The sequence below is a fragment of the Opisthocomus hoazin genome, chromosome 5 (genome assembly GCF_030867145.1).
Source record: "Opisthocomus hoazin isolate bOpiHoa1 chromosome 5, bOpiHoa1.hap1, whole genome shotgun sequence".
NCBI lineage: Eukaryota > Metazoa > Chordata > Aves > Opisthocomiformes > Opisthocomidae > Opisthocomus > Opisthocomus hoazin.
Genome location: NC_134418.1, coordinates 9,655,941 through 9,799,667, shown reverse-complemented (window position 1 = coordinate 9,799,667; position 143,727 = coordinate 9,655,941). Strand labels below are relative to the sequence as shown.

General features: G+C 47.1%; 1 protein-coding gene across 6 annotated transcripts; it reads right to left on the bottom strand.

Moving 5' to 3' along the window:
• Window positions 1-42,444: 42,444 nt before the first annotated feature.
• Window positions 42,445-99,280, bottom strand: FGFR3 (fibroblast growth factor receptor 3). Of its 6 annotated transcripts, none has more exons than XM_075420365.1 (18): window positions 99,201-99,280; window positions 98,803-99,043; window positions 77,187-77,450; window positions 72,703-72,756; window positions 66,470-66,639; window positions 61,709-61,832; window positions 61,087-61,277; window positions 57,281-57,431; window positions 53,153-53,346; window positions 52,107-52,252; window positions 51,894-52,015; window positions 50,529-50,639; window positions 50,180-50,370; window positions 48,767-48,889; window positions 47,106-47,176; window positions 45,528-45,665; window positions 44,936-45,041; window positions 42,445-44,849 (listed from the first exon to the last, which is right to left on the bottom strand). In XM_075420365.1, the coding sequence occupies exons 2-18, from the start codon at window positions 98,993-98,995 to the stop codon at window positions 44,685-44,687; spliced, it is 2,514 nt and encodes an 837-aa protein (XP_075276480.1). In that variant the 5' UTR covers window positions 98,996-99,043; window positions 99,201-99,280; the 3' UTR covers window positions 42,445-44,684. The 6 variants fall into 6 exon arrangements, with proteins under 6 accessions (XP_075276480.1, XP_075276481.1, XP_075276483.1 ...); XM_075420366.1 differs by having other exon boundaries at window positions 52,107-52,255; window positions 53,159-53,346; XM_075420368.1 differs by having other exon boundaries at window positions 53,159-53,346.
• Window positions 99,281-143,727: the final 44,447 nt, after the last annotated feature.

Here is a 143,727-nt window from a genome sequence, read left to right as displayed (position 1 = left end):
GGGATTTCTGTACTCAGAGGGTGTGATTAGAGAGACATGGTGTGGATGTGCAATAGCTGGCTGCCACTTTAGCAGCAGGGTTATTCAGGGGCAACAACTAGCAAGAGTAATCAGATGGACGATGGGTCGTTTTGCACCCAGAGCTCATGCAAAGCAGGGGAAAAAAGGTTATGCTTCAGCTGAAGGGAAGAGGGGAGCCACTGGAAGGGGTATTCAGCATATGGAGTGCGAGAGGTGTTGACTGGAGCGGTGCTGGGCGTGTGTGGGCTGGGTTTTGTACATCTGGGTTTCCAAACAGATGGGGTCTGGCACAGCTGGTAACTCACCAGCTGAGCAGCTGCACACAGGGAATAACTCTCTTGTGTTCAGCAGGCAGGAAAACAGGGTGGAAAACTAGTCAAATTTCTTGCAAAGATGGTGAATGGTTATTTTAAAGGCCAGCAAGAGATGTCCTTAGAGCAGGGAGTAGATGATGAGATAGAGTTAAATCTTGATATGTATGAAGTCCTGGAAGAGAAAAGATACACTTTCAAAGTGAGCATGTACAGCTGCTCGCACTTGTTCACTAACCCTTCCAAAACGTGTCCCGTGGGCATTCCCACACAGCATCAAGCGAATTGCTGATTCAGGAGCAAGCCACGTTGCTGAATGGCAGATGTTCAAGTTACCACTCGCCCTCTGCCCCCTCAGATGGCGAGGCTGCCGGGGCCTTGCTCCAAATCTGCCCTTCCCTCGCCCTCTTCCAGTCCCCTCACCCACTCTGTGCTCAATATGGACACTTTGATTCATTTTTCTTAAATAAACACATGCATGTTAAAGTGCATGGTGAGGAAAGACAGAACTCAGAAACACTGGTGGATGCTGCTGGGGTAGAAATGCCCTCAAGAAGGTGACCCTGGAGGATGTTCACTCCTGTTGTATGCCAGATGAGGGGCACAGAGCTGAGAGCGGTGCTGGGGGCTGTGCATCAGCCTCCACCTAAAGCAAATTGTTTCCTTCAGTTTAAGAGGTGTGAAGTGCTCCTGCTAGTGCCAGATGATGGGAGGAACAGAGGGTGGGATGGGAGCCCTCTGGGAATGTGCTCACCTGGGAGGGTGGCAAGGGAAGAGGAGCCCAGCAGATGTGTGCAGGAAAAGTCCCTCGGGGAAGGGCGACACGGATAAACCTTTGGGATGGCACCAGTAGGGTTGTGATGCACCAGGATTTGCTTTTCTCCATGAACGTGGCACCTTATGTGGATTCAACCTGCTCCCTTGCCCCTCATTGTTAATACAAAACATATAGTTAGTCCATAGCACGCTGAATGCTTCTGACCTGTATAATTTTTCCTCTCTGTGTGCAGACGCCCATACCACGCCCCAGTGTGCCTGTGCATTTATTCAAGCCTCATGAATTCAGGGAAAGACAATTTTTGTGTAACATCGGTCTGATGGCTCTTGCTTTTCTAAAATACAGTATAGAAAGAGGAGTTGAAGAGATGGGGTTACAAAATTTAACCAAAATTCACAGTACCTCTTTTGCACAATATTTTAATAGAAGAGACAACACGATCTTCTTGTCCTAGGGCAAGATTGATAAGAGACTAGAGTCTGGCATTATACAAGGCCTAAGGGAATAGTAGCTGTAAATTAGCATAACAAAGATAAAGTTGCATTATGGTTTCCATTCTAATTCGTTTTCAGTTAGCAATTTGTCAGCTTTTGGGCTGAATTTTTCTGGGCTTGTTTTCCACCTGGAAAAAAGCATACATATGTGTGTACACTTATTTAAGCCAAGTATTACGAAGTCATCTCCGCATCTAAGGAGAGATAGGAAACTTTTCTCCCATTATTATTTCTTATAATTCCTTCAATGAATGTTGATAGAGCAGACACAGCTGGTTTTACACGTTGGCCTGGGAATGCTCCTTGCAAAGCAATGTCTTTGTTTGTTAGAAGAGTGCCATAAATCTGTTATAACATTGTAAGTTTGCGGTGCAGTAAAGTTACTGTCAGGGAGCTGAGCTGCAAATGACTTTTTGGTGTTTGCAAAAAACTCCTGTACTGAGCAAAAGTAATAAATAACTTGATTTGCACTGAGCCTGTGAAGGCTTCATCTAAGGAAGGCTAGGTATTGATGCCTCATGAAAAGCATAATAATAAATGTCTTTGCTATATGTCGCTTAGAAACATCTGAGGTGGAGGGAAGAGGCTCCTGCAAGGAGCTGAAAAGCTGAGTCCGCATTCCTGAGACTTTATATAGGGTAGCTCAGGGCTGTGACAATATCCTTTGGTGAGCCTTTGCATCAGGCACCTTCCAGGGTTGTCAAGATAAGGAGGAGCATTGTCTCATCTCCCCAAACCGTCTTGCGGGGGTCATTCTCCACTGCATGAGGTAACCTATGTGTGGGGCGGATGTTGCAATAGCATGGCCAAGCACGTCCTGTACATGGGCTCTGATTTCATACAAGATATTGCTGTTCTTTCAGGCTTCATGATTTTTTAAAGGTTTTCTTTTATTATTTTTTTCAGGCCTACAAAACTAGAAAGTTCCATCAGCGAAAAGTCTGCTTTCAGACCTGCATCAATTGGTCAGGATTTTTTTTTTTTGGTTATTAATATATACTTACAAATATCTTAAGGGTGGGTGTCAGGAGGATGGGGCCAAGCTCTTTGCAGTAGTGCCCAGCGACAGGACAAGGGGCAACGGCCACAAACTGAAGCAGAGGAAGTTCCGTCTGAACATGAGGAAGAACTTCTTCCCTCTGAGGGTGATGGAGCCCTGGAACAGGCTGCCCAGGGAGGTTGTGGAGTCTCCTTCTCTGGAGATATTTAAGACCCACCTGGACAAGGTCCTGTGCAGCCTGCTGTAGGTGACCCTGCTTCGGCAGGGCTGTTGGACTAGATGACCCACAGAGGTCCCTTCCAACCCCGAACATTCTGTGATTCTGTAACCACCAACCCATCACCTGCTTAGGTCTGGCAGCCCTATGGCACTGGGCTGGTCATGTTGGCTTCTGTCAGTGCAACCCAAAATTTTGTTTTATAACTAAAACAGCAGCATGTCAGCAAGGACGAAGAGACACAGAAATGAACTTGATCACTGAGACTGGTGAATTCAGATCCACATGGTGCAAGAAGCCAATAATAGACATGTGAATCCCAAAAAATGTCTCTCCAGGTCACAGATCCACTGGTGCAGGTCAGGAGAGCTGACTGGAGAGGTGCAGGGTAGGAACATTGACAAAGCCTCAAGTTCTCATGTACAGTAGTTAAAAAACCTTTTGCTGGTAAAAGCGTTCACCGAACAGTATGTGCACAAGCCATGTGCAGAGCATGTCTGATTTAGGAGGTTTTCCTCCGAAGTCTGGAACTTTCTCAGTGTGCACAACACAGCACAGGTTTCTGTCTAGAAAATCTCAGAAAACAGAAGTTATCCTGGAAGTCAGAGGGGTCATCAGGCAGCCACTGAATTTCCTTTGGCTGCCTTGCTGTGCTCGTGCAGAGCCCCAGCCTGCACAAGGGCCACACACTGGTGTCCGTCCGTGCAAAGAAACATAAAATTGATTTGAATAGCTGCAAACTTCAGTGAGGTTTTCAAAGCAGAAGGACACGCAGTGCTGATAACCCTGGGAGGCTTCTGCAGGGATGTTCCTGCTGGCTGGAGTGTCCCCGTTGGCTGAGCTCTTTAGCAGCCCATCGCACACTGGCTCTGCGCGTTGGAAACCCCCATGCTGCACCCGCAGCCAAGGCTTGTGAAGTATGACCCGCTCATTTTGCATTTTATTTTAAGCACAGAGTTTCTATAAAAGGCACTTGTGGGAGTTAATCTCCCATCTGACTATTTGGGGACCCACCTCCCATCCCAGCCGAGCTGTCAGACTGCATCCCTCCTTGTCTGTGTCCCTGGGTGCTGCTGAACTGACGTTAACAGTGATCTCCCGCTCAGCAAGGCGCTGAGGGTGTGTGGTGCATTAATGTAACGTTCAAGTCATTATGCTACTATAATAAAATAGATTTATGTCTACATCAGGTGTATTTTCCACTATATCAAAGCAACATAGAATTAATTTCATGGATTTATTCTAGTCTTAGTGCCATAGTTTTAAACCCAATATAAGATGTTCAAATGATGATGGTAAAACCAGTGAAAAATGAATTTGAAAATCAGATCCTTTTTGCTTAAATTGCATTTAAATGCGGATCTTGACATCTAGGCTGGTGAAATTTTCCAGTGATACGTAAAATTAGATCTTTGTTTTTATTTGCTATCTGCCATTCATTTTGTTTACCTTGGTTAAGTTTCCAATTTTCCTTTTACACAGTCTCTGCATACTGATTAAACATAGTTGGTGGGAACATTCTTGCTCGGTGCCTGGTTTGTAGGAAGACGCTTTGCTAAGCTGGACCTGCACAGATTCCAGGCAACGCGGCTGTAAATAGCTGCCTTCACTGGAAACTCGGGATATTTTTTGCTTCTTGAAATCAAGTCCATTAGCCAATATCACAGCCTAACTGTCACAGCAGATAGAGCCAGGCTGATAGCCTGAATGCTTTATTTAATGGCTAAAGCTGAAAATGCAGAGCTGGATCCTGTATTCTTGCCTCTGCCAGTGACAGTTTCAGGAGTTTTATCACATTACACAGCCCTTCTGTGCCCATTTAGACTAACGGTGGTTTGCCTCTGCGCACTGTCATGTACCTCATTTAGCTCAACCTTGCCAAACTTTAAATCTTCAGACAACTCAAAAAGCTGCTTCAGCACAGATCATGCTCCTAAACTACTGTTTTGATCTTCAGCACTTCTGCTGCTGTTGCTGAAGGTACTTTTTTTTCATAAACAGAGATTTTTTATCAGCTCAATATTTTTGCTGTTTGCTCAAGAAATGGATCTTAACTCCCACTGTAATCTATTAGCGAAGCCACTGACACTGCAGGTGCAAACTCAATCCTGCACTTAGAAGCTCTGTTGACAGAAGAAAATGAGTTTTGAGGAATAAAATATTTGCTTCAGTTGCAATTATCTCATGTTCAAAGCCCAGAACTATTGCAGGATTTTGATTAATCTTTATAGATGAGATGAAGCTGATCTTGGTTCCAATTCATATCTACAGTGTGGTGACTGGCTGTCAAGGCACATGCTGGATATCAAGGATATTCCCAAGTGCTTGTATGTTCCTTTAGCTTTCCATTTAATTTGAGAGTGATTTACTGGTGGCTTCTTGCTCAGAAACTTGTGTCCTTCCCACTCTGAAACAGAATATTCATGTGGTGTAAGGTTTTATGTAGGTTGTGCCATCCATTCCTTAAAATAACATTTAAATGTGTTTAATAGATAGCTAGTATGTCTTTCTGGGAGGTTACAACTATCCTAATACTTTGGAGGACAGGAACTGTTTTCATGAACAGTTAAAAGCAAGTAAACATTTTCCACGTTAATTCAGGCAACCTTCTGCTCAAGGCAAATGTATTTCATGGGGGAAGGAGAATTTGTCCCTCAAAACCAGCCCTGAATACATCACAGTGAGCATTCTTAGAGAGGGTCAAATGACCAAGTAAGCCGCTTGTCTGCTTTAGCAAGTGTCCAGCGTTAGGGAATCTTGGCTGTGCTGGGCAGCAGGGCAGGAGCGTCCTTGCCTGGTTCAGACACAGCGCCTCTTCCCAGCTTTCCATAGAGCATAGGTTTTAATTAATAAATTGCCAGACTTTGGGCAGGGAGCATGCACCATCGGTAGAAAGGAGCTCCTGGCTCCCCACTGAGCAGAGGCAACGCTAACACGTCTGCACCCAGCTCTCGGCGTGCAGCAGATTTGCTTTTCACAGCTGGCTCACCTTTCCCCTGCCAGCCATGGGAGTTATTTGGGGTGAATAAGTAGCTGGAAGCAAGAATAGAAGGGAAGGGATGAGGTCAGCTGATGGAGAGGTGCAAGTTTTCATGGTAAAAGACATCAGAAGTAACTTCCTTGCAGGCAGCAGTGCTGAGAAGTGCCTGACACAAGTATTCCCAAGGATTTGAGGTCCTGGTTTCCCAGCTCTGCTTCATCCAGTCAACCCACCTGGCACCTTGTGACTGCAACCTGGGGCGCAGCATGGACACATGGCAACAAAGCAGGAGGGGAGCACAAAGCGAATGCTTTTCTAGTTGGCTTCTTGCAGTTGTTTGTAGAAGGATGGTGCTATTTATAGGTGTAGCCAAGAGTGTGCTTAGGAGGTCATCTCTCCATGACAAGGGAGTGACTGTCACGTTGATGTGGTAGGACTCTGTTCTTGTCTAGCATAGAGTAGGTTTTAGTATTTGCTTAATGCCCTTAAACTGGTAGTGACTAAAGCCACAGGAATGAAAAATCCGAATATGATGATATGAGAAGGTCTGGTTTGTGCATGTCATCAAAAGTTTTCAATGAACTGCTTTAACCAGGAAAGGGTTGTAGGTGGGGAAAAGCTTTGCTCTGTGCATTTCATCAGTTGAGAAAACAAATAGAGGTGAGGGAAAGGAATGAGGTGGAGACTAAACACGGAGAATATTGTATTGCCTGCTACGATGGGTTGCATGGCCTCATACAGCACACAGCCCTAGGTGCTGGCCACCATGCCTTGGAGAGGGGGCTGAGATAAGCTACGCTGGTAAGAAGATGAAGGAAAGAGAGCATCATGGTCATGAGAGATATTCTGGTTTTCCTTTCAGTGTGGACAAGGAGAAGCATGGAAAGACTCAGTAAAACTAAAGTAAGAAATTAAGAACTGATAGGAAGGTGAATGCTTTTGTGCAGCAGGAGCCTGGTGGGTCACAAATACATAACCCTGCCCCTCAGCCTGGCCCAGCACGCGTGGGATAAAGCAAATCAGGAGCTGGACTGAGCACACTTTGTTTACTTGTATTTCATATTCACTAATTCACTCATTCATTCATGAAATGCCATAAGGTGTTGCTAGAGTTAAATTCTGAAAGGGATACACAAACAAACCCAGCGTGCAGAGCACTTCCTCACCAGGCTGTGCAGCAAGCAACCCCCCAGGGAAAGCTGAGAGGAACGCAGCAGTCAGGGCATAACTCACTGTTAGTAACTTTTTGCCTCTATCTCGTGGAGAGTTTATTTTGGCAACTGTGGAGCATGAAGAGAAAACGAATGTTCCAGTTTAAAGTATTGCATATCTTTCCTGATCTGGAGAGAGCCGCCTGGATGGGATAGGAGAGGGTCATTTGCTGAGAGCAATGGATGGAGTCCATAGACGGAAGGACAAGACTTTCCTGCTAAAACCAAGGAAAAACTTTGTTGGGTGCCCAGTCTAGTTTGGCAGCAGATAGAAAACTGCAGACTGGTATTTGAAAGTGGAATTAATCCCTCTGGAAGATTTGGGTAGAGCTTGACAGTGAATGTGGAGCTATATACAGTTCCAGAAAGCACAGAAATGTTTCTACAGTGTAATAGCTTAAGCATGTCAGAAATAACACTGTAAGATTCTTTGGGAGACAAGGCACAGATGTGTTTTTCTTCAAGACAGCAAAGTAAGGCAACTGTGGTTTGGATGATGGCTGACAACAACTATCTATCACCTACCTATCAGGTGGGAAACCCTGAAGAACTTGGTACAGCTTCCACCATCCTTAGGTACTCAAAGATAGGTAAACTTCAAGCTCAAAGAGAAGTGGAACTCCAGAATAAGGCTCCTCTTGGCACTCTCTATTGATGTGCAAAGAACGACCATCTTATAAAGGTCTTTTGAAGAACTAACCGAAACTAACACTTACAGCATTTTGTTGAAAAAGCTTGTGGGAGCGCTGTATAAGCAGTGTTATCTGTTCTTCTGTTCATGTTCTTCGTGTGGCAGAGGAGCTGAGAGGGCACGTCGGCTTGTATCAACCTCCTTTGCTTGGGCCACAGTAGCAAAGATGAAGTAGCAGGAAGCATGCGACAGCCCCATACATACCGTCAGCGCGTTTGTGGCACTTGCGCAGGCAGGCCAGGCCAGGCCATCCTTTGGTGCAGGGACCAAATTATGAGCAAACCCTGGATTCTTCCTTCAACTGGATATGCATATCCATAGAGCAGCTACAGGACCTGCATGTCTGCAAACGTGTGTGCTCCTGCTCTACAACAGCAGATTAGATTATATTTTCTAGTCAACTGTGTGGCAGGTACTATTGAGGTCCTTGAGGTCAATTAATCTCAACAGAGGTATAAAAGGTGGTAGACAGTACAGCACACTGTGGCCAGTGTGTTCATGCTATAAGTGATTGCAGGCTGGAACTTTTGCTCCCCAAAGCTTGTCTCGAACCTGAACATGAGCTGGAACCTGTGCAACGAAGACAGCTAGTGAGCTTGGGCTTGTGGGAGCTTCATTCTGTGCTTGATACCCGGCTGAAACATAGATGTAGGACCTGAATGAAGCTACAGTGAAGGTAACGATAATATAGATATCACTGATACTGGTGGCCCCAGAAAAGACCCATGGGGTAGGACCTTAAAGGACACGTTGGTTTAAGCAACCATATCCTCATTCATCTTGCATCAAACGCCACCATTCTGGGCCTAAGGTCAGAAGCTAAGTTCATCAAACCTACTAGATATCCCCATCACAGCTAGCAACATTACTTTACCTTAAGCTTCGGTCAGTGTGAAAAGCAGTTCCCACGGTCATCTTGTTGGCTTCACAGTCTCAAGCCCTCTTGCTTACATTGCCCCACAGTCCTTTGAACCCTCAGTCTTGTAAGGCACATTGTCTATAAACAAGAAATCAACAATCTCTGCAGGCCAAATCCTTTCAGCCAAACCTGCACAACTCTTTAGTTACGGTTCTCTATTTAACTGGACTATTTTCTTCTACACATGATCAGAAGATTTGTCCCCTTAGAAGAGATTTTGGCTGAGCTCATGAGTAATTTTAATTCTCATGACTGTAGAATAAAATTTTGTTTTGGCAGCTGCAGTGTCCAGCCTCGTTAATTTATTTCTTTGTGGGTTTTGAAGAGCTTTGATTAAGCTCCAAGAAGTGGTGACCATAGCAAATATGAGAGAAGAAAAAAAATCTCTTGCTTCTGTCTTCCCTGTCTCTCCGAGACTGGGTGCTGCACCAGGGTTTGGTGCTGCAGAAACACCTCCTGCCTCCACACAGATGTTCAAGCAATAAACCTTCCTTATCTCTTGTCCATGCAGCATCTGAGGATGGAGGGAGTCCTCCCACAGGGTCAAACCTACTGCATTCGTGTTATGCAAGCTTCTTAATGATTTTAGAGGATTGTGGTAGGACAAATAGTACAGGCACACAGCAGAGGAACAGGCTACAAGAGGAAGATAAAACACAAGAATTTTGGTCAGTTTATTGTGTTTATCTTTCTATGAAACATCTGTTTCTTTTCAACAGTAGTAACAGGCTAGGTGTTGCCTTGATCCATTATTGTAGTTCCTATTTATAATATTGTAAGAGCTAACTGTTAGCATCGTCATCTCTCCTGGTCGCTGTACAAATTGTTGCTATCTGGCACTGACACAAGCAGCAAACTGATTCTTGTTTGACTGGCAGATCTACCCAATCTCTGTAGTTCACAAAGTGGCTCTGGACAGTGCTGTCCCCTGGGAATTCCCATGTGCTTGAACTTATGAGGCTGCCCTGAGTAAAGCCCGAAAGTATCTGCCGTTGAGAAGAAAGCCTTAGTGCTACTACATATGGTTTTTGTCCTAGGCTTTTTTTTTCTTTGACAGGACAAATTCTGCAAGCCTCTCCCTATAATTTCTTTCCCCAGTGACTACATTATTTTGGTAGGAACTTTCATTTTTCCTTTTCTTGGCAACATTATCGTGACACTAATGTCATAAGCAAAGACTTTGATTGAGAGTCATGAGGAGCACTGACATTATTCCAGCAGTGGGCAGTGAAAGGTTAAATATAAAATATACGAGCCAGTTCAGTATATCTGAATAACATGTTAACCACCCAATAGCTAATACTCCATGAACTACCACAATTGCACACAAAAGCTATAAGAATGCCTCTGATAAGCTTTATCTTGGCCATTCTTTATGCAAAGAAAGCCACTTCAAATGAATTATTGCAAGTTTCCTCCTTCCCTGAGTAAATTGCTACACTCATTGTAAATTATGTCCCTGTGAATTTTGAATTATTTGTGTTTCTCTGAAAAGGTTTTTCCTCTGTACACTCCATGTACTTCCTATTATTCCATGTCCAGAGAATTTCTTTCCAGCGACTGGGCTCACTCCAAAAGTGTCTGTGGCCTGTGCTGAAAACTGATCACAGAAAATACTCTGATTGTTTCAGCTGTGTCTCGCTGTGTGTATTTATCCTGAGCGTGGCTGGATGTTAATACAGATGAAATGGGGATGATTTGTTTTCCCGTGACTGCATCTGTTCCATGGATACTTCCATGTCTCACAGATTTTACTGCAGTTGAGTATTTTATTGAAGTAAGGACTGACGAATGTGCTTTTTTTAAAACAATCTGCCAAAATAATAGATCATTGCACACACCCACAGATGAAATAAAAGCTGTGTTGTAAATAGCACCTGTGATTATCAGAAACAAAAACATTTTACAAATGTAATTAATTTATTGCTATTTAATGCTGTCATAGGCATGTATGTTTCTATTCCTGATACTTGCTGACTATTGTGAACAACACAATATTTTGGCTTTGTACAGTACAGGGAAATGGTAAAATGGAAAGCCGTACAGTTTCTAAAAGCTGTCAGGAAAATAATTCCATTAGCGGGTGGCCAAATAAAAATATATTTAGTAAACATGAAAGCAGGCAAATAGGGGCATGCCTGCATGGATGGATGCAAACAGATGTGAGCTCCTCTCTTGCTCTCCAAGGCAAATGGGCATAATCCAGCTTCGTCCAGAGGACATGAAGCCACGTTCATGAAGCCAAGTGCTGGACTTAAATATTATACCCTGCCTGGTAGGAATGTGTTGTCATTCCCCTCAAGTAGCCAGATAGCTCATGTGAGCACGGCGCGATGCTGAAGCCAGTTTGAGTCAAGTTGGCTTGGAAGACAGACAGAGGAACCCACATGTGCCTGCGCCTGTCTGCGTAGACACGTCCTAAGCCAGGCTGGGTGAAAAGTGGAACCTCAATTAAAAATGATGTTAATTAATTCAATAGGCCAAAATTTTGCCTACTGTCGGCATGAATCTGTATTGGAGAAGAATATTTTTCCCCTTCCTCAGCAGACAAAATAATAGAGCTCATATCTTTGAAGTTTGAGATGACAAAATTGACTTAGATTACTTCTGTTTGAAAATGTTTTTCTTTGTGTTTTCATCTCAGGCTGGGTGCTTGTCTGGTTCCCATCCCCACAGTGCCTGGACACCCTGTGGTCTTTGATGTAGAGCTCTAACAACGCCCCTGAGAGAAGGGCACATGCTGTTTTTCCCATTGGGTTGACGGGGAAGGGAGGCCCAGAGACAAAATGGAGCTTTCCCAAGGCTACGTGCTCCCCTCATGCAGTGGCATCCTGAAGCAGCTCCTCCAAGGGGTTGTTAAGTGTCTCAAGCCTCTTTCAGAACTTCCCTTTGGGTCTTTCTTCATACAGAAAATTCGGTGCCTTTGTTTTTCTAAACTCTGTAACAAGTCATGCACTGAGCTGGCACAACGAGGTCAATATGGCCTGGTCCCTATGCTCCATGGCCACTAGTAGACATGCACGACCAGCACATGGTCTCGTGCCCTGGCTGGTGACCATCCATACAGTTTCAGTGTTAGCAAATGCCTTGTCACAGGTTTGGCCTGCGTTAATTCACACTCTCCGAGCTGTTGTCCTGGCACCATCTGAGGGAACACATGAGCACCGGGCTGTTCCCAAAACCTGTCCTCCTGGGATGGGGAGAACATGCACTCGGCCAGCCTCTCCTGTGTGCCCCGGGCTGGGGAAGGGCCCCTCGCCCTGTTTTATTTGGCCTTTTAGGCATCGTATCACTTCATTTGCAAAATGTCCCCGTGGACTTCCCAAGGAAACGGGGACGTTGCTTGGCCTCACTCTTGGGTGGGGTGGGATGGAGGCAGAAATGCCGCACCATGGGAAAACATCTGAATTACGAGCCGCTTTGGGGGTGAGTGATTTCATACTGATGACCTGCAAGCAGCAAAACTGGCTGAATTAGTGCAATAAAATATTAATTAAGAAGGAGATTGCCATAATGTTACAACAATATTTCTGTGCTGTTTTTCCACCGCTGCTGTCAGGGAAGCTGGACTATCAAGCCATTTGTGCCTTTGATTGCGGGTGTTTGACTAGGGTAAAGCCTCTGGGCTGGCACAGCTTTTGTGGCAGTGGGCAGTGGGAAGAGCTGGGATGTGATGTGAGATAGCAGGGACTCCGACATTTGAGGACCCTGCAGTTGGCAGGTAGGGCACGGGCGTTCAGCCCGAGTCGGGCAGCGCGAGCGGGTCGCCAGCACTGTGCAGGTGCAGAGGGGAGGTGTTTTTTTAGGGTGCTTCTTGATTCCCAAGGTAGGCAGATGCGCTTTGAAGCAGCTGAGGTTTCTGTGCTGTTCTCATGGCTCCTCCGCTTGCCTAAGGACAGGGAATGGGGCAGGGCTTCAAACGATGAGTTGAATCCTGCCCTCTTTGAAGTCATTGGCAGAAATTCCCATTACCAGCTATGAGGTCTGTATGTCTCAAGGAGCCACAGCAGAGCAGAGCACCTTGTCTCCATCTGGCCAGTTTAACTGGAGAGCTGGGACCACTTGGTCTGGGGGAACTCTACGGGGAACACAAGCTTCATGGGACAGGCTGAGGTGCAGAGTGCTTTATGGAGCTGTGCCCAGAGGCCTCATTAAAGCACCCTGTTAGTATTTACTACAACCCATCCCTATTTCCTCCCTCCCTTGAGAGTCCATATGTAATTGCTGAGTTAGCAACACCCTGAGCCCCAGGGTGTATGGCCACAATTTAATGGGCTCCAGGCAGGGTTTGCAGTGTTGAAAATTGGAAAAATAAAATATCTTATAGAAACAGAGCCAACTGGATCTGGAAGCTGCGGAAGAGAGAGAAGCAACGTTATCAGCCTCTTGGCATGGGAATGTTTGCGTGTGCGTTTGCTCGTCTGTGCTTCTGATAGATGCCTCGAGCTTCTACACATGGTGACTGGCACAGCCGGAGTGGTGAGCTGCAACAGCCAGAGGAGGTCATGTGGCCTATGGTGGTTGGTCTTGACTTTTTGTGTAGGTAAAGTGGCCCTGCATTCTCCACCCATTCCTGTAGGCTTGTCCTGTGCTCCAGTTTGCATGCTTTGGCACAAAGCTATAGGTATTAGATACACTCACCAGTGGGCTGCAGCCATGCAAGAGACGGGACTGTGGAGCATCACAGTGCTGGCTATATTGCACTGGCCCAAACATATGGAAATGATGATAAAAATTCACTTTACTGTGTGGTCACTGATGACACCAATCAAGAACCCTGGATGCTGAGCTTGTCCTCTGGCTGTCCCCATGCCCTTTAATACCAAGGGCACCAACAGGGTCCAGAAAACCAGAATTGGATGCTGCTGAAGTTTGTCTTCATCTCTCAGGGCTGCAATGGCACAAGCTGCCTTGGTTGCTGCTGCCCAGCATCTGCTCCAAAAGCAGCTGTGCAGTGCTGCTCCCAAGGAGTGTCTCTGCTTCGTCAGCTGGATGGATGGTCCCAGCTGGGTTGAAAGGCAACACCATGGCTCCACAACGTGTCTCCTTCTTTTTAATTTGTTTCCCATTGTGGAAAATAGCAGGCATGTCTGATGCCATCTTACAATGAGACCAATATAGCAGATGTTCGCAGGACTACAAAATCTCTGAGGCTGAGCAGCTGGTAGTTTGCCCTCCACTTATTTGACTGCTGTTGCTTTCTGTAGTCTGTTCCTCCCCCTAACAAGACAGATTTGCTGCTATCAAAGTCCTGCAGCTGACATATTTCTAATCATCCCTTCATTGCAGTCTGTCTTCTGTAAACAATTAGTGAACCCTCTTTGGGATTTGGAGTTATTGTGTTAACTTCCTAATTACTTAGCTTTTTTTGGCTCTTTTATTGCTTGGCAAGAAAGATTTAGTGGCCAGAAGACATTAATATGCTTGGTCTCCAAGTTCCTGGGCTTTGGTTAATCACTCCAGCTAAAACTTGTTGATATTGGATGATTTCTGGAACTTTATTGTGTGAGTCTTTATAGTACATTTAACAAAGGAGCAATAAATGAACTAGGTGGCAGGCATATTTCTGTGACGGAAATTGCTTTCCCCTTTGGGACAGGATCCAAAGACCACTGAAGTGAGCAAGATTCTTTCCACCAATTCAGTGGGTGTTTGCTTCAGTCAATGACAGAGGGTATCAGGGGAGGACTGTCACCCAGTCATGGTTAGGACTCCTTTGCTCTCATTGCACCCTGAGCTAACCTTGGTTGCATGGTGATCCTGGGCAAGAACTGTTGGTGAAAAACCTGAGTTACTGAGCCTAGATCTCCTGTCGAGGGTTTACAGGTACCTAATCAATGTGAGCTGTTCTCAATAGTTTTGCATCAGAAAGCCTTTTGCTTGAGGAACCTCAGTATTTATGTTGTACAACTTGTACAAAAGAAAATGATTTTTAATGTATTTTTCCTCCTGATGAAATGGTAATTATGAATTACAACTTACACAAAACCAGAGCACAGCCATTAGCCAGGTTTGATGGATAAGATTACTCAGTGAATCTCAAAATCATCTTTGGCTGAGCTTAAATACATCCACCATAACAAACTGACTCAGACTAGCCTGTTTTGGCTGTGAACATTGGCCCTCTCCTTTTATCTCCTTGTCTTGTGCCATCATTGTACTTACGTGCTGAAACCTTTCTTTGTTAAACTGATGAAAATTAATTACTCATTGGACTTGGAAGGGGCCTACTGTCCTGTCCTGGCAGGCTGCCGCTCCCAGCTAGTCCAGGGCACCAAGTTCTTCTGAACTCTGAAGAAAATGGATTCCTCCCACCATTTTTCAGGCATTTCGATGTCAGCGTTACATAATTCATGTACTGTTCGAGCCATGTTAGCATTGCTCTTTTTCTTGATTACTCTGTATTATAGTGCTATGTCAGCATATTAGTTTGTTTTCTTTCCCGTTAGCTTCCAAGAGCTCGGCTCAACCCTTTGCATATGTTAGTGTTCTCATTCAGCCAAAGTTACGGGTCCGTGTGTGAATAACCTTTATGCAGGGAAACTGAGCATCCACACAGTGCACTGGGCACCGTACAGGATGGGATTAATGAATTTCAGGAGGGGAAGGGCTGAAGAAACGCTAAGGTTTGGTGCCTGGATTGCCCATGGCAGGGGGGTTGGAACTAGATAATCTTTAAGGTCCCTTCCAACCCAAACCATTCTATGATTCATCCCTCCTTGTTTCAGCACCAGAAAAGGTTCCTTTCCTTAGGGCTCTGGTGGCCTGGGACCCCTCTTCATTCAGTGGGAAGAGACAGACCCCTCTAGAGGGAAATTTGTGTCTTCAGTGGTTGTATTTGCCTTCTGGAGAAGCCCATCTCTGGTCACTGTCCACAGGGACCCTTATCACCCTCACCACCTCAGAGAAGTGTCTACCATTGCCTTTGGATGTTACTTCTGCATGAGCTAAATGTGCCTGTTGTGATTGGAGGCCCAAAGCTTAGACCTGGTCTGGTGCCCAAGAAGGGTTAATCACTTCCGTCAGCAGAAGAACTGGAGAAAGCTGTAATCCTGTGCTTCTCCCCCTCCTCCCTGTGCCCAGGCCAATAATTAAAGTATTCATCTGGCATACGGGAGACTCCCATGAGTGATTTTCCTCTGCTTGATGGGACTTGAACTTTCTTTCCTCAAAGAAATGTCCAAATGCAGCTCTCAAAGCCTCTCCCAGGCTCTAAAACTTTTAAAGATGTTCCCATTTGTATAAAATAATTAAATTGCCACTGGAACAGTCCAGGTCTCTCTCCTTCCCAGCTGAAAGCCCTAATAACAGGGTGTGATGATTCAGGAAACCTGCCCACACAATTTGTGGCTTCTGTTTGAAGGTCTGATATCTCAAAGCCTACCTCCATCACGAAACCCTCTCAGAGCTGGGTTACCAACCCTCACCAGCATCCTTCCACCAAACAACAGCGTATGTTGTGTGGAGGTGGTTCCCTCTTCAAATTCAAGCATCATGGACCATAGGTTACGTCCTATGGAGAAGTACTTTATTCGGGGAGGCCACCGTGCCTTTGGGGACACCAGGCACCTCTCTGCAGTGGATGGCATCCATTTGAGGGAAAGCTTAAAAAAAAGGGGCTTCTGTGGAGGCCAGGCTTTTCCCCAGTTCAGGCTTAGACAAAACTGCTCAATTAGACCGACAGGACTCTCATGAGGGCAAAAGGACCCCACTGGGAGGGTGAACTTTATAGGCTGCAGTCCAGTTTTGATTTTCAAGCTTGCATTCAGCAAGGCCGTGGGTTTTGCAGACCCTCTGTACTATAGGTTTGCTGCTGAGGACAGCTTGGTGGGCCAGGAAGACTTAGGGCCCTTATGTAGCAAGTATAATATTTCACCCTGAATGAGATTTTCCTATTAGCAGTGATATAAATAAACACTAAAAATTTTTTTGTGCAGTCAGTAAGAAGCACTGCATTTGATCGGATTTGAACAGGGAATCATTAATGTTCTAGTTTTATTTTAGCATGTTTTTCTAAGCATTAAAAAAATCCATTCACTTTGCAGTAAAACATTTTATTTTCTTGTTGGGGGGGTTCTATTTTAAACACACACATTGTGTGTGAGTTTATATATTTTTATATACATATGTATATGTATATATATAAAATATGTGTTATGTGTGTGTGTTTTATATAATATAGGCCTGTGTGTTCTATATTATATTTGGCCTGGATCCACTCTGGTCTGACTGCCCTGAGCTTAGAAACTAAACCAGTTGCAGGCTTGGCTGGTGCTGGGACGAGGGACCACCTGGGAACCTGGGTGCTGTGGGGACCGGCCAAGGAGTCGTGGTTAAACACGTGGTGAATTTTAGACCGCAAAAATTGCATGAGTGGAAAGACTTCATTTGGCACCATTGTTGCTGTTGAGCTGATAGATGAGAGTTAAAAAAAAAAAAAAAAATTAAAAAAAATCCCTCCGCCTCGCGGCTGGGTGTGGTGCCTTAGATGTCTGAACAGCAGAGCCTCCCTACCCTCCGGAGCTTACACTCTGAGGCCTTGAACCTGGAAAAACAAAACAAATATGCTTAATATTATGCGTGTGAGTACTTGTGTAACTGTTTGCAGGTCTGGAGCCCCGGGGGGAAGCTCCATGGAGCGAGCATCGGAGGGGGCTTCAGTATGGACTGGTGTCACCACGGGCCGTCCCTCTTGCATTTTGCCTTTCTGGCTCGAGTGTGGTGAGGATGCCACTGGTGCTGGCAGCAGGGAGAAAAGACATGGACTTGGAGCTCCTCTTCTTTTAAGGACCAAAGCTGGTTTTGCTTTTTTATGTTAACATGCACGTATGTGTATCTAAAGAGCAGCGTGACTCTGTTTCTTGCCGTCTTGTCCCCTCAAGGGCACCAGGGCAGAAGCACGCAGAATGGACAACAACATCACCGCAGGAGGTTTGGCAGCTGTTCAAGGGGAAGGTTTTGCTTTGGTTCACATCACTCCTGGAAACCCGTTCCCTTGGCCTTCCCTATGGATAGCAATGTGCGTGTGCTTAAAGAACTCCAGCGGACCACAGTACATGGCTGTGGGGCAGCCTGGGAAGACGCTTGTCCTAGTCTGACTTTGGGATGCTGCTCACCACCCCATCACCTCTGCCGTCGGTGGGGTGTGTGTTCTTGGGGACGCTTTGCAAAGCTGGGATGCATCTGCTGCATCTTTGTGAAACCCTTTGCACAACCTGCTGCCAATATTCTGACAAGGATGATTTCATACTTTATAACTCACAACTAGTTATTTATAGCTCTCTATATAGCAGGGGCTGGCCCTGGTGCTGTGTCTGGAGGGTTTCACCCCCGGTACACCGCCTACAAAGGCCCCTGGACAAAAGCACAGATATGAATAAGGGCCAAGGATCATTACCTTGGGCAACAAAAGCCATCCCGGAGAACAAAAATAACACAGAAAGAGCCCACAAAAGGCAGAAAATCCTTCCTTCCTGCCAGCTCCTCTCCAGGCCTTGCCTCCGAAGCAGGGGAGTGCAAGGGCAGGCGATACCCTCGGCGAAGGAGCCGCAACAAAGAGCGCATCAGCACGGCCCCGGCCCCGGGCTACCGCCGCAGCCCCGCCATGCCCTTCCCTGAATGCCGCCCCATTGTGTGGGGACACAATGGCGGAGAACCCCACGGTGACACTGAATGAGTTACAATGCCAACATCTGTGTGACAGTTTCTTTGGCGGGTGATGGAGAAGAGGCAATAAATTCCTGATAGGCTGACTTGGGAGAGCAGTCACCCATGGCAAGGCCGGGGCACGCGGGGATGGAGTCGCCTATTTAATGCTGCCGCATGTGTCCCCAGCTCCCTGCCCGCGCCTGGAAACCGGGGGTCAAATGCTGCAGCCCCCCTCTGACAAGGCGCTGGCAAAAGTCAACAGAGAGTTAGGGACAGGCAGCGGCCACCGAGCCGTTTAGCTCATCTTCTTGTTGCCGTCTGCTCTTTGTTCAGCGTAATGTGAATTGACCCGGCAATTGTTGGACTGTCTAATTCTTCAAGCTGGAGCCTAGATGCCTGCTTTGGGGTATTTTTTCAAGTTTTTTGTGTTTTTATTTTAATGAGATGACTTTCTCCAGCTGCCTCGTCTCCTCTATGTGGGTGAAGCAGCCTGCAGGGGTGATAGGAAGTAACGAGTTTGAAGTTTGAGGAATGTGGGTTGAAATAAAACTGGATACATCTTACGTCCGGCCAGTGCAGAGCTCCCATATCCTTGCTCACTTGGATAAGGAGCAACAGGCAATGGATGTTTTCTATTTAAAACCCAGCTACTCATGGCCTTAAAATGGACTATTTCTCCTCTTAATACAGCTTTGCTCTTTATTCAGTGCAGGCTGTGTGGTACCAAGCAGTGACTCCTGCAGCAGGGCCATCCCACCTGGCTGAGATACAGCAGCTGTTTAATGAGAATGTAAAATTTCAACTTCAAGCTGCGACTGTATTTTCTTTTCCTGCCAAGTGTCCATCTATTCATTATCAAAGACAAGTTACCTACTAAAAATAAGACTTGGTATTTACATTTACCTGTTTCCTGAGGATTTCTTAAGAACACAGAAGTGCTGATTAATGATCCTGTTGCTGATTAATTATCAGACTTTTAAGAGGCCACGTCTATCTGCACGGCAGCATGATTCCATGTATGTTTAAACATTCTTTCTGCTGCGTTATACATCATGCTCTTGGGACTACTCCTCATCTGACTTGGGAAGCGTTACAACTTTCAGCTCTTGCTTTTTTGCAAAGCCTAACCTCCCTTTTAATGGTTGAACCTGTATAAACTTGCGGGTGAGCTAAAGCAAGCTTCCCTTCTGAATTCAAACGTCAGTATTTAGTGATGTGCAAAATTGTTTTTGGCAAAGTTCCTCTCCAGTCAACGTGCTATCTCAAGTTAATTATTATAATTTGACCTTAAACTGTTACATGTTCTGGAAACTCTCTGAGACTGAAGGGAAATCCTTTGAGTTCTTAATCCTTTAGCGTGCCATCTAAAACCAACTAAAAGCTGATGCATTGATCTGTCTTTTGATCTTTTCTCTCTGAGACTATAATAAAACTGCTGATCCATGATACCCTCAATTTGTCAGCAGAAATACTGCATATTTATTTATTTGTTGTTATATGGATCTTAAATTCAACTTGGTCTCCCTAAACCTTTTATCTCCTAGTAAAGATAAAAAAGAATTGCATGAGATCCAAAAATAAAAATCACTTCTAAAAATTGATTCATTGATGGTGCTACAGCCAGTAGGACCAGAAGGACCCATTATATCATCTAGTCTCATCTCCAGAAAATGCAGAGGTCACAGAACATTATCCATTTACTTTTGTATTAAGCTCAATATTTTGTGTTTCACTGAATTGTATCTTTCAGAAAAGTATGCAGTCTTAATGTTAACATGTTAAAAGAGAGATAATCCCCCTGGGTAAAAGGCTGAGCATGCACAGAAAGTAGAGATGGAAAAAAAGTAACCCTTCAACTCCTGCCTATTGACATTGGATTGTATCTAAAATACATTTTGTCTTCTTTCATCCAGTGACCACAAAAACTTCTGAATGTAGCTTCTGTAATTTGCTTTGACAAATTAGTCTATTATCAAAGGAACTCCAGAAACAGCAACTGATATTCAACCTAACTACTATATTTTATTCAGCTTCCTTAAAATGACCATACCTGTTGTTATTATTCTCGTTTAATAGCACAACTTCTTATGTTTACCAGTCAGGAAATGTGGTCCCCTACACTGCACAAAGCAAAGCGACGATGCCCCATTGTTCTTCTCATTTAACGCTCCTAAGTTTCCTTTTTCCCGTTGGTGGCTAGATCTCCATCACATAGAGACCGGAGAGGACCAAACCACACAGGGCCCATAGTGTCTGAAGAGCTTTTTCCGTTATACCCTAGGAGGTATAACTTGTTCAATTATGCCCTACCAAGCTCATCTTGCACCTGGATTAGCTGGGTGTAATAGCAGGGTTTGTCCCTTCTCATGTCCCAGAGCGGTGAAGGTGCTTTGCCTTGACACATAGCCACAGAGATGATACACCAGCTTCATCTTGCCTCCTCTGTATATATAAATCTGTCCCTAGATGGCTCAGAAGATCTGTTTGCCTCAGGGGAGGAGGATGCTTTTACCTGCTTCAGTTGTTGGACTTCTGAAGAACCAACATCTGAACTTGCATTGCCATGTTATTTCACCTGGGCTCAGGTTGATGCCATGCTTAGACACTGCTACACGATTTCTCCCAAACCGCTGAGAATTTTTCTTCTGTGAAGAGAAAGCAAATCTGGCCCAGGGGTAACCATAGGATTTTTTTCCTCTTCTTCACAATGTTGGTAATGGCCTGCCCAGAGCTCTCAGGGGATCCCATTGCCAGCCGTGGGTTGTGGGCAGCGAAAAGCAGGTGTGCCCAGCCTGGCCCAGCTCTGCCCGTCCCCTTGGCCAGCCTGCCCTGCCTCTGCGTCGCATCGCTGGCACCGTGCCGCTGGTCGTGTGAGCCCTGCACGGTGCCAGCAAGGAGGGCTTTCTTTGGAAGTGGTTTTGTTTTGTTCTAAAAACTGCTTTTTGCTCCTGAAAGAAGTGGAAATCTGAACTGCTGGAAAGGGTTAAAACCCCGGTACAGTCACTGCCTCTTAGAAAACGGCTTCTCTGTGCACCACCTTTACAAAGTATTTCAGGCGATTGTGGTGTCTGAGGCACTCGAAGCGTCTGAGTCATTCCATTAAAATTACTGGAGGTAAAGAATTGAGGCTGTCTTGTATTTCCCAAAAGGCTGATTTTTAGATTATTTTGATCTCCCCTTTCATCGGGGCCAAGTGGTGCAGCTGGGAGGCTAAAGGCAGCTCTTCCTTTTCTGCTCTCATTTTTGACTGTCACTCAGCACTTCTTGGCTGCAGAGAGGTCCCGACTGCCATGCTGAAGGTTTCTCTCTTAAGCTCATCCTCAGGATGGTGGTCAAGGCAGGCTCACGGGAGCAATATTTCTGAGTCCCCTCACCCTGGGGAAGGAGCTGAACCCAAGGCTGCTGTTTCTCAGCCTGGTGCCACAGCTGCCATGGTGCTGAGAGCTTCCACCTGCCCCTCGGGATGTGTTTTCGGTGAAGGTGCCTGTGGCTGCTGTGCATCATACCGGCACACCATGTTCAATTGGTGATGCTGGAAGTCCCTGTTCAGGGACTTGTGTATCCCAAGTGGATTCAGGCAGGAAATTGTTTTTTCTTGTCTTATCTAAGGAGGAGGTAAGCTCTGGTCCTGCACAGTAACAGAACTTTGATCACCCACTTAAACGGGATGAAAATGCAGTTGATTTCAGCAAATCTCTTTTAATCAAATAGGAAACTAAAAACGTGATGTACTTTCAGAGTCTCCGTGTTGTTAATCCAATATTGTGGCAACACAATTACAGATGCCCCATCACGGTTTTGGCACGGCAGGATCCGGACACCCGCGGTACAGAGCACGGAGAGGAGGACTAGGAGACCTGGCTGGGCTGTGCAGCAAAGCAGGGAAGGCTGCAGTGCTTCCACTCGGGAAACTGTGAGCTAATGTACAGACCTGGAGGAAGAGGCTGGAGCAAAAGCTGTGCTGACAATAATTAGTGTTGACGTTAATTTTCTCATAGTTTTGCTCACCCTGGATATGGGCTAAGTATTTCTTCCCGCAACCTGTGGATTGGGATATAGCTCTAGAAAACTGTCCTGGATGCTGAGGCATTGCCATTGGCCATTAATTATTTATAACTCCATTCAGATCTCATGGATGTGTTTAATAATTCTTTAGAGCATTGAAGAGCCTTTAGAACCATTCATTTTCAGGACATGGTTTAGTAGGCATGGTGGTTGGACTGATGGTTGGACTTGATGATCTTAAAGGTCTTTTCCAACCTGAATGATTCTATGATTCTAAGAGGACACTCGTTCGTGTGTCACGCTGGATTTGTTGGGATGGGAGGCAAACTGTGGTGTGCCTAGGAAACAAAATAGAAATCTGAGCATCTCAATTCACATTGTCTTTGCTGCTGTTAGATGTCTCTGTGGCTTGGGTTTATAACCATTTGTTTGTGCCAAAGAAAGAGACGGCTCAAAATATACAAAATCGGGTTGCAAGCAGCAGGTTGGGAGCTGGCTTCAAAATTGGCTATTTGAGCACGTCTGCACAGAGGGAGTGGGTATCCAAGTGGTTAGGGCTGTTCTTGTCTTGGAATATGAGCCTTCACAACACTGTCATGAAAACAAATATCTTTGTGTTCCTTGGGGATCAGATTAACTGGTCCCTCATTCCACAATAAATTGAATTTGTATATTCCCCCAGCCTTTTTATTATGTCTCTTAGGGACTGTATCAGCAGCTGCTTGGGTAAATGCCAAGTGAATGGGACTGTGCAGCCACTTTGCATGGAAGAAAACAAGCCAAGCGAACGCTGCTCTTGAAGCTCTGCTGTGGTTATTGATGGAGGGACATGAAGATGCCTAGGCTGGATTCTGTTCTGAGCCTGCAGGATCCAAAATGCCAGTTAGGATGCCAAAGCAGCTATAGCCGCAGGGGCTAGCACAAAAAGAGCTTGAGGTCTTGGGATGTGATGTCTTTCCTTTCTGGCTCTGTCCATCTGCATCCGGTTCCTGTAGTGGTCCCACTGCTGCTGAACCCAGTTTAGCTCCCACAATAACATCAGCCTCAGAAATCGTGATGCAGAAAAGACTCCATGTGGCCACAGCTGCTTCAGGCACAATCCTCAGACTTTCCCTGGAGGAGGTGTAAAATGCTGGCAGTTGCAAACTCCTTTGCTAAACCTCTTGGCTTTAAAATGTTCACGTTTGAGGATAGTCATTTTCTCTCCCCTAGTCAAAGTATTGCAGCACTGGGCTGTCCCCAGAGTTCCAGCTCCCTCTCCTCGCTAGTTCAGTCGTTCTCCTCCTCCAGGACTTGTCCAGACTTGGTGCGAAGGTGCTAACACACTTGTACTGACGCATTTCCAAATGAAAGATGACATATTTTCAACTGAGCAGCTTTATCTTTTCCTGCTAACACCTGCTAAAAAGCAGCTCCTTCTGTCCACACTGGGATTTGAAAACCTGCTCGTTCAAATATTTTAGCTGACGTGTTTCAGAAATGCTCTTTTTACCACCGCCAGGATAGGCAGGACATAGGGGCTGTGTTCCCTCCTCACCTGGGGACTTAGGGCTCATGACAAAGCCCAGCTGATTCGAATGGTGCAGGAGCAGGTTCAAAACGAATGGAAAGCCTTGTTTGCTTTCACTCAGCATCTGGGCTGGGGTGGGAGAGGAAAGCTTCACAGGCCAGGTTGTTAGCTGCAAACACCGCCCTCCTGCAATTTTAACACCTCTTTTCAGCTGAGCTTCCAAACGAGAACAATTTGTCCTGACACCTACTGTTCCTCTTCCGCTCCTTTCTGACAGTGTCTTCAGCTTCGACTCATTTCTCCTTGCCCATCTAAGGGTATCTAAACTTAATCAGAAAGGTGATTAATCCCTTATTTTCAAAGGAACTGGCATCAGGTACCTCTGGCACGATGAACTGCCTCCCAAGCCAGTTGGATTGAGCTCCTTCCTCCCCCTTTGTGAGTCAGGTCAGGTCGGGATTACATGACGTCTTATCCCAGAAATCCTCCAACCTCATCCACACATGGAACTGCTTGCGTAAGTCGAGGAAGAGCTGTGGGAGTGGTGGTTGCAGGGCTGGGCTCACGGGTGTCAGGCCTTTTGGGAAAGGAATCATCGTTCACTGTTTTCTTCACCAGTTATGCAGGACCAAACCAGCAGAAGAGTTCTGCTAATGAAAGGGGCAAGTTAAGGCTCAATAATGAAGTCCTGTCTGGGACGAATCCTGCCTGCAGTGAGCTCACTTGCAGCGCCTTGATCCTCAGGTGCTCATGTTCAATGCACCAGGACCCCTCTTGGGTATACGAAACAACTTGATGTGAAGGAGATTGGCAGAGTCCCGTCATTAATTAGTGAATGAATAACGAGATACTCAGTGCTCCACCCAGTGCTTAAGGAGTGTAAGTTATAAAGCTGGACCCTCGATCTGAAAATTTAGGCAGCACTACGGCAAGATATATTTCAGGGCAAAATCTGGTAGAATTTAGTTGAAACACCCTTCATGTGACAGCACCTCCTAAGCCTTGTGCAATCTCCCAGATTGAGCAACACCACCTCTTACCATCTTCCCTTCCACTCCATGCCCCAACCTGTGTCTACCCAGGCCTTGCTTTCCCAGCCTGGAGCTGTGTAGCACCTCACTTGGGCTCGACCTCTGCTGAAGATGGCGGGCTGTGCTGGGAGGGGATCCTGGCCAACGGGAGGTCCATGAGGGTTTTCACAGGTCTCAGGGAAGATGATGGAAAGATGCTTTGGATGGTGGGACCAGGTGGGGTTAGCTGGCATGTTGCTTGTCCTTGCAAAAAGACAAGAAACCTGGTGGACTGCTTTACCTAGGCTGCTGGTGGACGTACCTTCCTTAAGGCCACCTCTAGGCTCTTGTATCGATGTGTTCAGTGATGGCAAAACACCTTTGCTGTGTATAATCTAGAAAAAGGACTTTGCTTCCCAATACAATTCCCTGAAGTTACTAGTGTTCAATAATATTAATAGGGAAAGGAATGAAGAAAAAAACTCTATTTACAACTGCAGTGAGACCTAATTTGCGTTAGCTGGGTTGGTTGTTCTAGGATGGATTTTCTAAGGCCAAACATTATCCCCTACAGCTATCAATGTAAGCAGACAATTCTGTTTATAACAGTTTTCATAGCTTCAAAGCCGGTTTTCTTTTTTCATAGGAACAAGACAAATTTTTTTTTAGAATGGTTTCCTAAAATGGAATTTCTTAACATTACTGGTTTGGGGTCAAAAAGGTTATTTAAAAAAAATCCGCAGTGTATCATGGTGCCTCTCTCAGCTAGGGATTCCTCATACTTCCAGAAAATCCTCCCCAAATACATTGTCAGACTCAAATGTCTTCGCAGGATGGCTGTGCTTTGATGTAGTGACACATTTTGATAAAATGGAGATTTTCAGGGTGTTTCCCTTGCTGCCTTGAAGTCCCTTCTGTACACAACATCTGAAATCCAGCTTCACAAACCTCTATTTCTAACAAACTTATCCATGGCTCAGCAGTCCCGGTAAAGATCCTTGGGTACATCCCTTCACTGGTTTCACATATTACAGAATCACAGAATCACAGAATAGTAGGGGTTGGAAGGGACCTCTGTGGGTCATCTAGTCCAACCCCCCCGCAGAAGCAGGGATTATTTCCTCACTTAAAGACTGAACATCTCCTAAACATATCTGTAAGGCTGTAAATCCAGTTCAGTCATTAAAAGTGGATCTACTCACAGAATATATTTATTTTCCAAGCAGATAAATCTTATGGGGCTGATTGTGCTCTAGTCAATGGAGCTAAGCCAGTTTGCCCCGGTTGGCCCCTTTTTTTAATGAAGTGATGAAAATGGGTCACACAAATGGTAATTGCCCGATGATTTTCATTGCCCTGAGCTCAGTGGTTGTTCAGTGAGTTTTATGATCAAAGCGTGGCGTGGATGGGAATGGTCGGCTGTTCTCAGGTACATTCCTCTTCCAGTTCTTGCGTTTGGCTTGTTAGTTACAGATGCGTCTTTGACTATTCAGACCTCATTTCAGATGCAGACGTAACTAGCAGTTTTTATTTGATGAGAAAAAGAGAAGTAATCGCGGCGCTTGGAAGCAAAAGGCACTGTTTGTTTTCCGATGCACACAGGGATTCCTGTTTTGCAGCTATGATGTGCATATTTCACACTGTTGCAGACAGCTTCTGTCAATTAACATGAATTATGACTCCAGAAGCGTTCGTTTACCATAAACCTGCAGTACATTAACTCCTGAGTTTCAACCTCTGCCAGTGGCAAATTCATTGCAATGCAAATAGAAATAATTTTGAAACTTGTGACTGGGGAGACATTTCTCTTGTGGGACTGCGGTTTCTGATGCTGTGGAGGAGCTGCCTTGGTGTAACTCTCAGCTCTACTGGGGACATTTTGCGTATTGATTCAGGCTGCAAACTCATCCTGGAGCGGGGAGCTGCTTGCCTCCTGTTCTGTCCCCAGCTGCAGAGGGAAGTCCCTTGCCCCTGGCATAGGAGTAGAGGCACGGGAGGGTAACCTGGCCTGTCCATTCAGATGGAGAACACCCGGAGGATGAGGAGACCGCCTCCTTGTACAATCCAGGAGTTACTCCTAGCACAACCCAAAAGGCCCCCCAAGGACCCACCAAGAGCTAGCCTGGGACAACCCCCTAGCTCACTCCTCTCCTTCCTCCCACCTCTGCCCCAGGCTACCTGGTCTCACAGCCCCTCCTGAGCTCTGGGGCTTGCCAGCCCCCTCTCTGAGTTGTTCACTCCTAGCCCAGCAGCGAGCTGCCCCTTGCTTTAAGAGTCAGATTAGTCTTCTGCTGGTCAAGTGAGTTGAAACGGCTCATGGAAGTGTCTGATAGGGAATAGAGCAAGGGTGTGTGGCCAGGAGATGGGAGATGGAGTGGGGGGTTGATGTGATGGCCCAGGGTTTCAGTGATCATGGGTAGTTAAATTGGCTTCATCTTTTGACATTGCAACTTGGGAACTCCAGTTTCTTGAGAATTCTGTAGAACTCTTGGTAATGTTTGGTACCTGTCATGGGGAGAAAGATAAGTGTAAACAAGAGTTATCCTTAGAGAGCAAAGGGAGATAATTGCCTGCAGGGTCTGTATCCATGCAGATAACCAACCAACTCTTGTCTTTTAATAGCAAAGGATGCAGGAGTTACTTAGTTTTATAGACAGAAAGAGTTTACAAAGATGTATAGAGGATTTTCTTTCCTTTTGGGTCTGCAGAGGGGATGCTGGTCTGTAGCAGCATGTCCTGTGTGTGTAGGTATTTAAGCAGTGTGCTCAGACACTCCACTGTGGGGGAAAGATGGATTTCAGATGGGGGTCCTCAAGTGGTGCTCAGCCGAGCTCCCATCTCCACTCTGCTACAGACTCCTTTGGAGTCTTTGGTCCTTTATCAAGTCCAGCTTGTGTTTCATTTTGCCATCTTTAAAATGAAGACAAGAGAAAGCATTAACCCAGCCATATCTATGCAGCGTGCAGATCTTCTCCTGAGGGGATCCATAAAAGCACCTAGGCTGGTAGATCAGGCAGAGGTTGATATGCTGGTTAGAAATCTCTCCTAACCTCGAGGGAAAGGTAGCTTCTGCTGCATGGACTTTTCAGGCTATTGGCCCAGGCTCTTTGCAACACCAGCTCTCTGGCTTATCTCAAGCCAGGGCAAATCTTTCTGAAACATTGACTTTTATGTCAGCTCCCATGGTAGAGTTTTCCTAGGCATCTGGGTTGGAGTCAGTCAGCCAGAGTAGCCATACCAGCTGCTCTGTTCCACTATGGCAATGTAGAGCAAACCAGAAAAACTGGCTAAGCTGCTAAGGCAAGGAGTTCCCATGGACTGGGGAATCCTCCAGTGGGGCAGAGTCAGTGCAGGAAAATTCCCACTGCCAGCATCTGGACTGGAGTACAGCTGGGGAAAGTGCTAGTGGTGCCTGTATCCTGATGTATGATAAGTGAGCTTATATGGATGTAGTTCAGATGACGACGGCAGCCTTCAGAGACTTAGTGGTCAGATATTGGAATAGGCTGCCCAGGGAGGTGATTGAGTCCCCATCCCTGGAGGTGTTTAAAAAACAAGTAGATATGGCACTTCAGGACACAGTTTAGTAGGCATGGTGTTGTTGGGCGGATGGTTGGACTTCATGATCTTAAAGGTCTTCTCCAACTGTGATTCTATGATTCTGATGCTGGTCTATGCACTGGGAGAGTAGGCTTTGCATAGTCTGTAGCTCACTGAGTAAAGACCAGATGGTTGTGATGCTCACTGGTTGAGTCTCCAATACTGCTTTGATGCTGCTGTGTTGTCCAACCTATGCTGATCCCTGCGATGGCTGAAGAATAGTTTATTTGCTGCAATAATGCACTGTAGTCAGCTTTTATGTCTCTCTACATGTCCCTTATGGGCTACAGGGGGTGTCTCTGTATTTTTGACCTAACACTTTTCACTTGTCTCTGTGTGTGTAAGTCATAAGGAGCAACTTGAGGAAACATCTTACAGGCACAGCAAGGTTTGTTAGCTCTTTCAGACCAAGAAACTATTTCTGAGTGTGTTGGATATTCAGTTAGAGCATTGCACCTTGTCAGCTACCTGCTTGCACAGCTAGAGTGCCTGTGACCATCAGAAAGGGAGTGTTTGAAAGTAAGAATGCTTTTTAAGTGAATAATGTGAGACAGCATTTGCAACTGAAGCCTTCACATCAGCTTTGAGAAAGAAAGTGGAAGGAGCACAATTTGATGGAAACTGGGGTGCCTCCAGGTCTGGGGGAGTGCACAGAGAGGAGGGTCGTGCTTGTGAGCGCGGCTATGCCAAGTGCATGGACACTGACTGAGCTGGTGTCCAAGAGGCTTTTGTAGCAGGTATGCCTTGCTAGCTAGCTGGAAACCAACTTTCAAGAGCTCCCAGCAAAGCTCAGTTCCGTATTTCAAACTTTGCTGGGAGCGTGCAGAGTTTCTGTTGATGCCAGTGCTCTCGGGCTTATCCCTGTAAACGGCCATTGCGTAGAGCTGCCCTTGCTGTGCGAGGCTCCTGATGGGGTGGGTGTTGACCCACCCCATACACATACCCTCAGAAAGATTTTCATTTATTCAGTGACCACAGAAACTGATTCCTTTGCTATGGCTTGTCTGTTGTGGGAGACTGCCTTGTGTTGGAAATTATATTAGCTGACATGCCTTAACTAGCATCATGTTAAATGCTGCTTTGCCCAGCTGTCCTTGCTGCTGCCAAAGGCAAAGTAATATTGAGTACTGTGGTGGTGCTGATCTAATCATGCTAACGAATATGTTTTCTAAGATGAACTTTTCCACTGTAGACATAATCTGTAGTTCCAGACAAGTAAAAAGTACACAACTGATTCATCTCTAGTTGGTGTCTGTGCTCATTATGGCTGCAATTACCAGCTGCTTTTACGGACAATTTTGTTAGAGGAGAGCTTTCACGCATTTATCTCAACAACATGGTAAGTGGGAACAGTAGGGGGATTTAGAGAAAAAATTGTTGCTCCCTCAATTTCTCTTCCAACGTCAGGGCAGGTGGGATGCAGGCATTAAGAAGGTGGTGAAGGCCATTGTGTGCATAAAGTGAGGAGCTGAGAAACGTGTGCTTGGCCTCTCATTCCTTGGTTCTGCTGGCCTGACCTTATGCAACACATACACTTCCAAGGGACTTGGTGAATCTTCTAGCTTGAGTCAGGAAAGTGGGTTTTGGAGATTGCTTCGCCAAACTCTTTCCCTAACTAAGGCCAACATAGGTGCAAGGGCCCCTGCATGCATCTGCAGCTTGTACCTTGGTGGCAGTTATCAGCTGGTCATCCCAGTTCATGGCTGAAATTCCAGCATTGCAATTCTGGTACCAGGGAAGGCAGAGCTAGCCATGCATAACCAGACATATAATCTTACAGAGGAATTAGGTGATTTATGGAGGTTGTTAAACAAACGTGGCAGAGATGGAGCCGGAACCAGGTTCAAACAACTCAGTAACAGTTGTTCAGCCTTAACTTTCTCCTGCAAGCCAAAATCAGCACATCGCCTCCTATGGGAACCACTTCTGAGAGTCACGGGGGAAAAGTGTGGCTGATAAGATGCGTGGCTCTGAGGGAGATGTAATAGGGTCTTGCTGCATGCGGAGCTGTTTCAGGGCAGTCCTTGTGTTTGCTGAAGGCTTTTCACAAGGTGGTCTGGAATTTGAGGGAGAAATGCCCTTGCTTGATTTCTGGCAGCCACCCAGAGCATTTTAGGAGCTGAAGAGGGTGAAACAGTGAGCGAGGCAGTCCAACGAGATCTGAGGTACCAACATCACTTGTACACGAATGTACTAATTGGAAGGAGACTGGAGGCAAATTTAAATAAAAATGCACCACACAGTTATGAGAAATTTAATCAAGTCAGATTAATTGAAAATGCAGGAGCAAAGGGAAGAAGCACACTGCTGATATTTGAATGGGTCTTACAGAAGCTTTGTCCACCAGACCTCCCTGACACTGAGCATCCTACCAGAGGCAACTCTTGCATAACCATCTGGCTTGACCTCTACAAATGCCCCCTTTGCTTAACACTCAGACCAGTTGGGTAACTGCAAAGGAATAAGTAAGTGGGTTTGCAGAGATGTAACTAGAAAGGTCTACAGGTCAGAGCTGGGCTTTTTGGTTGCTGGAGGGTCTATGCTCTTTGGTGCTGTCTACAGTCTGGTTGTCCATCTCAGCCCCTGCCAGAGTAGCCGTTTGGAGGCAAGGGGTTGGGGGCTATGCATTTGTGCACTGCCCAATTCTGTGATATCTCAGTCTTGTGATACTGAAATAAAATATTTTGACTAAAACCGAGAAGCCTATGAAAGGCTTTCTGCCCATGTCTGCTCAAACAGAGACTGTTGTTTGCATCCTGAAGAGAAAAATACACAGAAACAGCAAGCTCAAAATGAAGCTCCAAAGAAGAGCACTGGGTCATCTGAGGGAAGAAGTTCTAGCAACAAATCCAGCACAACTAGCAATAAAATATCAAAGTATTATTCACTTGCTTTCATATGGCTGAAGATTAAGTGTGAAGCACAGGTGTGACTGAAGTACCAGGTCTCACAGAGGTTTTAGTGGGCAGTCATCACCACACATCTAAAAGGCTGTTCCACTCTAGGTAACATCGGCATCAAGGTGGAGGAAAGGTGGGGAAGTGTAGTCAGAAATGAACTATTATCTAGTTTTGCAAAACTTACAGATATTTTCATATCTGAAAATTGTCTTTAGAAAAAAAAAACCCTAAAATTTGACACTATCTTAAATGCAAGTGCAAAGCAGAGTTGGTAACTGTCGTATTTGTTTCCTTTCTTTGAAGCCTCAGATGCTGTGATATTAAATAGTGTTTGTTTAGATTTTATAGTTGTGAAGAAAAGCTGTAAATGGTCCTTGGAAAGTACCCTCCAAATTCAACAATGAAAAGTCAAACAGAAAGAGCTCCAACTGGTGACTTAGACTGAAAAACAGTAAGAATTAAAAGTTCTGCTTCTTTGGGCTGGAATTGCAAATGCGGGGGTCCATTAGTATAGAAAACTGTTTTAAACCCTGCATCCTGCCTTTGTCTGGCACAGCACAGTGTCTTCTTCCACGTCCACCAGAGAAGGACTCTTGCTCTTCTATGCAAATTCAGTCTCTGGTGTCAGGTATGGATCACCACCAGGGAGCTAAGGAGAGTTGTCCCAGTTGGCTGGAAACCAGCCCCACATTTGCAGCCCACTGCATAGATGCCAAGGTGGAAGCAGAGGTAGAAATCCCTTCCACTGTCTCTTACTGAGCATGGATTCACACAGGGAAAGTGCAGTTCCCAGGGTGACGTACAGCCACCCTGTCACTTGGTCCAGTAGTGACCTGGGTGAACTACCACAAATGCTTTTTGAAGCATGTGATGGAGAGGGAATGGCGGATATTTCACCTTGACTGATTCAGTTAAACTCCTTTCCTTTTGGAAATAGGTTTCCTAAAGTACAGCAGTGTTTATGTGCTCCTCTTCATTCTGCAGTAAGAATAATTTATGAGGAACGCACTTTCCCTTCTGTTAAATAGTTTTTCTGAGCATGTCAAGTGTGTACATTGCTGCTGGCAAAAAGCAACCAGACTTGTAGAAAGAGAAATTTCTGAAGAATGTGTGGGGTGTTTGGGTGGAGCACAAATGAGCAGATGTTCCCACAGAACAACAGGGTTTCTTGGTGAATGAGCACAGGTAAAGCCCTGGCTCCAGGGCAGCTGGATGCGTTAGGCGTACTCCAGCGTAAGAATCACAGATGCAGCAGGACTGCAGGAAAAGTAACTGCTGGGATGCAGTAACCTTTGAAATGCTGTGTACGGGGGTTTCCAACTGAGGGACCTGATCGGGATGGTTGTGCATGGGATTACTGGGATAATTTGTGTCCAGTTTGCAGCCTCCCTCAAATGACAATGTTCGGCTTTTTGAAGCTAAAGCTGAATAATGTGAGGTTTAATGCCAGGCAGAAAAACGCCTGTAAAAATTTAAAGCAAGCAGTTTCAAATCTGAGCACTTGAAGATGAGCCAGCTAAATCCACTTGTTAGTTGGCAATAGTAAAATGCCATTTTTTTTGCTTATAAGTCTTACATATTTTTAAGGGAATGGTCAAAAAATACAAAATACCTCTGCCATCTCACCCAGGCAAGGTGATGGAGCCCAGAAGCTAATCCTCCACTGCATGCCAGTGGTCCCCATGCCCTGGGTCCTAGGGCTACTCCTGCAATGTGTTGTATGGCCAGTCAGGCAGCTAACAAAGCTGTCGCTCTAAGTCGCACCATATTGGGAGCCTGAGCTCTCAGCCCTTCTGAAAACATGCATCTTAGCTTCAGCATCTGTAAACCATGGTAATTAGCTGTAGAAACTCAACTCTCAAGATTGGCAGCTTTGGCATCATCCTGAAAGATTATGCAGAGATCTGAAAACCCCCTTTTGTGCTCCCACTTGTCACCAAACCCCTTCTACTTCTGCGTACCTGGGAGACCTGCTGCCAACTCACCCCATTCCTGGAGCTTGCATTGCTCTTGCTCAACCGAGTTTGCAAAGTTTTTTCTCACTTCAGCACCTCAGGATTTTAAGATGTGAAAATAGAGAGACTGACGATTAATAATTTATTTCACAGCTGAAATTTTTGCTCTCTGTGCATTAGATGTCCCATACAAAATCTACTTCATCAGTGTCTGAACTTCAAGGTACCTAAGATGAGTGGTGTGGGTTGTGCTCCTTGAGTATTACTGAGAGCTTTGTGATATCTGATTTCCTCTGCCTTGGTTGTGTCTTGCCCATGTGTGCATTCTGCACAGAAATCTGCCAAAAGTATAGCCAGACTAAAGTGAGATGTTTCACCTTATCTGATATTTGATGTGAACCAATGGCTTCTTTTGAGGCTGGAATGAAGTATTAGGTTTCAGTCACTGTAATTAGCAGTTGTTGGAAATGATAGTTAAATCCATTTTCTGAGCCAAACTAATTACTCAGATGTTAAGGAAAACAAAATAAACAAAGGTCAGATCAGCATTAGATTTGATAATTTTCAAATATATGCAAAATAAGCTGGAAAATTTGAAAGGCACACAGATGTGGAAGATCTGTCCCTTTGTAGTCACAGATTCTCATTTCTCAAAGAGAGAAAAAAGCTCCCACTATAAGCCATGGGACTGTGCTTGCCCTGGCTGTCTTGCACAGGTGAACCCTGAAAGATGCTGTGGACTTTGTAAGGGAGTATCTGCAGCACCAGGTGCTCCTGTGCTTGCAAGGGGCAGCTGGCTTGACATGTGTCAGCTATGAGGAGCATCCTAGAGCAAGAGCCACAAAACAGCTATATTACTGAGTGAATAATGAAAAATCAGGTACTGCAGTGCAGACACATCTTCCCTGGGAGATGCTGAGTAGGAAAGGCTGGTCCTGCGATGTGCTGTGTGTGAGGCCGCACAGGCAGTGAGGGACACTCAGCTCCCCCATGCCCATCTGCAGAGCGGGCAGGAGCTAAAATCAGCAGTGACAGTTTTAGACTCTCACTTGGATGCTGGCATCCAGACTGAAACACTTTGTGGCCAGCGAAGTGACAGCCTTATTCTAGGCATAACTCTGCTGCTGAGTGTGAAGTGACGCCTGCACCAAGGCACCGCTCACACAGACCTGGGGATCCACGACAAAGCATGGGGCCATAAGGACGGTGAGAGCTCAAATTCAAGTTTTGCCTTTTTTTTTTTTCCACTTGCAAGATAATCACAGGCTGACTTGTCACTGAACAACCCCAACCGCGGCCCGTTTCACAGATCCTGCCTGTTGCATGGATTCACAGCAATGTGCAAACCCACCATTGCTGACCGATACCGGGAGGCAACATTACAGCGGGACATTCAACCCTGACGCTGCATTGCTTGACTGCTTCATTTCTCAACTTTAATGTTGCATAAACAGCTGTTTCTCTGCCCTGTTCTACATGCTCACACATGCACGGAGGCTTCACTTCTCCAGTCCCTCCCACACAAGCAAACCTCCCTTGGCTTTGCTGGAGATTTTGCCTAACAGTTAAAATGATGGCCTTTTCTATGCTTTCTTAAGATTGACTTTAATGATGAGGCTGAGTGTCTCCCTTTTGGAGAGCTGCCCACTCTCCTTGGGCTCATACTGCTCTTATGTTGTTCCCTGTTCATAAAATCTGTGCGACACACCGATCTGGGCAAGGCACGCATGAGTTAGTACCACCTACACGAGGACTGTGGCACACAGAAAAGCTAACTAGCTTTTGGTCAGCCAACCAAAATTATTTTGGATTCTATAACCTCAGAACCACCCCTTCTGCCAATAATTTCTTGCCCTTTCTCTACCTTGTAAAAATTTCTTAAATTCTATATTTAAGTACAAGGCTGATGGAAAAGTCATGAGTATTTCTGTGCCAACATAGCTTTGTAATGCTGTAACAAATACAGCTCTTACCTTTCTGTGTTCTGAATATCCAATAACAGCCTTGCTTTTGAGAACATAATTCCTGAAAATGTCATTAAAAGCACTCCCAAAGAGTGAAAGCTGATAGTGGAGCTTTGCATGAAACAGACTTGGCATCCAAAGGCGCCCACTGGCTCACGTTTCTTAACTCGTGTTTATTTTTTAAAAGGACAAAAAATGTGATCCTCACAAATAAATAATAATTCCGAGTAAAAACAAAATATGGTGCAAGTGTGTACGTATCTCCTATGCTCTGAGACCTTGTCGATGACAAATCTCATCACAAGCTAATTAGAGGGGGCATAGGTGAAGGTGGAAGAGGTGTACCCAAGATGTTTCAGCCCATCTGAGACTTCCTCCAATTTAAGGCAGAATTATCATTTTGGTAGTAACAGTCAGTAAAGCTGGGAGGCAATATTAAAAGCATCCATTTTCTCAGCATGTGTACCTAACAGCAGAACTCATCATATGCTGAAATTGTAACTAGAAAGAATATAGATACAACTATGTATTAAAAAAGACACTACTGCGGAGAAAAGGAAAGTGATGCCCAGCCTGGGACCCGCACCCTGTCTGGATCTTGGTGTTTGTTTAGCATCAGCCTCACGACGTGTGCTGCATTTGTCTGCGTTATTTTATCTAGTAGTCACTGTGCTGCCCAGGAGCCAAGTATGATGGTTCCAGACCTTGGCAGTTGCCTTGCCAAACGGAAGTCCCTGGTCATCAGGGCTATATTGCACAGCCTCTCCTCTCTCCGGAGCTATTTGGAGGTGATAATACTTGCAAAGGTATTACCTAATTTTCAGGCGTTTCTGTCATTTCTCCTGTTGGGGTACGAAAATCTCCTTGGGTAGTTTGTGAAGGGCTGCTTGGCAGATGATTTTTGTTAGTTGAGTGTTTGTATACCCCAGGCTGAGGCGATGAGGGTTATTCTGAGTGGAATGGCTTTTTTTGAAGAGGGAGACTCTGCAGGGTCTCATTAAGGTGGTCCAGTTCTGGATTTTCTTGGTGATCTCCAAGAGTTTGACCATAAATGCCTTTGGGAGGTATTTGCAGAAGTTTTTTATGTGCAAGCAATAAACCTCCAACAGAAGCATTAGGCAGGAATATACACACTGACGAGGGTGTTGCCGCAAATGCATTTTACAATGCCCAGATCAATCAGCCCTAAAATTTACCTCCTCCATCTCTCATGTAGGTTAGAGTTGACTGCATGGTTTCTGTCCAAGGAAGTCAGAAATTTGACTTGCTTGTATGACAAGAGCTCTGAGATGACATTCAGACTGCCACGACTTTGGAACTCTCACATGCAGGCTGTAAATGTGTGCCTCTTTCTGACAGCAGCATGTTGCCAGTGTGTGAACTCGTAAGTACCTGGAAAGGTATTGCATCTTTCTTGGGAAACCATCTGGCAGCTTGTTCCTTTCTCTCCCAGCATGAAGATGACTCAGCTTTCACCAACCATGTGCCCATCTCTGCTCTTCTACTTTGGTATCCACGCTGCCCTCATTTGGCAAACATCTCAGTGCCTTTCTGCCGACGTGTTCAGCAGCGCCTATGCAGCGGTTTCCTAAGGGCTCAAGGTCCATGGTCACGTAGTTAACGTTCTGCTGTAGTTCCCTTGGCTAGACCAGGTGGTGTGCAGTGGATGCCAGATCACTATCTGCTAAGACAAGACGAACTCCTCACTGACCTCAAATAGGAGAAGACATCCCTAGCAGATTGTATTAGGCAAAAACTTAAGACTGGCAGAGAACTGGGAGTCCTCTGAAGCTATTGGCCAAACTAAATCAATTAGACACATTCAGGAGCTGATCCTGTCCAGCTGCTCAGCCTTCATGGTGGTGCACAGTGAAAGTGTGGTGAGCATCATCCCTGTAATGGCAGCCCTTGAGTGCATGTTCTTCCCATGTGGAAGATGTGTGTGTGTGTCACTCCAGGACAGGAAGATGGTTGTTTTGGAGCCCTTAATGAAGGTGTGGGATGAGCCCCTATCACTGCTCATTGAGTTTGTTTCTGCAGAATGGCCTCAGGCACCATCACCTGTGAGTCTGCCATCTTCTGCAGGACAGAAACGGCTGAGGGAGCTAAACGCTGCAGGGAGGCACAAGAGGATGAAAGCAGCTCTCTCCTGCAATAACAAGGGTTTACTTGTCAGTACAACTAAACCAGGTTTAATTCCAGGGTCTGCTTGAAAACAATTTCTGCAAAGACGAGGCAATTTTTACTTTGGGAGAAAATTGTGTTTGTCTGCCTCCTCCATATTACTGGTGTGGAAGTGGAAAAATCAGCATGTCTGGAACCAATAAATAGGTTCTCTGCCTTGCTGAACAGACTAGATAAGTGTCTGATGGAAGGTCAGCACAAAGAATAATTTCCTGACCAAGGTATTGGCTATATTGGGAAAAAAATACCTGTGGCACTACTTGGGAAAAACATGGAATTATTTCCTTTGGATTGGGTTCAGGTTTTTTTGGTAGGACCAGAGCTATGTCATAGAGCAACCACTGGCTCCTAGGAAAGTGGCAAGCTGCTGGCTGGATCCTGGTTGTCCAGGCAGCCATTTTTGATGTGCACGAGCATATCAGGAGTGCATGACACTACTTCTCCATCAACCTTTGTGCTATCTCTCTGCAGGTGTTTGCAAAGTTACTCTCCGAAGTAGATAGTTCCTTGAGGCAGCGTCAGTGAGGGCTTGTAGGAATTTGTTTGTGTTTTTTGCCTAGTTCTACCAGTCTGGTAGAGTCTTCAGGGGCTGTGTTATGTTTTATATTGCCTTTCAGAGCCTTGATTTTCTGCCATCAAGCCTTCAAGTTCTGCTCCTTTTCTATCAAGAGGTCTTGTGAGTCGAAAGGTAACGAGTTTCACCACCCCTGCTTGCAGCCTGCTCTTTAACACAGTCTCTAACACCTGGAAGTCTCTGATTACCCTAACATCCACACTGACTTTGGCTCAGGGTGGACTGAACCAAAATGCAGTGCCTACCCTTGATGTCAGGTAGTGGTACCACCTTCCACCCCTGTCTCAGTCTAGCATGTCCCAAGAGCATGCAGAGGTGGTGAGGCAGCCCCACAGGCCAGTGTGCATAGCATCTAGAATCATAGAATCATAGAATCATTAAGGTTCCAAAAGATCTCTAAGATCTTCAAGTCCAGCCATCAACCCAACATCACCATGCCTGCTAAACTCTGTGCTGAAGTGCCATATCTACATGGTTTTTGAACACCTCCAGGGATAGTGACTCCACCACTTCCCTGGGCAGCCTGTTCCAATGCCTGACCACTCTTTCAGTCAAGAAATTTTTCCTAATATTCAATCTAATCCTCCCCCGATGCAACTTGAGGCCATTTCCTCTCATCCTATTGCTAGTTACTCGGGAGAAGAGACGAACATTTAGCTAAATGCCGGTTAACAGCTAGACAGGGTGTGTTATCACTGGAGAGGCCATGTGTTGAGTATCCATGGTGTTAGCTCAGCATCATTTTTAGTTTATGCTGCCTGACTTTCTGGCCAAATGCGAAGGGAGTGCACCCGAGTGCCATGACGGTGTGGAGGTACCTAATGTTCTACTGGTGCCAAACTTCCCCTTGCTTTCGCTGTCCAAGTTTGGTGCCCCATGCCTATTTGAATGTAGCACTTGGTTGGAAGATGCACCTGACTTGGTCCCTTTTCCCTGCTCTCCCCTTCCAGCTGGGGTCTTTCCTCCTTCATGGTAAAGCCACTTTTTTTCTGCACTGGTGAGGAACCTGGAGCAAGCCATAGTTGTTGGGTGAGGCATGCAGACTTTGGCCTTTAGCAAAGACATTTCTGGGCCAATCCCACTTGTACATTTGGTAAGATATCTTTCTTCTGCTTGCACACTTTCCTGTCCCATCCCTATCTCCTGCATGCTGTCAGACTCCCCCAAAAGGGTCTGGGACAGGTGCAATGGTCTGGTCTTTGGTGGGCACCAGGCAAGAAAACTGATCACACAGTGGTGCATGTGGGCATGAATGTCCCCGCAGGGCTCAGATCTGATTGTATCACCATGTACTAGGACATTGATTTCTTTCCTGGTTTTAAATCATAATCTCATAGGGGCAGGGCATGTTGCTTCTTCTGCTTGACATGTTGCATACACCTGAGATGCTGCTTGCGAAAAACAACACAAAGGTGATGAAACAGAGAAACTAAATCCAAGCTAACTTGGCTGAGACAGTGGAAAAAGAAGAGGGTACAAGCAAGTGGCAACTCCTTTCCCTGTTTCTTGTTGAGCCCATAGTCCTGGGCCATGAAGCTCTGGAATTACTTCGGTTCCTGGCATCTCCTCTGGCTGTCCCCTTGTGTCCTCCCACTGTTAGTAGCTCTGCACTGTTGAGCAGATCCATCATTCATCTTTTATATTCCTTTTTCATGTCAACACAACCCATGTCTCCATATTCCCTTTCTGCAGGTTATGTAGCCTTTGGGAAGGATGAACTTGCGCAGAGGAGTCCACCATCAGAAGACACCTCCTTCAAAAGTTTTAAATGGCAGCAGCCACCAGGAAACTTTGTTATTTTGGTTCTAGTTGCCATCTCTTACCGACACCTGCAGGGCTTCAGATTTTTCTTCCTTTTGCCAAATCCTCCCTGTCTCACCACAGAACCGTGACCAATGGGAATAAATCACAATTTTAGTAATTTGTTTAAATGTTGCTACGAAACAGGTCACAGCGGTCAGTGCGAGGCCCTGTTTGTGTAGTCACCCACAGAGGAAAAAAAGACATTTGTTCTGCTTTGAAAAATACGTCTCTCATGTGGAAAGGGCACACGGTTTGGGTGGAAGGCTGCGGCCACCAAAGGGGAGGACGAGCTGCGGTGGGACCTTCGCTCAGTGACGCAGCCCAACTGGGCAGCTTCACAAATGTTCCTTGAGATTGTTTTGCCTGTTGCTCAAAGCACATCACAGGCTGCAGCCAAACATTCACCCTTGGCTCAGAACTGCTGCACCGTCGGGCAGCTGAAGTAAAATATTACACACACACCCCCCCAACCCACAAGCAAACACTGCTGCGGGTGAAGGTCAGCAGGGGAAGTATGATATCATGAAACCCAAGAGGAAAAGCAAACATCACGCCAGCTCCATGCGCTGGTCAGCCACAGTGCTGGGACAGAGACTTGCCAAGTCCGACTTCTGTGCTCTCTGTGTGCTTGGAGTTCATTTTTTTGGGCAGCTATACGGAAAGGGTACGCTGCACACTGCAGCTAACTGCAAAACGATCCATTCCTCTACTGCTTTTCAAGTCCTGGTGACAAACGGTCACAACATCCTCACCACCCTGCTATGATGAAGCCATTTCCGCATGAGCCAGCAGAAAGCCATTTAGCCACGCTCCGACTGCAGCCCTGGATGGCCAGGGCTCACCCCTCGGCCTACGCCGCCTCGGCGCGGCAGGGCTCGGGGCTGGCCATCAGAGTGTCCTTCAAGCATGGAAACAACTCGTTCCAGCTAGCAAGACTTCTCCTCCCACAAAGCAGTACATCACAGTAGTGCTAAAAGAATGGTGTTTTTCTTACAACGGCAAGGAAATGACCTAAAAACCACATCAGCTTTTTTTGTGTTAAATTCTCCTAGGATTCTGCTGGGGCGGGGTGCCAGCGGCAGTGCCGCAGATGTAACCTGCTCAGATGCATGCGCTCCCATGCCCAGCTACTTCAAACTACAAATGCCTCCTGCTGTAGGCAGGCTATACACAGGTAGGTAAACTCACACAAAAATTGAGGCGTCTGGGATGCATTTCAACAGGATCATTTGTAGGAGTCCTTTAATTCTATATGGAAGTGCTGGCAGGATTGGCTCAATGCTTCCCAAGCTGCAGCATCTCCCTCCACTCTGCTTGCTACCAGCAAAGCAAGGATTTACTGAGCTCCCTTGCTCACCCCTCGCAAGCCAAAGAAACTTGGGCTCCCCTTGCTCCTTGGGCAGGAGGAGGTCCCTTGTGCCCATCCCGCCCGGCACTGGGTGCCCACTCGGGATGCACCCACCTTCCCCCTTTCCCAGCAGTGGGCTCTTGTGGACCTTGCACCTCCACCAGCACCTGGAGGGCTGAATGCAGTGTCGTGAGCATCATCACACTCACGCTGGGAGAAATCCCTAATGGAGGTTTAATGAGCAATTCCTGCCCTTGTGCTACTGCTAAATGCTTTATCCTGTGTGAGAGCGGGATGCCTCTGTACCTGTATGCACACCATGGCATGTGGCTATAAATATATCCATGAACAAACAAATAATGCTGTCCTTAAACCAAAACTGTTAAAAATTTATTATGAATATAAAACCTGTGCTGGCCAGGACTCGTAAAGCAGCGCTGTAAAAAAATAAACCCTCCCGGCACTACAAATCCCAGAGCCCAGCAGACTGGGTTTTGCAAAGGACCCTCACACCTGGGGATAAACCCCAAAATTTCACAACTTCTTTATTTTCTTTTTTTTTTTTTTTTTGTAAAAGTAAGTTTGCCATGTTAACAAAAGCAGAATAGTTTTATTTAGTGTTCATCCCACACCGACAGCTGCAGCTGTCAGGCACAGAAATACAGTATTAAAATAAACTGAACAGAGTTGCTCATTGAAAAAACCACGCTATGCAAACCTGTGGATTGTAACATCAACAGTATAAAATGTAACAAAATTGGAATTTTTAATTTTTTTAAGCTTTTAAGATAATAGTCCAGGCTATAAAACTATATAAGCATTGATAAGAAATGTTAAAGTCAACAAGTCTACAACAGATACATCTTGTAAAAACTCAATAAATTATATATATATTTATAATATCTAGTAACATTTGAAATCATGCACAGATTTGTACATTTTCTTTTCTCAGTACAGGAAAACTCAACGCTTCGAGTACTTGGAATGTACACAATTAGCAGACATTTGTAAGAAAATACCAAGAAATTCTTTTTTATTCCAACAAAACAAAATTCTATAGAAATCTACCTTCTCAAACTTCCACTGAAATAACCTCAAACTATAAATTATTTATTTTAGGATAAGGATTTTGTGGTCTAAGAAGAAAAAAAAATAAATCTTAAAATGAGATGCTGTCATCCTGTTATTCTGAAACATTGATATATGCACCAGAGAAAAACAGACAGAATGAATTTAGGATGCAGTTTGCCTTGCCTCTTCGTGGTAGCAGATAAAGTCTTCCGGACAAAAAAAATAATCCCCAAACCCCCCCCGCCCCCAGCCCAAATCTCCCCCCTTGGCAGCTTGGTCCACGCCAACGTTCCTTGGTGCACTCGTGGGCTTTCCAGCAGCCACCTGACCGCGAGGAACGAGCAGCGCAGCGTTTCTAACGCGGGACATGGGGCACAGCTGGCGTTCCCCAGTGTGTCGGATGCCAACGCAACCCGCGGTCGCTGCAGCTCTCCTGCGCGCAGCGTCACTTTCCCGGCTGCTTGCGCACGTGGTGTTGCCGAAGCCCAAAACGCAACGGTACTGGCAAAGTGGGGGGGGGGAGAAAAAAATTACCCCGCATCACCCAAAGTCGACATTTCGCTTTGCTGCACGCTTGTTATTAAATCGACCACAAAGAATACCTTCATTTGAAAATAGAAAAATAAACACCCACACCCCCCCTTGACACACAGTGGTTAAACTGATGGAAGAATTCTTGGCCCCGTTTTCCTGAAATATGCAAAAAAATCATCTCTCTGCTGCTGTTTGTTTGGTTTTAACCACTGGTGATGTATTGAAAAATAAACTTACCTCTGCTCACTGCAATCCAGGATAAACTAATATTTTTTTAATGAATACATATATATATATTTATAACATTAAATGTAATTTGTTAAAGGACTGTACACCTATACATTCTTTCAATATTTCCCATAAACACATAAGAAAAACTTGATTAATATATTTTTTCTCCATTTTTAATAAGTTAAAAAACCCCCTTAAACTCAGTGAAATTTGAAGTTTACAGTAACGCTACGCTATTTAAACCGATGAACAGATATGTTAATGTCTATAAATAACTTTACAAATATACATGTTAAGGAACAATTTTTAAAACAAAACTGTGAAGATATAAAACAAACAAACAAGAAACTTTTCTTTCTCCCAGATCAGTATATCCTAGATTGCAATGCTCGTATTTTGAGACTCTCTCAGTACTGCTTTATGTTGCATTAGTATTATACATTCTTTTTTTTTCCTTAATATATTTATTTATATATATACAGGATATATTTATAGATATATACACAGATTCTCTGGAATAAACCTTTTTGATATAAGTTAAAGGCTCTTGCCTACAGGTACCCGTAACTTCTTTCTCCGAGTCGCTGCACGTAGATGGAGCCAAACCGCTGGCGTCGAGGGGTGGCGGGAGAGGCTGCTCCGCTCCCACTCACTCTCGGCAAGCAAAACTATGCAAACCCCCAGAAGCCAGATTTTTTTTTCCCTCCGAACGGCTGTTCCCAAAGGTCAGGATGTGGCTTGAGACACCATGTGGGCACCCAGGAGCCAGGTCCCCCGCTGCTCTGGGACGGGTGATGCTCTCCTCGCCGAGAACCCCCACGGCCGCTGCTGGGTCTCTGCCCGGCCCCGGGGTCTGCTCCCGCCTTGGCACAGCCCCATCGCCCCCAGCCCACGGCAAGGGCCAGCAGCCACCGAGCCTGGCCAAAGCGCCGCCATTTCAGATGACTCCACTGTCTCTTTTTATTTTTTATTTTTTTTCTTTCTCCATGATGATTTGCATTTTACTTATTTTTTTTTTTCTTCTTCCAAAAAGGATTCCTTCTATGTAGATGGGTAATACGATCATGAAGCTATAAAAACGACGACAACAAAAATATAGATATTTTTATAAATATATGAATCCCTGCAGGCAACGTGGCTTTTCAGCTCCACCAAAAAGGTTCATGTACAGATTGCATAAGCAAAGAATTTCTACATTCTTTACACTCTTTTTTTCTTTCCGTTTGTGGGTTTGTGTTTTTTTAAAAAGGAAGATTTTTTTTTTCCTCTTCTTCGTATTGCAGGCACAGAACGGCTACTCTGGCACTCGAAACACAAGCGCGGAGGCTGGAAGGTCAGCACCCCCCAGGTTCAACATTCTGCTTAGTTAAGAAAAAAAAAACCAAACAAAAAACACAAACAAAAAAAAGAATAAAAATAAACAAAGAAAAAAATCATATATGATAGATCATCTTGGCAAGAGATTAGTTCCTTCAGGCCAAACAGTGCTTCTTGACTTTTTATACAGCAAACGGGAAAAAAATCAACAACAAAAAAAAAGTGTTTTGTTTTGTTTTGTTTTTACCCTGAACAGCTCGACAACAACACAAATCTCCAGGCACGACCACGCAGTTCCACTGGAAGATCCTTCACTACGGTTCCGTCCTTGGCGCCCCACCCTCGCGCCTCTGTGGGCATGCTGCCTGCCTGTCCATCTGTCCGTCTGTCCGTCCGCCCGGGGTGTCCTCATGTCCGGATGACGCCATTGCAGGGGGGGTGCTTGGGCAGGCAGGGCTCATCGGGCAGCAGGTCATGTGCAAAGACCGAGTCATCCCCCGAGGAACAGGTGCTGTGGGTGTCCTGGCCGGCTGGCGAGTATTGCTCGAAGGGCACTGAGAGGTCCAGGTACTCCTGCCAGGACAACAGACCCATCAACACCAGGTGCCACCAGCCAGGGACCGAGCGACCCTTCCCTGCACCCACCCCACCACACTCACATCGGTGGACGTCACGGTGAGGACCCTGTCCAGGTCTTCCACCAGCTGCTTGAAGGTGGGCCGCTGCGAGGGGACCGCGTGCCAGCACTCCCGCATGATCATGTACCTTCACGAGAGAGGAGAGGGGACTGTCACCCATGGTGGGGCTAAGCCATGCCCACCCACCTGCAAACCCACCCCAAAATCGCCTGAGAGAACAGCTATGGCCAGTGCAACTTCAGCCATGGTGGCCTTGGCGTGTGGCCAGCTGGGGGGAAGAGGAGGCGGGTTTTGTGGAGCCACGCTCCTCATTACTGATCACCTCACACAAGTCCATGCTCTTGAAGTAGGAGGAGAAATCATCCTAAAAATGACACACCAGAGCTTCACCCCCAACTGCCACCCACCAAACGTTACATTATCAGCTGTGTTACGTTGCCTGGCAGTCATGGGCTGAGCCAAAACATGTCAGGGTGGATGAACCCACCCACCGCCAGCTCCACAATGGCACGGCGGGGATGTCCTGCTGGCCTGAACCATGGCCTGGGGTGGCATCTGGGCACTGAGGGAAGGAGGAGCTGGGTGAGGAGGTCACCCCCCAGCACACACTCACAAATCATGGGTGCAGTTTGCGGGTTTGTCCATCCGATGTCCTTCCTTCAAGAGTTTGAAGAGTTCCTCAACGGGAATTCCCGGGTACGGAGACCCTCCCAAAGTGAAGATCTCCCATAGTAGCACTCCAAAAGACCAGCTGGAAACCAAAGAAAGATCTTTAAAATTCAATGAGGTTTTTTTCCAAGCCCCCCACCATATCCCCTCCCTCCCGCTTGGCTTTATTTCTGTGCAGCCATGCATAGCTAACAAAGTCATCAATAGCATGACTAATTGCCTAGGCCATTTTTACTAGTTACTTGGAGATCTCTGCTGATCCAACTCAATAGCAAAGAAATCCCAGGCACCAAGTCTGAAATTGAAATGAGCATTTAATCAGATAGGTGACAGCCCATCTATTACCCCCAGCTCTTTGTTAGGTCTTCCACCAGCTCCACTGAATGGAACAAATCAAATTATTCATGCACAGCTTCACTGAATTGCAGGCTTGGAACCACAGGCCACTAATTGTGCAAGCTGATACCAAAACTTGCTTGTTACAACACTCATTTCACTGGCCAAGCTGGGAGAAAAATACCCCAACAAAAATCAGCACAGCACTAATGTTACATGCTCCACTCCCACAGCTGCGCTCTGGTTAAAAGTCCTCTTTTTCAAAAACATCTTTTGCCTTCTTCATTTTCTTTGTTAAAAACAGGGATTATCTGTCGCTGTTTCGCTTTCACGCACGCTTGCTCTCCCGTTGCCTAGCTTTGATTTATCTGTCATGCCCACTGCAGCATTACCTAAGCATGGAAACTATGGTTTAAGATCAATAAAAGCCAAAGTATGTGAAAAATACAGAAATAGAAAGATTCATTTGTGCAATTGCAAGTGGCGAGCCTCGGGGAGCAGGCAGGCTGGCTGCTGAGCTACTGTAAAAATGCCACTGCCAACGACATATTGAAATAAAAAAGCCGGTGCGCATGTAGAGCTACTTCAGCCCTTGCAAAATTCAGATGTGAAACAGATTTACACGTGAGGTGGGCTCTGCTGTTTGCTTACCGTGCAGAGGCACTAAAATGGACAAGGCAGGATTAATAAAAATAAAGGCAAATAAGCGAAGCGGCAAAATTAATCCCAGAATGTACTTGCTGAATATTCTCCAATCAACGCCAGTAACAGCAGACAGAATATTTCAAGCTCACCCCAGGTACTCAGCTGAAGCGTAACTGTCTGGGGCAAAGCACGGACGAAGCTGAGGGTAATTTTTTTTTGCATGGAGTTTTTTTTCCCACAAATTTTTTTGACTACGGGATGAATCTCCTCATCTATAAACCGGACAAGAAACACCCGCCTGCCTTCCAACAGTTTTGCAGCAGCAAACTAGAGATCCTCAGATGAAAGCAACTAGATAACAGTAAAATAAAACCACGTGTGCAAAGCTGCAGCTTGGAATAGGTTCCTGTGTTTTTGCATCTCCATGCAGCCCAGCGGTGACCGAGCCCTGCCCGTGCTTAGCAGTATGTTTGACTTTAATACACTATCGGTGCTGATTTCCCTGTCGCTTTGTTTTTTTAAAAAATACGGGTATGCTTACACATCGCTCTGGTGAGTATAGACTCGGTCAAACAAGGCTTCTGGAGCCATCCATTTCACAGGCAGCCGACCCTGTAATTAGGAAGACAATGGGAACATCCCATCAGCATATTCCCCCAGCCACAATGGCACCATCTGAATCTTCTTTTCTAATCCAGTTTGAAACATTTTCATTAACAACCACATCTGCCTTCCCGGTCACTGGGCAAAGCAGTAGTGGCCACATATAAACAGATTACAGCACTTGATCCCTGGATCTTCGCTGGCAATCTTTGCAGTAAATGCTCTCTGTAGAGGACTGTGTTTCACTGCCAAGGCAGGTTTAACATATCAGAGCATCTAAATCTTTGCATGGGAACAGCATCCCTCGCTCACGAATGCAGTGAGCTCTGCAGCACAGCATGGGACAACACTTTCTGTCTCTGGCTGGAAGACACAGTTTGACTCCGAGTCCAAACCCCGCTTAGGCTGAACTTGAGGGGAAACGTCCAAGATTGACTGCAAGGGCCACATCCTCAAAGAATCAAATCCTGATACTGCTGGAGGCTAAAGGAGAAGGCCTGATCCCAGGTTTCCAGGGGAACATTCTACATCAGGGTCATAAACACGGGCAGTCATACATGAGAAATAAAGACTAGATTAATCATAATTCTTTTGGGTTTTGCTTGGTCCCTGGAGGGAGTCAGAAAGGACTGTTTCATGTTTGAGGCATAATTTGGCCATGGGAGAGCTTTGTCCTGACCCACTGTCTCACTGGGGGTGACAACAGGGACAAGATGGGACACAGGCAGGATGCACCAACAGGATTATGGTCTCAGCTGTCCAACACAGCTCAAACAGGACAAATCCATCTGAATTAAAATTCCCAAGAATTTTTATTAATTTATGATTAAGAAATCCTGGCAATTAAGAAAGATTTCTGATATGATATTGGAAAGGATCAGTATGGGCATGGTGGGCTTTGTAGGATTGCCTGGACATTTAGAGCCCTTGCACTCACAAGGCCCTCAGATTCTGCAATACCCTCAACCTCTTCCACTGCCATCTCCACACTACAGTGTAGCCGTGGCTTTTTCTCAGGGCTCAACACCTGCTGCAGGGCTCTAAACCAAGACACAGGTCTTCTCTCCAGCCCTTTATTCCTAAATTCATCTCCACAGAAAATATAAATGGCTCCAGCACTCAGCCCTCAGCTGGGACCATCTTCTTGCTCTTGGTAGTGGAGACAAGAAGCTCAGTTGCAAACAGGAGAGAGAAACAAATGAAAGGCAGGCAGCTCCAGAAATACGCAAAGTGCCATTCCTCTGTCAAGGGCTCTGGTGGGACCAGAGGTTGCCTCCTTGGGACCTTTTTGAGCAGTAGTGGAGCAGACTGGAAGGGGCTCCATTCCCCTTGGGTAAAAAACTTGGTTTTTCTTAGTTTAGTGCCTGCTTGGCAGAGCTGGGACATCTCAACCTGCTGCTAGCACCAGCAGTATCTGTCAGGAAGAAAACAGACGGTGGGTGGACTCTGGGACCAGCCTATCTACAGCCCCTCAATAGGTGAGGCCACCAGCAGATTTCTTCCTTCTAAGCCCCAGAGAGGCAAGGGCCACTTGCTGCAGGGATGGCCGAATTCCCTGACAGAAGGAGAGCTGCATGTGCTTGGCAGCTCTGTACTTACATTGGTGGTTTTCTTGTAATAGTCGATGTTGTGAACGTCTCTAGCGAGGCCAAAATCGGCTATTTTCATCACATTATCTTCAGTGACTAACACGTTCCTGGCTGCCAAGTCGCGATGAATGCACTGTGAAAGGTGAGCAAGTCAATAAATAAGGGCTTGTTAGCTGCTCGCGCCTGGAACCAACGGCACCGTGTGGTTTATGAGCTGCCGTTTCATTGACTCCCAAGCTCATAAAGCTGTGGGCACTGCTTAACTCCTCGCTTTCTGTGTCACTGCCTCATCATGCATGCTCGGTGGGAGCCACCTCTTAGCAACACCTAATCGGCAGCCTCGGCGCTGACACGGCCACGCGTCTTTTCTCTCCAAAGGAGATGCACAGAGGAGCAAGCCAACCCTCCTCTTCTGTGGGCGCTTACTGGGATGTGAAGCTGTCTTTCTGCCCTGTTTCCTCCAAGAAGAGGAGTGCGGGCTGATGTTTGAAGGCAAATCAAGACATCTCCAATACATCCGAAATAGCTGTTAGCTGACAAAGAAGCCTGCGCTGTGCAGAGGGGGAGTTTAAAGCCACCACGAACCATCCGCCCTGAACTGCGGTGACAGCATGAACACATCTGCCATCTGACACTGAGCTCGCTCTTGCCGCAGTGCTCCCTGCCTCCAAACAGAGGTCACGCCGGCTGGTGCACAGCTTCCTGAACCCAAAGCCTGATTCTCCACTTGCTGATGTCAGGGTAGATCAGGACTAATCCCAGGGTACGATGTAAGCAAACGCAGCAGCCGGCTCAACGCCAGCAAAGAGCTCCCCAGGGAGCATTCTGGGCACGGGCCAAATCCACCGCCATCGCCGAGCCGGTGACAGCCGCAAACACACAACTGTACCCAGGATCTCAAGCTTCCTCGTAGGTGTTCTGCATCTTAGCGATCTCAGAAGGGAGATCAGGGGCACAGGGGTGCACACAGCTCCTGACTGTTGTCTAAAGTAACGTCTCCCACTGTGGAAGCTCACAACTGGGTGTGACGCTCACCCTGACCACTGCTGCTCGAGGCTCAGGATCGCACATCTGAAAGCCAGTCACCTCTCCGAGTGGTGCAGGTTGAATTGCCGAGGAACTGCACCAAGCTCTGGGTTGCTTGTGTTTTTGTATGCGTTTTGGGGATGCTAACGGGGCTGCAGGTGACAGCGAGGGCTGTGCAGCTGTATGGTTCACGGATGCAGCCGGCATATGGGAGCTACTGCATACGGCTGAAGCCTTCTGCAAAAACCCCAAGATGCTTCATACTGAAAAATCTGGTCTCTAAAGGGAGAAGCCTGCAACGCTTTGTCTGAGTTGGCCTATGCACATGCAAGCACCGCACGCCTTTGAACACACAGGTCTGGCCAACGCTTCTACCAAACGAGGTTTCTCAACTCACTTTCTGAGATGCCAAGTACTCCATGCCCCGGGCCACCTGGTAGGCGCAGGAAACCAGGTCTTTAAATGTCAACTGCTCCTCCGGCAGCTTGCAGGTGTCGAAGGAATAGTCCATGCCAGGTGGGCGACGTGCCCTGAGGTATTCCCGCAAGTTCCCCTTCGATGCGTATTCCACCAACACGTAGAGCGGTCCTGCAAGAAAGAGCACCGTCAGCATCCAGCGGAAGAACAGCTGACCACTGAAATCTCATCTGGGACATTTTGGGCGGCCAATGAGTAATTACTCAGCAGGGACAGCCAAACCTGAGCCTCCCATCGCCCTGCGAGCACTGGGCTGCTTTGCTACGTACCGTCCTGCGTGCAGGCACCGAGGAGGTTAATGATGTTTTTGTGCTTCCCAATCATTTTCATCATTTCCATCTCAGAGACCAGGTCAGAAAGGTCCTTATCTGTGGCATCATCTGGAAAAAGCAAGAGAGGAAAGCAAAAAAATGTCAGGAAGAAAATAAGTGTTTTGTGAAGTAGTTAATAGAACTGCTGCTTAGCTATGTGGGGCTTTGATAGGGGAACAGTACTCAAAATATGGCATTGTTTGTTTTTATTCTACTTTGGGAAGAAGATCAAAATAAAAACAAAAAATGCTATCTCAGAAAAAGAGAATATTTGTTCAAGAAGAAAAACCAAATAGATGGAGAGAAATGTTCATATGGAAATCAATAAAACCTTTCCTCTTCTCTTTCATCCTGATAAGTTCTAAAGAAAAAAAGTTGGTTTTGGTACCTGACACCATTTTCTATTTCTGATTGTTTCCCTCCCTCATTTCCAGGGGCAAAGTGCTAAGGATGGGGGAAAGTCAGAGCTGAGAGAGGGACCAGAGGAAGGAATGTATTTTTTGCATGGAAAGCTGTCATTTTTCTACAAAAGTAGAAAAACTCCCTCACATTTTCTATAAATGTAGAAAAATGGGGGAAAACCTCCCCAGATGAATGCTTTGGTTTGGAAAGATGGAAATGTTCCCGCTTCCAAAAACAACTTCAGAATGGGCTGAAAGAAATGTAAATTAAAAGAACTCTTTTATGATGAGGAATATTATTTTTTTAAAGATGTCACCCCGTGTAACCTCAAACCCGCGCTGCTCACTGCTGGAGCATCTGCCCTGCTCGCTCCAGCTGAACTCCTCAGGGTGATTTTGTCTGTGCGTCGGCCGTGGTTACTGTGCACGGAGGAAGGATGAGAAACAGAGACTCATCCAAACATGCCCAGTGCTCCCACATTTTTGGTCCCCCTCTGAGGAGTTTGGGATCGAGTTCCTTCACTGAAGAAGCTCCTCAGGAAGGAGTTCGTCCGTGGCATTTCTTCAAATTCCACCTGACCTCGTTGCATACACTTTTGCTAGAACAGGCAGCGCTGGTTATGGGAGGAGTAAGAAGTGGGCTGATTCACAGAGTTGGCTACAAGTGAAGGGAGTTCCCCTTCCTCTCAGGGATGCTATTACCCCTTGGCAGAGAACGGGGTTAATTCCCATTCCCTCTTCCTGATGGGATTTGCACTTTTACATGTTCTGCAAGGAGACAGCCCTCACCCCCAGGCTACGTGGGTGAAGGGGAAGAAAGGCTGTTCTTGCTTTCTTCTGCTGTATCTGTTTGTATAAAAGACTTAAAAGAGAGGGAAATCCCAGCACAATATGCTGTTCTGCCCTCGTGGACTCCCCATACCTTTTAACATCTTGACAGCAACCGTGATGGCCTTGTTTGGCTTGTCCTTATCAATCCCAATCGCTTCTGCCATCACCACCTGGCCAAAACACCCCTCGCCAAGCGGCTTCCCCAAGGTCAGGCTGGAGAGAGGAACAAGCAGGTGCATTAGTGGGTACCGGGGTGGTGACGCTCCCGGCAGGCACAGGGACCCCAACCCACGGGTTGACTGACCGAGAGCGTGCCAATTCCCACTTGGGATCAGGAGGCAGTTCCAGCTCGGAGACGTTGGCCAGCATCGGCCCGTCACTGGAGGAGAGACGCGTGATCCGGACCAGGGGCGTGTTGGAATTCATGGAAGAGTTGGACTCCAGCGACACCTGCTTGGGTAGAGCAAATGAAGTGTTATTGCCAACTGTATTCCTAGGGAAGGCAGTGCCCGAGATGGATCACTGAAAGGGTTTGAGCTAACTTTCCCACTGACAGCTTTCTGGTAAGTTCTGAATGGGAAACCCCCACCTCCAGATCTCCCCCCATCCCTGCAGAAGTCCACTGATCTAGGCACCTGTGGTCAGGCTTTTAGCTGGCGGAAAGCAGGGACAGGTCAGCCAGGGCCCTCGAGCAGGCAGGAGGTATAACCCGTTCAGTTGCTCTGAGAGCATCTCCATAGCACGTACGGGCTATGGAGTGACTTCTCCTGTTGTGGCCCTGTCAATGCCCACCACGAGCTTGCAGCCAAAGCTGTGAAATCCGTATCCTTCACTACGTGGTTATACACGGTGACTTTTGCTCCTGCCCCTCTGCAATTACACATGGCAGAGCATCTCTAATTGCAAGGAGAAAGAGGATCCTCTTCCACCTCCATGAGAACTGGTTCAAATCACCAGTGACTCCCTGCGAAAGCAGGACCGAGCACAATTAAATGTTCTCTTGCTCCCCAAATCCCCCCGCTCCACCAGGGAGCCTGGACTGAACTGTTTCCCTGCAAAATGTGCTTTCTGTGGCCTCCACGTCTGCACTGCCAGCCCCTCTTGGACAAGGGCGACAGAAACGTGGCTGCTTGGGAGCTGCTCATGAACCAGAGTCAGCTGCCACCAGCTGCTGCTCCACTGGAACGGAAACGAATAAAAAAGCGTTAAACTCCTAGACTGCAGCCAACTTATGTCCCCCTTGGGCAATGTTCTTCTGGTAGAGCTTCTCACCTAGAGGGAAAATTTCAAGGTGGGGGCAGGGGGAGAGGGATGACCATAGGGGGGAATAGGAATCTTGTATCTACTTTCTGTTACCTGTCTCTTGAGTGGAAATTTGGAGACTTTCTGTACAGTGGGGGTGTTCATGGCTTTTTTGTTTGGCATTTTCATCCTGCAGATAATCACAATGACCAGCACCAGGATGAAGAGAACAAAGCCAGTGCCGTAACTGAGAATGCCAGCGTACACCGAGCCCGAATCATCCATTTCCATGAGCTCCTCCGCTGCGGGGTGACAAGAGACGGCAGTCAGGACAGGGCGGGCAGCTGCCCGCACACAACTACACACACGCAGCACAAGGAATTTGGGGAGGACTTGCTCATCTACACCAGTTTTCTGAGTGACTTCAGTGAGGAGACTCTCCTAGGCCAGTGGTTTTCCCCCTGTGGCTGTAGCTAAAGCATTAGTTCAGTTTGACTTTTTGGGGGTAATTTTATTGCCCTTTGATACGACCCCGGGGTTTGGATGAGCCTTCAGCCCACAGGTTGAAAACCACTGCTCTAGGTTGAAGGTGTCTTCGCGTGTCTGTGCTGTCCCTCTGACCCAGATCGTGCTTTCCCCGCACACCCACACCACATAGCTGGATGCCTCGGATGTGCAAAGGCTGCAGGACTGGGGTTTGCTGCACTTTGCTGACTCGGCTTCCCCAGCAATGATTGCCACTGGACCGGTGCCTGCCCTGAGGGACCAAGGGACTCAAAGAGCACCCAAGAGTAAGGCATCACACAGGGAAAACGCCTCATGAGAGCAATCTGCATAATTATTTCATGGAAACTCAGTTATGCTGGGAAGAGGCTGTACGGTCTGGCCTGGAGAGGTGGCTGAGCCGGAAGGCTGATGGCACGAGCCCGTCAGCAATGGCTACCTGCTAGCAAGACATTTTTTGGGGGACCAGAAATGCTCAGCTGTGATTCATCCCTTGTTCCTTTCAGGACAGGCACGTAGACCAGAGGAAGGGGCCACGGTGGGACTGGTTTTCTGTCCCCCAAAGGCATGCTGGCGTCAGAGGAACAGTCACCCATGGGAAACTTTATAATGAAGTCATGCCGGCACGGTTAGCTCGCCAACGGCTCGTGTACATCACTGCTGCCCCAAAGCAGTGTCTTCGGCAAGCAGTGGGAGCTTTCCCCTGGCAGCAGCAGGCTCCGTGTCCGGTCTTCGGTGGCTGTGACCAGGGGGACATGGGGAAAGGGCTGTCGGTGACACTGGGGGCTGCACCAGCCTCTGTGCCAGCAGTGCAGGGCCTGATCCTGCCAAGCAGCCATCTTCTTCTGCGGGGAAGGGCTACCAGATCTCTCGGGATCAGGCACTACGGTCAGTGCCGCAGCTCTGCTGCCCTGGCTCACGCCATCTCGCTCTCTGCTCCATGTCTCTCCTCTCGTAACGTGGGCAGGGGCTTACAAGCAGAGGTTCCCCAGACGGGCCGTACACTGCACCTTCTCTGTGGGCAGCGCTTGGGGGCCTGCTGCTGCACAGACGGATGTCCCGCACTGCATCCGACTTCAATATAAAGTTCCACTTCAAGTTTTTTGCTGATTTTTCCCTGTTTATTCTTTGCTTAAATAAGAGGTGTGAGTTCAGACATTGTAAAAATAGCACAACAGTTGGATGAGACAGTATCAGGAGATTCTCAAAATAACAGAGACATTAGTCTTCTAACCAAAGGAAATGATTTCTCATCCAGAGGATGGCAGAAGCAGAAACAGGATCAGATCAGCTATTTTAGAGCTGGCAAATAAACAGAGAAAAGACCAGCAGATCCCACCGGCAGCAGGGCTGGGCGGGAAGGAAACCCTCTTGAGCCCCAGTAAAAGTGATTACATCCAAATCACCCGCACAGACAAAGTCAGCATTAGAAATGCCAAAGTTTCCAGTTCCTAAACACATGCCGAGAAGGATGTGCTGCAAGATGGACCCAAATGTGGTCTACAACTGGGTGAGCCAGTGGGGTGTGTAGGATTTTGGGTGCCCTTTCAGTAGGGGTCTACTGAATATACTCCAGGTCTGTTCTTGCACCATCTATCTGCAAGGTACAGCACCTATGAGATTCAACATGAATATTGCTTGTGCTTTCCTGGACCTTGCCCACGCCTCCCCCACAGCCAGAGGCAGATTCTGCAGGTGAAGGGACAGCACAGCCTTGTCCCCCTCTTTGGGACTGCAGACCCCTCTGTTGCATATTCTATGTTGGCTTCATTGTGAATGAGATCTTTGCACATGAAAGAACCACCAAATTGAGGTCACTCTGGCCTTGGGTTTCAAGCCCACTGCAGCTTTCAGCAATCCCAGCTGGAGCAGGCAGCGTGCAATGCCCCTGGGAGCCAGGACTCCTGGGCTCTCTCTACAGATGACTCTCCTCAACCTTCTGTTTGAGATGACTGCTATCTTGGCCTGGTCATCCGTGAAGCGGAAATAATGCTACAGGCAGGGAAGGGTGCACTCCCACCAACCACTTATGAATCTAATTTTAGGTTAAGATGTGAGGTTAGACAGAATTGTTCCTTCACAAGATGATCTACAGTCCATGTCCAATTTAGGTGCCCTGGATCGTCTGATGGGAAGGTTTCCTTCTCCCAGCGGCAGTGTAAGAAGACAGAAAATCCTAATTTTGGCACTTAACAGTCTCCTGACAAAGAGGCTGTGAACTCCTCCTTGTTATCTAGATCAGAAAAAGATACTGGGCATTTTGTTTCATTACTGCAAAAATCAGTTAGATCTTGAGACACGATGCAAAAAGTGTCAGCTGTGAATATGCAACAGAGGTCTTCTGCTGTGTGGATTTACCACCGGCACAGCAAATCCCAGAGGAGAGCCCTGCACGGACAACGTGCCCTCTTCCAAGCAAGGGGCAGTCTGCAGGAACTTGGCATTTCTAAAGCAAAACCTCAAGGCACCCTGGAGAGGGAAAGAGGCCAGCACAGAAGGAAATACCTGGTAGCACCGTCAGCCAAGCAGAGTGATGTGAGAACCCAATAGAATTCCCTGCGAGACAAGTATATTCCCCAGCATCCTCAAAAGTAACATTTCGCAAGTACAGAATCTCTAGCTCCTTATCCGTTGTGTTAACACCTGCCGTCTACAGGGAAAAAAAACACACACATATAGAAAGAGGGAAAACAGAGAATAAGCCACATTCCCAGCAAGTGTGAGGACACCACAGCCAAATTTCAAAAGCAGATTAAGGTGGGTTGTTTTTTTTTTTCAATGGCCCATCTTCCACATTTATTTATTCATTCCCCTCTGCAACCTGTAGTCAAAAGCAAAAAAAAGTTCCCTTCACCAGGTTCTTACTCTGTCCCACTAAAGAAGCATGCAAGCAAAAGCATCCAAACGAAAAATTGCCCCCACAATATGACTGACATTGGGTTAGTAGGGTGAGTACAGGGAGGGAAAAGAAAGGTGGTAAAAAGAGGAGAGGAAAGACAGAAAGGAGAAAGGAGGGGAGATGTAGTGGGGAAAGACTCAAGTGCTGATCAGGGGAGCATACAAACATTTTGATTCATTAGTTCATTGAAAAATGCAGAATTTTAGAATTGTTTAGAATGGTTTCAGAGTGGGCATCTCGAAGCCGTGCGTTCATTTCACAGCCCTCGATGCTGTAATGTAACTCTGGCCGATTACAAGAAGGTACCTGTACGGAACTTTCCTGCAGCGGCGCTGAGCAACACAGCAGCCAAACTCTCCTGGCTGGAGTCACATCCCTGCTCTCCATTTAACATGTTTGCTTACAGGAGCCAATGTTGATATTTATTTCTCCATTACTTCTCCAAGGGACAGAAATCTGTGTACTGGTTATATCGGTTTTACCAGTGAAAATCTTGAAACAGCTTGGTTTTCCCGAGCTTTGAACGTCACAGGTCATTAACATGCAATTCTGTTATCAGCACTCAATTGTAAGGAAAGGAAAGGAATAAAAGCTTGAAGGGTTGATACCAAAATTTGACAGTCGTTTTATTGTGGGAATTTTTCCATGGCAATTGCTGTATAGGCGTTACATTCTCGTAATAAAAAATTAGCAAGAAAATAAGATAAAGCCATTCAGCGTCAGTTGACAGGGTATAATACAAAATGAATAGCAATTTTAATCACTAGCTTCTTAAAAATGTTATAGCTCATTCTTGCAGTTGCCAGGGCCTTGGGACAGAGTCTGTGGTTTACCTGGTTTTGGTTTGCGAATGTGGAGCCAAAATGGCTTTTCGGCTATGCCTACGAAATTGTTGGCTCTACACAGATATTCTCCTTCATCTTGTTCTGTCACATTGAACAGATTTAGGTTAGCATCGGCTTCAGCGTTTTTACTGATCCAAGACTGCAGGAATAGACAGAAACCTGAACTTCAGTAAACCAAACAATACCTCCATTGCACCCACATTAGCTAGGATTGACTGTTCACCGCTATTTTCTTTTCGGCTGTGGCAACATCCCCAGCTCACCCTGCGGTGAGAGACCTAACCCGGGACCTGGGCGAAGAGGAGGAGTCGCGTTTGGCCCCCAGACCACGTGCAAGTGAACTCCTTTCCCTTCCCTAGAGGCACACATGCGATTCCTTTTTTAAAACAGACCAGTTTCCCGCTTCTCCATCTGAGAGCAGTCAAAGGCTCGATGGTTTCTTAACAACTCTGCAGACAGGAGCACCAGAGAAAGGGCTTAAGCAGAGATTTGTGTTTGCAAACCAGCTCAGCAAATACTGTTTTAATTATCAGATTCCAAAATAGAATTTGGAAACAAAATATAAGCAGTGGCGGTCTGAAACTCGCTGCTGACTTTGCCTTTCAGAAATTAGCTGTAATTTTTTCCACTGCTTAGAGGAGTCTCTTCTTTACTAAATAAAGTGGTGCATATAAATCAAACAAACTTCAGATTCTTAAGCAGGGTTTCATTTCTCTTCTTCCATGCTGCCACAACAGCATAGCAGTTTGTTCCCTAAACAGTTGTTTTTATTTTGGTTGAAAACGCACAACTGTTTTGGGTGGCCTCAGAAGCAGCATAGGGAAAGTCTAGAAAAAAATAATCAGCTTCAGTTCTGGAAATGAAAAAAAAACCAATTGGTCTTCCCATTTTTTGGTCTTAACGCTCTCTCCATCCCAGTCTCAGGGCCTGGTTCTGCCACTTTGACTTGCAGCCCATCAAACTCAACAGGGCTGCCAGATCTGACAGGTTGTTAGGAACTGAACCCAGAGATGGCATCAGAGAGGAGCCCCAGTGTCCATGGCTGATGACAAGCACCATCAGTTTTGACCTGATCTCATCTCTCAGGCTTACGTGCTGGCAAGTTTGTCTGCCCTGACTAGTGGGGAAACGTGCCTGCCTGCTGTTGCTGCCTTGTTTATAATTAAACCGGGCATGTTTCAATGCAGAACACACAATTTAGCCTTTGACAAAGCTTGGCACAGTGTTGCCAGCCCCCACTCCGTAACTGGAATGCATTTAGTGCTCTTCTGCAAAGAAAAAGGGGTTTCCTTTGATCACAAATTAGCCCAGGCTTTCAGGAACCAATGCAGGTGACGGCCTGGTTTTGTCAGGCTGCTTAAAAAAATGGGTTGAAAGTACGGCATTCAATTTATCCATCTGGACCAGGGTGAGTTTTGCCCTCCCTCCATTTAGATGTGAGGGGGGAATTTCATGTGCTGGGCACCTCTCCTTAACCCTCCGAGGCAGACCGGGATACCGCCCATATACGAACTGCCCCATAGCAGCTCCTACACTCCACAAAATCTCCTGAAGGCAGGAGGGAAGGGCAGGCTGATAAAAAAGCCTTATCTCGCTGCAGGCTGCACAGCACCGGGCAGGAGAGAGCGTTTCTGCAGCAGCTGTGGACAGGGAAGGGCTGGTACCAGCACCCTGCTCCAGCGGCGCGGCCACGGTGCTGGGTCACAGCAGCAGCACTGCATGGCACGAGGGGAAGGAGGCCACAAAGCCAGCGGACTGGCCCCAAGATGACAGTGACATCAGTTTATCAGATCTTTATTTTTAAAAAACAAGCACACACACGTTAAAAGAAAAAAAAAAAGGCAAAGCTGGGCCTGCACAGCTCCACGGAGGCCCAGTACTGGCACACAAAAGATGCATCCCAAAATGGAAATGCTCCGTGCCCCAGCGCTGATGCCGGCATTAATACAATTCAAAGCATTCCTGATTAACCAGAAGTAGTAAATAGACGTGTGCTGGTCCTATTCAGCAAAAAAATAAAACCAAACAAAACTTGTGCTTTCAAACGCCTGCCTGTGCTCCCCTTCGAGGAATGCGGAGCCTTTGCCGTCCACAGAAGAGAAGGTATTTGGCAATTCTAATTACCTAGCCACCCCGGTGCCGCTCCAACTTAATTTTAAAACACTATTTATACAGACTATTTATATGTTCTTTGCCACAGCAAAATGGGAGCTTGTGCTTGTGACACAAGGCACTGTTCACAGCGGCTCTGCAAACTTCCAAAAGGTAGCACTTTATCCCACGGGGACCACACACGGAGCTCGGAGACTATACTAGATGGCATGTGACACAGCCAGCTATTCAGAGCGTGTTACTGGGCTGTGAAACCAGGGGGAAATTCAAATATGCATAATTCAAACACATTTGGAGAGACAGTGAGAAAATAAAAAGTTTTATCAACTTGCAAGAAGCGTGTGTTGCCAATCCTGAAGAACTGTCTCCAGCCATTTCTTCCAACCAATCTGTTATTTCAATCTGTGTAATTATTTCCAGGGTCTCTGGCTTTTATTATCATGTATCTGGCTGCGTTACAGTTTTGTAGATGCCATCTGATAAGTGGGGCTTTTTTAAAACTTCATACAAAGAGAAGAAGGGTGGGTGCAGCAGGATGTGCACAGGGAATGTCCATGCACAGGACAACCTCAGCCTGAAACAGCAGGGACAAAATCTGCTTTCAGCTACAACTGCAGGGCCAGAAAATCTCCATTTGGCCCTATATACATTAACAAACACCAACACAGGATGCCTTTAAATATTAAAAGAAAAAAAAAAGTCTTTTAGAAGTCCAATGTGCTTTTCACTCTCTATTCTCCGCTTTTTGTATTTGCATCAGTTCAGGGGCTTTGTTCCGGCTGTAGTCTGGAAGTTCCCTTTCAAGAAAGCATTTTAGGAAAGCAAAGCCTTACTGAGTGAGTTTTTGCTCAGTCAAAAATAAGGCTTTTCTGAGCATGGATAATAGCAATGCTCACAAACATTAGTGGCTGGAACAAGACTATCTTGGCTCTCAGGTGCTGGTAGTTCAGCATTATTTAGTACGTGCACGCTGCAGTGTGTTTACTAGGAAAAGGAAAGAATGTGTTTTAGTTGGGAGCCTTTTATTTTAACAAGCCCCAAAAATACCTCTATTGAAGCTGTAAAAAAAGGTTATTTTTACAGTTTTAGGTCAAATGCAATCTGACAGCTTCTCGTTTATTATGCTGCATTTCTCACAGTTGCCTCAGCTCTTACAACTACTTTGCTTATCTGTGCCACTACAGTAGTTGTGTTATCTCTGGCAAACAGAAGAGTGTGGAACATCGACTTTAGGACATTTTTGCTGTACCCCTTCCAAAAAGTAGAGTATTCCACTGTGCCGGCTTAAAGGAAAGAACAATCCCAACAGCTGTCCTTGGCTTATTCTCGTGACTTTTTTCTTATGGACACAAAACAATTACAGAAAATGAGACCTCAAGATCCAAAAATCCAATGTAAGTAATGATTACCCTTCTAGGAACTGTGGCATTGAACATATGCTGTTGGTAGTTTCTGGTTCGCATTGCACCGCTAATCTAGGGCTTATTTATAAACACGTAAATAAAGTTCATGGCTTCCATTGATGGCAAGCAGCTTTACTCAGTGCTGATCTCTCTTGCCATGCGTATGGCAGTGGGTTTCTCTGAGGAGCATACCCACAATGTAGCTGCCATCTCTGTAACACCAAGACCAAGAGAGAGGAAGGACTCTGCAGCACGTGAGAAGAACGAGCGCGTACCAACCTTCAGCACCGTGACATAGGGTGTTCCATCGGGTCCATATTTGCTGCCGTTGACTTCCACGTGTTTCAGCCACTGGATGTGGGGCTGGGCATCGCTGTAGACCTTGCAGTGAAACTCCACATTGCTCCCTACCACCACGGTCTGGTTGGCAGGGAGCCCTGCCTGTAGGATTGGTCGGTGGGGTGACCTTTCTGAAAAACAGAGAAGAGAAGCAAATCCTAATTTACCCATCCTTCCTACAGCAAGGATTCTCCTCTGAACCCTTCACCTCCTGGCTTTTCAGCAGAAAGCGTGCAGACTGGAATTGTCCCCCCCTTGGGTGCCCTGGTCACCACTCTACCCAGTGCTTCTCAAGCCAAACAGAGAAGAACCACTTGGGAATGGAGGAGGCATCTTCTCAGCCCTGCCCTTCCTTCTGGCCCCTCTGTAGACCAGCTAAGTAATTTACTGATCACAGATCTGAGGCCGAAATGTTGGCCAAAAGGAAGCTTGTTGTTGATTTCAGAAGATGCATGATTCAGTTCTTTAGGAAAGAAACCAAGCTCCTGCTTCCCATATCCCATCATGCGCCTGTTCAGCATCACCACAGAGCAGCTGTAGAGAGAAAACGGTGAAATCTCACCTAATACGTCAAGCTGGTACGTGTGCCTAATATTGCCATATTTGTTCTCCACGACACAGGTGTAATTTCCTCGGTCTGACGGCACAACACTCTCCATCACCAAGCTCCACTGTTGGTGTCGCAACTAGAACAAGAAATCAAGCCTGTGGTCAAGTGCCATCATCACCAGACCATTCAAATCAGTGAACAATCAGTGAACTTCTACCCACTTGGCCAGCACGAACGGACCCCAGAGTAGGCCTGAACATCACAAGGACCCATTTCAAGGGTCATTAAAGGCTTAATGTGAAAGGGAATTAAGACCAATGCATGAACAGTGCAACACAATGTAACACTCTGAGATTGCAACAGGGACTTGTAGATGCTTCCATAACAACAACAATAATGAAACCAGCTGACAGCTGAATGTGGCACCTCTCATCAGAATAACACCTTCAGAAGGCATCAGCTAAGGTAACTGATCTGCTGATCCCCTCTGCCAAACCACTCTGGTCCAGAGACTCCGTCAGCTCAAAATGTCATACTCTCAGCTGCAGATCTTCACCAACTGCTACACGTAACCCATAAAATGACTAGAAACAATAAAGATCTTACTCCTTCCCCTATCTGTAACATATTTTAAAGATGAGTGCTATGAAGGCAACAGGGCATGGCACATGTCTGAACATAAATGGGTGTCTAGAGCTGAGTTCGTCCCCTAAAGTCCCTGTAATGAACAGGAGAAAACACGCCTGGCCTCAAGTCTGGCCCCTAGGATGCCTGGTTAGCCCCTCTCGTCTGTCACCCAGTTTCACACTGGTTGGTTTTCTGGATGTGGCTCATGTCCAGAGTTGTTGGTTGTTCAGTAGTAGAAGGGAAAGCACAACCCATGTCTCCACCCTGACCTGCTGCCCTGTGCCCCCAGCTAGAACGTTTGTTTCTAATGCGTATAAAGGAAATAATGCATATGGAAAGCAAATCTTGAATTAATATATAAAGCAACCAACACTAACAGAGATGAGTTCAGGATGCATAGTGTATGAAAGCTCTCCAAATCTCTGGATATTAATTTGATGCCTTCTGCCGCCCAGAGCAGAACATTTAACTTTATTAAACATTTTGAAGGTGACTCCAAGGACACAAAAGCAGGAGCTTACAATAACACTCTACTACAGAATGTCAAGGGCTGATCGAAAAAACAAGGGCATAATTGCTCCTGGAGGTTTCTTGCTGCAGCAGGTGAACTCAAATATGAAGTCATTTAACCTCTCTTGCTACACTTAAATTGCATCCACATGCTTTCCTTTAAAGGGCCAAGTTGCAATTAAAGCCCAAATTTTGCAAAGAGAAGGTTTAAAGTCATAGGACTAGACAGCCTAGTTGCACGATAAGCAAGCAAAAGCCATTTTAACAACGCCCCTTGCTTTGCAGATCTCCGTGTGCCCGGCAATAGCACTGCTGAGCACCCCCCTTTTCAGAGGCCACTGAATACAGCATTTTCTTTCATTTCAGGTTATAGGTAATAGGAGGCTGTGGCTAAACCGTCTGTACAGAAATCTCGGTCATTTCAGATCTCTGGCCGGATCCGACTGCACCCTCTGCTCACCCAGGACACACAGGGAGCTCAGTGCAGACCCACCCTTACACCTTCTGTAAAGCAGCATCCCAGTCGCTGCAGCTCTGGAACAGCATGGCACTTCCAGGGTAAGAGACGAGCCGAGAACGGGGAGCCTGGACCCCGAGCTCACAGCTGAACATACCAGACTATCGAGGAAGTTTCAGAGCAAATTTGTGGCTGCTCAGTGGCTCATTTCCATACTGGCTTCTCTGGGAGCTGTGTCTAAAGACTTCTTTTAATCCACTTCTCAGCATTGCAAAGCATTTGCTTCTGGAACCCCTAGAAGCTACTCCAAGGAAATGGGGCTCCAGATACATGGATGAGTCCCTAGTCTGACCTGTATTATAAACTCAGGTCCAAACTAGGTGTTTTACTCAAGATGTACTTTCAAAGACACTTTCGTAGTACTTTCAAATAACTTCTTTTTGTTGAGTTTGTGATGGGGACTTTGGACTCTGAACAGAGACGTGAACCTGGGAGGCACAAACTCACGGGGGCAGAACATGTTTGGAAGCAATAAGATTTTTTTTTTTTCAGGTTGAGACTAGTGTCTGGATTTAAAGGATAATAAAAAGTGGTGTTCCTAAGCTAGGACAGTCGCAGTACTCGGTAGAACACCAGAAACATGAAGTGACTTAGTGCAGGCACTAACCAAGCCGGTGAGATACTGGAAATCCCTCTGGTTTATTTGGTGTTGTCATTCTTGGCTCCTTGTGAAACAAACATTTGCAGACACACTTGGAACCTCAGTCCGTGTTTGCCAGACTGGTATGCAGTCAGTGCAATGGTCTGGGGAAGGGATAATCCTCTACCTCCCCGCCCCCTCCGTCTTCCCTTCTAGGGTCATTTAACACACACAGGCTTACGATATTACAGATTCCAACACGGATTTAACCATTAATGCTCTTTGGGAAATTTCATATGATAAGTCATATGAATTTCTTCTCTCTACCAGTTAAGGATGAACTGTAACAGAACTAGGTTAGCCTGGACTTCATGTTTTCAACACTTGCCCTTCTGTCTTGCAGACTTTACACCAGGCAATCACATGGGATCTAAATGCCATTCGCAAGAGGCAGAAGTGGAAGAGTGGTCAGCTTTCATCTGCTGACAACAGACCTTTCACAATCAACGTTTAAACTCTTCCACACGCTGAAAACAAATGAGAACATTCCCCAGCTCAAGGATTTCTGGGTTCAGACCAGTTCTCGAGATGGAGTAAGCTAACCAAACTCTGCCAGATCTGGATCTTGTCCATTCTTTTCAAGCTGCCTAATCCTGTTATGAAGCTAAGCTGTAACAGGGAATTTAAATCTTAAATACATGAGATACTGAGCAGGTTTTCAAACTCCTTCTCGTTCAGATCTCTGATATCCATCAGTATATTTATCCTGGATGAGATTTACATTAGACTACTTACATTTAACCACGGCTCAAGGGCAAAAGCGAGTGAATAAGGGAAGGAAAATTACAGAGAGAGAAAGATGTCTTTATATCAAGAAAGGGACAAAGAACTACACCTAGACAGATAGAGAGCTTAAACCAATCTTGCTGTAATTGGTCTGACATTGCCTTCAACAGCTCTTTAAGCACCGGCTTGTTGCTGGAAGGTGCCCCTAGAGGAAGAAAGCACAGCGATGCCAAAGACTCACTACCGCGTTGCAGAGGATGAAACGTGTCAATTTAAACTCAAGGATAGATTAAAACCACTGGGGAGTGGGTAGGGGAATTGCTTTCAGCTTCAGATTTTATTCTGCAAGCATAATTTAGTGCAGCTGATGTCACATAGTTTTGTAAAAAGCCGCTCGAACGGCGCACGCAAGCCTGAAACACTTCATGATGATCCTTACAGCCTGCAATTAGTAAAAGATGCTTGCACTCTGTGAATGTCATCTGCTGAAAGGCTGTTTACCCACAGGAGTTGCTTCCTCGCTTCTTTTCTCTCCTTAACTTTTCAGAAGATCTAAACCTGATCCTCAGGCTCGTCCAGGCTGGAGCAGGGACAGGGCTGCGGAGGGAGCTTCAAAGGCTTCACTGGAGCAATCACAAAAGTCTCTTTCAGGAACGGGTCTGAGCTAACAGGAAAGAAACAGCCCAAAACTGCGGGGAGGGAAGACTTCTTTGAATCCTTTTCTGCTTTCTGGAGCCCGGCACTCTTTGCATGCCTAGCCCTCTTCCTAAGCGCGACAGATGTGGTAGGCATCAGCACCGAGCCATTCAGCGGACTGATGAAGGTGTCTTCCTAAAAAGCACCCTTCTCTCCGTAGCAGTAGCTCAGGGATACACCAGGGCGGGCAGAGTGCAAGGAAAAATCACTGCTCAGGAGTCTTTCCTGCTACGCTGATTTTGTTATAATCAGCTGCTGCCAGTTCTACTCTCCCCAGATAAAACCAGGAAGGAGTCTGACTCAAGAGGACAAAGTAATAACGACAAAATAATCAGAGCAGAGCTTATTTTCCTGTTAAAATCCTGCCACAATTCGTCACATACAGTAGCACAGAAACTTCTGGCTAATTAAAACACTGGAGTGCAGTGGGGGTTTGCATCCCTTAGCTCTCTCTGGCTCAAGCCAGAACATTTTCCAGAACACCTTCTGGTAGACAGGAAGGAGGGAGAAGAAAGCAGCCAAGGAGCAGATGCTATTACTCTGTCTACAAGGCAACCCAACATCTGACCAAGGGTCAGTGATTTATACCACAAGAATGTTAATGGCCACCAGCACGACGGTCCAGCTCTTTGGTGAGGTCCTTCCTGCACCTTCAAAGGCTGCTGAGTTCATTTTCCTTGAAAGCTGCGAGTAGCTACGGCTCAGTCTAACACGTCTGAACGCACCGGGCTGATCTCCAGAAATTAGAACAGAAGTTTCTGCTCCTGCTTTCTCATTGCTGTCCACAACGCAACCATAAACCCAGCCTCATTTTTACCTAGTTCCTGAATGACCAGTATAGACAAACCCATAGGGACTTAGCCCTCAATCCCAAGGGACAGCAGCCCTTTTTAACACTTTGGTGTCGAGCAACTGCTAAGGCTGTGAGAAACACCCCCATTCCCCAGTAGCTGGGACCATGCTCTTCCACGTACCAATGGTAATCACTGTGAAACACAATTTTCTACAGTTGGTAGAAAACTCCTGATAAAAACAGAGATCCAAATCAAGGCCTTACCTTGATGCCCCCAATCCTATGCTCTCCTTTGAACTCCTTGCCGTTTTTCAGCCAGTAGATGGAAGGAGTTGGGTTTCCACCCGCCGGACATCGGAAGCGAACGGTGTTGGCGGCGGGAACTGCCAGTAGCTTCTTCTCCATCTTATCTGGCCGGGTCCAGAAGGGGACACCTGAGAAAGGACAGACCAAATTGAACAGGCCTGTTTCTGCCGCGGAGGGTATCAGCTGGTGAGCAGATGCATTTGAGGAGGCTTTGGCGTGCCGAATGACAGTTAAATTGCTACCTGCTGCAGTTAAGACAAATGACACAGAAATGCTTTCCAGCTAAATGACTCTCATAGACGTAGACAGGGTGTTTGCATTTTCAGTTTGTGATGAAAGGTTCATGACCAGGTTCTTGTCTTGGTAATGCCAGTATAAATCTAGAGTAGCTGCTTTTAAATCAACAGAGAGAGTTATCCCAGACCAGGATGAGAATCTGGCCTCAGCGTGTAAAAAGATACAGATGTACCTTCGGGACAATAGTAGCCAAGAAGCGTGAACAGCAGAAAGATGTTGGAACTCTAAAAAATGTCGATGGGCCAGCAAGGGAGCAGAGAAAAAGTGTTAGCTGAGTGTACTGGAAAATTTTGCTTCTCAGTGAGCACAAAAGTAGTGTAGCCTCCTTAAGGGAAGGAAAAGAAAAAAAGCCAGTGCCAAACTGGTTTATCATGTTTATGTTCTTTAAGTACAAGTGATTTCAGTTTTAAAGATTCATGTTACCTTTGAACAGGGATAAGTTTTAAAACACCAGTGTTAGCATGAGATACTTTTTATAATCTGCCTCAAGTACAGCAATGTGTCTTGGCTGTGTTACAGACATTACATATTAACTCCAAATTAAGGCAGCAGCAGCAAACTCATTATACTAGGAAGAAAGGCAGAGAAAGTTTTTTAAAAAAGCCTCCCAAGCTTTCATTTCTGCTTAAGGAAACACTGCAGAGCTGCACATGGGGTGCGTCCACCACCACGTTGGGGGCCACATCCAGCCCTCCAGCTCCGTGCTTCACACCGAGGCCAAAGGGAGATGGGGACAGATGGCGTTCGGGCTGCAAAATAGCCCAGAGGAGGCCAAGGAATGTAACTGGCATCTCCTCCAGATGGGAAGGAAGCATCCACTGACAGAGTACCCAAACCCACCGGTCGCAGAGACCTGTGTCCTTCTGGTCAAGACAAGCTGAAGGTGCTGGTCCTTCAAGAACTGCCTTGGAGAATATGATGGCTGCCAAAGCTGTCAGGAAAGCATCGCTGCTGGCCTCTCCCGCACTGGTGACAATGCTCAGAAACATCACCCAGCATCACAGCCCCACCTAAGTGCTACTCTGAAGCCTCTGTAACCCCTTCCCCTTAATGACAAGGGTGTATAAAGTTTTCTCTCTCGTTGCATCCCTCTGAGATGCACCCGAGCATCTCCCTTTCTCCAGTGCTCCCTAAAGTACTTAGCCCCAACATGTTTGGCTCCACAAGACTCATCCCATTGCAATTCCAGGTAAGTCAGTGATGACCCCAACTTGGTCTAAGTTCCCAGCATCCCCCATGCTGGCTCCCTGCTGCATTTCAGATCCAAGGATTTTAAAGGCAAGGTCATATAGCTCAGCCAAGGCAATCCACGCACCCACTGCTGTCTAGCACCTGCTAACACTCTCCTCATGCTCCCCTCTCCCCATGACTCCTTATGAAGGCCACCTGGCCATGAGGAACAGCATGTCAGGAGCTACATCCAGCAAGCTCTCTGTTTGCTGGAGAGAGACCCACTGGGCACATTGCTCTCGTGTCTCATCTGCTTTCACACCTCTGCAGCCGGAAGGCTGGATGTAGGTGCCTCAGTAACGCCGTCCCAGGGAGGGAAATCCAGTACTGAGGGCTTGCGTCTGCCCTCAGACTGCCTTGCACAACAAGCTGCGATGCCTATCAGAGTCAGCTCCACGTATCAGAGGGATCTGGTGCTCACCTATGCTGCGTGCACCTCATTTTTCAAACAACGAAACTGCTTAAGGCCCTTTTCTTCCTGGGATGGCAACAGAGCAGGAGTACGGCTGGCACAAACAAAAGCAAAAGGAGGAATTCCCGTGCTCCTGCAAAATCCTGGCTATAGCAAACTTCAATGTGAACACACAGCACATCCAGGAGAGGCCTCAAATGCTACACAGAACACGGGCTAAAGCGGGACACCACGTAACCATCTACCTTCCCATACCTAAGCTTAGAAAAATGGTGAAGAACTGGACAAAAAAGGGGGGAATATTGCAAAAATTGTTAGAAGAGTGAGGTGCAACCTCAGGAAGAGCAGGTCTTGATGGTGAAGGAAGATGCTGCTATCGCATGCATTGGGAAGGGCAGAGACCAAGCAAAGGCTGGGCGAAAGCCCAGGCAGCAGCAGATGGGTGAATCTGGAGGAGGACAGCTGGGGTGGTGGTGGGAAGGCTGAAGAGGAGGGAGCTGCAGAAACCATGTTGGGAGACATCTGGTCCTTGGTTTCCGAAGCACGGGCTATTTTCTGGCTGAACGCTTCCTTTTGGCAAGGCACCCGGAATTCCTGGGGACTTTACAGGAGGCTACAGGGGAGAGTTCAGGACAAGGCCAGGCATGGATGGAAAAGTCCCAGTTTACCACAGCTAAGAAGGGCAGCCAAATAACCTGCTGTTTGTTGTTTGATTAATGTATCTGCCTACAACAAATCCCATTTTCTGGTGTCGGTGACACTGACCCGGGCATGGGGGTATAACTAGATTGCACGGCTGCCCTGCCAGGACTGGGCTCCTCCTTGCGCTATGCTTTCGGGGTGTCTTCCCCCTTCCACATCAGCTATGTGTGCTGCGGGGCGAGGTTTCACCATGTTTTCTCACTCAAAAGATGAGTATGAATCTCACAGGAGACCCATCAGCCCGCTGGCTGCAAATTTTGCCACTGAAGCCAAGGGGGATTTTGCCATCGGACATCAGAGAGGAGCAAGATGGGGCCCAGGAAAGTTTCCAGCCGGGGATATTCTCCATATGGAGCAAAGGCAGGATCCCCTCCTCCCTCCTGCAGTTAGACATGGCTTCTTCTCCTAGAGCCTCCCCTCTGTTTGGGTGCTCTTCCATGTGATTTGGGGCTTGCTAGGGCTGGGGACCCCTGGATTAACATGCCAGGACCCAAACAACCAGAGCATCGCTCTCAAGTCGATCTGGAACTGGAAGAGAGCGTCTACACACTGCAAACGGTGCCTTTGTTCTCACGCGCAGGAGCAGCGAACAAAACCTGACCGCTTTCGGTTTGCTGTGCTGCCAGAGTCCTTTCATTACTGCTTTTTAAGGGGATGAAAATGTTGCTAACTCTTCTTTTCAAGCAAAGCCTGCAAAGCTCCAGAGAGTTTTGGGAGCGAGGAAGGAGGAAAGACAGGAAAAACTTCTAGACCCGCTCTCTCTAAATTAATTGCAAGCAATGATTCTGCATGCGCAGGTGTGGAAAAAAAAGGGAGCCGCAAACATTACCACAAGCCCTCTCCCATCATCAAACACTAAGTCCGACGGTCCGTTTTGTTCGTCAAAGACACCGGCCACCCATCCGACTGGAATGACCAATTAAAAAAAACCAAGAGCAATACTGGAATAATTAATACAGCCAAGCGCTCACTTAGCAATTAGGAGCTGCCACAAAATTCTGCGGCAGACAGAATCAACCCTAATTGTGTAATTTCCCCAGCTGACGCCTCTGAGTACACAGCCAGATTTAATTGGAGATTATAGGGGCTCTTTGAAGGTGCTGGGGCTACGCAGCGGGGGCTCCAAACAAACAGATACAGAGGGGTAGGGAGTGCTGGGGCAGAAGAGCAGTGTGTGAAAAGGGAGTTTTGTTTTTGTTTCAGGGCCAGGAAAAACAGCTGTAGAGAACAGAGGTATTGGAAAGCCTCTTTTCGCAAAGGCAGATCACAGTTTGTGACAAGGCTGCAAGAAACGGGCCGATGATTTGAAGCTGCTCAAGTTCTTCGTTCTTCTTTTCATCCCTAAGGACGCCCCGTTTCTGTACTGCCCTTCAGAAAGGATGCTTAAAGCAGGGTGAGCGGAGCCAGGCACTCCACGTAGAGGGCCTGCCTCTGTGCTCTCCAAGTGTTTCTGCACCAAATATTTATTTCTTTTAGGACAGATACCCTCTCCTTCTCCTGCTTTGGTATTTCCAGCTCCCATTGTTCAACAATCTTGAGTAAAAACCCCCAAATTCACCACATTGGCTTCAAACTCCTGATATTATCAGAATCAGCTCTCTGAGCTCTTCTCTAAAAATATGATAAGAAACTCTCTTGAATAACACAAGTAAGCCGGAAAATTCACATATCATCGCAAGGGGCCAGGAGACAAGGTTTTTATTCAGTGATGTGCAATATGCCAACATACGATGTGCCAGTCCTGAGTGGATTACCTTCCCCTAAATATGAATAACTATTGGCTATATTCCTCTTTTGCATGAAGGTGTGCTTATTGCCTCACCTGAACTACTGACCACGGCTATGTCTGATGGCCAAGCAGGGCCTCATACACCCCTTCAGTGGGGTATCTTTCTGCCACAAGAGCTGGAGGATGCAGGTCTTTCGGCTGCCCATAGGACATGGCACAGGCTACACCCACGTGTCCGCCTGCCCAGGATGGTCCTGCAGCCCCTGTCCCTGGTGGGATGTCCCAGCAGCTGCGGTGCCGGGGTTAACAACACAACTCCCCAGACTCACGAGAAGATCTGTGAAGGTTAACTGGAGGGTCTAACGTCAAACAGAGCAACATAAAGCCCATCCACATCACGACATGCCATAAGGTTTCACTGTGCTGGCACAACTGGCTAATCAACCGTTTTTTAAGGAGAAGAGAAGCCAATTTCTTATAACGAGACCTTTAAGCAAATCAGTGGTTACCTTCGGGTCTAAAAATAGAGACAGCCTTGAAGTCATGAAGACCCAGAATACAGGCTATAAATACATGTGGCGAAACGTGTGTTTTCCTTTTCAGTGAAGAAAAACGTGTCTTTCTGTACCATAAGCTAGCTGATGTTTCTTGATACCTGTTGCTAAGAGATGGAGTTTAGTACAAACCACATAAAAAAAATGTACAGAATGACTAATTGTGCTCATCAGAAGCTGCTCTGCAGCAGGAACAAACCCTGACCAAACCTGACCCTCCCTATGCCTCTACCAGGCCTTAGTAGACATCAGGAGCCCTGAGCACCTCTGCAACGTGCTTGTCACCTCGCAGGATCAGGCCCTTAATTAGAAGCTGTCAGAAAACCGCTAACTTCTGCCGATGGGTCGCCTGGCACTGTAACTTGCTATTACTGTCCGCATGCTGCACGACACAGCGGTGCAAATTTATTACAGTGGGAGACCTGTTTTAAGGAGTCCTGCATGTCCAACGCTACGGGCAGGAGAAATTTTCCAGTCATGTTGAACGTCTGCCAATGTACATAGCTGATTGGGAGTTCAAATGCAAGACGTTTATTTATTAAAAACACATACACACAGGCAGCTCGCTTTGCAGAAACATAAAGAGTATAATAGAATAAAACACTAATGCCTCTGAAGCATGTAATGATCCTGATTAGTGCTATTGCACTTAAAGAAACAAGCACTAGGATTGAAAGTGTTTCAGTGTTAAAGCACCGAGAGGCTCTGTCCTGGGGCTCCCTTCCCCATGTGAGCGGAAGAAAAAAAGTAAAGCCAAAGGGGCTGCTCCCCCTTATGGCATGAGTAAATTTGGCCCTTGGCTAGCGTAAATTTTATGCTCTTCTCCAGCCAAGATGCTGGTAAGGACCAGAATCAAAGTGGTTAAAAATAAAACAGGCCAAGGTCTGCAATGGTGTAAGACTGGTGTAACGTCAGTGCAGTGTAAAAAAAAAAAAAGGTACATGGGTTTGTCTGGATTTACACGCAAGCGGAATTTATAACTCCAGCTCATCAAGTCAGATTCGCAGAATCAAGTCTGAAAAAAAATAAATCATGCTACTGCTGCTGTAAGATATTATAGCAGCGATACCACACTGGCAGCTATTTCTAAATTTCTAGATAAACATCATCACGGTACCAGGTCCAGAGAGTTTGCCCTCCCCATCCTAAGGTCACCAACTTCAACATGGACAAAGACCTACTGTCTGAACATCCAGATGAGCTGCTCCACTTGGGAGCCACCTCTCTTTGAAAGAAAAGGCCTCTGTGTCCCAGAAAAACAAATTACCTGTATCTTCTGACTCATCGTCGTCATCTTCATCATCACCCGATGAAGGGGAATCTAGGAGGAGAAGGAGAAAGAGGTGAAGTCAAAAGAGGACGGCATGTGGGGACACCACATCGGACGAGGCTGCTGGTGCCACGGTGGGTGCCAGCGAGGGAGGACATCCAAGTGATGGGTCACCCTTCGCTGCAGCTCCACCAGCCCGTCCCTCTGACGCTGCTGGGCCGGAGACAACCAGCCAGGAGCTTTCTGAACTGGCAGAGAGGTGTCACGAGTTTGCCAGTGCTCTGCCACCAGAGACCAAGGGTCCAATGCCAAATACTTGTCTCTGTATGAAGAGCTCTTCTTCTCATAAATACAATGGCATTTCTAAAAGGGGAAGTTTCTTTTTGCAGATCAAGCCCTCCCTCGCCAGCCCCCCCCCCCAGCATTCACTCTGAAGACTTTTTATTTCACCAAGTCTCAAAATGACAGGTCATCGTTTCTAATTCACTTTCCCTGCATTTTTCTTTTAACTCAATACACCCTTACCACATCTCCCCCCGTTAACTCCTTGCTAAAGCACTCAGACCAAAGCTTTTAGAACTTCCCCTTGCAATCAAACCTCTCTCTCGATAGACGTTTTGATGGCTACTCCGTGAACCAGTCCCCTTTGGTTATATTCCTCCCACAGAGGCACCTCAAGGGTGTAACTGAATACAGATTAACAGGTGGGAATTTTCCATCTGTATCTCTCCAAAACATCCCAGATTGTTTCTCTTAACGTGGTCTAACATCTCACCTTCTCCAAGCTGTCCACAATGCAGTCTCAGTCCCTCTTCCCCCCACCAAATGACTATTGTAAATGTAAATCCCATGATAAAATAACAGCTTAGTGCTTGATTTAGTTTACACAACTTAGTACAATTCAGTGTCTGGAAGATTTCGCATCACTGACTTTATATAATCTCCAAGAATTTCCTTTTCAAATAAAGGCAAAATGCTAACTACCCAGCAGCCTTCATATTCTGAGACAGCGGTAAAAGAACTTGAACACTAGAAAACAGGAAACTTTATGAGGGTTCAACATGTAGCCAGAAATGTAAAGCACAAATTTGTATCAAGTCAGGCAGAACCTCCTTCATTTCAAGATGCACTCGAGTTTTCTGCCACTCTCTGGTCAGCTCAGTGACAGCAAGTATGGAGGTAAAAATGAAAAAGTAAAAAAAAAAAAAAAACCCACAAACCAAAAACAAACCCAAAACAGGGAGGGAAAAGGTAATGACAAATATTACTTTTCTGCAGCATCTGGAAGGACTTTCCAGACATATTCACCATCTGCAGGGACAAGTAACAGAGGAACCATCTCCCTGCTTTGGACTGCAGCGGTGCATCGAGCTTTGCGCTCTCTCTTCCGCGAAGTCTCGTGGAAGACTTCAAGCAGGTATCTAACGGCAAATCCACAGCTGAGGTCCTGCTGGCAGCACTACTAGAGAAATGCCACGGGGCTTGCTGAAAGCAAACTGGGTGTTTAAGTGTTTCGGCTGAAGCAGCAGGTTTACTCAAGCCCCGACGAAGGCAGAAACCGAGTCAAATCCCCACCAGGATCAACAGAGAAACCAGCACATTCTCAGCCCTGCACTCTCAGATTTGGTTACCCATCTATTAACCTACATGTGATTATAGTTCACTTCTGGTTTCCAATGAATCAATTGTGACCAGAGGAGCAGAAACAATTTTTAAACCAATTCAAAACCATTTCCACAAGATTAAAGGAAGAATCTTCAATCTTGCTTGTGCTTCAGATGAGAGATGCAGCTTAGGTTTTAAGTCCAAACACCCCATGTTCAGAACTACTGTCCTATTCAGGTTACCAAAACGTCACCTTTTTCAAAAGGTGACTAGAAATCCATAAGCTATTTGTTAATCACTTACTAAAATAGTAAATCTTTTCAGAAGTCGACGAGTATTGGCATCAGCAAGAACTGCCAGATGCTATTCTCAAAACGGCTTTAATTATGAATGGACAGGGGCTTAATTTTTTTAGTCACCTGTTTTGAAGAGCTTAGTCTTGAGTATTTTGAAAGCTTTTTTCATCAGTACCATCCTACAGTCTGTGCTTGTCACAGGGGTGCTGCTCAGCCACTAAATCCAAAGCCTGTTCTGTGCATGAAATGGTTGCAGAAACGGAGCTTCTGCCAGCGGGGCTGGAGATCAGTTTGGGCGTGCAGCCTCTATTTCTGATCCACATCAAGTGCTCAGGTTTTAAGAGGACAGTACGTTTCTTTTTGTAAACCAGCAAAACACTCAAGCCCACGTCTGTCAAGGGAGGCATTTTAAAGAGATCAAACCCTGCTATTAATCAACCCAGTTTTCAACCCTGAAACGGCGGCTCCAGCATCTCCTTGCTCTACCTTCAGCATTGAGCACCACACCGTGCACACCGAGAGCCACTGCAGAAGATCCAATTTGTTGCAGACTCAAAACTCATGGCCCCACATAGGAAAACCCTGATACGCTGCTAGAACCTGGAAAGCATCCCTCAAAATGGGACTTACATGCATATTGGCTGTTTTGAATACACTTTGCCTGGTTTTGCTCACTTAAGAGTCCAGACTGGAGCAATTCCAGTTTGCTAGTACAGATTTAAACCAGTTCAACGCAGAGAACAACTCTGGCCCCAAACACTAGATACACACAAACAGCCGACCAGATACCTGAGCTAATTGCTGGTGTTACCTTTAAGAAGTGGCAACACAAACCACAAAACTCCGATAACAATCTCATCTCCGCAGTGCCACGCTGAGCAATCAATACTAAGCATGAAGAAATATTTGAGCATACGAGAGGCGCCACTGTTGCCACATGCAGCAGGGCTTCAAAGTTTAAAACAAGCGCTGCTGACAGCTAAAACGGAGGCTCCCACAGTACCAGCACTTTGGTGGTAATGACAGTGGGCTAATAGAATCAAAGACTCATAATGCTGTCAGAAAGCAGGTTCAGGTTACTCGCTTGTTCTTAAGCTGTTATTAGCTATTATTAGCAAAGAGGAAAAACACGGGGGCTTTAACTTTTTAAAAGCAGAGGATTATCAGCCCTTCCACTATTAAAAACAATTTCTCACTTTACGAACTTCTGGGGCTGGCAGCTGTTTCATTTGAGCGTGTAACCAGCTGCCCTCTTCTGCCTCCCTGCTGCCCCTTGAACTCAAAAGCATTTTAATGTCACTTAAAAAAAAAGAAAGTAACGCTTCTAACAACCTGCAGTTCCTTGGATAGTTCCAATAATCGTACCTAGTTAAAGAAAGCCTTTCAAGGGCCAAATACTTCTTTAACCATTTAATTGATATGACCTTGAAGCATTCACAGCAATCTCCAGTAACGTTCAATGAAAAGCAGATGTTGGTGAAGGCTTGCTGAAATGAGCTTTTATTCTCACGATGGTTTGATTCTCTCACTTACACAAAATCCTATTCCTGGCACGAGAAAGGCCTTTATGGAGTGAATGTGATTTACAATCACAAACATCTCTGCGTTTGGTTTTCAGACAGAGCCCCTTATTTTTTGAGGGAACTCAACTTTTGGAGGCAAGGACCTACTGATGCTTGAAAAGCTCCAACAGCGCAAGGGCAAGGAAAGTTTTCAAAACCTGAGGTCCACAAGGGGTTAATTCTTCTGAAAATTCAGGTTTTTAATCTGTGTGATCGGGAGGCTTTCCATCTGCTCATAGTGATGAATATCCATCTACCAGTGCAGCAGCCTGAAATCACGGAGATGATCTTAGTGTTAGCCGTTAGCTATCCAGGAGCAATAGTTTTTTTCTGGCACTCTCTGTTTAGTGATCCAGGCTCGGACAGCTTGTAGCTGTTCTGTCCTACTGTCCTACTGATGGAAAATACAGCCAAGCAAATGACAGCACATGCTTTGCTAACACAGCACTTGTTTGCAGTACATGAATCCCAGTAAGCACCTTTGATGAAGCACATACTTGAGACAGACACAGTTTACGGATAAGCTACTTCTGAAACAGTCTATTAATTTGTGATAACTGAGATGGAGGGAAGAGATTTATCACCTACAACAGGGAAACAGTTTTCAGGAACCTCCAGCTTGTACATGCAATTTTGCCACTGATTTGTCACATAAAGTGGAAAAAGTCACTTAACCTCCCCGAGCCACAGTTCACTCGCTCACAAAAGAATCAAAGGCACATGTACCATTGCATCTATTTGAGTGTTAAGGGGGATTTGGGGTTTAATCTGACTAGCACCGTTTGTAAGTCTCTCTCAGTATTAGCATCAAGCTTTAACATTTGGTATGGACACGCAAGCATTCCTCCATTGGTTTGTTTTGTCAGTCTAATCACTGCCAGGAGTTACCAGGGAGGTAGAGACCCACCAAGTACAGACGAACACTGCACAGCACCTACTCTGCTGAATATGTGGAGGGGCAAAAATAAAAAATAACGACTAAAAATAAGCACTGAGACAGCTGTATTTCTGCACGTACCTGTAACTCTGACTGTAAAGTTTCCCAAGACCTCGTTGGAATGCCTCGGCTTGCAACTGTACAGCCCTGAGTCATCATATGACACATTGATTATCTTCAACAGTTTTTGTCCAATATGAGTTCTGTTGGTAGGTGAAATCCCGATACCATCTTTAAACCAGAAAACAGACACAGAAGAGCCTTGCGTGTTACAGGAAAGTTCAATGGTATCTCCACTTCCAAACACCAACTCTTCCAGAAAGGCGGTCTCGCTCCTCAAGTATTCTGCAAAGGAAGAAAGAAATGGAAATGAGCAGGTGTCAAAGAATCAAAAAGCATTCAAAAAAGAAACGTATTTTATATTGGTCCTACTCAAGCTTCCATGTGCCCAGAGCTCCTCCTTGTCGGAGGTAAGGCTCACCTGCCCCAGGCAGGTAGCCATGCAGAAAGACAGCGCTGCACACTACAGTCAGGTCTCTGGCTGATCTATGAGGATGGTTTCAACCCTGTAGAGACCAACACAAGGCCATCCCATCAGGTGCACCATAACATAGAGCACAGACGTCTAGGTAGGGTCCTTGCAACACCCAGTACTCTGTGTGTGTGGGGGGGTGATCTGGCAGACATAAGTATGTGAGCTGAAAAGTTCACAGTTCAGTCTCTGGATCTTGATTTCTTTATTCCTGCCAGTCTGCCCACAACCCCTGCAAGATCCAGCAAGGAGGGGATACATGAGCAGAAAAGGGGATAAACTCATTTTCTCAAGGGACTCTGGGTGGCCCAAAGGCAATCTCTGTGGGCTGAAGGAAACAAAGAAGGCAGCTGGACAGAAGACGCAGGCTGGAACAGCTAAAATACGTGAACCCATCTCTAGCTCAATGGAGTTACTCCACGCAACAAAGAAGTGCAGAACCAAAGACTGAGCACGAAAGCTGAAATCCATCTTTCTTCAGTCTGTCTACCAGCTGTGGCAGTTTTGTTCCATGAGTGACAACAGCGAACCCTGCCATGGACTGGACAATTTTGTTTTACTGTAGGGTAACGACACAAGGAAAGGTTCAAGCTCAGAAGTCTCTCCTTGGAGGAACAGGGGCATGCTTCTTGCATTTGATGGTCCTCAGGCTCATTTTAGTGCCATACAAACTCACTCTTAACATTGAATGGTTTACTCATCCTTTACACCAGTTCAACAATGAAGAATTAGCCCTCTACAGCTGCCCTCAGCCCAGCTAGAACAACAGCAAGACTGCCATTCTTCCCACTTTGTCTATGCCAACCGACATTTGCACTTGGCATTGCCCTACCTGTATCTTCTGGCTTACACTGGCTCTGAGACTGTACGCTCCACCAGGCACATGAGTCTTCTTGGTTTTGCACAATACATGTCACGGGGGATTCTATTCCACAACAAAGACACTTTGGTGCTATGATGACACAATTAGGAAGTAAAAAGTAATTCAAAACGGATCAGTCTGAACCTAATCCTATGATCCAAACCCAGGTGGCCTGACTTGATCTCTGATAGTAATCAAATATGGATAGAGATCCTAATTTTGCATCTTAAGCATATTCATAGACTACAATTTGACTGTGAAACCAATGCAATTACAGCAGCTCTGAAGACCTCAGGATGTGGCATTGGCTTCAAGCTGCTCTTTTGCCTTTAAGTGAAAGTGATGGAGCATGTTATAAGAGAAAAATGTATTGCTTTTCTTGTCATACAAGTTTTTATTCTTGTGGAAATGTAAAAATTAAAAATATAAAAATGTTTCAGTCAAGAGGCTTGCAGGGTACAAATAAAGAATCCCGAGGGCCTGAAAATGTGGTATTTCATGGGAGGTATCGTCTCACAGGAGGCAAAGCCCACACTCATTGAGGTTACAAAGAACCTTTCCTCTGATACCCTGGCAGCAACTCCAACTTGAATATTTTAGGTTTTGGCCAGAAGGCTGTGGCACTCATACAGTCAAAGGTGTTGGGTTTTTTCTTTTAATAAGTAGATTTTTCCCCAAAAGCCTATGCTATTAGTAAAAAGCAAAAGAAGACAGAGCTCCAGCATCTCCTTCCTATCAGACCCTGTTGCGACCCTGAGTGTTCGCCCATGGTCTCTTCCCAACTGGGATATATCCTTGGGGAGAATACGGCTGAGAAATATTCTGGTTTAAGTGTTCCTTTCAGGCTTTTTTCTTCCTTCTTCTAGACTATAAGGATTTTTTCAATGGTACCAAGCTTTGGCTTCCATTTAAAAAGCCCTGTATGCAGCTTTCCACTTGCAGGACTGGGTACTGATCTTTGTTTGTTGACTCTGATGGACACTCTTGCTAATTTAATCTACTGGAAAACAAACTCCATGCAGTCGCACAATTCCTCCATACAAAATGCACAGTTTTACCCAAGCTGTTTGCCAAATGATCAAGACTTGTATATTTTGGCTTTTGTATCATAAACCTACCAAACAGGAACAAGCGCAGACTAAGCACAAGCCAAAATGTACTGTTTAGCCACTTAAAAGGAAAACACTCTTTTTTGAAAGCCATAATGAACCTGGGTTAATGACAAAGTGACAAACTATTTTTATAAAAGATAATTAAGGAATGCTTAAATGAAGAGAAAAATCACTTTCGACTCAGAGCAGAATGACTGGGGTCTGAAGCTTCTTCTGTGGAAAGAAGCATCACCTCTTGTTTCTGACAAGTTTATTTTGGCATCTCTGCCCTCAATCTCCCCAGCCGGTCTCCAGCAGATATCCTGATGCCTGCTAAATGCAAAGCTCAGTCCTAGTGAGTTTATACCTACTGACTGGGAGCAATATCTGGAAAGATGGAGTGGTGAATTAAAAGAAGAATGTTACTTATGGTTTTAATCTCACTTCTTTAAACAGTTTTTCAAATTTCAGTTTACATGCTTATGGCTCAAAATAAACAGGACCCAAAGTGCAGACCTCCACAAAGTACTTAAATGCGTACTTAAGTGCTTAAGCACTTTGCCCAACTGTGACCTTGGAGAATGAAATTTTACTATTATTATTCCTCAGATAGCTTTCAAATACAATGATAAATCCGAAACTGGAGACAGTTTCATTTCTGTGCTGAGAACAGCTGGAGTTTAAAGCAGGGAAACAGAGTTCACATCTCCCACTGGGTGCCCAGAGCCCAGAACCTCCTTCCCACCTTCCAGTTGCAAGTGCTTTGTATTTCCAACACCTTCTCAACAAGACAGGCAGTTCCTCCCCCACCAAGACATGAAGGAGACACGAAGCAGACATGAAATTGCCCTTCCTGAGGCCAAGCACCCAGACATCAGACTGACTTGCAGAAGTCTACATCTCCAACCACGTCGCACGAACAAAGTGGCAGGAGCTGTATGCGCAGCCTGCACTTGGAAGGGCTTTAACATAGATGTGCTGAGCCCTTCTGGGGACCTGGGTCAGGTTTTGGCCACCTTCTTCATCCTGCATCTCCCATTGCCAAATCACAGGGAAACCAGTACAGGGGAGTCGGTGCCGAGCTCTCCCGACATGGTCGCGCCTTGCGTCTGGACACACACCTTGGATTGAGGCACTCGGCAAACTTCCCACTGCAAAGCAGCCCTGCGGGGAGGCAGCTTTCACACTTACTGGGGCTACGAACACACATCTCCCGCATCTCAGTGCTGGGTCCCAAGAAAACCACCCTCGCTGCTGGCAAACAGCTACCCCCACGCGTTCTTCAAAACTTTCCTAAAGCGTTTCTATTGCAAGTCAGGTTGCAAAGGGCCCCCTCGGCTGTCCCACAGGAAACTCCCACTTGGGATCTAACTGACAGTAACAGCATGTTTTCAAAACCCACAGCAGGCACAGGCATAAATTACTGGGGAGTTAACTCGTATAGGGGTTATGGGAGCCCAGTCCACCAATTGTCAGCAGACTAGGGATTAATGAGTTTGCAGCTTTAATGGGCTCCTAGAGAGAAGGAGGCAATCTAGGTTGTGGGCTCCCAAGATACAACTAAAATTCAACCATTTTATCAGTTTAGCTAAAGCAGTAATGAGTCAAGAATCACCAAGAGACGCTTTTGATGGAATCACCACTTGCAGCATCACCACCTCTGCTAGGTGTAGCAAACATGCTACAGAGAAAGGAGTGATTTTTAAGCCGTTCAGAGGAGCAAAAAGGCAGCAACTAGCCAGGAAGCACCTTCCACAACAAGGAGAAGCTGGCTTGGCAATGCTAAAATGCTTTTGTATGTATTCACTTATAAGGATAAGATACTTAATCTCTGTAGCTGATTGGCTCTTCCCAGCAATAATTCACTTTCTGTGTGGTTCGCAGCTCCAAGTGCTATGTATGTCAGTGTTTCCATCAGATGCCTGCTCCTCTTAGACATCAATACTTGTTTCTGGCTGAGCCTGGAAATGTTTTATTTTTGTTTTAAACAGGCAGCTCTCAAACATTGCTGCAGGATATGCAGCGATTTATTTTTCAGGCATGAAAGGATGTGGAGGTGGAGGGTGGTGGGGTATTCTTGGGCTGCTTACAGCCCCTCAAAAACTTCAAGCCAACCTATAGCCTGGCTGCTGCCCTCCTCGGCATCAGGGACTGTTTTCAGGTGCTGTCGCAGGAGGCACTGGGGCTGCTCCCAGGCAGCAAAGGCCGACGGTGCCCACGGGAGGCTCAGTGGGGCGAGTGAGCCCCGGGGCCCTGCACCACCTCGCAGGGTGCTGGGTCCTGGCCCTGGGACAATCTGTCCACTTATTTCTCTCTTCACCTGTGTTTTTCCTCCTGAAATAGTTGCCCACAATTCTGCTTTTTCAAACATCAAAGTGCTTGGGACCCTCCCAAGCAGGACTGCTCAGGTGGGGTGCACATCTCCCCCCTCATCATCATCCTGTTCCAGTGAGCATCCCGCAGCTGGGGCACATCCACCACGCAACCGAAATCCCACCGGGACTCCCATCCCAGAGGGCTTGAGGCACGCAACCTTCAGTACCACCAGCAAAATATGCCTCACCCCACCTTGAATCCTGGCAGTCCTGGAGGGGCTTTTCAGGATTGCTTCACAGCCCGGTGCTGCAATGGACTAAGCGGCTCTTTTCTAAGTGGATCATATCTTCCTCTTTTCAAGCTGGACAAGCTGTATTTGGCAGGGTAACAAGCAGAAACATAGCAGCACTCCACACACTTCTCATTTCAGGTTAATTCAAAAGCGTTTCTTGTTCTGCGTATTTTATTGCACCAAATCCACTGTGACAGGACATATTATAGCATCGCGGAGCAACAACCACGCCAGAGCTTTCTCCTGCTGTGTTTGGTACCCAGCTCCCAGGGGGAGGATGGTCACAGCCACCGAGTCGGTGGCTAACTGCTGGAGGGACACAGAGATCTCCAGTAGCGGTGGGATGAACCAGGCCACGATGGCAAAGAGCACGTGGACTATCTCCAGGCTCAGACCAGCACCTTGTCCTCTACGCACGCTCAGCCCTTGTTTACTCTAAATAAGTGTCCAACCTGTATTAATAGGGCCTGTAGTATTATCACACCCCCCCCAGCAGTGTTTTTCCCAATACCTGTATGGCTGCTTGTGGGATGGAGCCGCTTCACCTCACCTCACGACTTCTGCACCGGGAAGAGCAAATCCCATTGCCCAGAAGGGAAATAAAACACTTTTCTGGCCGGACACTGTTCATTTGGGACCTGCTTTGATTTAAAACGCAGCCAGGAGGGGGTGACAGCCGGCCCCTGTGCCACCTCCTCTGCCATGTCCCTGTTCCCTCCGTCTCCCCAGAGCAGCAGACGGGGGAACACTGAATGCAACCAGCCCAGCCCCAGGCCCTGCGCCCAGCAGCAGCCCCGGGGAGAGGTGGGCACGGTAAGATCGTGGGATAAGATCAAGATCGTGGGAGCACCCGTTTCCCCACGTAGCTGCCTTGTCAGGGCAGATAAGATCGAGGGAGCAGCCCCCCCAGCAAAGCGAGGAGCTCACCTAAAGTCACCGCGTACCCTCCCCGCACTGCAGGGAGCTGACGGGGTATTTGGGGTATTTTTAACATGCGTGGTTTTGGTAGGGCTTTATGCCAGGCAAAGCTTCCTCTCCGTTTAGCAGCAGCTATGACGGTGTCAGTGGCAGAGCATCTCTGCCTGCATATGATCTTATAACTAAAATAAAAAGTGTTAGATAAAATACCCTGTCTTCTCTCTTTTTCTCTCCCTCTGAGGTCAAGCCCGCTCTCAGAGCACGTTTCCCAGGGTCAGGCTGCAGCCATCCCGGGAAGAAGGGACTCCAGCGTGGGATGCTTTGCCGAAGCACCACCATTTCCCGAAGTGGTGTTCAGCTGGGTTATCTCCCCGGCTCAATGGGGCTCACACCTCAGCAAAAATAAAAAGAGCTGGTTGCTTCTGTAAAAGCCTAAACTGTGATTGAGAAATGTGCCTTTAGGAGACCACGTCTTCATTCGAAGGTTCCACTTTATCTTTCACCTATTGCATATGTTTGCTGGGGGGGGGGGGGGGGGGTAGTTCTCCTGAAAAGCTTGAAATACCTTTCTTGATAATCATGCAAGATAAACTGCTTACACTGTATTACCACTGCAGCGGCCTATGCAATTGTCACAAGCCAGTGTGTCTTCCAAAGACGTTAACAAGTGTGCGGCACTGTATTACCACCCAGTGGGGGCTTTTTCGGATCTCTGTAAGGAGGAAATCAAACTTTTTTTCCTAGAGAATTAGCAGAACGATAACCAGGTTTAGCTCTGTCATATGCAGCTTTCTTCATAAACAAGAGATTATGGAGAGAGAAAAAAAAAAACTCTCTAGTGTTTAGCTTGGCTATCCCCAACAGCGACTTTGGACCAGCTTCTCGAATGGAAAAGCAGATGTTGCAAATCTGCCTTATCTACGGAGCAACTGTTGACTCTGTTGTGCAAATCCTAATTTACATCTGCATGAAAGGTTTCAGAGATTAAATGGCATTCAAGGAGGAATATTAGCTTTTCTCCCTCCCTCCAGCCCTCCTTTGAATGGATTTACTACTGGCAATTAGCTTTCTGTTCCACCGGCCCAAGTAGAAAACAGGATTCATCAGGACTCTACAGTGTCCTCCTTTTAATGGACTGTTTTCTCAAATCACCCAATTCAGATGCTGAGAGTTAGAAGAAGAAATAAATCACCACAAAGCTAAAATAGTTACAAAAACACTTTGGCCAGGAGGATTTCCCTGTGGCACTTGGAAAGCCCTGAGGAGGAAAAAAAAAAACAGAGAACAAATCAAAGGGGTCTCCTGGCTACACCTAACAAGAATGGAAATGCAAAACCCAAGAGGCACAAAGCTTTGGTCGCTGCTGAGAGCCCAGAGCCTGTCCCAAGGACAGCCTTCAGCTGGAGCTTTGCTGGCTTAAAGCAACAGGCAGCGATGGGGAGTTTTCCTTAAAATTTGGCCAGAAAGTGCAATCGCTACCCGTATCTATCTCACAGTTCTGTACTCCCCGATTTATTATTAACAGAAACCAAAGAACTCATATGAAACTTCCTCCACTTCCTCATCGGCGGTCCCTAAAGAGAGGGAACGGTGGAGCGGACACTTTGCAGCGTGGGGACGCCGAGGTCCCCAAGGCTGTGCTGCTCCATGCGTCCTACGAGAGCTCCTGGCTGGTGCTGAAGCAGCTCAAGGATGCCCATGGAGATGGTTCCTGCTCTCCCAGGTGCCGAAGCCTTCGTGCTTTAGTCAAGAGGAGGGCAGCAGTGAGCTGTACCAGATGCCTGCAGTCCACACTCACGAGGGGGATGACACCAGCCCCAGCGTGGCACACGGGTGAGCGCACCCTTGCATCTGGTTTGCCCACATGTCGCACAGACCACCTCACCCAACCGCAGGGGCCAAACGTGGTCAACCCAGACCGCTCCCCAGCCAAGGTAGAGTGACGGGACACCCATTGGGCTGATCCTAGGTGGAGCACAAGAGACTCTGCTGATGGATCACCATCTTTTTGGTGTCTGCCTTTTGTTGACTCTGAGGAACGGCGGCCAACTTGGCCCCAGCCTCTGCACAGCATGGCATGGGCATCTGGGCTTGATCTCAACAGACAGATCCCACCACAAAACGGCTGATGTTTTACATTCCTGCTCTTCACTCCAAAAAAACCTCATCGTTGCAGCAAGCAAGCAACAACCACAACCTCTTTTCGAAGCCAGTGGAGGCAGCTACGGAAACTGAGGCACGGACCGCAGCTCCCCAGCATCCCAACGGACCAACAAGAGCTTGTCCCCAGCCTCCATCAGAGCAGGATTGGGTCCTGCTGAAGCGTGGAGGCCCTGAGCAAACCTACACTCTTCAGCATCAGTGCTCCACACCTCCTGCTTCTGTGGACCAGGCTACCTGGTAGGGTTTTGTGGGTGACATGCACCAAGCAATTAGCAAAGCTTGCAACAAGAACAACAGATGACACATATGGGTGTTCCACAAGGCATAAAGACAGGACTCAATCTTTGGAAATATTTTTAAACTGTCTTCTAAAATGCTTAAAAGAACAAGCATGCATTGCTGAACAATTCTTCTGAGTTACTTTTTCTGGGCTCCTCCTTTACACTCTCATATCCTTCCCAAAATCCTTCAAAAATTCATTAATTTTGGAGTTAACCTCCAGGGCAGGTTTTCAGCTATTTAATGAATTCTAACAAAAGGTTCACCACCTCTCAAGTGCTCTTGCAGATGAATTTTTAAGCAATGCATAAGTTCGCCAGGCCCAAAAGTTTCGGTTTACGTCGGAGGAACTTTTTAGAGATGCAAAGACTCACGGTGCCTTTACAATTCCCTGCCAGACCTGGCCCTGGCAGTTACTTGTGATGCTTTTCTGGTACTTATGATGCTTTTCTGAAGTAGGCTTTGAGATCACATGGCATCAGAAAAAATTTGCCATAGAGCCCCAACCTTTCCCCTTCGGTTCACAGCTATGCAGCTCCCAAATCCCAGCTCCTCTGCATTTCCCTCGCACTTTTAATGTGCGCTCCTCTAATCTTCATTTAATGCAGGCAGCTGGCTGCAAATACCCCTGAACAATGACTTTAATCCCAAGTATCCTGAAGCCCCCCCCCTTCATCCCCACACCAAAACTGAAGGAAAAAAAATAAAAAAGAACAGCCTCATGACAGCAAGATGGAGAAATCCAAGCTATCCACTGGGCCAAAGGAGCAGAAAGACACAATGAGCTAAATTTTGCCTGGTTCGCTAATTAAAAACGGAAGCTACCCCACTCCGGAGCCAAGGCGGGGAGGTGGGGGGAGTTTTCATGCTATTCAAAAAATCGGCTTCCAACTGGGACCATATTCACTCCACATTAATTGTCATTCCAACTACGAGTGTCCTAGTTTCAAAATGAAAACTACTCTCCAGTGCAGCTAGTGAAAACTAACACCAGTTTCGAGGCATTAAACAAAATTTATTGATTGCATTTTCCCACCCACTAAAACTTTAATAAGCATTAAACCTCAAACTGCTGGCCCCGTTTCCTCCCTCTACCCTCTCTCTCCATAAAAAGGGTCAGGCTCCTCTATATGGAGATTAGGACTTAATGTTTGGTATTTGTTTATGAGCCTATCAATTGCCTCTATTTCAGGGGGGGAAAAAAGGACATCTGAAAAAAAAAAAACCCCTCTTGTACACGGATTAAGAGAGGGCAAAGGTTTAGGGTAGTTTGGGTGGGTTTTCTTCCAACTGATTGTAGGGTTTAGATATATGACGGATCATGTTCACGTGAATGAAAATAAGTCAATATTCTCTTTATGTAATTTTCCCTTGAGTTACATAAAATGGTATTTTTCAAAGATCTCTATTTCTCCGTAACAAGACGCAGACCTTCAAGTCTTCTCTGCTAGCTCTTTTCAGCTGTGTAAAAGGCAAAATAATAATTTGGGGGCCGCTCTGTCTGCATACTTAGTAAAGAAAACAAAGGCCAAACATTTGAAATGCAAAGGTCAGTGATTAAGACCAGAAATCCATATCTAGGCATCAAAATGAATAGTCAGATTTTGAGAGTGCTTAAGCGATTTAAATGCAGAGCCTGACCTGGCTCAGCATCTTTCAAAACCAAGCCTGTTATTTCAGTGCCTCAAGCGAGATTTAGGTGCCAGGTACCCAAACTGGAGAAGTTTAACAGTAATCTCCTTTCAGAAAGCCTGATCCACTTTAATCTAAAGCCGAGAACGACAAACGAAGATTGTGTTATTTAGAAAGCACATTTAACTAAAGCTGCAACACTTTGCCCTGGTGCTAAACTCAACTCTTATCCTTCAGCATTATTAGAAAGAGTTGGGAGAGATGGCAAAAGAAAAGTAGATGTCAAAAATTCTTTTATTTCTCCTCTTTAAAGAAGGCTGCTAAAAGGATTAGACAGCTTGGAGTTCACTGCTCTGTTAAATCAACCTTACAATATTTTTTCAGCTTGTTTGACTTGCTGTTTCTGTATACATTTTTGTTTTCACCTTTCTGCGTTCAAATCCCACACTTAGCATTTGTTCTGCACTTCTCACAGGAAACTTGGTCGGTTCTTTATTTGTATTAAGTCTATGGAGTTATAGAAAACAGACTTGGAAAACAAACCCTAAATTAGCAGGGCTTACCGGCTTCCATGCATACGCGCAGACACTCAGGGCATCGCATACCATCCGACCCCAGCGCAGCGGTTTATCACTTCCAGCAGCAACAGTGGGGCATCAGGTTCACCAGAACGGACCTTTAATGGTCTCCTGCAACCGTATCTATTACGGCGGGTTTCGGACCGCGCGTAATAAATTAAGAGAGAGTTCAAAGAAGTCATGCGTGTCTCGGTTCCCACTCCCTTCAGCAGTTTTAATGCCCCCAAACAATCATCTTCTACAAACCATACTACGTTAGGCTCCAGTAATGCCAGAAGCAGGTTAGATACCTCTACACACAGCTATTTTAATGTCTCTGTAAGGAAACGCACTCTCTGCAGAGGGTCACTTCCAGTGTCCTGCAGCAGGACATGGCTGGTCCTGCCTGCACGAGCCAGCGGCCTTCCACAGGCACTTTCAGCCAACGTCCCTGTCCTCCACAGTCTGATTTTCCCAGCTTTTCCCTTCCTTCCCCCGCCAGAAACACTTCTTAAACATCTTTCTCTCCATGAATGCGCACCGAAGGGTCCGAGTGAGACAGACGCTGTTGCGACAGCAAGGATGGCCACTGCAACAGGCAAGCAGAGGGAAAAAGCAGATAGCTATTTCTCTCCAGCAGATGGAAAATGTGGGTGATAAAAACTAAGCCCAGCAGCTGCCCAAGGGCTGGATTTGTCTGTAAGTCAGGCACCGGAGCTAAGCTCCTGCCATGCTCCCTGGGGTGGGATGGATGGATGAACCACCACCTCGTCGCACTAGCGAAGACATGAAGATGGACAACTTCCCAACACATTTATACGCATTTATCCATGTTGATGTATACACCCAGAAGGGAGCAAGAGCTGCCCACAGCAGCCTGGCCCTTCCACCCCCTTCTCTAAGGGCAGGTGGCTAATTCAGGGTCTTCTCCTCTTCCTCCTTGCCCTGAGACACACGAGTTGCTCCTCCAACTGCTCCTTCTCATCCCCAAAATGGCCAGGCTCGAGGTGAAGTTATTCTTGCAAAGACTGCACTGCTTGTCCACACCTCATTTACTATGCACCGGGAGGAAGGGGGCAGAGGGGGAGTAAACCTCCACTTCAAACACTTACTTGGATTTTGAAAGCACCTGAGGAGGTTTCAGGCCCTTTTTGCCAGGACTAACACATTCCACCCACAAGATGACCTTGTTCAGAGAGCGCAGACAGCTCCTCCTCGCAGGAGGGATTTACACTTCGTGGGGTCACCAGATCCAGCCCAGGTGGGCAGGGACCCACCGCTGAAACTGGAGTGACGGGTACAAACCTGCCCCTTTTTGCCCCTGCACTGAGGGAGATGGGGCAAAGGAGAATCCCTGCTGTGTCCCCCCCACTCCTCCCCCCTCCCCGTCATTCCCATCCATCCACAAAGACTTTCCCCAATGGAGAAGTCCACTGCTTTCTCAAATCCCAAGATGCCAGCACAAGCACACATAAAAATAAGGCGGAAATCTCATTCCTTCACTAAATAATCCACAGGTTGGAGTCCTGGTACAACTCAATAAACACCTTCTAGGAGTTATTTTCCTTTTTATCTGGGCAGATCTCAAAGCATTTCTGCAGCAGGAGGCTTCAGCTTTGGGTTTCCTTTGCCTCCTTGGCCAAATAACAGCAATACTAACCAATCGAACCACTGGCCAAAAAGAAAGTAAGTGTGACCCTTTCGTCCGTACTCTGGAGGTTCCCATTTTCTCCTGCAGCACTCTCTGCTCTACCTGAAAAGAGGGCAAAATACGGTGCTGTCAAGGTGTCCTGCTCTGAGATACCCAAAGCTGAAAGAAAGACTGAATATCTGTAACACAGCATCTACACCGTATTTATTTAAACTCCAGAGTATTCACTGTATTTACATTGTATCCCACCTAGGATGGGAGCTGGGGTTGCAGGAGGGTGGCTTTACCCAGTATCTTCTGAGACTAATATCAAGCCCCCTCCCCAATAGCCGCTCATATCCTCATTCCCAAGCAAGGGAAATCAGGAGCCAGAAAAGCCTGAAACTTCTTTTTATGCTTAATTACAGATTTCAAGTGCCTGACACCAGCCTCTCACTCATTATGCTTTTGACACCGATGCCTTTGGGCCAAGCTGGAACACTTTGCGCTCGCTCATCAATCGCTACGTTCACAAGGGTTTAACTTGGAAGAAGGTGGGTGATGGATTTGTAGCAACTTTGGGCAGGGATGCAGAGAAGACACCATCTGCTACTTCTAAACTTTTTTTTTTTTCCTTCCTTTCTGTAATTCATCAGTTCGCAAATCGGGAGGCAGTTTCCTCGCAGTCTCCTCTTCGGATCAGCCCCGCGAAGCAGAGGCCAAGGAGACGCCAGGGCGGCTGCGAGGTCCGGGAGCTGCCCGCGCAGCGTGAAGCAGCGTTAGGGCCGGGCAGTGGGAGCCCTGCGGCTCGCCCCACCCAGGGGCCTCCAGGGGCCCCGCACGCCCCAAGACAGAGGCTTTCTGAATTTTCCCTGGGGAAAAAAAAAAATATAAGGTTTTCACAGAAAGCTGCGGGATCATGCGTAACACACCGGCTGTGAAAATGAATGTATTTTTTATTTTATTTTTTTCCAACTGCGTTCACCCGCAGCTCATCTCTTACGCAGTAAATACCAGCTAATTTATGCACCTCCATGTACCAGCCCCCCCTTCTGCATGAATCCCCAGCCTATTAACATAACTATTTAAACTGGACATGTTTTCTTCAACATTCTTCTTCTTTCATAAACTGCCAAGTGACAGTTGTTTACTGTCAACAAGCCTGGGTACTCTAAGACAGGGAGAAATGTGCCCTTTCAAAAGGCAGACATATCGGCTACCAAAGGAAGATTAAAATCTGGTGTTTTTCTCTTCTCCCTCTCCAAAAATGCTTTATTTGTACAGATACACATGACATACATCAGGAGAGACGGTACTATGCCTAATTCCAATCATTCTTTTAATTAAAGACAGGCTCATGGAGGATTTATCTCCGGTTGCACACGCTAGTTGTCAGGGCACACTCTTAACTCCCTAATCTTCCCACTGCAACTGGTTTTTCCTCTTCACTTTCAGCTCTGATACCCCTTGTCCCAAAGAACACCACGGGGAATCAGCACGCTCGTCTCGCACAGACTCTGCTGCCGGCTAGAAACAAAATGCTTGCCTGGGGGAATCTATAGAGAGAAGTTTAAAAAAAAAATTTAAACCAAAATCAAATCAGGGGCTAGTTCAAGACCTACAGTCTCCAAACACGCTGCCGAAATATTTTGCTGGGAGGGAATTTCTTGTGCTCGAGTCTTGCATGTGCAAGGGGAGATACGAAGAAACCCAAACGCCGGCTCCCGTCCCATCGTGCCCACGGGCAGGGCCGGCTCGGCCCCGCTGGCCCGCGGACCCCTGCGGGGGATTATTAACACTTTCCCCAGCGCATTGTGCGGCTCACGGATCACGGCGCTGGGGGCTAATGCCGGCTGACATTGATACGATGGCGACGAGTACGGGGCGCGAGGGGATGGTGGCCGGCGCTGGTGCTCGGCTCCACGCGGGACTCGGTCACGGCGGGCCCAGGCAGTGGCCATCACGTGGCCTCCGGCGCTGGCGTTTGGGCTGCCATGCTGCCGCCGGCCTGCGTCAAAGCCGGAGTTGTCAAAACCGAGACGCGAAGAAGCGCCGGTCTGCGTTCCAGCAGGCTGAGCGGAACGGGGAGGTCACGGCGAGCCGGCACCACGGAGCAGCGCGCGGCATCTCCCCACCCCCAAACCAGGGAGTCCTTTTACCCGCCGAGTTTCCTCTGCTTGTTAAAATGTTTGGGTCATTAGAAAACCTGCCAAACAATCCCTGCTTATGCTAAATAGCTGCTCCCACCACGATCTGTGAAGGGCTTCAGCCTGCTCCCTTGGAAATCAATGGGGGCTTTTTTGCTGAGGATTCAATAGGCGCAAGATCAGGACCTCATTATTATTTTTACAGGACTACAAGCAGCGGAGAACAGCGAAACCCCCAAACAAAGCAACAACCCTCCGAACCGGGAGCCAGACTTGCCCTAAAGGATCTTTACAAGCTCTGCCAAGCATCAAAGCAAAACTAAAAATCCAATTCTTGGGAGCTCTTCAGTTCTTTGACAGGGAAAGAGTAAGGTTGACAAGGGCTGGTCTCATCATCCAGACCCGGGAACATCTCCCACAGCTCCCCGCACCGAAAAGCCTCCATAGATGCGTATTTCACCTTCCCCTTCCAACCCCGAACATTCTGTGATTCTGTAAGAGGGGATGAGTTGTCTGTCAGTCTGGGGTGATGCATGTCACCCTGTGGCACCCAGTGAGGCCCAGAGCAGTAACAGCTCCAGGGCTTCCCATGCCCTCTCCCCTGCCCCATGCCACAACGAACCCCACCAGTAAGTCCCTCCGCAGAGCCACTGGCAGAGACACAGGGGACCAGACAGCTTCTGGGACATGGGTCCTGCAACGGGGACCACGTCTGCACCCCATCTCCACAGAGGCCAGGTGCCACCTAAATTTTGCAAGAGGAGCCTCGGAGATGCTCTCAACCTTCGCACCCATCTCGGAGCTCTACGACTGTTGAGTTCTCCGCTTCTTGCCTGCATTGCTCCTCACTCCTGGCATCAGCGAGAGCTCACCTGCACGCCACATAACCACCGCAAGGTTTGGCGCCTAAGCAACACCCAGAAAGTTCGCTGACTCCGCTACACGCAACTCGCCTCAGGTCAACTCTGAAACGCTTCAACTCCATTTTACTCCAGGGTAGTAGCTGAATCCTTCCAACCTAGCTGTAGTCTGGTCTCCAAAGCTTTACTGATCTAACTACACTAGTGAGATTCCTTCTGAACGGCACAAGGTAGTTTGGTGCAAGAAACAACTGTAAACCACTCCACTTTGGGGGGCAAAAGCATTAAATGAAGATAAGCACAACAAATACTTTCATCAGGTATCAAACAGCAGGAGCTGGGAAGCCACCCTTGTGGGTTTCTGGCATGCCATGATGCACCACGATACCTCCTTTCCCTAAAAAACCTTATCCTCAGACTAAGGGACACAGCGACAGCTTGGCCCCTTGGGTGAAAATGAAAAGAAGGGAAAAAAACAAAACCAAACCAAGATGCTGCCATGTGGCAGCCGGACATTTGCAGGTAGTTCAAGAGCTCACAGCACGAGCCCTGGGTGCAAACATCAATGCTGGGGTCCTCGTGCCGCGGTGCTCCTTCAGCACACACCACAGCGCACGAGGCTTCGCTTGCTCGCGGAGAGTGCTCCTAGACTGCGCCCTTCCCTCACCCGAAAACTTGGAACCCTTCTCACTTCTGAGTCATTAATACTTTTAACCCCTTGCAACTTGCAGAAATGGCACAGCCGCAAATCTCACAGATGCTGAACGTGTAAGTACATGGTAATTGTTTTGCATACAGCTCCGTGCGATAAAGAAATCTGCTTCCAAGTTTTAATATAACCTTTTCATTTAACCAACTCTTTATCCTCCCGTGCTTTCTGGATTTGAGAAAGCAAGGCCAGCACACAAGACCTACCTCCCTCTCCACAACAAATACCACACCATCACATCTGAAACTGAAGCAGTTATTGGGGAAATGTTTTCTTACTTGACTGTGCTGCTATTCTTCAAAAAAAAAGCTTTGCTACATTGTGTAACCTGAGTGTCACAGAAAGAAAAGAAAGGGGGGGAAAAAAAAAAAATTGATTTAACTACCTGGCCAGTCCCTATCCACCTGAACACGACAACCCCCCAGATAGCCTATCAGAATAATAGGGCAGGTTTATGTCTGATTACCTTTCACATTTTAACTAAGTTTACCAAAGGTTTTACTCTGCTCATATCTCACTGCTCTTGTTTGCTTTTGATATTACAGAAACTTCCTGGTCATTCAAGCCAAGGAGCAGATACTTCAGGGGTAAGCACACCAGGAATACCGCATTCACCGCAGGAATAAAAGCCCTTCTTCACACATCCAGAGCTCTAAATCATATCTACGACACTGGGCAACCTGAGCTGTGAGCGTATCGGAAAGGGGCACCAGGACAGAGAAAAAGTATTCTTTTTTTTTTTTTTTTTTTTCACAAGATCACCAGATAATCAGCCAAAAGAGGGGCAAACTGTAAACTGATAAGCAATGTAGGAGGCCAAGGAAAAAAAAAGTCAGGCTGTAACAAGGTATTTTAAGGTGCTTTGAGCACTGAGTCTTCAGACATGGTTTTAGCTTGGAGTTTGCATAGGGGGTGCTATCGGATTTACTCCTCCTAACAGCCGGGACTGCCCGCTTTCACATACCAGGAGAGGCTTTGCTGAACCACTGTCCCATTTGCTGAAAAAACAAAAAATATATACGGCAAATTCTTACCAAGCCACCATCCTCTCTAGCATCCAGCCTGGTAGTGGAGGAGAATGAAGTTTATTAACTAACCAGTATTAAAAGAAAAGAAGCCGCAAACACTAAAACAGGTCCATGAAACCACTCTATCGAGTGGCTTGGATGGCGCCAAGTCAGCAGGCGATTTCAAACCACTTTTTTTTGAAGAGCCAGAAATAAGAAACAGGTATGCAGAGCCAGACAAACTCCCAGGACACAGGAAACATTAAAGCACGGAGCACAGCAGGAAAAACAGAAGCGTCTATTCAGACAGGGAAATAATAAAAATAAAGTTGGTTTCATCGATCATCTGTGTGTTAGGTCCAGTCTAGCTGGGAAAAAGTCATCAAACTGGCAAAGGAATTTCACCTGTGTTTTTAACAGAAATATCTGAATTTGTAACTTTCCTGCTAAAAATTGCCAGCAGCTAAACCATGAGGACAACACAGCCAGTTCTCTACCTATTCTGCAGCCTCAGGGCTCATGCCCAGGCTCCTGCGCTGGATCCCACACACTTCAGCCACCAGCCAGAAAAACCTACCGGCAGGCCATGCCCCAGCCTTCGCTGAAATTAAGGTTCAGCTAATGCTTTCGGTCACAGCTCTGTGTGCCAGCTGACTGTCAGAAACATCTTAGTCAAACGCTTCTGTAAACTGGAAATTTTATTAACTGCGCAGGAACTGGGGCGATGCCCTATCTTTTAGGGTCTCCAGGTAAAAGAGCAGATGTATGCAATAAGTTTTCAGGGAGGACAGCTTTCTAAGCATATAGTTGGATGTCAAAGTTCACTTTTATAGACCATATTTTAAGAGGTAAAACTTTGTTTCCCAGACCTATAGAGGAGGAAAAAAAAGTCCTCCTCCAGCTTCATTCAAAATTTAAGCTTTGTCCAGGCAGCTAACTGGGTCCCACTGGACGGAAACAGTCCAGAGGCGGTGGGGATGCAGCAATCAAGACTTCTTCAGCGTTTGCCTAACTTCAAAAACCACACTTAGATTTAGGCTTCGGGACAGGTACGCTTTCCCAAACAGCACCGAAGATGTGTTGGAGGGAGTTGTAAAAGCTAACACACTGGTCACAGTGGCTTACTTTAATTGCATGATTTAATCAGCAGATCAACACTTCGCTACACAATTTTCAGATTTACTTTCATCATGTTCCCTACTCAGTGGTTGTCAATAAAGTCTTAATTAAAAGAAAAAAAGTCTCGGATTTAATTGGAGTGGCCCTTGTCAATACGCGTAGAAGACGTGATGTTATACAGCTAGTACTGAATACATTAATGAGTCCGTCTCTGCACTGGAACAGACTTTCTAGTCCACCATTTGCTAGGCAAGAAATAGATTTTTAAAAAAAGCAGCCATATTTCATCATCCTTTACTCCAGTCCTCTTATTTTATTGCTCAGTAAAATACGCTAGTCTTTACGTTAAAGATTTAATTAGCTTTTTTAGCTGCTATTAATGAGAACAAATTGATCAACTTTTAATCTCAAAACTGTATCGCTCATAGCTGCCCAACAAATCTAAAGCACTTCTGGTCTCAGGCACAAAGTAGGAGCACCACCAAGATAGAAGAGACTCTCGTTACAGGGTTTTAATGCGCAAACCCCGAGGCCAGCTCCAGGATCGGCCGGTGCCATTTGGCACTGACTTCAATACCCTTGTAACTTCAGGGTGAACTTTGAAACCCTCAGATACACAAAGCGAAGCGACGTGGGTCGCCGCACCCTACACCTTGGACCCCTCGCTGGGCACAGGCTGGAAGGCTGCAAGAGCCCGGCTGCCATCGGCTGCGTGAAGAGAAACATCGCACCCAGCACATCACCAGTTCTGTCCCAGCAGAAAAGCCATAGGAATGGGTACGTGCCCTCCCATTCAACTTAAGTCCCAAAACGGCCCCTTTTCTGTTCTTCTGGCTTGCAAACTGCCTGTGCAGTAAATCTGGGTGACAATTTGACTCCACTGCTGCACTAGGGAACTTCAGTTCTTGCTCCTGACAGATTTCTCCCATTCCCACACAACCCTGCTCCAACGTTAGCAGCTCTCTATACAAACTGTCTCAATTCACACAGACAGCTTTAGCAGTCAACTAGTGCAATGCAAATCCTAAGAAGCCCAGAAATTCCCTTTTTTCACGTATACCATACGCAGACAGACACACAGAAACCAGCTACAGGAGACAGGCCGGTTATCAGAAGTTTTTAAAAGCGAAACGCTGCCATTTCGGTTGGTCTGCTCTCTAAGGAAACAGCCAGCGTTACTTGACATTCACAAATCGTACGAAGTAATATCTTTATCTGAATACTAATGCAAATTGGACGGGCTTTTTTATATTGATGTCTATTCTGTGGCTGCTGAATAGAGTGACCGCATGCTCAAGGCTGCAAAGGAGTTCACTGACCTCCCTAATCATCTCTGTCATAGCCCCTGAATGACATACACATTCAATCCTGCCTCGCCTCTCTACTTTCATTCATAAAAAAAAAGAAAAAAAAAAAAAGAAGGGGGGGGAAATTTGAACATTGTTCTTCCTGCAGCAGCACCGAGAAAGGGAGAGAAGAGAAACTCAGCCCAGATGAGGCCCCTGGTGTTTTTAGTTTAGCTTCTATTCAGCAACAGCCCCGCCATCTGCCTCCTTCCTGCCAACAGCCGAACACCTCCCTGCGGAGATGTTAAAACCTGCACCCCCTCCACCTCCGCTAATAGCGAGTATTCATATTAGCAAACATACACATACCTCGAGAATGCCTCCCTTCAATGTGTGTTTTATGTAGCTGCGTATAGGCACAAAGCAGTAGCTGTTATAGCCTTCACAGCCCCGTGTGGAGAATTAGATCACTGGGGAAAAATCCTTCCAAGCCCCTTTATGGAAAATAAGGCCTTAGACTGTAAATGCAAAGCCCAGCGAACAACAACCCTCAGTAATGAGCCAATACCCCATGGCCCATTTGACTAGGAGAAAGAATTTGCTTTTTACCATTCAATTCAAAAAGACTGAAAAAGTAAAACGTGTTTTTACTTGGCTCTGAAGGTTTATATTCTTTACAGTTTCTTTTGTACAACCTTTCTCCCCCCCAGGTCGGACGGGCAGCGGGTGCCCCTGCACTGGCGGGGCCGCTGGCTTGGGTGCGGAGCCGGGCGAACAGCACCGACTTCACGCTTCCCCACGCACGTGGTCGGTGGTGGAAGAGCCACCGGCATCGCAAAGCTCCCCCCGTCCTCGCAGCCCCCCACCCGAGGGAGCCTCCAGCAGCTCACAGCGACGGGACAAGCCCTGGAGATGTCGCTGGGTGTTGGGGTTAACGGGAACCCTCTGCTCAGGGCCGAATCCTGCACCGGGGGAGCACCAGGGGGGTTTCACAGAGACACCTTTACTTTGGAGAAACCTGACAGAGCGGTAAGAGAGCCCATCCTGAGGACTTCCACCGGAGACCCCGGAAATCCCAACCAGTCGCTCAGCTCACAGACATCACTGGAGGGACGCTTCCCTCAGCGTGGCCGCCAGGTACACCGCTCCTTACGATTCAAACAGCATCCTAGAACCTCAACGTGCAAGGGTGTCTTAGAGCTCGGGAAGGGTTTAGCACCACTTGACCACACTGTCAACCCCAAGCTACGGGCTGAAGATGCAGGTGCAAACCCAGGGGACCGCCAAGGCAGGCACCAATGTTGCTCCCCACTCCCGTGGGTACATCCGTGTCTGAAGTGCCAGCACCGACACATCCCTCAGGCTAAAATGGGGAGAACTGGGGACACTTCGCTTCTGCCGCTTCCCACCGCTGTGACCAGCACAGGCTGCTCGCTTCCTCCCGCGCACCGACCTCATCTGCTCTGACCACGTCGCCGAGACGTTGCCCCATAAATCAATTCTTTTGGCTGTGAAAAATGAGCCAAACGAGTTACACTAAGAATCTGGTGTTTTATTAGGACTTTCTCGGAAGCAAAACCAACCCCCAGTGTGATTTATAGCTTTAACCAAAAGGGGTATGAAAGTAATGCCCCCACCCCCGAGCCTCCACGAAGCCCATTTATTCCCCTGTCACTTTTTTGGCAAACAGGCTCCAAGCCCTTTCCCGAACAATGGAAACTTTCTGCCGGGTACACGCAGCCCCGAAGACGGGGGGCTGCGAGGGGGCTCCCTTCCATTAGAGAGCTTTGAAAAATAAACAGGGACTCAGGTAGCAGCTGAGGCGTGTCAGGGAGACACGACGTTTCAAACCCGCCGTATATTTAAAAAGAAGAAGAAGAAAAAAAAGAAAGAATCCGAACAAGACGGCTTTTGTCCGACGTGTTAACTGCTTTTCGCTGGCTGCCGCTCGGGGGGGGGGGGGGACGGGACGGGACACCTTGCCCGGCTCCCCCGAACCGTCGTTCCCAGCCCCCGAGTCGCGACACAGCGCGCGCGCACCCGGAGCTGTCGCGACTCCGGTTTGGCTCCCAAGGCGGGGACACAAGCGACCCTTCCCCGCCTCTCCCCCCCAGCGCGCACGGCCGGAGCCCTTCCGACGGGCGCCGAAGCTGCGCGGCCCCACGCGTGGGGAGGCCCCGCTCCTTCCCCAGCCCGGCCGCGGGTCGGGCCCGGGGTGCTGCGGGTCCCGCCACCGCCGGGAGCCAACCGACACCCCCCCGTCCCGTCCCGTCCCGTCCCGTCCCGCCGAGCCTTACCTGCGCGCTGCCCGCCGCTCCTCTCCGCCGCCGGCCCGCCGCCCCGCCGCGCCGCCGGCAGCCCTCCGCCGCCCGCCGCCAGGCACAGCCACAGCCACAGGCACCAGGCGGAGGAGCCCCGGGCCGCCCGCATCCCTCCGGCCCGGCTCCGGGGCAGCGCGGCCGCCTCCGCCGCACCGCCCGCCTCAGACATCCCCCGGCCGCATGCTGCCGCCGCTCACCGCTCCGCTCCGCCGCCGCGCTGCCGGGAGAGGGAGAGACGCGCTCAGCGGGACGGGGCGGGGGGGGGCAGGAGCCATCCCCCCGCCCCGCTGCCCACACAGAGGGGAAAATCAGAGTAAAAAGGGAGGGAGGGGTAAAAAAGTGGCGGAGGGAGTAAAGCAGCTCGGGGCGCCTACCTGCGCAAGCCCCGCGGCCGGCCGCGCACCGCGCATGGAGGGACGCAGCGCGCTTCCCCCCTCCCCGCCGCCGCCGTCCGCTCGCCCGCCCGCCCGCCGCCGCGGCGCTCCTGCGTCTGCTCGGCGCGGCGCGGGGCGGCAGCGATGTCCCCGCCCGCCGGGCCGCCCGCCCCGCCCCGCCCCGCCCCGCCCCGCCGCCGCGGGGGGCCGCGCCCCACCGCCCCGCTCCGGGGATGCGCGGGGGGGGTCGGGCGCCGAGCTGCTGGCCCGGTGACAGGGCGTTGTGCGGGGGGAGCGGGCCGGAGGGGGTCCCTCGGCCCGGGGCAGAGCGCAGGCGCAGCCGGGGGTCGTGCACCGGGCGGGTGGCCGCAGCGTACCCCGAAGGCAAGCTGCCAGCCGGCCTCGAGCACCCCGACTTCACCCGCCAGACACCCGGAATCGCTGCGTGTTACGGGTGGGAGCGATCGCAGGCTCGGCGGGCTCTGCGCGTTTGCTGCCGCTGGCTGCGCTCCCGACTTCAATCAGATCTGATTAAACGTCACTTGTATCTAGTCACGTTTATGGTGATAGATGATAGTTAGGATTTGGGACATCGGGGTTGTCTCAGAGACCCCCGACGCGGCCGAGCTGCCTGAGTGACACGCGTCAGTTATCGCTGGCAAGCGATCCGAGCTGCTGCGCGCAGAGGAGTCACGGCTCCGCTTTAATCCCCCTCGACGCAGCAGCTCATTCACTGAAAATAGATGAAAGCGTTGTCAGAGCTGAAAACGCTCAGCGATAGCGGCCCAAAAACCCAACCCGCAGAACAGCCAGGCCGAGGTGGTTCGGGTCGGAGGAAAAGCCGGGGCGGTGTGGAGGTTCGGCTTTCATGGAGGGGCGCACGGCGGGGATCGCTCGCGGCCGCCACGGAGGGCTTGGCGTTCGCGCTGCTGTCGCTGCGACCGGGATCCGTCTTGACACCTTTATCAGGCGCAGAGGCTCTGACATCTCAATACTGTTGCATTGTGTGGGGAAGCATTGAGACGGGGCCGCGGCGAGGAAATCCGACATGTCAGCGGAGACCCTCGCCAGTGACACCGTCGGTTTGAAGGAAAACAATGGGGGGAAAAGCAGACGTATAAATAAAATGCGGTTGTTTCGCCGTTGCAGCGATGGCTTGGCAGCGTGTCAAACTGTGCCAAGTTTGCTCTCACGGCTGCTGTGATGGAGGTGCCAGAAAATCGATAAAAACAAAAACAACAGCAGCAGCACAGTTATAACAGTGCGTGGGGAGTTGTCGCCGTCGTTATTTTGAAGATGACTTTCTGCAAAAGCAGGGCCAAATTCTGATCTCATGTAAAGCCAGCAGGGTAGGAGCAACACCCGTTATTGTTACGATTATGATCCCCATTTTCCGAGGGGAGAGCAGCAATGGAGGATCAGGAGCTTTCCTAAAATAGAAACATTAGTGGGAATTCGAGGTGGTTTCTCACGCTGCGGGTGCGTTTCAGAAGCGCCACAGTGACTGTTCCTCCGTGTCAGGTGAAGGCAAACACTTTTCGTGATGCTCCTGGAGAGGGGTAATAGGACGGAAACGGCCGATTTGAGCCCGGGAAGCTCTAAGGTTGCTGGGAGCTGTAAAGATCTGCATTTCGGATCAAGTCAGCTCAGCCCTTTAATGGTTTTGAACTCGTTTTCATTTGGAGGCAAACTAAAGGCTTATAACATTTGGAAGCCCTTTACAACAGGAAATCAAAGGGGTATTGAGATAGTCCCGTATGAAGGACTTCAAGGTGCGCAGTTTTCCCTGGAGTGGGATATTTTTAGGCTTCCCGTTGATTAACCTCTGGTGCAGCACACTCACGTGGGGCCGGGGAGCACAGACCCGATTAAGCGCAGATTTTCTGATGCTGCTTCGTCACTGCGGCGGCCACTGTAACACAGCCTGGGATGTAGTGCCGTGTAGCAAAACCTACGGCTCTGGACTGTGTCTCAGCCACTTTCTAACTATAAAAAATCCATGTACGTAGACTAGTAAACCCTGCACAACACAACCCTGCATTTATTTTAGAACTGCTATGCCGTAAGCCACATATTAACCCCAAAGTCTTCCTTCCCCCTCAAGCCAGGAGCACACGCTCCCCTTCATGCGGGGATACTCTCGCTGCCAGTGTGTTTGTTCTCCTTCTACCCTTTATAAACATTCCCTTCCCAGAACTTTGTATTAGTTTATGCCCTTAATATCCAGAGCTGCCAGTGATGAAAATCAAACCCCTTTCAGCAGCTCAGGGATGGTGAGCACCCGCCTTTTTCCAAGCAATTGGCTGAAAGACAAGGTGGTCAGCGGTGCTCTCAGTGTCCAAGCCTGTCACTGTCAATGCTTCCGCGGCACCTCCATCTGCCTGGACCTCACTGGGGGCTCGGCCACCGAGAGCAGCCGTCCCAGGAAGAGATTTGGAGGGCATTGCAGGCCCTGGGGTCATTGGCATGGCTAAACAACCTCTCTGCGACGCCCTGCCTGGGAGGGAGGCTGCTAATCTCTCTGAAAGTGCAACCTGTTGATAATCTCAAAATAAATTAAACACAGGCCGCTGTCAGCAAAATCGTCTCCAGGCGTGATGAAGTTCTGAGCAACCTGGTCTGGTGGAAGATGTCCCTGCTCATGGCAGGGGGGTTGGAACTAGATGATCTTTAAGGTCCCTTCCAACCCAAATAATTCTATGATTCTATGATTCTGTGCTTTGAGCAGACCCTTTTGCCTCTCTGTCCGGAAGACGAGGAGGGGACAAACACTGAGATGCCTGTCCGAAAGCCCTTAGGGCCGAGGCTCCCCGTGAGTCACATTTGGTGGCATTGCTGGAGGAGGGCGTGCGGTGAGATGGGCTGCAGTGGCATGAGCTGCTCCCCTTCCCCCTGCGATCTCTCCTGTGCACTGCTGCAAGCCACCCGCCCGCATATCTGAGCTGTCATATTTAACAAAGCAGATGGCGGAGCACAGGGGCCACCCCAAGCTGACGCAGTGCTTGCAAAAACGATACTGGGGGCTGGTACCGCCATGCATCCCCATCCTCACAGAACTTGCTTCCTTAGCAGGCAGAAAGCAATTCCTGAATCAATACTGAGCAGGAACAAAGCCATGAAGTAGGTGAAACTTCAGCTGAAGTTTTAATACACTGGCAAGTTTGATCAGAGGAGTGGTCACATGAGTCTCTGAATCATATCTAGTTAGGTACACACACTAAATACCGCCAAATATTTCTTATCAAAACCGGGGCTTGTTAGCCGACTTGTGAGCCAGGCTGAGTGTAGCAGCCCCACAGTGCTGTGACGAGCTGTTCTTTCAGCCCGATGGACAGTTACGAGCTCATAGGAGACAGAATTGAAATATTGGTTCAGAGATCAGTGTCAGTGTGCGTGAACAGAAGCCCAAGCTGTCCACCCTCAGCATCCAAGGGTTAAATAGCATCAATGGATGCAGACGCTGCGGTACGTTTTCCAGAGCTCATGTCGCTATCCATTTATGTCAATAAGGTGCGTTGGAATGGCTAAACCTTTTTTTATTAGCTAGCCAGCCCAAAGGACTGCGGATCCAGGCAGGTTTATTGAATTTCAAGCCGAAAGTCGTCGTTGCTAAGATTAAGGATCCAAGTGATTGTCAGGGTAAATACAGTGAGAGGTTAAGCCACCCTGTGAAGGCTCTCTCTGTGCCTGCACCCTGTGTGAGCTGGTTGCAACACAACTGCATCCTGTGGGATTTGATTCCCACTGAACAGCGTGGATGGATGAGGAATAGAGGGCTCTGCAAGGGGCAAATTGTTTGATTTGAAGTGAAATAAGGAGGAATGAGTGGGCTGGAGCGAGTCTCTTCTGCAAGAGCTGTGTGCGGGGAGGTGCTGGCAGAGGTGAAATAATTTGGCAGCCTGGAGAGCAAAGCAGACGATTGGAGGAAGCAGAAGGAAAAAAAAAAAAGCAACTGGAGAGAGCCTGTGGAGGGTGTGAGAAGCAAAGATTTAAAATCAGAACTTGACATAATGCTGACTCAGCACAGCCGCTGTGTGCGCGGCCGAGGGACTGTGCCGGGGTGGTGAGAAGCTCTCGGAGGTGCCACTGACCACCAGCACAGGCTGGGTGTTCCCAGACTTTGGAGTAAACCAAGACAATGCTCTGGAGCCTGGAGAGGAGAAGGCAACGATCGCTTCTGCCTGCCAGACCTATTCACGCCATCACAACGCAGGACATTTCCAGAAAACACAGGCTGGGGCGTTGCGCTTGCGGGTGTAGCAGGGCACCTTGCTTTGGGGGGTGCTTGAAACGAAGCCACAACCTGTTTAATCCCCCACCAGCCTGTGAGGACTGGTGCCTGTGAGGAGAAACCACACAGCTGCCAAGATGAGCTTCTGGGAGCCCAGTGGCCACACTTGAAGTCCTCTCTCCTTGTTGCGACCAGAGACCATCAAAGGACACCGGCTGCCTGCTGCTGCCTGTCCATCCTGCTGCTTCCCATCCATCCTTGCTGCCCACCCACAACCGGGGGTAAGAAACACCCCTTATCTCCAGCCCTTCGGAGACGTCACACACTGGGCTCTTCCCCAGGTCCCGGCCCTGCTGTATGGCCTGCTGGCCACCTCCATACCCTCCTTTCTCCGGGGGCTTCTCCCCTGCTCTGCCCCACTCCATGCTAGGGAAAGAGAAGCGTAGTGAGCAGTGTGGGAGCTTTCAGAATAAACAGCCACATCCTAAAACAAATATGAGCTGAAGTCTTTCACCTGTTAGGGTCAGCGGAATTCTAGTCAATGTGAGGGCGTTATTACTACAACTTTTAGGCAAGCTCTTTCTCAGTGGCACATCGTCTTACTCCAGGGGAAGGCTTGAATACGGGGACAAATCAGCCATTCCTAACTCTGCTCTAATACAGCCTGTGTGCTCCCACAAACCAATGCTGACACAGGGCTGCGTCTGACTCCAGCCCAGCCACATCTAGAGGCTGATTTTTATGTCTATCTCCTTGCCGTTCCTGTGGTAGCTTTATTTTTCCAACAAACATGGTGCAAGCTCCGCTCTGGGCATGTTCTGCTGCAGAGATAAGGTGGGTGGATCAGACACGTGTTGGTGTATTAAGCATACAGGATATGTTACAGGATTGAGTGGCTCTCTAGCTTTTGCCGGTCTTTGAAATAAGAAGCAATATACATATGTGTTCCAGATCCAACGTGCACATCCAGCAGCTTTGCAGTGGAAAAGCAATTGAGGGTCTCAGAATACTTTATAAACAGAGATAACTCTATAAGGCATAGTTCAGTGTTATTATCCCCACAGCACACATGGTCACTCCAAAGCCCAGGAAGGTGAACTGCCTTCCCAAACACCAACTCCTGGTCTGCAGCTCATCTTTGGGACCACATCCAACTCTGTTATAATAAAGTGATAACTACCTCAGGGACCTTGTGCTTTTGCAGAAATGTGATTCCCCTCACGCAGCATGCTGGATGTTCAGATCAAACATCACGAAGAATGCAACCTGTGGTCAGGGAGGTTTGGCCTCCGTCAGCCCCGAAAGGCCTCTGTGTAGTAATTGTGGCATAAATCATTTCATTCATCATTAAGAGAAAAACATTTGTGGTGTGGAAAGCAGCAGTTGCATAAGAAATTGGATAGGAGGCAGGTAGGTATTGACTTTAAGACTTCGCATGGAGCCAATGCCTTTAATCAACAAGGGAAATGTTTGAATGTTAATAGAACTAACAATGAAACCGGAGTCGTGTTTTGACAAGTATTTCCAAACATTCCAGGAACACTGCGATGCTCTAGCCGCCTCTTTCCTAGGGAGGGAATTGATTGCTCAAGCTATAGCGCAGTTTGCAATGTGCAAAGAGCCTCGCCAGCGCCTGCCAGGCTGGGATGCTGCAGTGGGCAGGGGTGGGCGGTGGTCCTGGTGGCACCGGGTGAGGTGGGCAAGTGGACGTTTTGAATAAATGAGAGTGCTTTCTTCCCAAACCAGACAAACATCTGCAGGCTTCTTAGAGGAGAACTGAAGTCAATGCTGGGAGCTCTTCCTGGGATAGAAATTCTCTTCTTTATTGTCCTTTTATATGAAGAAATCGCTCATGGTGCGTTTTTCCAGAACTTGGTGTCAGTCCCCCTCATCTGTTGCATACAATTTTAACACAGGTCAGCTCTATCTGTTCTGAAAGAAAAAGCTGAGTCATTTAATATGTGGCTGGAAAAGTGCTGGGGGACAGATCTGTTGTTGCGAATCAGCACTGCAAGGCCTGCGTGGCTTTGGCATGCTTTTCACAGCTAATTTTGCTTTAGGTCAGTAGATCAGATGAATCATTAATAAATGTTTGGAAACACTGGATGCCAGGTACTGCTGATCTTGAGCACCTTGTAAAAGATTCACCGACCGGTCAAAGGTTTTTATGTACAGAGAAAACTCAAGGTTTACCCCCAGATTTACTATTAACTGTGACTCCGGAAACTTCCCACCCTCTTTGAGCATCTCCTGCCTCTGCAACACTTTGTCACCTGTGTCTGCTTAGGTTGAAAAACCCACATACTTTCAAGTGAAGTTAGCAAAGCACCTGAGTTAGGAACCTGACGGACCTGGGCTGTCCCTGTGGTCAACGTAGAGAGCTATATGCCTCCTAACTATGGCTTTTTGAACTTAAATGTCTTCTGATGGTGCCTGTCTCTCTATGCTGATAATGGAGGGATCCTGGATGCTCAGCAGCTGACGGGGGGAAAAGAGGGTTATCAGGAGTAGTCAGCATGGATTCACCAAGGGGAAATCATGCTTGACCAATCTAATAGCTTTCTACGATGGCATGACTGACTGATTAGATGAGGGGAGAGCAGTGGATGTTGCCTAACTCGACTTCACCAAGGCTTTGGACACTGTCTCCCGTAACATCCTCCTAGGGAAGCTCAGGAAGTGTGGGCTGGATGAGTGGTCGGTGAGGTGGGTAGAGAACTGGCTGAATGGCAGAACTCAGAGGGTTCTCATCAGCGGCACTGACTCTAGTTGGAGGCTGGTAACTAGTGGTGTTCCCTGGGGGTCAATACTGGGCCCAGTCTGATTCAATTTCTTCATCAATGAACTGGATGAAGAGTTAGAGTGTACCCTCAGCAAGTTTGCTGATGACACAAAACTGGCAGGAGTGGTGGACACACCAGAAGGCTGTGCTGCTGTTCAGTGAGACCTGGACAGGCTGTAAAGTTGGGCAGAGAGGAACCTGATGAAATTCAACAACGGCAAGTGCAGGGTCCTGCACCTGGGGAGGAACAACCGCATGCACTAGTGCAGGCTTGGGGCAGACCTGCTGGAGAGCAGCTCTGTGGACAGGGACTTGGGTGTCCTGGTGGATGACAAGTTGACCAGGAGCCAGCAGTGTGCCCTGGCTGCCAAGAAGGCCCATGGCATTCTGGGGTGCATTAGGAGGAGTGTGGCCAGCAGGTCGAGGAAGGTTCTCCTCCCCTTCTACTCTGCCCTAGTCAGGCGCCATCTGGAGTCCTGTGTCCAGTTCTGGGCTCCCCAGTTCAAGAAAGACAAGGAACTACTGGAGAGAGTCCAGCGGAGGGCTACGAGGATGATGAGGGCACTGGAGCATCTCTCCTGTGATGAAAGGCTGAGGGAGCTGGGCTTGTTTAGCCTGAAGAAGAGAAGGCTGTGAGGGGACCTTATAAATGTCTATAAATATCTGAAGGGTGGGTGTCAGGAGGATGGGGCCAGACTCTTTTCAGTGGTGCCCAGCGACAGGACAAGGGGCAACGGGCAAAAATTGAGGCATAGGAAGTTCCGTCTGAACATGAGGAAGAACTTCTTCCCTCTGAGAGTGACGGAGCCCTGGCACAGGCTGCCCAGGGAGGTTGTGGAGTCTCCTTCTCTGGAGATATTCAAGACTCGCCTGGACAAGGTCCTGTGCAGCCTGCTGTAGGTGACCCTGCTTTGGCAGGGGGGTTGGACTAGATGATCCACAGAGGTCCCTTCCAACCTCGAACATTCTGTGATTCTGTGATTCTGTGGGACAATTTCACACCATTTTATCAGCCTGTGGTGTTGCTTTCTATGGGTGGAGGGGGGTTTTAGGGCTTCGCTGTGGGACTCTAAAGAGAAACGGGATCCCACCTGGCCCACGGACACTGGCTGGAAGTACCAGAGGTATTCCAAGATTGGAGATCCACGATGGTTGAAGACTTTTTTTCTCCAAACCACGACCTTGCCTGAGGTCAGGGTCTGTCCCTCCATTTCACACACAGCACTATGTCACATTTGTGCATCACCTTTAAATCTGACAGATCACAGAATCGTAGAATATCTTGTGTAGGAAGGAATCCTTAGGGATGATCGAGTTCAGCTCCCAAGACAGCTATTTCTTTGCAAATCACAAACATATCTTCAGTATTAGTGAAAGGTAAATAGATACTGCTGAAGGCATTTTTTACAGCATAACTCCAGTCTCCCTTAAAAAAACACAGCCAGAATAGCCAGTGGTTTTCAGTCCATGGTTTTCAATCTTTTTCATTTGCAGACATCCACATTTTTTCCAGCAAGGCTTCAGCCCCTTGTATAGTTAAATTGAAGCCTACCGACAACAGGCTTATTTTTCTTGTTACGTTTTTTAGACCGTTCAGCAGAAGTCGGTGTACCCGGAGACCCACAGACTTTGATGAAACCAACTGAAAACACCTACGTACTTGTTCTTCTGTAACTAAGTATGATTTTTTTTTTTCCATATATTTATACAGACTGTCTGCTTCAGTCTCTATAAGGTCTGGAATCCATGGACCTGCCAGTTAGCGGGGACAGCAATTTGCTCCAAGGCTGAATCTAAATATTATTTAGGTATTTTCAATTATTTAGTGATATCCCCATGTGGACTACAACTATGACAGTAACTGGGAACTAACATTAATGGACAAAATCAAGTTACTCCTCTTAATCATTAGTTTCCGAACTTGATGCAGTGAGGGGAGAAAAGCGTTTAAACGAATCAGGAAAACAGCAATAATTGCCAACAGGCTTAATACAGTTCACCCAGAAATTGCTTCTTAATTGCTTCTTAATTGCTCATGGTGGGCTCATGGGAGACAGCGTGCAAACAGCGCAGATCCTACGAATCCCTCTAGCCTAGCGCTGGAGCATGACCCTTCTTTTCTGGGTGGAAAAGCGTACAAAGCTTCAGAAAACAATAACAAGCAGGCGGCTACAGCATCGACTCTGGTTCCTACAAGTCACTTGATTGGGACAGCAAATTTCAGTCCTGCTCCAAAACTCAGGCGTAGCATCAATCATAGGCCACGGTAAGACAAAAGGGTTGCGTATTGCCAGGAATATATTAGCTCCTCTTTCAATTGAGAACACAAGTAGAAACTTGGTTGAAAAGGGCATATTATCTCTGTGGCTGTTGATGCCTCAAACCATAGAAATATGAAAATATTTGTAATAGTTTGTATCTTACTACATGGTGGAAGGGGGATAATCCACTGTCAGGCTGACTTCTCTGCAGACAGATGTGCAGCTAGACAGCAAGGAATATCTGTATGTGTAAAAAGTATACCAAAAGCGAATGATCTGAACTTTGAAAATATATTCCTTTCTGCAGCTGACAGTGCTAAAGTTAACCTGGGAGTCAGACAGCACTCTGTCTGCAAACCAGCAGAAAATTAAACCCACTGTTTTCTTCCAGCCAGCTGACTGGCCCATAGGGTAAGAAGTAAGACAAGGACACTACAGAAAAGTTATCATTTTTTCTTGAAGGCTGTGTGACAAATTTCCAGTAATTTCTTTGCCAAAATAGTTTCATAAATACTGGAGACTCTCGATTTTTTCCACCCTGAATTCACAGAAATTTTGAAGCATGTTCTCACAGGTAGCCACAGTTAATCTGTGTAATCTTGAAATGGCTTCCAGCTTTTAGAAGTTTACATTAAGTAAAGATTATCCAATTATAGTTTTCTTTAAAGATAAGAAAGATAAGGTTGATGGAGAGACCTGCTAGATGACTCAGGAATGCTACTTATATTTCAGACATTTTTTTCACGGTATGCCGTGAGACGATTCTAAAATTAAAACACTGACTATTCAGGAGTGTGTGACATAACACAGTAATTGAGGCATAAACACAACAAACGATGACAATCATTGGTCGTAAATATTACTGCTATCTAAAACACATCATGGCAATACGGATTTCTTCCAGCTTTCAAAATGCCTCACTTCATATTTCGATTTCAGTCCATAAATTACCTGTGGGCTGACTCAGCCAATTGAAAATGCGTGTTGACTTTTGAGGAAGATTGTAAGCATTACTGGAAGGTCTGAAGTCTGACAAATGGCTGGTTATGGACCATTTTTCAGGAGGAATATGGTGTTCAGAGAAATGAGAAAAGCATTTGTGAGTTTGGTGTTAGGAAATGGACTCATGCTAACTTTAAATTCGAGTTCTCTTGGTCTCTTACAATGTGTGAAATAATTATATTTACTTATACCTCACTGCAGCTTTGAAAAATATTCCTTTTGTAAGGAGGCTTGGACAGATTTAAGAAATCTGGTGAATGTTATTCCTGATAAGGCCAAACATGAAGTTAATATCCATTTCAATTGTATCAGTAAAGCAATTAATGGAATGATTTGAAAAATAAACATTAGTATAGTGTGTCAAACTGGTAATAAACACAATTTAAAAAAAGGTATTGTGGCTTATCATAATGAACCTCCCAGCTGAAAGCAAAAGCAAAGCCTACCTGCAAGTGAAAATACAGGATATACCTAAAGGAGTGGAAGTTTCACTGGGGGATGCTTAAACTCTGCAGCATCATTTCCATCCATGGAGGGCTCTCCCCACAGCTGGGTGTGCCTGCTCTGCCGTGTCCAGGAGGAAAGCTGTCTGGATGCTTCCCTGAGCCCACCCTGCTCCGGGAACCTGTGTGGGCAGCTGCTACAAATACATGAATTACACTACGCAAACAGCACAGCCACGCCGCCAGTGGCTCATCTAGTTGGGAACGGCTGCTTAGGGCCAAGATTTCAGCCCAACACTGGTCTAAAGGCAACAAATAATAGTTTGCCATCTGGATTCCTTGTTCTTTCCTCCCTTTTTCTTCCAGTTTTGTGGCTTGCCTTTCTGATCAACATCGAAACGAGGAGGCTGATTCATTTAGCGATCTTGTGCTGGTGTCATGCTGCGTGTTTTGCAGGCGATGGAAGGGGTATTGTGTTCTCTGAGAAATGGCTGCCTCGCTGCTTGCAGCCGGGGAGCCTCGGCGATGGCTGATGCCTGTTGAGCAAAGCCAGGGCTATCTCACCTGCAGCCAGTCCCTGGCTGCTGGTGGATGCCGAAATAGTCACCATATGCTTGGGCCAGAGAGTGAATAAGGAAAAATCCCCAAGTCTCTTGCAGCACTTCTAATGTCATGAGTATTTATTATTTTTCTTGATGATGTTGGAAAACTTGAAAAGATCTGTGAATTTGACTGAATGGGGTCAGCGAAATTTTCAGGGTGAAATTCGTTCTGCCAAGAGACTGTGGCACTTGTTTGGGAAAAAAAAGAGAAAGCTTTGGACTTTAACTGTTTCCCTATCACAGGTACTTGAAGGAGGAAGACTGAAAATTGTTCTTTCTCCTTTGGTTATTGTGCGATAATCACTTGTCCTTATTCCAGGTCTTTTTATTCTGTTGCACTCAGTCTTTTTCCCAGCCCGTATCTGATATGCCTCAGCCTCACATTGTATTTGCAGTGACCCACATGAAAGGGAATAAAAACGTTGTGCCACTGTCATGCCTGCAGACTTATCTTTATTTATACAAAGCCTCTGCATTTTGGGAGCTGGCTGTGCTCTGACACCATCAGTCACCACTGGCAAATCTGAGTTAGAAGACATGACATTGTTTGGGGAAGAAAATGCTGATCGGGATTACCTGCCCCATGGCAGTGTGGGGCATAGAGACACCTTGGAGACTGTTAAGAGAGAGGATGTAGGGTCAGAAGTCTGGGACATCCATGCTGAGGTCTGCAGAAGAAGCTCTGCAGACCTGGCCTCTAGAAAACGGGAGGTCTTGCCTTGACAGAATCACCTGGTGTTACTTTTTGGGCACTTGCTTTCGTACTTGCTGTTTTCTGTGTTTCCCACCTTGTTCTATATTATAATTCTTACTTCCAAAGGATGCTAAAACCTTCAAGAGAAAGCCATAAGCAATGAAAGCTAGCTCTTCTTTTCCTCAAAGCTGTGTGTATGGCCTGTTCACTTGGGCAGAAAACACGAGAAGTGGGCTGCAGCCAATTTGGGCCAGAACTGGTGGAAAGTCAGTTTTCACTTTTTACCTCTTCATATTCACAAGGAGTTTAGAAATTGCCTGCACCAACAGTATTTTTAATTCCAGATGAAAGGCACTGCAGGTGGAGGAACTGAGCTGAGGGTGAGTTTCTCAGAAATGAGAGAAGGTGCAGGAAAAAGGGGAGAAGCTGAGTGGGCGGATGGAGCAAGGGTCTCTGCTTACATGTTCTCTACAGGGAGCTTAGCAGAAAAGCAAGGATTGTGTCCAGAGTCAGTGCAAATGTGAGGAGAAAACAGCTCAGGCATCAAATCACTACAGTGCAACACCTCCATCCTGGGCTGGAGCCAGCACGGGTGCTTAATGCTTCGGGGTCTTGCAAAGCAACCAGCAATCACCTCTGCAGCATCAGGTACCCTGTTGCCCACAGATCTTCCTCATGAAGTGAAGAGGAGGGTTCAAATGCTGTTGGTCTCTGCCTCCCTGCTGTGACTTCCTTGGGATGCTGCGAATATTCTAAGCGAGGAGAAGGTTTGGTCTTGTTTGTTTGCAGTTATTTTCCTCCACTACCCTTCCTTGGGATTTTGTTAGCATTGCAAATTCCCATTTCACAATCAGCAATTCTTCCAGGAAGATGGACAAAGGCATCTAAAACTAGCTGCGTTTATCACTAATGCTTGAGCTGGATGAAAGACAGGGCTGGATCCTCTGCAGTGGGGTTACACCATAATTCCGTCAAGCCCAGGGGAGCCGCACTGATTTACCGCAGCTGAGGATCTGCCCGATGGAGTTTAATCTGGCGAGGCTGTGGTGATGTTCTGATCAAAGGCAGTCTCTGCAGCGGCTGAATTAAAAAGTCTGAAGGACAGAAACACAACGCTTGTGGGGCATGCTCTGCTCTTCCTCAGGACATGGCCAGAGAGTCCCGGCTCAGCCTGTTGCACAGCAATGCTGTTGCAGATAACAACCATCTGCATACTTGGCAGTCTCTCTCCAGTTGCATGTCCACCCCTGAGGCAATCGCTGTCCCTTGGATGGCCTGTTAGACCAGGTTTAGGCAGTACTGATAAGATTAAAGAGGTGAAAGAAAAGATACGGCATTTGCCCTTGAAAGCGCATTTGCTCAAGCACCATTAGGCAGAGGAGTGCTGGGGAAGCCCTTTGCTCCCAGCTCTGGCTGTGTCCACCTCGAGGGGTACAGTGAGCAGGACCGGGCAGGTTGCTCGAGCAGCTGGGAGTGTGGCTGCATCCATGCAGGCATGTCCATGGGGGTCCAGCAAGTTTTAAACTCTCACAGCATAGGCTCGGGTGTCAAATGGGTTGCAAAGGAGCAGCTAGTGATGATATTTTCAAAAAGCAGGCTGGTTTTCGTTTGGTTTTTGTTTACCCAACTGAGCTTCAGTCACTTAGATTTAGCTCTGAATGCACTGAAGGACAGTAGTGGAAACAAGCTGAAAAATGAATTATTTCCTTTTGTCTTCAATGCTTCTGTTTACTCAGTTACAAGACTTTGAAGAATCTGAATTTAGATGCTTCCCTCACCATCAGACACTTAAGGCAACTTCTTGGCCATTCCTGTCTAGCCTTAGCTGCTCTTTGCGTGTCATCCGGGTCACTTAAACCCCATAAATGTTCCCGCACAGCTTTCTTTGATGAGTGTCTTGCAGCCATGCCCATCTGTGTTTTCTTCCAGTTGTCTAGTGGCACAATGGTCTCTGCCGATTCTCTGCTTTCATTTTTAGCACACATCTGCTGTGTGCCTCTGCCTTACTGAGTGACGCTGGAGACTCAGATCCGATGAACTCTCCAAGTCCACTCTGCCATCACTGTTGTGACCGTAATGCAGAGCAGATTGATCCAAACCATGTATCTTTAGCAGCAGGTGCAGGGTCAAAATAGTGGCAAAACTCACCCAAAGAACAGGGTAAGTATGCGGGTAGTTATTCCACGGTGCTGCTGGGTTAGACTGCTGTTGATGCAATGTTTAAAGCTGCTTGAAGGTATGTCTGAAGGTTGTCTCCACTATAGAGGAACCTTTGATCAAGTTCTGCACTTTCTGCAATAAATTCATTTAATCAGATACATCCTTCTTCCTAAAGGGTTTGCATCCAAAGTCATTTGGCTGGCTCTCTGGACCTTCAGAGAGTTTTTCTGCATTTCTACCCATTTGTTAACATGGAAATAACATATGAACTGGAGCCTGAGTGATGGGACTTTAAGCTGTAGATTTTTGAGGCTCAAATCTTGGTTAATGCTGCTGTGCTGACTGCGGATGTGATTTCCTTCCAGACATTCCTACTGAGCTGCACATCGCTGCCAAGATATGTAAATTGCCTCACTTAGATTCTTTTGCTTTCTAATATCACATCAAGTTAGCCATTACCTGGCTTCTCATTAGGTTTGCTTTTTTTATAGCTAATTGCTTAACCTCTTATTTTGCTGATCTGGACAACCTTTTGAGCTCTGCTTATATGTCAATACAGCTTTCATCTATAAAACTGCTCTGCTAGTAAAATTTAAGCGATGTGGAGTACTGCTGCTGAGCCACACGAGGACTGTGCTGCATCTATGCGTGCTTTTTTTCCTGCTGAAGTTGTGGGCAATGCCAAGGAGGAGAGGTGAAGGAAAACTTCCTCGTGTGACGTCAGTGCCCGTGTGAAAGCATTTAACTACGCACTCTGCACCTTGATATAAAACATTAGTGATGCTTATTCATTTTGCTGGCATCAAGGAAGAGGGTGAATCACCACGATGACACTAGCTGAGACAAATAAAGTGTATTTAGCAAGGCCTTCAAAGCTGGTGACCTCGGTAGACGCGCCACAGTTGGTACTGCTGGTCATATATCACTAACATTGTTCATAGAGAGAAGCATCTCTTTCCTGAAATAGATCAGCTGACTTGAGGGGAAGAAGGTGGAAGAATAAAGCCCAGGTAATGGTTTGAAGGTGAGTCTCTCTCCCATGGAAACAACCCAGTTAAGTACCTCAAAGCCTCAAACGGGAATCAGTTCAAGCAATCTAAATCTGACCTTGAGAGATTGTTCTTCTCCAAGCCCTGTGTTGCAAACATGTTCGCTTGCCTTGGCAAAAGGAAGGTGGGTATTTGATGACAAAGCTTTTCCTCAGGTGTTTAATTAAGACAATTAATGATTAATTTCATCAGCAGTTTCTGTTCTCTTTGTTAGTGGCCTGTGGCTGAAGGACAGCAAAGCTCTTGCTGGCTCAAAGCGTCTCAGTGCTGGGAACCACCGTAGTCCACTGTGCATTTAGCTTCTGTCAGCATTTCTAATAATTGGACCAATTTCTGCTAGGAATTACTCACCCTCCTTCTTCCCTCAGCAATCGATATTTGCAGCAGCCTGTTTCCTTTGGGTATGCTGGTATTTTCCAGTTCGTTTGGGTGCCCATGGAGCACATCTGGGCCACTGTGGTTTTCTTCTTCAGAAGAAAACAAAAATGCAAGTCCCAAGATGCACAGATCCTTTAAAGGCTTTTGGTACTTTGCAGTCTTCAGAGGCCATGGATCTGCTAAGAAGATTTGTCCACCTACCATTTTTCTCTTGCTTATGGCAGTTCTATGCTTAACTTCTGGGCTTCCAGAAAGACACCAGCATAAGAAACAGTGCTGAAATCTTTGTTTTACTTGGAGTTCATTATCATGTCCAGCTTTGAGCACTTTGGAAATTCCTCACCTAATAAAAACTGAAGGCGAAACATTTCTGTAGGAAAAGGTACTCAGGAACACAATATCCATCAACCCATGGCTCTGTCAAACACCCTGTCGAAACTCTGTCTGTCGCAATGTCTAAAGCCGTACCTCATCACAGCTGGAGGCTTGTTTTCATTGAGCAGTATGGGTAAGCATGCCTCTAAGTATATAAACTGTAGTCTTATACCAAAAAATGCATTTTAAGAGTGGGACGTATCTCACTCAATTTTGAGCGACTACAAGTTTGTCTTCAGGTCACTTTATAGGGGTAGGCAACCCCCCAAAGGGAGCAGGGCTGGTGCCCCCAGCCGGGTGAGCTGCACAGCTCCTGGGACCTGATCAAGGGGATTTTCAGATGCCTTGGATACATCCAGGGAATGTCCTTGACTGAAACATTGCTGGCTTTAGGTCAAAAAGTTGATTCAGTAGAAGTCTAAACTTCTGTCCTTATGGTGTTTAGGAAACATCCTGATTTACTTAATTTAAACAAAGGCAGATATCCGGTTAAAATCCCTGGAGCTGCAGCCAATAAGTGCCTTATTTCAGCACTGTGCTTGCAACGACGGCTACCCACCATAAAAACACGGTTCAGGGGAATAAAAGTATTAAGAAAATAAATGGATGTAATACTTGAATCAGATGCAGATTTGAAATACGTGAGGAAAGATGGAGCAAGTAGAAAGAGCTGACAAAGAATAAATAGACAGAACCTGGTGAGAGCATGCTTAAGCTAGGCTGCCGCATAGAGTGTGTTTTTCTCTTGTATGTTTGATTTCTTCCCTCCCACTGAGTGGGTGAGAAAGCGACTTGCACTGCCAGCCGCTTTGGAAGAGTCTGTGAAAGGGTGATGCCAGCATGGTGAGGAGAGAACGTGAGGAGCTGCAAAAGGAGCTGGGGGAGAAGACCTTGCTGTTGTCAGTGGATGCACTGATAAAGATTGGGGGTGGACAGGTTAGGGACAGTGATGAGGTGTATTTGAGACACATTGATGCCTTCTCAGGTTATGCCTGCAAATTGTCCACACCTGCTGGCCAGCCAGATACTTCAGTGTCTCTAGCACCATTATCTAAGTATCTCATGAACATGAACGGGTCTGTCAATATTCATTGGAGTGACGGTTGGGCTTGATGATCTTAGAAGTATTTTCCAACCTATGATTCCATGATTCTATGATTATCACAGTTTTGGAAAGGTGGGGAGAGGCTAGATGCCCTGCCTGGGCTCATACAGGGGAGCTGTCATAAAAAGCCAGTCTCCCCAAACCCACATGTTAATGAAACAGGTATACGAAACCGTAAAAACCTCAGGTTGTAAAAGACCTTGAGAGGGCAATTAGTCCTTCCCCCAGACTCTCTATTGCTTAATAAAAATGATTAGTCTTACTCCTCTCTTTTACATGGCTTTAGGTCCCGGAGGTGATGGGTGTTGACTGCTGCAGCCTTTCTGCGTGCCAAGTATGCCCTGAAAGATGTGGCTGGGCATTTACCTACCTGTGGACAAATCATTTCTCTTCTTTAGCTGAGTTCAAGCAGAGCAGCAAAGAAGATGCAACTTCTGTGATGGAGCTGGTGTTTTGTCACAGCCTCACGGAGAGATGCTGGTGCTTCAAAAGGTTTTGTGTCTTTAGGCCTGCTCTTTGGACGAAAATCATTTCAGACCATGCTTTCCTTTAGCCTGGTGCTAACAGAGGGTGGAACGCGCCGTGGGACAAGTCCTTTCTGCTTTCAGAAGTGAAACTGGTTTGGTAGCGGGTTAGGTGGAGTAGGGTGGTTTCCTGGTTTATTTTCTGTCCCTTTCTAGTGGCTGGGATTTTCTGAGGCACTTCCCCAGTAGGAAATCACGCGTGAGAGAACAGTCTGACTGCAGCCCACAGTCGCACCCTTTGTCGTTGCTGTTGTCGGGACTCAGGAGATCATCAGAGAGTCGTTGGGTCTGGACAGATGGCAGGATCAGACTCGGTGTCCCCTGCTTGGGAGTTTTGTAGCCAGTCTAGCACTGCTAGACTGGAGTCATGTTCTTTGCTTTGGGGTAATGATACTCGCTGGAGTCATCTTGGCTCTGAGGTTAGACTCATCTGGTATAAAAAAAGGCGAGTTCAGAACAGGCCACCCTCAGACTCTAAAAAAGAATGCTGTCGCTCAGTTTATGAATTCAAGATGTCAGGTTTTACATCCCTAGATCTATTTTCTGCTATGGTTTCTATTCAAGAAGGGCTGTGCCTGTGTAATGAGTAGCAGCTGATGAGGTCTTACAGCCCAGCGTTATGCAACTGAAATCAATATCATGTACGCAGGAGCCCCTGGCATGGCACAACGAGGAGTACAACCTGGGGCTGGTCCCATTTCTGGGGCCTCCACATCGTCCCTGTGCCTGGCTGACCTTTCATGTGTATGGACAGGGATGTTTTTGCTGCCTTTTCTCCCAAACAGAGGGCAAGCTATGAAACGTGACCCTCCTGACTGTCTTTCCAAAAACCCTAAAATCTAGTGGTCAGGATGCTACAGTGCCCTTCAGGACAGAGCTGTGCTTTATCAGCAATGGTGCCTCGCCCTCCAGGCAAGGTAAGTCTTGTGGGTGCAGATAGTATCTTTTATTAGATCTTTTATTTTGGTCTATTAAAAGCTCCCACCTCTCCCCACATCTGGTTCTTGTCCTGAGGGTGCTGTGGTACCCACAGCACCTCACCACCCTGGCTGGGATCAAAAAGCCCAGACCTCACAGCAACCCTCCTCAAAGCCAACTCAATGTGGTCTCTCTTAATCCCCTTGATCTTCCTAATTCCCCTAAGAAAAGGGTGCCAGGGAGCTGATGAGTTGATCTAGGTAAATAATGGCATTTCAGCTTCCAAGAATGATAAATAAATTGCTTCAGGTGAAACCAAAACAAATTATTTGCATTTTCTTGGCAAACTGGGAAAAAAAAAAGGAAAAGGTTCCTGTAGGATCAACCCCACATAGTTTCTCCACTCCAAACCCAAAATGATTTGTTGTATTTATTAACCTTTTCATTTGACTTTGTGTTTTTAAAATTTATATTTGTTTGGAAAACAAAAAGGATGTTTTGAGACACGAATACGACAACGTTGAAATGAAATATTTTGGTATTTCAGAAAAAAAAAAACCCAACCCATTTTGTTTAGAAGATGTTGAAACAATGTCTTTTGAAACTTTTTCAGAATTCCCCTCCCACTCTTTTCTCTTTCTTTCCTTTTTTTTCCCCCTCTGGCTGAAACTAATAGCTCAGATCACCCTGAATTCACAAGGAATTTCATCTTCCACAATCTTTGATTTCTGGTGTACTTGCTGTTAGTCAAAAAAATCCCCAGATAAAAACAAGTAAAAAATACCCTGTGGTACCTGTGAGAACAAGTTCTGGATGCTGCTGTGATATAGATGAGGGAGGGAAGAGCAGCTGGGTGCCTCTGAGATCGGCTTTCTGTCGCCCCAGGACATGGGGAGTAGATAGCTCTACCTTTGGTCTGTTGCAACCGTTACACCAAGATGGTTTTTCCCCCACTCTGGGAGGCGAGTGCCGCATTGACATTGCCTTCCTGCCCCACTTTGAGCAGTCCAAGTCTTCAATAAACCTGGTGGGGAAGGTGATTTGCTCACCAGCTCAAAGCAAGGAGCTCCCCAGTGATGCAGGAAGGGTGATGCAGGTGGTGAGATCGTTGCTTGGTATCATCGAGAAGTTCTTGAGGAGTAGCAGCTCTGGCAGGTTTGTTGGTGCGATGCATTTACACGTTGAGTTTTGTTGGCCATTTGCAGAACATGGGGCCATTCCAGCAGAGCCAGCTGCTTCTTGGCAGAGGGTGCCACATGGTTCGCAGCCTGGTACAACATGTGCTTCATCAACACCAGCCAAGGCCTCAGACACGGGTGGGAGATATTTGTAGTTTGGTATAAATTGCAAGGAGCACGCTGCTGGTGGCAGGTGTAGGACAAGTGAGGTTGTGATAATTATGTTTAACCTATTTCTACAAGCCTTGTGGCCCTCAGACCCTGCGGCGCAATCTGCTTGGAGCTGATCCTGGCCATTTGGCCTCACTGTGTGGCCAAATGCGTCTTTCAGATAAAAGGCCTTGGGACGTCACCACCTTGGAAAGCACAGTCCATGACGCTTATGAGCATTGCAACAAGCTTCATTGTGTGTTGTGCCCTGAGGGGTGCAACCCTGGGTTCTACAATTCTATGATTCTGTATGTCTCCAAATAGGACAGCCTCTCCTGGCAACACCCAAAATCGAGAGAGAAGAAGGAGGAGAAGGAGAAGGAGCATGACCCTTGGTGAGATCACTGTCTCATATCATGCAGGCTATGAAAGACGAAAGCCAGCTTTGAAGATTACTCCTTTCACTCCTACGCGGCTGCTGATCAGACCTTTCTTTCTCTCTTCTCCTTTTTGCTGGTATTGCCCCTGCTCTGTTCTTGCCCACAGGAAGAATGACATGAAATATGAGAGTGAGAGTAACAAAAAAAAAAAGATTTTTTTTCTTTGAATAAAGCAACAAAGTAGCCAACAAATTGGTTCTTTGAAACTGATGGGGTGGAAGGAGTCAACTGGAAATAATTTTTGCTATATAGCTTTAAGACCTGGCAAACAAGTCATAAATTTTCTTTTGCATTTATAAACACCGAGTTGTTTTTATATTTCAGTGAGTTTGGGCAAGTAAGAACAGATTAGTCTGTGGGGCAAAGGGTGGTGGCAGCGATGGTGGTGGGTACAAGTGTTGTTCGTTTTTTTCTTACTCTGGTGTGGGAGAGAGCTCAGCCAATGCAGGGATGCGTGCGATGGGGAGGGATGAGTTTGCCTTGTGTGTGATGGTGCTGTGTGCCCCTCACACACGTGGGAAAACGAGACGTCCATGGTCCTCGCTGGCTTGGGGGGAGACCCCAACTGTCTGCATCTCTCCCAGGGAAATTTTGAGGCTGCATCCTTGTTGCTGCCAGATTTTCACTTTTTGTTTCTGTTCATAGACAGCTCTATCTTTTGCCACAATAACAGCAAATCTGGGCTACAAACTCTGCTGGACGCCTGTTGTAGGGGTGTTTGACTGCCATCATGGCTATAGGCCCACAACATGACTGTGAGGACAGGGCATGGTATTTCATCCCTGAGAGCACAGTTACCGCTCCACAGAGGCATTTAAGGGGTGGGAAGTGGCAAGATACATGGCTCAGCCACGGCACGGGTGCTTCACGGTCTGGCAGCCCCATGCATCCCACCTTCACTGATGATTTGGACCTCTGGACCTCTGCCAGAGCCCTGCCATCCCTCCTTCTGCCAAAATGAAGTGACTCAACCAAGATCATGCAGAAAGTTTGTGGCAAAGGGGTGAGCCCAGAACCTCCTTCCTTCCCTTCCCCTTCTTTCCTACCCACAGTGCTAGTCCTTTTTTTCAAGCCGCTAATTCACACACAGCACAGTGGTGCACGCAGGCATTCAAGGGATGTAGGATATGACTGAAGGAGGATACAAGGAAGAAATTTGGTTTCAGTAGCATTTTACACCCACTTTGCACCACTTGGATTAACTGCATTCAGTGCAGAGCAGTGGAGAAACAGGCTCCCTTACTATGGGACTCTTATATTACATATGCCATAAAACAAGCCCTTCATTTTGCTCATTAAAATCAGGCATGCTTGTTTGTTGGAGTTCAACTGCACAATATTTCTTTTATTTGTGGGTTTAGCTATAAAACCAAAAGAAAACTTTTCTTACAGTTAATTTTCCTTTTAATTGCTCGTAGTGGAGTCATCCTGACTCCAGACCATTTCTATAACTGCTGGACCACATTCTTCCCCCTCTTTTATAGGGTAGGAGCACTATTTGCCTCCTCTGCATCCAGAATCCTTCTTGAGATGAAGCTGTAGAAACGTAACCACAAATTACGGCTGTCAGCTCTCGGACTCGTGTGTTTGTTATTCCTGTTGCCAAGTTGAAAATGGCCTTTTCTTTTTTTTTTCTCCAGAAAAAAATAAGATTTAAAAAAAAAAATCCAGTTAAGCTAACTCTTTTGCAGTCTGGGTCTGTGGTCGGACAGAGAGGCTGTGCCGCGGTTGCAGCGAGAGGATGGCGACTCCGAAGCAGTGGGGTGAGGGTCTTACCTTGGCCACCAAGTTGCTGCACGACCCAAGGCTCATCATGGCAGGCAGGGCTTTGCAGCAGAGCAAAGCGATGCTCAGCACAGCGACCTTCCCAGGCTCCTCTTCCCAGCAGAGCTGCTTCTCTGTCCTGTTCCAGGCCATGACCCTGGCTGCATTGTCAAGCCACCTGGGCAGTGTTTCACAGTTCTTTGTAGTTCAGTAATACCAAGCTGCTTTTCAGGGGTAGCTGGAGAAGATGTCTGCTCTTCAGGGCAGGTGAAGAGCATCATAGGAATGCAGTATTTTGGACATTTTTCTTCGGCACCCCCATTGCAAAAGGAAAGCAGTACCTGAGGTCCAAGCCCAGCAAGCCATGCCTCTGTCTCTCATCAACCTCATTCCCCTGTTTTGGGCTTTTGGTGCCTCAAGTCATTTTTCCTGTGCCCCATGTGCCAGAGACCAATCTCTGCTGAGAGCTCTGCTCACTGCTGCCATGCACAGTATAAGAAGAATTTGAATTTCACTTTCCACCCAGTGTCTTCCTGTTTCCAAATGTCATCTCAAGGCATGACTTCAAGACTCTATTAAGCCAGCCTGCAGGACCTGCACCCTGATTTTGATCAGTCCAAACTGCACTGAATCAAATTCCCCTTGGTTTGGCTGAGGTTCGGTTACTGCTGTCAGCGAGGTGGCAGAGGACTCCCCAGCACTGATGAATTTTGATGGAGCACTGAAACAGGCTGCCCAGGGAGGTTGTGGAGTCTCCTTCTCTGGAGATATTCAAGACTCGCCTGGACAAGGTCCTGTGCAGCCTGCTGGAGGTGACCCTGCTTTGGCAGGGGCTTTGGACTAGATGACCCACAGAGGTCCCTTCCAACCCCTACCATTCTGTGATTCTGTGATTCTGTAATTCCTGCCATGGCTTAGATCAGCCATGTGCAAGCATGACTGGCAGTAGCTTGGGTGAAAAGAGTTGATGAACCCAGTTTAGCTGCTACCTCTGTATTGATCTGCCCTATAATTACTGGAAAAGAGCAAGTTTGCCACAGTGGCATAGCAGATGGGCTAATAATGAAACACCGTGAGGATGGACTCTCTCAGACCAGGCAGGGGAACCTCGGTGTCTGATCACGTTACAACAACATCTAGCGGTGTCAGTCTGGACCCCTGTAGAATTAAATCCTGGAGGAACTGTGGACATTGTCTTTCCAAGAAACACAGCAAGCCTCTGTGGCATCTCACCACAGAGAGGCAGCGGATGGGGCAGGCACGTTACATCTGAGTGCTTCACACGTGTTTGCCCCAACAAGAAGCAGCCTAGATATCGCTGATCCTGATGAAAAGGAGGTGGTGGCCATGCCAGTTGGGTCAGAGGTGGATGTCTTTGGTAGCCCTGTGGTGGGGACCCGCACCTGCCCAGGCTGCACACAGAATCATAGAATCATTAAGGTCAGAAAAGACCTCTAAGATTACCATGTCCAACCGTCAACCCATCACCACCATGCCTACAAAACCATGTCCTGAAGTGCCATATCTACACGTTTTTTGAACACCTCCAGGGATGGTGACTCCACCACTTCCCTGGGCAGCCTGTTCTAATGCTTCACAACTCCTTCAGTAAAGAAATTTTTCCTAATATCCAATCTAAATGTCCCCTGGTGCAACTTGAGGCCATGAGAGTCTTTGGGCAGCAGCGAATGCAAAGCCCACCTCGCACCCAGCCAGGGAGGGGATGCGACTCTCCTAGGGATGCAGCACCAGGAGCAGTCTCCAATGGTTCCCATTTTTCACCTTGCTGGGCTGCACGTCTGGTCTCAGCTGTGGATCTCAAGCCTCTCTGCTTGCGCTTTCGCCATATGTCTCTGAGCTAGTGACAGCTTGGTTCGTGCTCCAAAGGTAATGCTTATTTACGGGCAGTAGGTTCAGTAGTTGCTGGGGTAGGCAAGTTATTTACAGAGTTCCTTTTTCCTAATAGTCTTATAATGCAGTCCACTGTTGACAGTTTGTTTGAAAAGTCACTTTTCATACATAAACATGTTCCAGTCAGTTATTATTTGCTTTTCTAACTCCTGTTATCAATAGAATTTATTATTAACACCCCTCCCTACTTCATTAGAAAATGTTGTTCTGGAATATTTGTGTGTCTGCAAACGATAAATATTGAGATTTCTGCTTTTTATATTTGTGAAAGGGCAATTCATTTATTCAAGTACTCAACTTTTGACCTGATCTTTGGAGTAGTCACTTCTGCTGGTTGAATTATTCATTGTGAATAAATTATCCCATGAATTTATCCCTCCCTGCTTTTTTTTTTCCCCTCTGTTTGTTAAGCATATGCTGAGTGATCCTGATTTCTGAGAACAGAACTGTCATTTGTGAGATTTCACTGAATAGTTGCATATCCAATGCTTTCCGCAGCAGCCGCGGTCTGGTCACCTCCTTCCCCGGCTGCTTTCCTGGAGACAGCCACGTGTCTCTGTAGACCTGCAAAGGAGAGAGAAGATTAAATCCAAGACCCTCTTCTTGAGGGGAATAAGACCACCCTACCTTCACACGTCTGGCTGAAGGGGCTGGGATTGCAACCCGCAGCTGGTGGAGCAGCCCCTACATCCCAGCACCACCTCCTTTGCCTGCAGCTGGTCTGCCTCTGCATTTGGCCCAATATGTATAATTTAAGTCTTAGGGATGGGGGAAAAAAAAGAAAAAGATCTCAAAATCCAAATATAAATTGGTTCTACAGACAGCCACGCTTTCAAGCGAGGTCCTAAGGAATGTTTTTCGTCACTCCCAGTGAAACTCTAGGACTTTCATCTCTAAACGCTTGCAGAGCTGCAGATGAAAGCCTCCTGACTGGAAGCACTTGAAGCTCAGCTTTTGATCTTCATGTTGACTGCACGCTCAGCTGAGGAGACCTGCTGCAGCCCTGCATCCCTCTTCCGAAAGACAACAAGTGTTTTCTTTCCCTCTCCCCGTTTAATGTTATCCTGGTTTACCCAAGGGATGGACATTGCTGTTTTCTGAGGATCAAATATTATGACAGCTTTGGATATCAATGTTCTCACAGTACCTCTGGCAGTTGTCTTCCAAAATAACTTCACTGGTCCATTTTAAGCAATAAGCTTTCCTGGATAATTCAGCTTTGATTCTTGCTGGGTTTTGGGGAGGGTTTTTCTCCAAGGAGTGGGGAGAGGAACTTCGTTTATTTTTTCAGAGGAAAATTCTGGCTGTTGCGAGATGGCTCTTAAAAGAAACACAGAGCATTGCCAATCTCTGTGGGAGACAAACGACCTGTGAGAAGAAGAGCTATCACTTATTATTGGAAATGTGAGGGCTGAGAATTAGAAAAGTGAAGTAGCAAGGATTTGCAAGGAAAATCGTGTGTGGGTATAGAAGGTTCGCTGCTGGGAATGGTCTGGCAAGCGAGGGCTGCTCTGGTCTTACAGGTCTCGCAGGTAAGATTAGGGAGGGAGGAGCTGATTTTCCACTGTTGTATATGGTATCCTTTACTGCTACAGAAACTGAATGTAAAGCACTGCCACACCAGAAACCTCTGCTCAGGGGTTGGTAATGATTTACACCCACTTAGCACTCAGTTTGTACTTGTGTAAATGTCTATGTAAGGCAGTGGCAAATCAGGATAATTATGTGGTAGTCCTGAATCAAGTAACAGTGTAATTAAGAGTAATGACTGTGGAGGACTGGCTTTTTTTTTTGTACATGTACTTACTCTTCCTCCTCGGTGGAAAGGGAGTTACTGTGAGGAAGGACAAGCGGGCGCTTGGCGCTTGCTGGCACAGCGCCCGTCCCCAGCCCAGGGCATCTCCCCAGCACAGCGGTGCTCTCCCACCTCTGCAGCTGAACAGATTTGTCATCCCATGCTCTGCTTTGAATCAAATCCCTTCATAAAACAGAATCTTGGACCCTCTGCCTGTAAAAACCATGAGTCCAAAGCAGCTTGATGCAGCAAGCTGGTTTAAATTAGAAGGAAAAGTGTATTTCAAAAACATTTCAGCTAATGCCTCCTAAAGCCTCCTGTAGAGGGGACAAGTTATATTTTCACACCTACTGTGTTATTGAGGGGAAATTCCCAGGGGTTACTCTGATTAGCTGAAGTTAACACACATCTTTTACCTGTCTGAATAAGGACTTTTGGCAATCTTCGCTAATACATTATATGCATTTTTAAGCCCTGTTTAATCAGATCCTATGTCTTGGGTACTGGAAGGGAGTAAAACTGGTTATAGCTTAGCTAGGACATGAGAGAAAACACTGGAGTGCTATGACATGAATCTATGGATATATTCTGAGAAGTGGTTAAAGATAAAGGGGTAGCTCTGGTCTTCTATTAGTCACGCTGGGAGCACATCTGCTCCGTCCTACAGGGCTCCACCTTTCCCTCACTGATGGACCACAGTCACAGGTAGTCTCTGCCCTCCTAAGGCCTGCCAGCTTTTCTCTTTATTCTCACACTGAGGCTTCTCCCAGGCTCCCCCGAAGCCCCCGTGAAGGCATGTAATGTGCACTAATACCCAGAAGAGCCACAGAGTGAAACACCTTAGAGTGAGCATGGATGCACTGCTCCAGCCATGAGCACCCGGTGCAGGATGAGTAGAAAGGGCTGTGCTCGCCCCATGTCTCCAGTCTCACACAACCCAAATTCTGCCCCCTGTTGAGTTTCACTCTTTGCTGTGGGATCCTCAGCACACCCTTGAGCCGCTCAGTCCTTCTCCCTCTGTTTCGTGAAGACAGTAGCACCGTGCCCCCCTTGGGGCTGCGAGGATGCCCCAAGAGCACTTAGATGCTGCCGTTACGGCACTCAGGTAACTCCTTGCACCCTCTGCACACTGAATGCCCAGGAAAATTTTGCAGAGATAAAATACATTTCCAGAAATTAATTGCATCAAGTGCTGTGGAGTTTTACTTAAACTCCCCTTTCAGATTTATAAGCCTGACAAATATAATTTTTTTTCACAGCTTGCTGGCCATCTGCTGATCCTCTATAAATAATAGCTGATTTAGTGCTTTATCTTAAGAAGGAAGAAGACACACATTTATACACACAACCCACAAGAGTGTGATGCCAAGGAAAGGTATTAGGAAATATCATAGCTGGCCAGGACCCATGAATCACATAGAAGAGTAATATGGCTAGATGCATGTGTGTGTGTGGTTAATTTACTCTGCCAGGAGCTGAACATACTTCCAAGACAGCCCATCTCACCCGTCAAAGGCCATACTGGTGACATTGCTTAGGTGCCTCTCCTGGTGGGATTCAGTGTCTCTAACTGAAAGTGGTTTCACCCAACCCAGGTTTCACCTTTCCAATGGCACAGAGAGGCTCCATGTGGCTGGAGGTCTGTGCCTCAGGTTGAAAGGAGGAAAAGGAAGGAAGGAAGGAAGGAAGGAAGGAAGGAAGGAAGGAAGGAAGGAAGGAAGGAAGGAAGGAAGGAAGGAAGGAAGGAAGGAAGGAAGGAAGGAAGGAAGGAAGGAAGGAAGGAAGGAAGGAAGGAAGGAAGGAAGGAAGGAAGGAAACCCTCAGCGGGTAAAGGGTGTGAAACCTGTGAAACAGCACAAGAAGGCATCACATATATTTTCCTGAAGGTTGCTACATCTTTTTTCAATTTGTGTGTACACTGAAGATGTCTCATCTCTGCAGAGATCAGCATTCAAACATGCTGGGTTTTAAAATGGCCCATGAGCCAGAAGCATCCTCGCCACCATGCTGATACCCCCATACTCATGCTCCTCCTCACCCCAGGCTGCACACACAGTGCCTTATCCCTGGGCAGGATGCAAGGCCTGAGCACAGAGGCGCTTATGCCTTTTACATGGCTCGCAACTAGGAGCTGCAGTTTTTGGATATAAATGTCTCCTCCTCTGCTTCTGGCCATTGGAGCTTTGAATGCATTTGCTCTTGTTTTTTGCGATAAAGGGATTTCCCGGCATTTTATTTTCCCTCTCTGCCTTGAGAATCAATGTGTTGGCTTCTGGGGAGTCCCTGCAGGCAGACACAGGTGGGTGAGAGGCACAGCATCTCCCCAGGGCATGAAGACGTGGCCCTTGGCTGGTTTTGCAGCCCAGGGAGCCATGGCCAGACCCTGTCAGAAGATGAGAAGGACGGGACGGGTTTTATCTCCGGGGAACTGAGGCTGCAAATGCAGCCTGATGGCACTGGGCTGGAGAGTTTCAACGCAGCTCCTCTCCCCAGGACTTGCCTGAACCAGCTGGGCTGAGTGACAGGTTTCTCCTCCAAGACCAGTAAGGAAAATCTTCCACTGCTGCAAAGCAAACCCAGGGGAGCAGCTCCCTGGCTGCTCCTCCAGCCTGGGACTGGGAGCCTCTGCAGCTCTTTCATGGCTCTGTGTGAAGGTCAACGCCGGTGTCCCCGACTGGGGAGGATCCCTCGCCCCTGACCTGCCCTCTCCCCTCGCCTGCCCTCCCTGCGTAAGCCCCCGAAGTGTGCGAGTGGCCAGGCAGATGTTTGGGGCTCCTACGGCTCTGCAGCATCCCGAAACCCCGCAGGCAGGGCCCTGCGTGCCCGGGGAGGGGGAGACGTGGCCCATTGTGCATTGACAAGGATTGGAAGACAGTAAACAAATAAATCAAAAATAATTGAAATGACACCATGGGAAATAATTCCCCGGGGCTTGCAAGCAGACAACTTCTTCCCAAGGAAAGTTACTGGGGATGCTGCCTTGGTGATGTCAGTGTAATGAAAACAAAAGCAAAACCCACCCCAAACCAGGGAGTGTTTTACTTGAACTAAGGGGTCCCTTTCAAGTGTAGGATATTGACATTGTGTTTGAATAGGGGCACCGTAGGAGCCCAAACTTGCCATACACGTATTTCCAAACCTACCACCTTCTGTAGAAACATCAAGGGAATACATTTGAATGGAAATAAATTCAGCTAACGCCTATTGATGCAAATGGGTAATTTCAAGTGCATTAAAGAATGCTGCCAGAGAGGCTTCAGCAAACAATCCAGATCATGTCTTAATTAAGGTAGTTTCTTTCTTCTTCTTTCTTCTTTCTTTCTTCTTTTTTTCCTCCCCTCCATATATGGGCACAATAGCAAAGAATCTTCTCAGTGCCTGAGAAGACAAAATTACACCTAAAAACCAAGGGCGCCTAAAAACATGTGCTTTGATAAACATATATGGACATAAATTTAATTGTGTCCGTGTGCTTTCACTCTGCAAAGGTGACAGCTGAGCCAATCAGCTAACTAATTAACATACACTGCAAACGAGATTCCTCTTTTCTCAGGACCGGGACAGATGGCCTATGCCACTCAGCCAGCTTCCTGCGCCTAATCCCCTGCTCCTATTTGCTCCAGTGGCTGCAGATATTTGCATTCACTCAACAATAACCCATTGAAACAAATCACTCCCTTTTTTCTTGCCACCTCCAAGAAAGCAGTACACACCACTGCCAATGTGGAAATGCTGTCACAAAGGAACCAATTATTATTTACAGAAAAATATCAGAAAAAGGAAAAAACAGGATTGCTGTTAAAAGGAAAACAAAGCCCTTCAAAAAAAAAAAAGGGAGAAAGAAATAAAACGACGTCTCTGAAAAGCGTCGAGTTCATAAGGCTGCATTCAGAGTACCTAAAGCAGGTTTTCATATTTTTTTGCCTGCTCCTGTTGCCATTGAACCTGATAGTGTGCTTTTCTTGTTAACAAGTTCTATGCTTTATTTTGGACAATCGTTTTAATGCCTTGGCCAACAATACAGATTCAGATTTGTTTTCTAACAGTGTCTATTCCAATGGCCCACCCGTTGCCAAGAATAAAAATGGTTGTAAAGCAAAATTTATGTTCGGCAATATCTTTTATCTAAACACATCCCTAGCCGCTCTGTGGAGAAATCCAGGGTGTGACTGGGCAGCCTGGGCCTGCCTTTCATATGTTGGAAGATGCTGCAGCATCCCCAGCTGCATCCCAACAACTGTTGCTGTCTCTGAGGGGTCCAGGTTAGACTCTCCGGAGTGGTTTGTAAAGGATGCACAGCCCTGAGAGCGGGATAATGCAGGTGCCCTAGCTCATGCTGGTGGTGTGGGCACCCCTCTCCTATACGTCCCACAGCTTAGAGTTGCATAGGTCATCCCTGATTTCTCAGAACTCAGACTGCAACGTGGCTTTTCTGGACCCCATGTAAAGAGAGGTTTTAAAAATATTTTTGCCTGTGCTGTGATGCTCTGTGGTGTGTTTGCCAACACGCAGATGCTTTGCCGTGACTGCAAGCAGAGTCCTCCTCATTCAAGCACTGGAAGGAGACAGCTCCCAGAGCCTTTTGGCAGCATGAAGGAAGGAGGGGACAGCCACGGAGAGGAAAAAACTAAAACCAACCAGGGATTTGGGAGATCTCAGACAAAATCTTTTGGAAAAATTCTGCAAACTTCATTCATACAGTTTAAAGAAAAGATGTATCCAGAAGGGCTTTCTCAGTCAATTGTTACAGCCTGGGTCCAAATCAAGAGTGCAGCAAATGAACACAGGACTGGTAGGTCCCAACAGCACACTGGTAACATGTCTCAGTGTCAGTACTAGCTGCCTGGATCAGGGCTGAATGGATTGCTTTTTGGTTTTTTTTGCAAATACAGAAAAGATTTAAGATATCTGACATCTAAAATCCTTCTCTGTGTGCATAATTTTTGGTATAACTTTAATCAGTTCCATCACTTTTATGCTGCAGTTTATTTCATCCGACTGAGATGATCCCAGCCAACGATTCAAGTGTTGCCTGATGTGACCATGCAACTGAGTTTTCTTTCCTGGGTTGTGAGAAATGACTAGATATGAAAATGTTTGCTTTGGAGGATGGCACAGTTGGTTAAGTGGCTTCATGTTTGGCTATTGGTGTCTTGGGTCAGCTTTTTTGGGAAAGAAGATAGCTTTCCAGCGTCCATCTGCCCTGGTACAGCAGTTCGCATAGCGGGATCTCAATCCATGATGGGTTAATAGCAGCATTAAAATAATAAGTAGTAGTCATACTCAAGAAGGAGCGTGCAGTGGCAAACTGAACAACTTCCTCTCCTTCTTGCTGTCCCAGTTCAGTAGAAATGGTTGCACTGGTTCTGGGGGATTACAAAACTCAGAACCTACTAAATTCACAGGAAAACAGTATTTCAGATGCAATTCCAGACCAAGGACTGACAGGGAAACTCCCCAGCAAATAATTCCAGATCCATCAAAATAATTTAATGTATGAAAATTTCCTTCTACTTTGACAAAATCCGTGCATATGTCTTGTGTCCAGACACTCAAGTACTTTGCTGGTGAAATGAGGATTTGCACAGATGTGCACAGCTTGTCCCTGTGGGCAGCCTTGCCCCCTTCAAGGTGCACCAGGAGTACATTTGTAATGCAAAGCAGAGCTTCCCAGAGATCCAAAACCCCAGATACTTCTACTTATTTTCCCCAGATTTTTTTCTCTATCTGTTGCCAGATTCACATAGAGGGGCCAAAGTAAAATAGGAGAAACCTCTTCTCCATATATCTCCAGCTCAACCAGAGCGATGACAAGCAGCCGACTAACATCTGAGGGGGCTGTGATGAAACTTTCTGCTTGGCTTGTGCAGGCTTTCTCCTTTCACAGCAACAGCCAAGCTACAGGGTCCTCATTTGACCTGCAGCTCCACAACCTCAATCCTCAAAGGTTGGGTAGCCTAATTAAAACCAACAGAAAAAACAAGTAAGCAGTTTTGCACCCAGCATCTCAGCCTGCAAGTTGGTTTGACCCCTCCTAATACCTTCTTCACATCCATCCAGCACAGGAATGGTTACAGGAACATGGCTAAGCCGCCTGTTTTGGTGGTGGCGGGCCCACTTGCTGTTCCCTCCTATCTTTCCACCAGATCCAGCTCCTTCACAGCAGCAGGAATCCACCCCTGCTTTTTCCCCCTGGAGCCGTCTTCTCCTCTGGGCACTGAAATGAATATGCGAGGTGGAAAGATTGCAGCCTGGTATAAAAGCTGTGCTCTGCTTTGGATCTTACATGACCACTGATCTCTCTGTAAAAATAACTTCTCAGAGCAGCGCACAAATTCTCTGGCTGGTTTGCATGCGATTAAAAGCAACCCAACAACAACGACAAAATCCCCTGCGTTTTCGAGACAAAGCTATTTTTCGCAGCAGAGCCTTAAAAGCCCTTATAAATGTGAGATGCCAGTGGTTTCTCTTGCAAACAAAAGACCCCGGGGCTTCGCTCTCCGCAGAGAGCGGAGGAAGCGCCAGGGCAGGGACGCGGGAACGCTCCCACGGGCTCCTGTGACAGCTTTACAGCCCCGCCACGACGGGCAGAGCCCCTCCGCCGAGCAGGCCCATCTGCAGCCCCGGCCCCCGGCCCCGGCCCCCTGCCCTCGGCGCTGTCCGCTCCGGCGCTGCTCGCCGGCCTCGGCCGTCGGCCCGGGGGACCAGACCAGCACCTCTGCGCTGCTCCCTGCCGAAGGGAAAAAAAGCCGCTGTTTAGCAAAACAAAAGCAGCCTCTTAATCTACTTATTGTGCCTCGTTAGGATTGCGGGCGCCCGCTTCTAATGGGACAGCTCTAGGATCAAGCAGCCAGCGCGCTTCAAGGTTACCCTTCTGGGTAATGAAGACATTTTTCCCCCCGTTCGTGCCCAAGCATGACAAGACACGGAGGCTCGCTCCCGAGAAGCCGCTTGACATCTTCATTATTCCACCTTCGCCACGGAACTTTTTTTTTGGGGGTCGTTTTCGGGGTGGGCATCGCGAACCGAGCGTGGCTCTTCCGCGGAGAGGCGTTTTGGTTAGGTTTTTGTTCTGCTCCCGGCTGCAGAAGCCCGCTTGGGCGGGATCTCTGCACATTTTCAAGGAGGGTCCTGGGCAGATGTTATCAGGGATAGTTTATATAAATCTGAGCCTAGGTCAATTCAGAAAATATGTCGTTTCTGCAGCAGCTGTGAACCACACAATGTTATCGTGCTCCTGATATGCGGGCACTTAGATAAGATGACAGTCCCTAGGTGATAGGGTCTCATCAACCTTTGATGCTGAAACACATGCAAATTCCCTTCAGAGCTGGAATGCAGTGCTTCTGGGGGCTGTTTAAAGAACACATTGTTCAGATAGTGTTTCTCACTGGAGCGGCAGCTTCTCGTTTCTGAAGGAGAGGAGCCAGCTCTGCTGGATATTACAGAAGTCCCTTCGAAACTTTTGAGAGATTGCTTAAAAATAACCATTATAGCTCAGTTTCAATGGATTTATGGAACATCGAAGACAAAACAAAAACTTGGCTTGTTTGAGAAACTGTAGAGTCAAAGATCTGATGTGTTCAGTAAATGCAGCAGCCAGAGTGGTGCTGCAGAAAACATTTGTGAAATACTGAGCATTTGGCTTTTACTTTATATGTATTTTAACTCTAATGCACCATATTGCATCATAAGTTTTGAAGTGAGAGTCCTTGATGAAGTCTTCAGGAAAAGGGCTTGAAAAAACAGTGACACAGTAAGGGCACAAGGATTTCAAAGCCCTTCAGCAATCTGAAAAGGCCTCAGTCCCCAGCACGTTATTTAGGCAAAACTCAGATGTTTTCAGCATCAGAACTCAGACAAATCACACAGATTATTAAAAAAAGAAAATCTCCTTCATAGGAACCACAGCTATTATTTAATGGGTCACAACAATACTGCATTTCAATTTAATATCAGAACTGGGAAGTATCGCACCAGGGGGAAACTGGGAAGGAATTTTGGGAGGTGCAAGGTCATTCCCTGCTTTGCCTGAGATAAACCTCCCCCTTCCAAACTGCTCTAATCTTTCCCTGATATCCCAGTGCTTACAGAAAGTCACTATGGCTTCTTTCAGAGACTGAATGGTCAACATTTGTTCTACTCAAAGATAAATTTAAATTTATAACCTCACCTGAAGAGGGTCTATCTCCCTGGAGGTAAAAGAAAACAAAGTATTAGACCATGATAGCACTGATATTGACAGCGTGGTAATATTGGTGAGGATTTCACAATTTTTTTTTTCATACCTATCCAAAGCACCCCTTGCACGTATGGTCGCTGGAATTAGGCGTGATAGGGTTTCTGTGAGGAGTTACAGCACTGCAAAGTTTTGCTGTGGGTGACGAAGAACCCCGGCCTCTACTGTATCTGGCAGTCCTGCTGCCAGGTGACACACAGCCCAGCTCTGCTAACCCCCTGCAAACGTTTGCTCTCCAATAAGCAATTTCAAGCTCAGGCAGCATTTACACACACAAAGTGCACCAAGCCGTAGAGCAAAGCACTGCAGCCAGCAGCTATGGCCTTCCCGGGGATGCGAGGAGGAACGAAGCGCAGTTGCGGTTTGTTGGAAGCATTTACTGAAGCAGCCCAGCTGGGAGAGCAATAGCTGGGGAGGAACTGCCAGGGAGCGTAACCTGGGAAGGCGCTGCCCTTTCGGACAAAGCAGATGTATTTTGCAGGGCTGGAGGCAATGACAAGTCTTGGAAAGTCGTAGCTAATGTTTCACCCAGTAGCCTGCAAGGAGACAAAATTTCTTGGAAATGAAACATTTCTCATGGGTGTCCGTAAATGAATTATTCTGGCCGCATTCACCGAGCCATCCCTTTCTAGGAAAGCAAATACATGATGAATCCCAAGCAAAAATGAAGCCAGGCTACCCTGGCACTGAAAGAGCGATGTATGGGCTGAACCTGGAGTTATGCCATTTTCCTTAATCTGTTTGTAGGGAGGTAACAAATATCCAGTTTCTCTCGTGTATCAGCAGCTTTGAGGCCTCTTTGTAAGTAGAGCTGAAGTCAAGTGCATCTGTAATGCCCGTTATTGTGGCAGACACCACAGAGAGAGCATTAGGAGCTCCCTCCTCACCCAGGGAACACAAACCAGGGTGTGTTTATAGCCCAATAATTGCTTGTTTGTGTAAAGTAATGATGTCCCTGTTTTGGCTTTTAGGCCAATTAGTAGAATAAAGGTGGTAAAACCACCAACATAATTAGTCTGATGACTAGAAAACACTGACACTAAGTGTAAAATCTCTAGCCTTTTTGACACCCCGGTTTTATAGTGCAATATAAGGAAGGCAGTAACTTTTGGATGTGGAGGAGTTCCTTTGCTTTTGTAGCTGACTTTGAATGCCTCTGCACCATCAGATATGTTTGGATTGCTTGGGGTGGCCGACTCCAGCCTCATACTAGAAGAAATTTGCCTCTGCTAATTATTTCATGCACGGCTTTTTCCCTTTGCTAATTAAGAGTGACGGAGACATTAAATTGTAATTTTTTTTCCTTAGTAGCTAAAAGAAGACAAAACCAAACCCCAACCCACCGCAAATCGCCTGGCCCGAGAAGGTACTGTGCCTTGCGTCTGGGATTTCACTGCTTTATCAACGCGTTACCAGCTGAGATTGCTGGGGACTTGCTACAAGCAGTTGAAGGCACCAAAAATCAGTCTTTCAGCATCAGCCACAATGCCAGGGCTGTGCTCAGTGGGTGAACAGAAGGGGAGTTATCTGGACACGTGGCTCCCGCTGAAAACATGAGCAGCTTCATTGTGGCACTGCTGCTCCCTTCCTGGTGCCATTAAAAAGAGACCGTCAAGATTGGGAAGGCCAAGATTCAACCTAGGGTAATTATTCACCCAGAGACTTTCTTCAAAAAAGCAATGCAATTCCTTTTGAGGTTTCTCCTGCTGGCGTGAAAGCCCCTTCTGTTAAGTGAAGGTTGTGCTTTCAGTGCAGGAGCCAAGCCTGTGCTGGGAGGGCTGTGCTACACCATCAGTGTGCATTGCACTTATGGCAGCAAAACTGCTATTGCTAAATGCATCCTTCTCCAGTGAGCAGATTTCTGCTGGAAAAATCTACTTTTCAATGCCCAAGAACTGCACAACTGGGAGACCTTGCAGCATCACCCAATGGCACTCTGTGCTCAGAGCAATGAGTTTGTCGCTTGTACCTTGCACAAGAATTTGGTCCAGTGACTGAGAGTGGACAGACTTCATCACAGTGCACATTTCACAGCCTAGGCTGACAACAGGTTGTGACAGTCTGCAGTTATCTCAGATTTTCTTCATGAGTTTGGAGAATGAAGAGGCATTGCAACCCCAGCCTCTCTCTCAAAGTCCCTAAATTTGCCTCTAATGCTCTGGATATTCTTACCCTTATGTCACCACTTCCACACCAGACCAACTGCCCCGTGATTCCTGGCACAGCTCCCTGAAGAAGAAGGCTCTTGCTTATGATTAAGGCCATGGGGGAAAAGAGTTGCCCCATTTCAACCGCACATGGGTGAATCATAGAAATCATAGAATCATAGAAAGTTTTGGGTCGGAAGGGACCCCTAGAGGTCATCTAGTCCAACCCCCCCACAGCAAGCAGGGACACCACTAACTAGATCAGGTTGCTCAGAGCCCTGTCCAACCTGGTCTTGAACGTTTCCAGTGATGGGGCCTCCACTGCCTCTCTGGGTAACCCGTTCCAGTGTTTCACCACCCTCATTGTAAAGAATTTCTTCCTTATATCCAGCCTAAACTTACCCTGTTGTAGTTTAAAACCATTACCCCTCGTCCTGTCACTGCTGTCTCTACTAAAAAGATTGTCCCCATCTTTCCTATGGGGAATGGCTCACAATGGCTCACCTCAGCCTGGTTTTTAAGTCTGCCCACAGAGGACTCTAAGGGCATGGGAACATCTGCAAACAGCAGAGAGCTTAAAAGCCAGCCTTGACTCCCAGATATTGGTTACTGCATCCGCTGCTAGTTCAGCCACACAACAAACCTGCCAGTAAGGTTTGAATTCCTCTTGCTCCATCAGGGAAAGCGGTCTGTGGCTGCCTTTGCACAGGAGCAGACTACTGAGTGCTCACACTGTCCCTTCTCTTGGGCTCATGGGACTCAGGGCTGTGCTGCACGGATAGGGAGCTGAGGGCAGGAGCTTCCTGAGCTGCTCCAGTGAGACAGGCAGGAGAGTTCTCCATTGTGCCCCCACTCTGAGAGTCCTCAGAAACTGCACAGACAGATCAACAGGGACCTTTCATGAGGCAAATGATGTAGTGATGCTTAAAAGGTAATTTCTTTTCTAAGAACACAGATAACGAAAAGGAATTAGGGGTGATAGCATTTTGACCTTAAGTTTGAACTTCTTCCCAATGCTTGGGACTCCAGGCAGAGCTCTATAATTCCCTGAATTCAGGACAGTTTTGCTGGGGTTTTTTTAGCATTTTCTTAAAATGGTTTCAACAGATGTAAAAAACATGTCTTGTTGAATTAAAATTGTTAGTAGCTATCTCCTGCCCAGGAAGATCAGCTTTGGGTTTTTGAAACATTTATCTTTAGCAAGACGTCCCTCTTTCTTCCAGCCTCTGCTGAAGCTCAGCCTTCATGCTCTGGACTGCTCTTTCCTCTCTTTATCTGAAAAAGATTCTGCCTGCCTTCACTCTTCTCAGATCAAAGAGAACACTATCAGTTTACAAAGCATCCCCTGTTTCTTCCTGTCTCCCAGCACCTCTGTCTCACTAACCATTTCTCCAGGGCGAGGGACTGGGACACATGCTGCCGGGCAGCACTGCGTCCCCCGCGACGAGGGTGGCTACGGAGGACTTCTGCGCTGTGAATCAGAAGACTGTGCCTAAGCTTCCTGGTCCCAGGGAAAGTTGTTTAGTCCGATGATCTGGGCCACCAAACCTTTCTGGTGGAACACTGCTGAATGTAGAGAGTTACCGAAGCAATCAGTTTGACCCCCTGTCCTTGATTTGTGCTGTGGGGAAGAAAGGAATAAAAAGCATAAAAATGTAAGTTAAAGACAGTGTCATCCTTTGCTTTGAATTTCCTGCCTTTTCTTAGGCTAAGTACTCAGTGCTATTTAAATGCAAGTTTGCTACAGGAGAATCTTCCCCCAGCCAGGCTTTCATGGAAAGGTTCTCAGTGCCCATTGCTTTCATGTCTGCAGATTTGGGGACAATTCATCCAAAATCTCCTGCTATCAGAAAGCTCACTCCATCTCCAGGTTGCATCATAGCTGGGTGATTCTTACTTCAGTGTCAGAGCGAAGAGAGAAGCACTTCTGCCTCTACCATTGACTGATTTTGTCCTAAAGTAGCGTCACCTAACCACTTTCTGCCTCAGTTTACCTGTCGATTTGGTGGTTATAACAGTGCTGGTATTGTGGGGACATTACAAATCCATAACATTTCCAAGTGCCTGAACATGCTTTGTGGGTTGCGCTTAGGTTGGAACAACTTCTTCAGAAAGACTCCTTTGCTAATGGTGCATCTTTTCTTCTTGCCAAGATAACCAGATGGCTCTCAGTTAGAAAAATAAAATTCATACATTTTTTTTTGCTAGACTCTCATTACAGTATGTTGCTGGTAGAGCACTTGCTTCTTAAATATTTTCTCCCTTCTATCTATCCCACCCCTGTCTTGCCCCTAAACAGATTCTCAATTAACCACGGGAACAGATTCTCAATTAGGAATGGGAGAAACTTGCAAGCTCATTTTCACATATTTGTATGGTTGGTCAATGTTTTTCTGTTGCAGATGATATTTCTGATTGGTTTTCAATTAAATAGAAGCATCTGCTTGCTGGAAAAATACTTCAGCATAATTGAAGTTACAAAGCAGTCTTGTTCCTTGGTAAAATGTGTGAAGTCTTTTTTTCTGTTGGTGCTGAAAATAACAAATTTCTGACCTTAATTTTTCCAGACGTTGTTGAATCCTGAAATTTTCTGCTGATTTGGTAAGTAATGAGATAAGAAGCCTCTCTAAAGACCATACAAGTGAAACTGAGTGAGGACATTCAAGTGTAGGCCTGTCTGCTTCCGAATCCTGTGTTGATCGACTGCACAATGGTGCTACACCCGGTGAATACACGGGTTGTCCTTTGGCTTTTATGCTTTGGTGGAAATCCAGAATAACTCCATCAGACCAACGGAGCTGTACATAGAGAGGCCACACGATCGTATGGTTGAAATGCTTGCCTGAGCAAATCACTGTGAATAATGCCGTAACTTGGAAATGTCATGGAAACATCAGGTATGCTGAAGACACTTTATCCCAGAAATACCCCAAATGGCCTGAATATTGGTCACTCTTTCTTTCTAGTTGTGGCCCTGAACACAGCCCAGGAACAACAGAGGCATTAATTCATCTTCAGCGTTGCTGAGCTCATGTAAACCCCAGGATGAACTTGGTTTATTTAGAAGCTCAGGCAAAAAAAACCCCGTAGAATCATTAAGGTTGGAAAAGACCTTTAAGATCATGAAGTCCAACCATCAACATGTCACCAAATCCATTTGTGAAAGGTGAGGCCATCCTTCGTGTCATATTTTCATATATGAAAACATAGCCCTGGCCTAAAGCCTTGTTTCAGTGTTTTGGACAGCAAAACCGAAGTCACCCCTGGAGCACCACGAAGGTGACAGCCTGTCCCTTGGTGCCGGGATCTGTGGCTGGGTTCAAGCACCGGATTAGCCGCAGAATAGCTAAGCTCCTATAAGGCTTGGGAAAACACGCTGCCCTTCCATGCTTAGTGGGTTTGCCAGGCTCTCCTGTCACTTAGAATGAATGGGGAGAGAAATCATTATTTAATTATCTGGGAAGCCCTTTAAAAGACTAACCAGCAAGGAATTTCACTCCAGTAGTAACAGCTGGCTCTCACACTATGAGTCACAAAGAGAGATATTAAAAGGCTGTGTTTTTCTCAGTTAGTGAACTTATTAACTGTGCTCTCCTCTTTTACAAAAATGCTGCATTGTTCTCTAAAAATGGTCCTCAGCGCTTGAGAAACTCGACAGTACGCTGAAGGGGATGGGGAGCTAACTTACTGTAGGGCTGGGGTTTACCTAGTCCGGGATCTCATGCTTCAGATCCCAATTCTGACTTTTTTGGGTTCAGGTGAGGCTCTTCCCTGCAGTCCAGTGACAAAGGGGTCTGAAATGAGAGATGTCATTGAGGAAGCACTGTGGGGCAAAGTGAGTCATGCCATGCCAGACAGCAATTCTCTTCTCCGCTGCCCTTGCAGCCAGAGAAAAGCGAATTCGAGCTGGCTTCCCCTCAGAGAGGCAGCGGTTTGCCTCGGCGCTGCAGAAACAGCAGAACAGGGTCAAGCACGAAGCACTGGACAAACTGAAATGTATCTTTCCTGAAGAGATGTGGAGGTCAAGGACAGAAAGGGAGGAGGTGTCTGCTCTGGGATAATAGCTCTTGGCAGATGCTGCTGCTCGGTGCTGTGATTTGTCACCGAGTCAGAAGGACCTGACCCGGCTCTACTGTAAGCTCCCACCTGCGAGCCTCTCTGCACCAGTTCCTCTCGTGCCAGTGCCTGACAGTGGATTCGGGAGTGAGAACAGCCACAGTGCACTTATTAAACTTTAGTACAAGGAAAGAGCTTTAAGTTCAAGTGGCAGCTCAAGCGAAATTAAATGAGGGAAGTGATGTCTCAGCTGGTGTAATTCCAGGCTACCTGTCGCCATCCCTGGTTTAACACTGCTTGGGCATCAGTCCTGCACTCTTCTGCAATCTGCGGCAATGTAACGAGCACTTCAAAACTCAGCAGATCCTATCAGCCCCTCCAGGTCTCTTAACCAGACCCTTGGCCTTATCAGAGCTCTGCAGAGGGAATAGCCACCCTCCTCCTCAGGGCTTGTCATCTTTCCGAGAATTTCAACATGTGGCTCTCCAAACACCGCTGGTTCACCAGCACAATCTGTGGGAGCATGGGGATGGTGAGCAGATCCCCCTAGCAAACAGGGGCACAAATGCCTGGAGAGATGCTGGTTGTGGGGCAGAGCAGCCAGGCAGGGATCAGGTGTCTGCTCAGCCCTAGTGTGGACCAGAGGTGCTGGGGTGGGCACGTGTGTGTGTGTGCACATATCTCTGTGGGTGGGAAGGAGGGGAGGAAGGACAGCAAGGGAATGGTATTACAGTTTCCTGAAAACCCGTTTCCCATACACATAGTGATTTGCTGCTGTCAGTTTTTCTTAGGAAATATTTTTCTGTGCGTGTGTAGAAAAATTTCAGTTGCCCAAAAGAACCTTCCCCCCCCCCCCCCCAAGATCAAACACGTAACTGCAAAAGATATTTACAGGGTGAAATTAAATTCCTAGTATTTGAGCCAGTGTCTCAGCACAACAGAGCGGAGGCACCTCTGTCCAAGCAGAGCTGGGCTCCCTGCTGTAGGGGAGAACACACAGTAATATTTACCTTGCGCTGACAAAACCAGTGTGAACACAACTGTCCTCTCCTCTTCTGGGGCTTTTGCTGAAGACAGACGGCTCAGCAGTCTGACAGTAATGGATAAATCTCAGAGGGCAATATTTCAGCTTATATAAGGGGATAGGGCTCCCTGCCAAGAGAGCTTCTACAATTTACATCAGGGAGGATTTGGCTGGAGATAAATCAGGTAGTCATTCCCCCCGAGGAGCTGTGGTACCAGCAGCGCTCACCTGTCTGCCCAGCGTGGGAGCCAAGCCCGTCCTCCCTCGGGCAGCTCCAGGCATGAATTACATATTTAGGATGCCCTGGGAGAGGTAGGCTCTGATGGTGATGAGAGGCAATGGCAAACTCAGGCATGCATAAACACTGGAAAATAGGTATTCAAGTGGAGTGCTTTCCCTTATAGAGGAGAAGGAAGGTCTCCTGCCCCAAGGGATCTGTGTTCAACTCCCTGCTTTGCCTCCATCTTTTTGTGCCATCAGTCCAAGAGACTGCTGCCACTCAGCACCCCAATAAGCGTCTTGGACTGTTGGTCCTGAAAGGAGCAGGACTTGCCATGCTCTTCCTCTCTATGCAAGAGGTGGCACGGAAAGGACAGCGAGCAGCGAGAGGTGGTTCCAGCTCCCCTTGCTCACATCCCCACATAGCTGCCATGGGGGAACACATGCCGTTGTTTTAGGGCTGGTGTGGGCTTGCTCTCCACTCCTGCTCCAGGATCGAGCTGGGAGGACTGGTGGGTGAGAGCTGTCTGCACCAGAGCTTGTCCTGGGGCTGCTTCGGTGGAGCTGCTCACACTCAGCCCTCCCGTACACCTCTGCCTCTAGCTACAGCCGAGTCCCACTGGTTTGGTGACAGATGCACGTTTCCAGCTCCTGGCTGTCTGCATCTCTTTAGGATGGGTATTTGCTCCCGAGTTTTCGCTCATGCATCCACTACCTGTCATAATGTGCAAGCTAGCAGGGTGCAAGCTGCAGCACTCAGGTGCAAACACAGTCCGTGCTTCCCCCTCTTTCCTTCCACTAACTGGACCCCAGCACTTTACCAGGCACCGCTGGATCAGGATGAAGCCCCACCAAGCTGGGGGCAGGGCAGGCTCCACCTGATGCTCACAGGGAGGTCTACAGCAGCTGGAGATGGAGCTTCCTTTGCCTCTGCCCAGCACGCCTATTAGCTTTGTTGCATAAATAAAAACCAATTTGCTTCTGATTGTTTGTATTTTGTTTTGATACTCAGTGGGCTCACAGCATGCAGAGGAGGTACACACACGGGTACACTCTTTTCAAGTAAGACCAATAAACCTTCAGTCGGTGCACTGGGAATGAGCTTCCCTCCAAGCTGTTTTTGGTATGTGTATTACAGAAGGACATAAAGATACTTGCTTAGGAAAAACCCTGCTGTAGATGTCAACCCCACATCTTGCAGGCTGTTTTAAAAAACAAGGAGGAAAAGCTATTTCAAGTTTTGTAGACATGAACTTGACGCATGGGGGATTAAGAGTTCAGTCTGACTGCCTTGGTCTGGTTATCTGTTGCCTCTGGAGAAGACTAGGAATATCTCAAACACCTGAATGGGACCAACACATCAAACAGGAGGGTTTGGGTGATCTGTGACCTTCTGGAGGTTGGAGGCAGACTGAAAGCCATGTCCATTGGCTCTAGATACCAATACACAAGCAATTGAACTGAGCCATAGTAAGACCTCTTAAATGAAGTCACTGTCAGAGGGAAGGACTGACCCAAGATCTCGCGCAACAAAGGCTTGTGCCTATTTCTGTAAAGAGCACTGACATTACTGGATACTGTACAATATCGAAGGGTTTCTGGACTAGGCTGCTATGAAACCTCCTTAACAGATAAGAAAATATGTCTTTATATTTGCCATTTGATTGTGAAAGGAGACATTTTAATCAGCATTTGTCAGCCTGTCTCATATATAAATAGTGTTTTATTCTGTTACACTGCTCTTATCTGCATCCTACAGTCTGTTCGCTCACAAACAGCAGTGATTATCTTTCTTAAAGGGAAATTGTGGCTTTCTTTTTCCTAATTTGGCAAAATTACTACTAAAGTTCTGTCAAAATGGATGGGTCCCAGCCCAGGTGAGTGTCCTGGAGGAGAAAGAAAAAACAAGAAAAAGGAACAGACACAGAAGTTTGTTAGAAGTTAAATTCAGAAACACGAGGACAGGGTGGCCTCGGAGACAGCCACCCTGTAGGAGCTTCCCCACCGACTGGTAACCAAGAGGGTGTGAACCTGGTCAGGCAACCCCAGTGCCGGCTGAAAACGTTGAAGATGATGGTATTTGTGAGACACACAGGGAAGAAACAGCCCTGGAGAGCTGCTTTCAGCAAGCCTTTCTCCTCCTTCCATCTGCCTTTGACCTGCACAGTGAGTCAGTTCATCTCCTAGTCCTGTCCCAGCAACTTTGTCCATCTCCTCTCCTTCACAGACACGTACAAACCCTACATCTCCCAGGACAAGTGGCTGGACAGTCCTGCTGGGATCCACAGAGGGCCAGCTGATGCTTTTTCTACCGTAGATAAACAGGTGTTTTGATGCAGGAAGGTAGTTTGTGAGTACAGTGACCAAATAGATTCTGGCCAAAAATTAGCAGGAGGCAGCTGTGCCTGCTGGAGAGGTGATGTGCTCCAGGATGCATCCTCACTGACCGTGTCCTGAAATAGTTCTGCTGATGGGGACCAAGCCAGTATCATGTGAGTGCTTTGTCTGCCCTGGGTCCTGCAGCGTGGAGGGACTGTTTTTACAACAAATCGCTGCACATCCTTAAATTCAGACACTCAAAATCTGCAACACCTCAAGTTAAAACCAGGTAAGCTCCCAGCGGCATTGTGGTTTGGCTTCCAAGTATAATAAATAGAGATTTATGACGTTCAGCTACATTGGTGCTGCCTATAAATTCCTTTCTGCTTTTCTTTCTGATATTTGTAGTGTGCCCAGGGCTGTTCCTGTGCTGCTGATGCTGAGGATGAATCTGGTTTGTGCTCTGAAGTGTTGTAAGAAATGGGCATTTGCAGCTCAGCGCTTCTGCACAGACGTATAAATCTTCCCCAGTCTGACGGATTTCAAAATTCTGACTATGTGCCTCGTGGCCCCCATTTCTGCAAAATCACAGCCAGATACCAAAAGCACCTATTTAGGAGCATTCAAAGCACAGTGCAATATCTAAGGCTGTGGCCTGATGCTATTTCTACTCTTTCTGCAACAGCTCAGTTAAAAGGCATTTTTGCAGAGGAAAATGTGACACTTAAAAAGTAGCATATTCTTTTCACCTTCCAGTTTCC

Bases quoted from the DNA above. Each gene is read 5' to 3' on its own strand.
- FGFR3 (XM_075420365.1), bottom strand. From the start codon at position 98,995: ATGTCTGAGGCGGGCGGTGCGGCGGAGGCGGCCGCGCTGCCCCGGAGC. The intron at 77,451-98,802 runs GTAAGGCTCGGC...CTTCCTTTGCAG, and splicing joins GAGCGGCGGGCAGCGCGCAG to AATACTTGAGGAGCGAGACC. The intron at 53,347-57,280 runs GTAAACCACAGA...GTCACCCCGCAG, and splicing joins CATTCGCAAACCAAAACCAG to CGGAGGAGCTCATGGAAATG.